The sequence below is a fragment of the Agelaius phoeniceus genome, chromosome 6 (genome assembly GCF_051311805.1).
Source record: "Agelaius phoeniceus isolate bAgePho1 chromosome 6, bAgePho1.hap1, whole genome shotgun sequence".
Lineage (NCBI taxonomy): Eukaryota > Metazoa > Chordata > Aves > Passeriformes > Icteridae > Agelaius > Agelaius phoeniceus.
In genome coordinates this window covers 6,939,003-7,080,825 of record NC_135270.1, presented here as the reverse complement: position 1 = coordinate 7,080,825, position 141,823 = coordinate 6,939,003, and the positions used below count along the sequence as shown (strand labels likewise).

The 141,823-nt window shown below is 39.4% G+C and overlaps 1 protein-coding gene and 2 long non-coding RNA genes across 6 annotated transcripts in view; 2 read left to right on the top strand and 1 right to left on the bottom strand.

Annotated features, from left to right (window-relative positions):
* Window positions 1-38,796: 38,796 nt before the first annotated feature.
* LOC129121579 (synaptotagmin-9) lies at window positions 38,797-107,764 on the bottom strand. Of its 4 annotated transcripts, XM_054634922.2 has the most exons (8): window positions 107,101-107,764; window positions 75,609-75,957; window positions 71,990-72,536; window positions 47,250-47,370; window positions 46,035-46,206; window positions 45,320-45,449; window positions 44,587-44,743; window positions 38,797-43,595 (listed from the first exon to the last, which is right to left on the bottom strand). In XM_054634922.2, exons 1-7 carry the CDS (start codon window positions 107,246-107,248, stop codon window positions 44,636-44,638), a joined length of 1,575 nt encoding a protein of 524 aa, XP_054490897.2. In that variant the 5' UTR covers window positions 107,249-107,764; the 3' UTR covers window positions 38,797-43,595; window positions 44,587-44,635. The 4 variants fall into 4 exon arrangements, 2 of the variants coding, with proteins under 2 accessions (XP_054490897.2, XP_054490898.2); XM_054634923.2 differs by lacking the exon at window positions 44,587-44,743; XR_013182652.1 differs by lacking the exon at window positions 44,587-44,743 and having other exon boundaries at window positions 43,580-43,595; window positions 45,320-45,444.
* Window positions 107,765-108,243: 479 nt separating this feature from the next.
* Window positions 108,244-115,791, top strand: LOC143694292 (uncharacterized). The gene is made up of 2 exons (XR_013182653.1): window positions 108,244-110,117; window positions 111,504-115,791. It is a non-coding gene; the product is annotated as an uncharacterized LOC143694292 (long non-coding RNA).
* Window positions 115,792-135,387: 19,596 nt separating this feature from the next.
* LOC143694208 (uncharacterized) overlaps window positions 135,388-141,823 on the top strand; it is an 8,334-nt gene continuing 1,898 nt past the window's right edge. Inside the window, exon 1 of the long non-coding RNA XR_013182561.1 lies at window positions 135,388-135,678. This is a non-coding gene — a long non-coding RNA (uncharacterized LOC143694208). The remainder of the gene's footprint in view (window positions 135,679-141,823) is intronic.

Genomic DNA, 141,823 nt, shown 5'->3' with positions numbered 1-141,823 from the left:
TGACAACATGGAGTCAAATTCTCATCTCTCACTTCATCCTGGGAACCTCACAACCCACACTGACATCCAATGCTGACAAGTTATTCTGGAGCAAATGAGGTTTCTCTTGGCTCAGTCTGTTGGTTCTGTTGTTTGGCTCTTTATGCCAATGACTTCCAGTTGATCTTTTCAGGAGGGTGAGCAGAAGTCCCCTCTGCACTGGACTCTGTCTTCTGAGGGCAGTTTAGTGTGTGCAGGAAACTTCCCAAGATGAGGAAATTCTGAAGTCACTCCCAGTATGCAGGAAACTTCCCAAGATGAGGAAATTCTGAAGTCACTCCCAGTAATCTGTCACTGAAGAAAAAGGAAGCAGTGACAGCCTACGATTTGTCACAAGACAAGAAATAACCTTTGAATGTTTGTCTCATTAGGTACAGGCTTGTTGTTATGGTAATATTATCATCCCAGTTGATGCAGGAAAATGAACAGGGTCACAGAACAGTAATTAGAAGACATGTCAGCATGAAAGACTTGGTAAGAAATAGTCTTTCAGGAAGAGATTGCTGGCAGGTTTCCCAGGAAGCTTCTAACACAGAGTTGTCTGATGCACCCAACTCCTTGATGCAGTCCACAGAACACAGCAATAATGTGTAATAATAATAATAAATAAAAAAACCAGTAAAAAATTAATTTAAAAATATAATTAATTTAATATACTTTTAAAATAAAAAATAAATAAAAGTAAAATTATTAATAAAAAAAATTTGCCTGCTTTCTGAAGGAGGATCTTGGGATCAATACCATTCACAGATCCTGAATGCACCACATTCAGCCAGGAGATTCTTTTCTCTACCTGTCTCATTTAGGAACTGGTAGACTTTATCCTGCAGGCTCTTGGGGATCCAATTATGATACAGAAACCTTTCAAAATGTTCAGAGTTTGTGAATTGGGTGATCGCACTGTGTGTATTCAGTGTTTAATGCATGCAGAAAGATGGCTGCAGAAGAGACAATTTTGAAGTTGGTGCTTTTGAAAATCTCAACAGAAGGTATTGAATAGCAAAAAATAGTTTCTAAAGAGATGGAAGATTAGGGTTGCTAGCATGGGAAAAATCCTTTGCTGTGCTAAGAAGAGCTTTGTTAAATGAAGTAATTTTTTAACCTCATTTAATGAGCAAAGAGAGCATTTAATTAAAACAAACAGCAAGATTTAATTGTTGAGAGTAACATTTATCTGGAAGTGAAATAATATCAGTGGGCTGAAATTTGCTGAATGGTCTTGCTCCAGCTCTGTTATGAGCTGTTTTATCTGCTGTTGCAAGAGGCTGTGATGGAATCAGATCTAAGAGTTTTGTGAGTCTGGAGATCCTTACAGGCACTTGTTTCAAAGGCAGAGGTGAAGAAGCATTTCATGGTTGTGAGGACGTCCCATAAAGCTCAGTGCATTACTTTTGAAAATCTACAGCTGGATCCTGGTTAAGTTTGTAGCTAGCAAAAATTAAGAAGCAGCATCCCATTCTCTTCCAGTCCCATTCAGCCTTTCTCCCTTAGAACAGGCACAAGCAGCATTCACTGCTTCTACAGAGGGCTAAATGCTGCCTAAAATATTTTCCTGACCTTCAGTGAACAAGGAAAATGTTTCTACCATTTAAAACCAGGCTTAGCTCAACTTTAGGACTTCCTTCTTAGGTTAAAAGAGCTTCATGTCTTGTTTTTCATGCTATTTAAAAGACAATTTGCACCAACAGAATTGGTACAGCAATTTTGGTGCTCTTAGCAGACTGTTTCCACATTTCTTTAAAAATACCTTCATAAAACTTTTGTGTGAGTAAACCAAGGAGGAGAACTTCTGTGTTGCCACTTTCCCTTTTCCAAGCCTTCCCCATGTCACAGGATGTTTGAAATTAAATTCTTAAGCCCCTGGAGTCCCAAACTCACTGAGTCATTGGTTCCTGTGCAACTTCTATTTCAATTAGCAGTGCTTAAATATGTGTAGAGCACCTGGTATTGGTGTGCCAAGCACAGGTATTTATCTACGAAAAAACCTTTTTTTCAGTTCATGAGCACTCAGGGTATGTTGATTCTCATAAATTAAACAGTGCCAGGAAACTTCAGTGTTTATCAGAATATTATTTTCTCTATTGTCACACTTTTCTAAAGGTCTCCTGCTCTCTTTTGGCCTGAGCTCACTGACATTTTCCCAAAGGGGAGCTAGGCAGGATTCAGGCATCGGTGTTGGTCAGGAGCCTTCCCAATCTGCCATCTGAATGGAGCCGGGTTTGGCAGGGAAGGGAGTTTATTAGGATGACATGAGCCATTCCATGCCAGGTGCCCTGAAGGCCAACCAGCAGGCTTGTGCATATTAATTTATTAGCATAGCAAAGACTTTTTTTTTCATTTTCTTATTTTTCATTGTTTTAAATTAATTGTAATAAAATTCACTTTCAAATTTTCATTTAAAAAAAAAAAAAAGTCAAGGCCTTTGTTTTCAAAATGCCAAAATTGAATGTTCCAGCATTAATGCACAGCATCTGCCTGTTTTTTTGATGAAATCATTCAAGAATTCATTTGTGTGCAAATAAAAATTCATTTTCTCTGAAATGGCTTGGAAAAAGTTTTAGTGCTCAAAATTCTTTCTAAGTGTGGAAGTGCTTTAGCTCCCACAATCCTTCATGTTCATAATTTGTATGAACATGTTGTATGGAACAAGAAAAAGAACAGAACTTTTCTATGATTTTCTGTGACATTGATCCTTGCTAAAATGACAAATTCAGAAAGATATGAAAGGATGAAATAACAGACATGTTGCAGGAGGGAGCAGAAAAACCAGGTCTGCTGAAAGAACATGACAGAAGCAGAGGCTGCACGTGGTTAAACCAATGTCTGTGAGGGGGAATGACACTAAAAAGCCTGGAATTCTGCCAGCCCTGCTCAGGATGCCCAGGGATGGAGTCCCTGCAGCTGGAATGTGCTGGAGATTGAAGATGATAAGTCATGGCTTGGAGCATAGCATCAGCATGGACACAAGCATGTGCAGACATCCAGGTCCTGCAACCTGACCCTGCTTTTGGGGAGCCAGGAGGAAAAGTCTGTGTCTGCCCAAAAAATGCTCTTATCTGTCAGGCAAGGGTTGATATGGATGCAGAGAGTCCCTAATGTGGGAATAATGTGCAATGACTCCATGGTTCAGAGGGCTGAAAAAATGCTTTATTAAGCTATACTGTATTATATGACATACTGTACTATTCTAAAAATATATCATACTACTACAGAAAAACCTGTGACTCTCACCAGACAGCCAGGACACAGCTTTGATCCAACTGGCCAATGAATCCAAACAACCTTCACCAGTGTACAGTTAATAAATCACTTCTGGTAAACAATCTCCGTAACACATTCCACATGTGCCAAACAACAGGAACAGCGAAAAGAGGTAAGAATTGTTTTCTCCTCTTTTTCTGACCTTTCTTGCTGCCTTCCCCAGGAAAAATCGTGGGAGAGAGAATTATGTCTCTCTTTGTTCAAAGAATATGTGAATACCACAGATTGACAGAAAGATGTGATGGGTTAGGCAAGGTGAAACTCATTAATTTACATTTTTTTTAATTAAAACAGCCAGTGAGTCCCTTTGCTCTTGGAATTTGAGGATCTTTAGTGAGCCAGCTCCTAGAGTGTGGCAGAACCTCCCTCTCCAGGGAGCAGAGCAGAGTCCTAAATATAGCTGAGTCTGGAAAGTGTTTGGATGTCACTGGGGTAGGGAATGTTTTATGAGGTTTCCATGTATAAATAAAAGATGAATGCAATTAGTCCTCACCATAGGATATTTCCTTCTATGTGACCCATATTTATTTTTTCCATGGCTTTCAGCAGGAGATGTACCATCAAATGCCTTTTGAATATCAAAAGGTTTGAATGAGCTGCCATAAGCAGCTCCATAACCTTTTATAAGCATCTTTGTGCAGAAAAATTTTCCCTTTGAAATCCATGTTGGCCATTCTCTTTCAGGTTATTGCTTCAAATATGCTCTGTAACTCTCTGCTAATTAGTGATTCTAGCTTTTTTGGGTAAGCTGCAGATGAACATGTAAGTCAGGGCTATTTTGGTCCCTCCAGGTCAGGGCTGCAGGCACATTATAAACACTGTGGCCTCATCTTCTGGACTCTGCATGCTTTATTTGTGCCAGTGATGTTCTCATGATGATTGCCACAGCCTCTCAATTCAGCCTGGTTTGAATCTGGACCATGGGGTTAATTCAGAGTCCAAGATTTTCATGAAGCTCCTGGTAGCCAGATCTGCTCAATCCCTCCTGTGTCCACATCTCATTTTCTCCCAAACTAGAATAGGATCAGCAGAGTTTTAACATTATTAAACTACTGATGTAAATTCCTGCTTTTACTGCTGTTGAATCATGAAATCACTGGCATTAATTAGAATTGCTTGGAGTCCAAGTGCAAGTCCAATGTTTTCTCTTGGATGTAACACTTGGAATGAACATTGAAGGATAATGAGAGCAGTTTGGGGCATGTTCTTACAATTCAGCTCTTCTGTAACCAATCAGTTTCAATAAAATTGTGCACCATCACCCTTCCAGAAGTTCCAAAAGCCCCACTAATGCTATTATTATGCATGAAGTAAAGGACAGCTGCTGCTAGCAGAAAGGACAGTGACTTCCCTGAAAAGAGCTGGCCTTCCCACTCAATTGTAGAGCTTTGAAATCCATCTTTCTTCAGAATTTCTCTCTTCCTGATCCTAATTCCTTACTTGAAACAATCATTGCCTGTTTCTGGTATTGCCAACTCTGAAGCCTTAAGTAATTATGAGTAAGAAATATAGAGGCAAGGGAGCATCATATTAAGGAATAATTTCTTTTCTCTGGATTTATATTCCCCTATAACAGATTGGAGACAGAAATAGCAAGTCAAAACTCAAGCTATCACATGAAAAACAAAGTGGGACATGAATGATTAAGATCCAAAATTCTAGCATTTCAGTGAAAGAAAGTTTGAATGAGAGCTGTGAAGAAAAATGATGCTGGGTACTGCTGACCCTAGTGTGGATTTTGGAGTGACATTATTCAATTTTACAGAGGAAATCCAGAGTTTTATGCCATTTTTTGATAAGAAGCAATCTCCATAGAAGCATTACTTAGTGAGGCTGTGCAGTGCAATAGAAATGCATCACACTTTCAGATTCCCAGTAATTGTGCTGCAGCAGTGGAGCAGCTCAGTCTTCATGTCTGTAAATAGTGTTGTCCAATTAATAATCTCAGTGGTTGTGATCCTCCAAAATCCCTCAGGCTGACGGAGAACCAAGCAGAAAAGAATTCCTTCTGTAGTGCTGAATAAAAGAGACTTAAATGGGGGAAATGAAAAAAGACTTTATATAATGTGGAATCATCATCAAGTGCAGAGAGAGCATTTGTCACAATGGAAAAATTTGTATGTGCTGAAGCTTTCAGCCTGTTTCACTCATTGTGTCTCACCAGTGCTACAAACCCTTAGATACTGCTGCGTAAATTATGAATTTTTATTTGATTTTGCATTTGATTATCATGCATTACACTGTGTATCTCAGTCACCACAATAAAATTGTTTCTGGGTATCCACTGAGTCTTCGTGTTTTTGAGAAAAGGCAAGAGAGTTGTAGGCTGACAACACTGAACACAGATGAAAAAGTCCAAGTATTTAGACAGGATGAAAATCAGATCAGGATATGCCTTGTACTTTTTGTGGAAAAAAAGAAGAGAAATTGATTATTCAGTCTATGACTTGCTGAGACAAACTAGTGCTTGTTGCACAAATAAACAACAAATAATCCTAAAAACATGCAAATTGTAAAGATTCTTTGGAGGTAAAATCAATTGACCTTCCATAATACCAGTGCTAGCTTGGAAGCACTTGTAGATGACTGATTTTTAATTATCTAATAGACTAGCAAAATATTAATATCTTTACTTTTCATAAGTAAAATGGTGCTATATTGAGACAAGAATTCACAGCTGAGTGAGATTTTAGCTCAACTTTGTAGCACAAAGTGTTAACAGTTCCACAACCACTTATTATCTTCATAGCATGTCATATCACTAGTTTAATACAATTTATCCAATTTATTTGTATCACCTTGAGTTATGGTCCTGTCACAGGAGTGCTTGAAACTCTGTTTTGTTTCATTAGAACGTGTTGGCAGCTTTCGAGAAAAGGTTTGTTTGGAGTGAAAGGAAAGCTTTTTCTTTTTTTGACAAATCCTTTGTGAAATACTGTCAGGCATTTGCTCTTCACTCTCTTGAGGATTGGAATTTTGCACAAGGGATTCCCACTGTCTTTTTTTTTTTTTTTTCCTTTTTTAAAACCAGTGTAAAGCATTAAATACCTGGAAGCTTCTGGCTTTTTAAATAAGCTGCTGATTCAAAATTAATTTCTCCTTACCTGCTCTGGGTTCAGATTTCAGATTTCCCATTGATTCTGATACAGAGATTGCTTTTGCATTTGACTCTGCTTGAAAAATCTGTGTCCAGTGCTGGTGTGTAGGACTCCCAGCATTTTTAGAGATTGTATGTTTATAGTAGTTCTTGCAAAATAACCCACCATCAAAACAAAAATACTTTTACACAAAAAGTTCATTTATTTTCCTTTTTGGATTTGGAACTGAGTGATTGCAATAAGGCCTATTTTACTGTGGTGAAATTTGTGTCATCATTCCAGTCATTAAATATGTGCACTTCTGCAAGTTTTCTTCTGCAAATGACTTCCCAAATTCAATTCCCCTCCCACATAAACTCTACAGTCTCTTTACAGAATAATTTTTTGTGAGCTTTTAAGAGAACTACTCCACAGCAGCATTAAACTCTATTCCCACTTTTATTTAAATTAATCCTGATAAATCTAGCTATAATTCCTTCTTGCACCAAGGGGATTTCTTTCCATTCAATTTATGGCAATTACAAATTTATATAATTATCTGTATTTCTCTCCCTTAAGACTGTACTCCTGTTATTGCTGTGTTGTAGTCAAATAATTTTGTAGCATTTTATATACCAGTCAGCAAGCACTGAGCATCCCTGATTTCCCTCATATTTTCTTTTAATTTTGCTTTCTCATTTGCTCTTTCTCTGCTTTTGAATTTAGGAAGATTCATCACTACCATCATGAGGCACCTGCCTTGATTTTTTTTTTTTCAGTAACAGGTTCCAGAATAATTTGGTAGTTGCTGAGCAAGCTGTGTGTTTTACATGCATTAATTTTTCTGAGCAATGGTGTGACCATTCTCATTTTGCAAGGCAATGTGCAGTTGAATGGAAGCATCACATATTGGGAATTCTCTCCTAGTGCGAGATGATTCTGTATTTGACTGATTGGTACAATCCTGCACATCTGGTCCCTGCAGAGAAGCTTTCTAAACAATCTGGAAAACCTTTTTCTGCCATTTACCTACACAGAATTTCTATTGCCTGATCACACTACTGAACCTGAACTGCTAGATTGAGAGATGTAAATGTGAAAATGAAACCACAGTGAGATAAATAAACTGCTATCATATATATATGGCACATATCTTGAGATATATTACCAAAGTACTGGGTTTTTTCATCTGGCAGAAATCTGCCACTGCCTTTGCTTTCCTGTACTATTTCTAGCATCAACTGCAGTTAATATGCTTTCCACCACCACCAGATTCCACCAGTGTTCATTCACTTCTGCCACAAACAAAACACCTGAACAGAAGTGCACTAAGAATCAGAAATAAAATTAATTGAAATTCATGTAAATTTAAAAAAAGTTAGGTTACTAACAACTTTCATCTAAGAGGCAGAAAGAAATGTCTTAAGTTTTGTTCACCAGCGAGAACAAGAATGTAATTGGCATTTTCCTGTTCTAGCTGTTCTTGATGCTGTCATAAATTATGGGGGCTTTTTTGGGTCTTTTAAGTGCACATTATAAAACAAGACAGAGGAGGTTATACAAGTTAAGTAGCAGAAAGGCTGCTAGCTGTAAAAATCCTGGCACAGAAACTCCCAGGGATTTCAGAGTCAGAGGGGCCAGGAACACAGAGCCTGACCAAATATTTGACTTAGAAATCCACAGGGTATATTTGACTTAGAAATTTTGGGGCACAAAATCGATAGCCTGAAGGCCAAGGTGTGGTCAGAGCAGTTGCATAGAAATCACAGATGAGCAGCTTGATCTCTGAAATTCTTGACAGCTCCATCACACCTGACAGCATTCCTATGTCCATAAACCTTCTTGCTGTGCATTGTTCTTCAGCATGGAACCCAAACCAAGCCACACAGTTTATCCTGAAGAATTTCCTTCAACTCATTTTAATGCCAAAGAGGATCTGTGAAGTAATTAGAGAGTACACATGGATGCTCCTATTTGCCATAAATGGAAAAACTTAAATGATTGGAGGCTGCATTCTACTTTCATTGAGAGCAACAGAGGAAAGAGGCCAAAATCAAAGGGTTCTGTGAGAAACCAATGAGCATGTGCCTGTGTGAGTTAGTCTCTATCTGTTTGAGATAGCCTGCCTCTGGACACAAAAAATTGATGCCTTTGCGGCAGGGACCCGAGAAAAGATTCCCCATTTAAAAATTCATCAGCTGAAAGTAATAGAACATTACATAATCAGATTATTTTCATAAACTATTGATAGCTTAGTGATTATTTAGCTTTTAATGCTGGCTGGCTTTTGTTTACTAAAAATCTGTTAGAAAGGCATAGTTCACACCAACTTCTGTAGTGGTCAAAATGATTTTCCCCATTTTTTATATTCTGTCTCAATGATGATTAGTAAATGTGTTCTCAGTAATGAGTTTTTGCTGAAGATTGAGATATCACAGAATAATCTTCTGCCATTCTGGATGATGATCTCAGCATTTTCAGAGCTGTGAATTCCTTGTCTTTCCCTGAACAACTATGCTGTTATCTCTGTTCTGGTGAGATAAGGGGAAAAACCAAAGAACATGTCAATTGAGAGACAGGAAAACTGTGAGGTAACAAGCTTCTTCCCATGGGCTTTTTGCCTCAAAACCACTTTTCCAGCTGACTTCCCCAACACTCACCTGCATGCCTGCCTGCAGGGCTCTGAGATGCTGCACACATCTGTTTTCACATTATCTCATGAGGAGAAGGTGCAGGCTGGCAAATTTTATGTCAATTGCTGAGAACTTCATGGTGGCTTGGCAGGAACCTGTGCAAAACATGACCAGTGGGGAGGCTGGTGTCACTGACAAACTGTTCTGGACACATGAGGTCTTCTGGGGGAATGGATCCAAGGGCAGGTGTGCCGCTGCAAGCCCTGATCAAAAACTGATCAGGCTTTTTTTGTGGGTGGCCACAGCAAAGAGAGCAGTGGTATTTCCTCTGCCTGAGCTTGGCTCTGTGTTGCAGAAAAACAGGTGATTAAATTATGGGACTGTTCAGCACACTGGGTTTCTCAGATGCCCTGGAAGGGATTGGTGGCAGATTGCTATTAGGAGAGCTGCTCCTAAAAATCAATTAGCTGGTCACTGAAAGTGATAGTAAGAGAATGTGAGCCTTTTTTTTTCCAGAGGCTGTGGATGAAAAAGCTTGGGAACAGCTATGTTTCTGCAGGTGTCCACCTGGGCAAAGCTAAGGGAAATTGAATTTGGAATTGAGTGCAGGAAACAAGGTCTGGGGTTCAATGTGGTTTGTGAGTATTTTGCAGAAAAGCTAACAAATAGTGGCTTTTAGAGACCTTCCTGAGATCAGATGGAAGGTGACAGCTGTGGTTAGGATGTGTGAGAGATGGTCCCTGTGGAGTTTGAGCCTGGGCACCTTCAGAGAACACTGAGGTTTGTGTTCAACCTGTGCCTGGGATTGCAGAACTCTCCCAGACATGGTCTGAGCTCCACCAGAGTTCCAGGAGTAGCTGAAGTGAGCCAAACTTATGTGACTGAGAAAAGCAATATCTGAAATAATAGAGTGTCCTCATGGTTAGATAATGAAGCCACCACAGCCAATTCCTCTGGAATGCTTCTTGCACTCAATGGGAATTTATATCCGATACTCCAGGTGCAAGTGCCCAGATTATTTTGATTCCAAATTTAAAGAATACTTTATGTAATCACTGGAATTCATATGGCCTCTCAATATTTTGGAGGCTATAAAATGCTGGGATATTCAGCTTTACAAGTACTGTTGAACCTGTTGCAATTAATAGCAATGATTTTTGGCTTGGTGTTTGTTGTCCCTGTCTAAATGTGCTAGAAGTGAGTTATATTAGAATTCCAAAATCTCTGCAAAAATATGCCTCTGAATGTTTAATTTGCATTTTTTGCTGTGTTATCTCTGTCTATACGTAATCTGCTACAGATTCCCTTAAAAATAAAATTTAAAAATAAATTACCTTTATGTCAGAAAGGTCTTGGGGAATAAATCTCATAACATGGTTGAAAGTTAGTCCCACAGAAAACTCTTTCAGAAGCCTTGTATTTGAGAAATCAAGTGTCTGGGACTGGAACCCCAAAAGCAATTTTCATCATTTAGAAATAGCTCTGGTAAGCAGCAGTGGCTGTCAGAAAAAGAGGCTGGACACGGCCTGGGGAGGGAAGAGTGCACAGGAACTGTGTGCCAGGAATGTTCAGCTTGGTGTCTCATCTAGGCTGGCTTTATATTCCTACTAGAACAGAGACTTCTGTGTCAGAAATACATATCAAAAAATAAATAAGATTATAAAATGAATCTTATAAGATGCTAAACTTTTTCTTTTTTTTTTGTGGCAGCTGAACAAACATTTTGGAATGCATGTTTTTGATGTGGTCAGACTCTCCTGGAACTTTTTTTGGATCAGAACCTTCCAGGATCAGCCTGTGAATTTGCACAGAGCATTCCTGAGCAACTAAAGCAACAAAAAATACTGATGACAGCCTGCAGAAAGTAAATTAATAATACCCATAAACAGTCACATCTATTCACATGTCCTGTTTTCTAAAGGTTTCTGGTACAATTAATGACAAAGTGATTCAGGCAAGAGAATGAGAGCTATGCCCACTCCTGGTGTGCTGCAGGTTTTAATGCTGCAACTCTGAATCACAGTGAAAAAAACAAACCACTTTCAAGAAGAGAGTGAGGTACTTGGAGTTTTCTGCTCCTGTACCTTTGAGCCTCTTCCCCTCTGTGAAAGTACTTAGAAAAAGACTAAAGGTTTGTGAGGTGCTCAGAAACCATTGTAATAGGGATTATCTAAGTGCACCTTCTGAAAACACTCCAGGTCAAAACCATATGGAATATGGGTATGATTTAGATACACACACAAAAAGTTTCATGTTGGTGCAATATGAACTGAAAGGTCCAAGGTTTGGCTGGCTCAAAACTGCTGTCTGCTCTGAAGTTTTCTGTAGTTTGTATTTTATCCACATAGAGGCTCAGATGGTCTCTCCATCCTCTGGACAATGAGGGCTTGTTCATATACAGCCCTGGCTTTTGCTGCTGAACTTACAGAGCAAAATCTGCTTTTCAAAATCTTATTGAGAGGGAGCGTGTGGATGGAAACAGTGAGAAATTAATCAAATGGGAAGCTTATTTTAAAGATAAGGGACTGTATACCTGACTAAATACAGAGTGCAAATAATTAATGCTATATCTGTAGAATAAACAATAATAATGCACATCAGACTGAGCCTGCTTGGGGGCCCTGTAAGAGCGGTGCTCTGTGTGTGTGCCCCCTGGGAGGAGGAGAAACCAGCAGAGGTTCTGCATTTCATTAGAGCTTTTAACAATTTTGTAGACTTCAGGCCTGCTGGGATGAGAGATTGGCCTTACATGACTTTGTCAGATGAGATGTAGTGTAAACAGGTTTCTTTGGCTGGATTTCCACAGTGTTTTCCATGACACTGGGTGTTCCTGTGCAGATGAGCAGGCAGCTGGCAGCTTGTGTGTGCTCTGAGCAAACGCACTGCAAGGCATCCTCTGCCCTGCTGTAAACTGATATGGCTCAGGTGTAAAAATGTGCCTTGGTTTGAAAGGACAGATGTCTGCTAAGGAAGGCAAGAGCCTCCCTTGAAATGGAAAATGAAATTTTCCCTCCCTCTGAATTATTATAATTTTGAAATTAAGGGGCTTTCAGGCAAAGATATGGGAGTAGGAATAACAGTTCATTAATAGGAAAAAATAAAATAAAAATTCAGTAATACAAAACAACACTGCCAGAGTCAGAGCAGGAGCTGCCCCCCCCGTGTGTCAGCGTGGTGGCACAGTCCCATCCCATGGTGGCTCTGCCCTCCTGCAGTGCCAGCCGTGGTTCTGCTGGAGCAGGGATCCTGCACAAGAGGGGAGTTTTCCTCTGCAGCCCCAGGGCTGCTGGAGAGGGGCCTGGGCTCCCTCTGGCAATGCAGGGCAGCAGAAAGCTGCTCCTCTGGGAATGCAGTGGGCAAAGGCTACTGTGCTGTTCCCAAACCTCAGATTGTATCCAGGTAGGAATGCTTGGCTCCCCTCCCCCTGGGTGGAGCCTCTCTCCATGGGATGATGGAATTGGATCAGCCATGCAGGGACCCTCACTGGCCATGGACAGAAGAGATCTTCTGGATGGAGGATTGGCTGTGGGAGAGATAAAGAAAAAACTGCCCCATGGACAGCAGAGAACTGCCCCACCTCTGACAAATGGGAATAAAATACACACCCCCGGCCACATCTTCCAACCTGAGACACAATGATAATTTTCTGAGGGAAGTGGATAGAAGCTTTCTTTTTTTGTTTGTTTTGTTCATTCTGTCCACCCAAGATGCTACAGAGATTATGTCCTGCATTTAGGCAGTTGATGAAATATTTCTTTTAATACATGTTCTGAAAACCTGTCAAGCATTGCAGCATCCAGAATCTATAGTCCTCCCTTTGCTCACTTTTACTTACCTTTACATCTCATCACTAGAACTTTATACGTTTTTCCTTATCCTGTGTTAGCAGGACCTGCTGTGCTAAGAAGAGCTGATCAGGATCAGAAACTCAGGATTAGTTTAGCTAATTTCACTGATTATTTCATGTAGTAATTAAAACCAACTTTTTTTTTTTCAGCAGTAAGAGGAATACAGTGTCAACTCCTATCAGCATTTCATTTTTATAGCAGACAGATGTAGAGGAGACTTTGCTACAGCTGCTGAACATGTTTAAGCTAAAATCTTTGGTTATTTCTTTTTTCAGTTTTCACTCACTCAAAGCCATGACGTGGAAGTTTCCACCCTGAGGATGTCCACAGTGTTAATGTATTTAGCACTGAATAAAGATAAAGTCCTCTTTATGTCTCTGTTTTAGGTGGCTGTAGCTGCTTTTTCATTCTGTGGGAAAGATTCTGTAATTAAGAAACAAATTTTTCATTCTGCTGGTGCACTTTCCTGTTCCTCAAAAGTATGGAATTGCTTGGTAGTGTTTTTAAATTATTGTATCACCTTTTTTTTTTTTCTTTTTTAAAGAGATAGTAATAGAGGAATAATTTAAAATACACTCATATATATAAATAACACCATTTTAGGTGTTACAACATTCCTTTAAACTTTCTGCCAGTGACATACATTTTGGCTTTATTGCTCTGCTCCTTCCTATATGAATTCCCCATGCTTTCAAGGTTCAGAGGGTGGAATTATGCTCTAACAGTGCTCAAGGGGCCCCTGCTAGTCTTTGATTATCTTCTTTTCTGGGTCAGATTAATAATTCATGGAATATTTCTCTTGAAAAGAAATATGTTGCCTGTCATCTCCTGTCACTTTTTTAAGGTTTGTTTCAAGCCTCTAATGTGACTGAGGCCAGTGTAAGTTCACTAAAGGATTAAATTTCAGGAAAAGGAAAATTACTATGTTATACAAGCAGTCAGCAAGTAAAGAGCATTCTTAAGTTGGATTTGTTTTCTGGATCCTCAGCTATCAGATTGTGAAGCATCTTCTCATGGAAAATGATGGAATATCATTTGAGGCACTTAAATGCAATTGATAACTTCTGATGAGGAAAAAAAGTCACTGTGGGGAATAAATTTGTTCCATGAGAGAGCTGTAGAGACAAATAAAATTTGCAACATATTTGAGGGAAGCAATGAATTTTTCATGCATCCTTTATCTGGCTGCTTTAGGCCATTGGATTACTCATAAGATCTTGTTCATGTTCTTTGGGCTACAAAAGTTATTTGATGTAGATTCTATATGTTTTAGTTTTAAAAGATGGTGTTTGATTTAAAAAATAAAAATTATCAGTTTACCCCAATTTGTAACTAAGTGAGGAAATCCATTTTCATGAGAGAAAGTAATGTCATAAGCATGGATTTGAACTGAACACTTTAAATCAGAAAATGATGTCCAGGGATCCTGATTAGCTTCACATTGTCTCGTGGGTTTTTTTGTTTTTTGTTTTGTTTTGTTTTGTTTTGTTTTGTTTGCAGGGAACAGATGAAGAAAAAGAGTTGTCCAGCCCCAGATGTGGGAATGCTTGCTGAAATCCTTGTCATATAATGGAATTTTTTATGACTCTGGGAAAGTCACCATTGTTTTGTATCTCTGCCTATGTGTTTTATATCCCTAACCTATTATCTGTTTGTAACACGTAAAAACATAAAGAAATAAAAGATTCAAATTAATATCAAAAAGAGGCCTCTATAACAAAATAAACATGATGATCCTATGAGAAGTTTAAACAGAAAAAAAAGTAGTGAAAATCTTATACCTCCAAAAAAAAAAAAAGAAAAAAACTCTATTCCCAGAAATAAAGATAGTTTTAAAGAGAAATAATAAAAACATGTACCTTTAAACAACTCATGTTTAAAACAATACCCCATAATCCAGAAACACAACTATGAGTAAAGCTTACAAAAATAAGAAAAACTTCACAATTACAAATTTCCCCCAAACAACTACTGTTCATAAAAAAATTTAAAAACACATGAAAGCTAATTTTTTTCATTGTAGAGGAGTCTCCATAACATTAACAAGAGAGACCTCTCTCCCTAAGTAAGTTGAAGAAAAACTATTCTAAAAATAGTAAACTAACTAAAATTTTAGATTTTGTTTATTTACATTATCATAAAGAAAAGAAATTATAAAGAGAAAAACAGTATTCTAAAAGTTTTATTTTAATTCTTATTACTCTTTCTTTTAGTTACTGTTTATAAAGTTTTCTTTATACCCTTTTAAAATTTTAAACCTACTTTAACTTTCTCCTAATCCTACCTCACAACAAAGAACAAATACGATAATAATTAACCAAAGCTAAACCTACCACACTCATTGATACATTAAGCAAAAAATCTCAAAATTAACAAAATCTCAGATTAACAAACCAAAACCACTACAACTCTGTACTACAAAAATTGGACTGAATGTGTTCTTCTTTTCCTAGCACCATGACCCTGATATGGAAGAAGGTTTCTGCTTCAAAGCTGTCATGCTTCACTCTTTAGCCAAAAAAAAAGGTAATTTAACTTCACCTTAAATCTCAATATCCAAGGCTAAAATGATTTGGAGCTCTTTACATCAAATTGAATCAAATAACTGGAGTATGAATAATAATATTGCAGTACTAAGATAAAGTCTTGCTGTCTCTTGTTTGAAAGAGAAATGAATGTATGGAGGGTAATAATGTTAATATTTTCTGCATAGATACTTGATGAGAACTGTGCTTTTCTTTCACATTCCAACAGCCTGGGAGAGATTAATTTCTAAAATATCAGCTTAAAAATTACTGAGGTAGGAGGGGCATAGAATTCCTCTCTTTTTAAATAGTATGGATATGGTTAAATTGCAGATGAGGGACTGAAACCTTTTAATTTAGCAGTGAGAAAAGGTAGATAGGGCTAAATTACTCTTTGAGGCACAGAGTTCAATAGCACTGCACAATCACACCAAGAGAGTGGCAATAGGACTTGCAAGGGAAGCATTAAGCACAAAGAAATTTCTTGTGGAAATAGAAAGGCCTAATCATATATTTAAGTACTTAATCTCTGGCAGAGCTTGAGACAGCTCAGACTGCATCTGGAGGAAAAGGAAGTGGCTTTGAGATTACCTGTGTTACAATTTCTAAGGAGAACCCAGGAGTTTCTTTGAGCACTAAAAGCAGAAGCACCTGGTTGGCATGAGCTGGAATTAAAGGTGTCCTTAAGCACAGCCTCCAAAGGATGGATTTGAGTAGAAGTGCCAGTGTTTGCTGTGATCCTGGCTCCAAATACTTCCCCCTGTTCTTAAATTCTTACCGTGCCAGGAGGGTGAGGAATAGCTGCCAGGATATTTGCTCTGCCAGTGTTGTATCCTCTGAGGATCATTCTGAGCTGAGAGAATCCCATTTTTTAGGTTTGAAAGCTTTCTGGAGGTGTTTAACCCACACACCTTTGCCTCATACCAAGCAAAACTCTGCCTTGCTGTTCCTGGCTGATGAAGAAAGAAGGTTCATGTTGGAAACAGTAAAGGATGCTGTGGATGAAATCCCTAGTGATTCATCAAAATGCATGTGTAGGATGGAAAAATGGGAGGTTTTTTCACTATGACCCCCCCTGTGTCTTTGTTAATTCCTTCAGTGCTTGTATAGAACTGCAATTATCATCATTTTAAAGTCAACAAACACACTGGAAAAGGAAAAAACTCTCCCTCTCCCTCCTGTTCTTGGTTCTCTCTCATACAAGTATTTTGTGTTTTATACCAGATATTATAACACTCTTTAGAGGACAGCAACCTAATGATGATTACATGGCTCTCTTGCAGCCAGTAAATCTTCTGAATAGATTAGTACAATATTTCCTATTAAAAAAATGCAACAGGAGCAAAATAAAGTCAAGGCTTTTTACTTTTCTCTGATGACAGCCAGTAAATTACTGAAATCAAGAACCTTGACATTACATAAAAGAGGTGGCTTAAATCACAACTTTCTCCAGTGCATTTTATTCAAAGCAGAATATTTCAATGAAATACACAAAAGTATTTACCAGACCTACAATTTGTGCATGTAAAGCTGTGTTGTAAAAAAGCTCTGAGCTTTCTCAGTTCTCAGCTTTATCTTGTAGGAAAATGTGAAAATAAATAAATTAATCTCAGGTGCAATGACTGAGAGGCCTTCACTCTTTAGAATGCAGAATCCATTTTGAGGAGAGTTCTGATGGTGATCACTACACCACCAATACAGGGGAAAAAAAGAAAATCAGGATTTCTACCCTGCTGCAATTTTTTTTTTTTCTGACCTGTGCAGTTGCTATGCTTCAAGAAGGTTTTGCCATGTGGCCAATACATAATTTCAGTGTTTCACAGAATAATCCCCAAGGCTCAAAAAGTAAATTCACCCCTTGAGTTATTGCAATGTCATTTTTCTCTGGAAGAAGCTGCCTTGCTGTGATGTTTAACAAAACTAGGACCACAGAAACAAATAATCCAAAAGAAGTAAAAAACAAAGGAATGAGGGGCTGGAGGTGGTTAGAGTTATTTCACAGGAGACCTATCATTTGTGGGTTTGAGTGTAGGCTCAATAGGTTTTTCTGTTTTTAGTCTTTTGTTTGTGGCAGTTAAAAAGCAGGTATCTTTTATGAGAGAATATGATTTTATTTCTAATTCTAAAGACTGTCACTCAAACTATGGCTTTGTTTCATTCTAAAATCTATTCTCAGCTTTCACTTGCCTGAAAATGTAAAAATAAAAAAAACCTGAAGAGATGTTCATACCCAATCTTTTTTGCAGTTATTGGTGCTTCTGCTTTAGGCTGAGATTCTGGGGTGAGATTTTTTTTGGTAAAGGAATAAACTCTGTGTCTGCAGCATTGCAGGGCAGGGAGAGGTCTGATGGATGGCAGAATGAATTACATGTGGATTTTCTGTGCTGTGTGATATTTTGCTTAGTAAAGACATATTGCTCAAGATCAGTTGTTATTACCCACTCTGCAGAAGAGGAAAAAACAGAATTATTGACTCTCAACTCTATTCTTTGATAAAATTATTTGTTGCACGTGTTTATGCTTACATATAAAACAAGTTTTCCTACAACTCATGATTCAAAAATTCTTGATATTTAGGTCCTACTTACAAAATTTGATATGATCCTACCAAAAGAGTAGGTTAAGAGAATCCCAGAATAATTAAAAAGTCAAGAAGCACTGTGCACTTGATTTATTAACCGGGAATACATTTGATAGGTGATGTGCAGTCATAGGTGAAAAAGGAATGCTATTTATTTGGTAGATATTGCTATACTGTAAGGACTGGGCTATGCTCAAAAATTAATTCATGCTTGAATTTACAGGTTTTGGGTTTTATTTCACTTCACTTAGGATGTGGTTTTGTGAAATTAATTATATTTAATGCTTGTTTTCTATATTTGCACACCATTTTCTTTGCTCACAAGTTTCTGTTTGGACTCACAAGTTGTCTTTTCAAAATTTCACAGCTGTAAATTTGGGTTCAATGATTTAATGGACTTAGACACATGAAAATAAGATATGAATACCTTAAATGCACTTTTAAATTATCTGACACTCTTCATCTCTCCTGGTTTCATTGATGACTAGATCTGAAAATTTAGTAGATACATCTTTAAAAGGATTTGAAATTGCCTTTTAGTTCACATTCTAAAATGATCAGAAAGTTTTCTGGTTTTATGAAGAGCATGTTCAAATGGCAGCAAATTATAAAGAAACTTTAATTATACATTTTAAAAATCGAACTAACCAATAAAGTAAAACAAAATAAGTTCAATAGACTAAAGGGGAAGACAGCTCTCCTGTCAAACTGCTAAGAGATGAAAATGTGTATTTTAAAATGTTGGATATAATTTATCTTGGAACATATGTCAGTTGAGACAAGATGACACATCTGTGAAAGAGGATCTCCAAATTGCTGCTCACAATATTAAAGTCACAGTTCTGTTCCAGCAGACCTGTTTAATAACTTCCACAAATTATATTTCAAGTAATGTTATGCCCTTATTGATATGTGAATGTTCTGATGTATAGCTCTGGTCTCCAGGCACTTGGCTTTCATTGACAAAAATTGTTTTGATCAGGTCTTTCCTGTCAAAGAAGAAAATATTTGGTCTCTGACTTCCTGTATGTGTCTGATATGGAAAAGGCAAGAAGAAAACAGTGATCATAATGTTGTATATTTTTATTCTTTACTGAATTTTTCATAAACTTCCATTTTTCTGTCTTCCTGAGCTGCTTATTACTCATTTGATACCATAGTGAAACTTTCTGCAGCTTCTGCTAGTAAGTAGAATAATGTTTAATTTGCAGATTTTGGCATGATTGTGATTGTCAGCACTGAGAGCTGCACTTCAGTGCTCTTTGGGGTACCAGAAGTGGGTAAGTCACAGCAGCAAAGACAGACTATTTGATCATGAAGTAACACACACTCTGATGTGTGTGGTGAATTGCTTTCTGGTTTTTTAATAATCCTTACTGTTAAACAAACACTGTTGATCATCTTCTGAGACTCTATTTGCCCTTCACAATTAACTGTAGTAAAATTAGGGCTGTTTTTCTGCACAGGATCTCAAAACATTTTGTTACCTGACATTTTTTGCGGTGTGCAAATAGAAAGTTTATCTGTATTTGTCCTAATTAGAATTATTTCTGGAGACCTGTTCCTTTTGCATTCAAATCAGAGCAATATGACCTACTAGCCTGATTTAAAGAAAAGAAAACGAGGTGGAGTTGCCATTACAGTAAAAACCTACCAAGAAATACGGGTTTCTTTTGTTTATATGCAATGATATGCAAAGATTCATTGAAGCTAATTGGCTTCCTTTGAGAAGCGGCTCAGGTGATTAAAGGAAGGTGTAAATTATCAGAAATACAAAGAGTTTTGGTAGGTCTGACAATCAGGAATACCTCACTTCATCTGGAGTGTTAAAAGCACATAACAGCTCTTAGCCTGAGTGATTAATCCCTTGAGGTTTCTGTTTGGAAGCACAGATCCTTCCCAAAGACCTTGCTAATAATAACAATGTGCTATCCTATCCACACCTCAGCACAGGGATGGGGGCTAAAAAGTTGTTAGAATTATTTCCCTTCACCCCTTAATGAATGCAAGGTGCACACATAGAAGGCATAGAAGGCTTCAGAAATTCAGAATTCAGCTTCAGCCTGTATAATCAAGCAGAGAGTGGTGTCAAATCAGAAGCAGAGTGTTTATCTGATGAAACACACTCCTCTCCACAAATCGTTGATTACTCTTTTCTAATGAGAGCTGACTTGGGATAATAAGCCAAGAAAAAACCACTGTTTCCTTCAGTAGGAGTTTAAAGAAAAGCAAATGTCTTTATTGAAACCCATTTATGGTGCAAGAAAAATTAATTTTTATCGTTGCAAAATCAGAAAGATTTTAAGAGAAAAAAAGAGATTTCTGCACTAACTGATGGTGTTTTTTAATCTAGTGATAAAAAGTCAAAGCTGAAGATTTCCCTTCTATAAATTCAATTTAAAATATCTGAATGAGAGCTATTCCTCCATAATCTTTACTTTTGGACACACAGTAATATGCATTGGCTGAAAAAATGCAGACAGCATGAAGAATTATTTCACCAGATCACTACATTGCTGAAACTCCAAAAGGTTCAAACTGAAGTGTTTGAAAACCATCCTGTAGGCTAATTGTGTTTCCTCAAGCCCCAAGGGAACACATGATGTCTCCATGGCAACTGCTCCTTACTTTTTATTTAGAAAAGTGTTTGTGCATCATACTTCGCATACTGTCAGGTATAGGGAAAACGTAACACTGGAGGGTTTTAACAGTCAGCAGCTTTTCTTTTTCCAGTATTGCCCTTAGTGTGGATACTACAGCTATGTTTTCTGACCCTAAATACCTTTTGTTAATGAACTGTTCATTACATTTTATTTTCGCCTTGCAAAATACTCACATGATAACAGAAAAAAAAAAAAGATATCTCATTTCCTTACATTTCTTTCCTTACAAAAGATGTCTCATTTCCTTGTTGCAGTGACAATTCAGCAGGTTTGAAGTGCCCTTCCTGTGTGGGCAAGTCTCATGTTAATTTAGCAGAGGTACCAGAGCTGAGGCAGGATTGGCATCGACACCAGATCCTTGCACCATGAACCAGATTCCTTTTGATTTTTTAATCCATACCTTGCGATTGGTACCTGGCTACTTCACCAACTACAAACCGGTCCAAAATTAGGTCTAATATGATAATAATTTCCCCTGAAAAGGGAACCCAAGTTCTTAGGTGTGAGCAGGAACCTGCTCTCTCTGATGTTCAGGCTGGCATATTCAGGAGATGAACACCCAGAGTCTGTATTTGCCTTTCAAATGAACTCTCAGAATGAATGCAAACAACTCATTTTACCTCTGTAACTCAGCTCCTGTATCCACAGGTGGCATTAATGATTTGTTTTTCCAAAACACTGCAACATCTGCACTTTTGCAAGGAGATGAATTACAGATCAAGGCTTTTGCCTCTTGCTGAACATGAACCCACTGGATTTCTGGAAGTATTTTGCCATCCTCAGTCCTTGCCTGTTAATGTTTATTTACACTGATCATCCCAGGGCTCTGTGGCCATTTCAGTCACCTGCACAGCTCTTGGAGTTGTAGTCATTCTAGAGACTTTCTCAGCAGTTTCAGTTTTACCTGCTCATTTTTGTCAACCTCCTCCTTTTGCTACAGCTGCAGAATTGCAGCAGAATTTTATTTCTTTGTATTTGACTCAGACCAGGTCGAAGAGTTCTTGGCCAGTTGTCACTACCTGGGCTTTAACTCACAGCTAAAATTGTGCCAGGACAGGCAAGAGATATATTTAATCTGCTGAGGTCCCCTCCAAACCTATTTCTACAGCTTTCTGGTACTTTTCAATAAGGATTTTTAAAAAATTTTTATTTTAAAATTCTCACTTTACTGACAAAATTTTTTTCCCTTCTAACATTTGACTTTGAAGTTTGTGTGCATATACTTAACATAATGGCAGGCTTTAAAGCAAGAATTTCTTTAGATGCTTTATGGAATTGAAGTCTGTCCTCTCAGTGTCCCGTTCTGATTCTTCCCTCTCTCCCTGAGGAATATGATCCCAGAATGGTGATGACCACACTGCTGCTGCTGTAGTGGTGGTGTTTGGATGCATCAGTGAGGGATATTTTTAAGAACATTTCCCATTCTTTCAGTTAAGCTTCAATAAATCAAGGAACAGCAAAACTGCTGTGTGACCTTGACCAAAAATAACACACTTCAAGGACCTAACACATTGAAAGCAGTTCCCAGACAGTTTGTAGAGCATAAATTGCTGATCCAGATTAATCACCCAGTAATGATCACATCTATAAAGCAAAATTGGTTTTTATGGAAACACAAACAACACCCTTGCCCCAACAATGCAAGACTAATAATTAATTTATCAGTGTCATCTTTGCAATAACAAGCTGCCAGTCTAAGTTCTAGCTTGCCCTGAGAAGAACTTTCAGCTCAGAGGAAATCTTGGAAGGCACATTTAGACATGCATTTTGTGCCAGCTGATCCAGGCATTTAAGCTGCCTCCATTCAAACAGGTAAACAACTTGCTTGTGTTTTATATTTGCACAAAAAGCACAGCCATAGATCTGTACCTTGCCTTGAAACTGAACACCAAGTTACCAGCTGGCAGGAGAGAAAAGTATTGGCTTCCAACATGTCTGGTGTAGTATTTTAGATTTATTTTTCTCCAACAGCAGTAATAAGCAAGAAGGTGCTGTTGAGTGACTGCATCCATTCATAATGGCATTGCTTCTCCCAAAACCTAACAGCAACAGCATTGCTGGCATTTATTGAATGTTTACCTTTAATATCACCAAAGAGATGAGCTATAATTTCCCAGGAAGATTACAAACACATAGTAACAGTCCCTGCTTGAGACTCTCAGACCTTTTAAATCCAATTTTGATTTGTTCATATGCCTGACTTATTGCAGAAGACATTTCTTAATATTTGACATCTCCATTTATGAAGTCTTCCTTTAGATCAGGAGCATTCAGAGCTAAGGCTTCAGCTTTTGTTTTTTTATTAAAAAAAATAAAATATGACCTGCTGTTGGAGCTTTTGGGGCTCCTAAAGAAGCCCAGAGAGAACAGGGGAGTTGCACATTATTTGTCAGATGGGTGATTGTAAAAACCATAATACTGAGTGCACACCTCCTAAAGGCTCATGTCTGCAGGCAGAAAACCTGGCAGGAAAAATCTGGCTACCTTCTGGTGCATCCTCAGTGCAGAATAACAATAGTGCAAGATAATGGTAGAGAATCTGCTTTCAGAATTAATAGTCATATCCACTTCAAGTATTTTTAGTGATCTCCTCATGGGTTCTACATCTACAGAAATGCTGGGGCTCGTCCCTTACATTAGAGAGGATGTTACCAAAATGAAAGAAAAAAAAATGTGTAGAAAAGAAGCGAAAATGTGAAGCATTCCAGAATGAATAATTCCCTCCCAGTAGCAATTTTAACTCTTTTGGTGAAAATCCAGTCCTAGAAGCACAAACTTGACTTCATCAAGCATTTCAAGCATGGCTCTTACACTGTGCTGAGCCCTCTGGGCTTAACCTGAAACAAAAAGAAGTTGAGTAGTTGATGGAAATCTCTTTTTCTTGAGTAATATTTGTGTCAGGCAGGATTTTTCAAATTAAGAATTTAGATACCAATTATAACATCGGTCTGCAAGGTACAAGGAGGAACAATCATTAATGTAAGTATGAATTGAAGGGATGTGAGATACTGAAAAAATCCAAATTATAATAAATAGTAATATAATCATTTTTTCTAAGCAAAAACTTCTGCGGATTGCAAAAAAAACAGCACTAAACTTTGGGGCAGTCATTGTGGAAGAGTTGTGAAAGATTGTGACAGGAAAATGCAGAAAATGGAGAAGAAAAGGTTACAGTTTCTTTTCTCCATTACTTTATTTGTTTTACATTCCTTTTGTCCAGGTACCAAAATGATAAGTTGATTTCTATGATTTCCACTGATAGACAAACAGCCTTAAAGAGGCTTGCTAATGTTAGGTTTAAGAGGAGGTTTATGGAAGAAATGTAATTATGTGGTAACATCTGGATCTTAGCTTGGAAACAGAACCCCCAAAGGACCTTCACTACTCCTGCTATTAATCCCACACAATTCATGGGTGCAGAAATACCAGGGGTTGCAACCAAAGATACTGAATCATAAGAAAAAAAACATATCTGCTTTCCATAAATAGACATTCATTTTTTTTTAAAATGGCAGAAAAGGAAACACAGAACTCAGAGAAACAGATTGCTTTTCATGGCTGTATTTTTAGCACTTTTCATGAATGACAATTACTGTGGAAAAACAGCTTCTCTAGTACACTTTTCCTCAATATTATGTGTCTGTGAGTACAAATTGAGATACCTGGCTAATAGGGAAAGATTTTTAGGGTGGCATCAGTCATTTAGTGCATTAATGAGTGGGAATTGGGAACTGGGAAAACATTAATTCCCATTTAGACTTTATTGGATCACATCTTTTAAAGCTACGTCTCTCTAGAAGGTTAATGAAAGATTGTTTTTTCACTAGTCACAAATATCATCTGCTAATTTAAACCTACCTGGGGTTGTTTATTTTGTACCATAGAGGCACATAAAAGCCTATATTTTTTTGGGAAAGAAAGAAGCATATTTCTCCTGGTGTGCCTGGAGATGAAATGGAGAATCAGAAGATCCAATTGACCCCACATTCGTTTGAAGGTGTCACAGCATCCTGATGTAGGTCAGGGTTTAGGGAGCACAGCAGAGCCCTCAGTGCAGGGTTTGCACTTTTCACTTCTGAAATGTTCTCCTTTGCTATTGTAGATATATTGATTAAACTGAGAACATTAAGAAAACTTGTTCCTCCTGTTTACCAGCCCAGGAAGAAGCCACTCACATGCTCACTCATTAATTGTATGTAGTCCAGTTAAAGCAAGTAAATAATGAATTTGATTGAATCAAGGAGAATGGATACCATAACATTATGGTTCCTTAGTATCAGAGGCCATAGAAGCTAAGGGAATTTTCCAGGAGAAACAGACTGGATATTTTGATGCAGGTTAATCTTTAGAACCAGTACAGGCCGCATATTTCATAAACTAAAGTAGCATTTCATAGACAGCAATTTTAGTTTATTAGGTAGAGTAGTTTAATTTTGGCATCCTGAAATAACAGATGAGACACTTTGCTCCATTTCATTTTTATATGAATTTATATGGCTCTGCTTTTTTTGTTTCATTTATTTTGGAGGATTTGCAGATCTTCTTTGACAACCCATTAAAGCTCTCAGGAATTTTTCTACATCATTGCCTTTAATTCCAGTCCTGTCTCATTTTTTTCCCATCACATTTTCCTACCTCCTCTCCTCTCCTCTCCTCTCCTCTCCTCTCCTCTCCTCTCCTCTCCTCTCCTCTCCTCTCCTCTCCTCTCCTCTCCTCTCCTCTCCTCTCCTCTCCTCTCCTCTCCTCTCCTCTCCTCTCCTCTCCTCTCCTCTCCTCTCCTCTCCTCTCCTCTCCTCTCCTCTCCTCTCCTCTCCTTTTTTTCTTTATGGCTCTCTTGCTGCTTTGCTTTCTGATTCATTATTTGAAGTAAAACTTTCTCCATATGATGAAGGATCATAGGCATGAATAACATGATATATTCCTTCCTCCAATACAGGCATTTATCCCAAATGGCAGCCAGGAGCTTCTGAGTAATGTGGTTTCAGAGTATCTCTCGAATCCCTGTAGCTTCAGCAGAACACTGATTACTTCTCTGATAATGTTGTTCAAACTCAAAAAGACTGTCAGTAATGTAGGAAAGATAAGATGAGTGGAAGACCACTCTGAATTTGATGTGAGGAGAAAGTGCACTGGAACAAAATAAAATCCCCTAAAAGCAAAGCCTCATAAAAATAAACAAGGCTAAAACTGGGGGGGTGTTTATTATGGAATGTATTGCAGAGGCTCAAAACTTTGATATTTTTACTCGTGCTCTCTTGAATAGCTGGGAAATACATCAAATAAATGCTGTTTGTATCTGATAGAGACAGACAGATGAATAGATTTCAAGTGTCTGGAGCAATGGGAGCTGTTTGCAATCATGCCCCTGAATTTGCTGCACTTAAATGGGACAAGATTTTCAGAAGTAATGAGTAGCCTTGAGTGTCTACATGCTGATGTCACAAGGGGACCTGCTCTAAGATCTTGCTGTAAATTATATTTGTCTCTTTCCCTACACATATTCCCAGCTAGGCACCAAAAATAGAAGCCAGCTGAATCAGCAAAACCTGTTAATTTGGCTTTAAAAGGAATTCTTATGGAGAAAATTCTCAATCTCCTCACCTGGGGATTTCTGATGAGAAGGGTCAGGATAAGGGGTTTGATAACAAAACAATGGGGTTGGTGAGAAGAAGCAGCAGCAGTATTAATTACCATTCCTTCAGTGGTGTCCCTGTGCTGCTTTGGCAGGAGAGGGGCAAAATGTTTCCATTTAATAACATGTTATCAGGGGATAAAGGGACAGAAAGCTGTGCAGTGCAGTTTCCACAGGTATTATTGTTGTTTTTAAGGAAGGAATGGGACCATTGTTGGCTTAAGCATGATTTTTGCTTAGATAAACATTAGTTTTAGAGGATGTAAGATTTTAAAGCAGTAAGTTGTTGGTTATAGTTTAAAGTAGTTATAAGTTTTTTGTTATAAGATAATATATAACTTTCTAGTTTAATGGATAGATGTTATAAAGTTTATTTTGTTTTTTTAATTATCACTCTTAATTTTGCTGTATTGCAGATATTTTAATTAATAGGTTGTTGAACATATAGATTTCTATTATAACTTTAAAAATCTTAGCTTACTTTATATAATTATACTTCTACATTATAAACTTTTCACTATCTTAATATAGTTTTTTACTTGCTTAAGGTATATTTTTAATTACAACTATAGAAACATAAGTTTAAAATTTTTTTACTGAATGTTTGTGTATTTTATTTTTGCTTCCAAACTCCAGGGAGACCTTCCAGCCGCCCTCTAGTGCCCAAAGGAGCTACAAGAAAGGTGGAGAGGGGCTCTTTGCAAGGGTTTATATTGACAGGACAAGCAGTAATGGCTTTAAATGACAGAGGGCAAGGTTAGATGGGATTTTAGGAATAAATCTTTACTGTAAGGGTGGTGAGGCACTGGCACAGGTTGCCCAGAGAATCTGTGGCTGCTCCTTCCATCCCTGGAAGTGCCCAAGGCCAGGCTGGATGGGGCCCTGAGCTTGGAATGGTTGATCTTTCAGACCCCTTCCAACACAAGCCATTCTATCATTCTATAAATTCTATGATTCTATGATTCCATGATTCTGACACAGATGTTGGAAGGTTAAAATTGTGAGGTGGCAGAAATTCCCTGTAGTTCATAATGGGCCTGTCAGAAAACATGAATTCTTTGCTACTATCCGTCATTCTCCTTCTTCCCATGACTGTGACATATCCCTCCAATAAGGATGATTCACACAACTTAATAATATCTTTAAATGAGAATTTAGTTTTTTAATACTGGACAAAAAGAAGCACTGCAGTCCTTTGTTAATTTCCTATGTGTTCTGGACCTTGTATTTTAGGTATGAAAATAAGTGAACAGGTTAAGCAAAACCATGTTAAGCAACTTGTTGGATTATTATTTTATAAGCTGAAGCATCTATTGAACCAGGTTTTATTTTTCCTCATTGTAGTCAATGGCAATATTCCCAGTAGGGTTATTAAACACAAGAACAGGCCAGAAAACTGATTATACCTGAATTAAAAGAGGGCAGAATAGATTGTTCTTTCACGAACTTGGAGCTTATTTAAAACATTTTTTTAATTTGGAATTTTGTTGTTGGTTTCTGATTTTGTTTTGTTTTTACTGAGATAGCATTGAGCAGTTACTCTTTGCATGAAAAGTGCACTAAAACTTGATTAAAATATTTTAATGAGTCACAGAGGGACTGCACTGATGCGTTCCTGTGTTAGAGGGACTGTGCCATGCAAACTCAGAGCTTAAATCACAATGTAAAGCTGTAACAGGAATTGTTTGCTGCAATTTGGGAGCAGCAACAGTTTGAAAGGCAGAGACTCCAGGGTAGTCTGTGTCACAGACATCTTTTTATGAAAAATCCTTTCCTTACGATTTTTTCCTCCTGAGAAGCTGAGAGGCCTCAGGAACAAAATGTAAACAATGGTTATCTGCTGCTGTGGAATGCAACAGGTGGATCTATGATTGGCCCATGTTGGATGTTTGTAATTAATGGCCAATCACAGCCCAGCTGGCTAGGACTCTCTGAGCCACAAGCCTTTGTTATCATTCCTGTTTATTCTTAGCTTAGCTAGCCTTCTGAGAACTTTTTCTTGTATTCTTTTAGTATAGTTTTAATGTAATATATATAATAAAATAAAAGATCAAGCCTTCTGAAACATGGAGTCAGATCCTCATCACTATCCTCAGCATAAGACCCCTGTGAACACCGTCACAAGTCTGGACTAAGAACCTTCCAGCAAACCCAGTGGAAAGCTTCCCTCAGAGGTTGGATGGAGTCAGCAGCACTTGTGGTTTCTTAGCAGATGGCCAGAAGGTCTCCAAAAAATTAAATCTAAAGGGAGGGCTCTAATTCTGCCATCTCAAAGTCGTGGCTGTGTCCAGGTCACAGCACTGCCTGGAATCTGCCACATGAGCTCCACCAGACACTCAAAACTGCAGAAAATTCTAAATACATCACCAGAAAGAGCAAAGTTTATTAGAAGTCACAAATTCGAAAATCATAGATCACGTGAAGGCCACATGAAAAAATCTCCTGAAGTCTAAACACAACTAGTATGGGTGAGTTAATTTACTTCTCTCATCCTGAACATTCTGATTTTTCCAGACACTTTCTCAGAAACAAAGTGAAAGCTGAAATGCTCACCCAGTGTCTTAGTTCTACCTTGACTGTAAGGAAAAATTCTGAACACATAACACTGATGAAAAAAAAAGTGAAATTTTGTGTGATTAAAATTCAGAATGCATTTAAAGGCCTAACAAAAGCATTTGGATGGAATTTAGGTACCCAAATCCAAAGCTGCAGGTTTGAATCTTTCAGTGCTAATGATACATTTTTGTGAGATTTGGGAAAGGATTAGATCTGTGAGATGACAAGGATTTAAGTAACTTACCAGAACTGGATGTGGAGAATCAGTGTCTGAAGAAGACCTGGATACCCAGTTATATTTTACATGAAAAAGATAATGAAAAAAATACAGAAAAAGCCTTGGAATGCAGCTGACCAGAAGTCTGCTGGAAATACAAGAGAGTCCTGGATGTTCCTGACTGTACAGTGGCAGGTCTTGTTCAAATAATAAAAAATTATGCAGGAAATATCACAAAATGACAAAAATTCTCTAAAAAACCATTACACTTAGTTTTATAAGTTTTCAAGTATTTTTAGGATTTCTTTCATTTATTTATTTATAATTTATTTCCTTTACTTTATTTACATATATTTTATTTTATTTCATGCTTTATTTACTTTATTTACTTATATTTATTTATTTCCTTTTATTTATTTATAATTTATTATTATTTATTAATAATAAATTCTTTTATTATTTTAGGATTCTTTTATTATTCAGTAATAAAATGATTATCTAAATTGTCAGTAATTTAGATAATCATACTTGCACAAAATTTTGAAGTTTATCACTTCTTAAACAATGTTTATTGTGTTATGTAAATGTTCCCTTTTCTAATGTTTTTTAAAATTTTATAGTGGCTTATTTACATAAGTTTCCAAGTATTTTTAGGATTTCTTTTATTACTGTTCTTTGACATTGTCAGTAATTTAGGTAATCATACCTGTACAACATTTTGAAGATTATAACTTCTTAAATGATCCTTATTGTGTTATGTAAATGTTCCCTTTTCTAATGTTTTTTTTTAAATTTTATAGTGGCTTATTTAAAATTGGCAAAACATAATGATGGGTTATTGGAAATATCTCCATTTTCTCTGAATTTGTTTCAGAAGTAATTTGGATTAATAAAGCAAAAATATCATTTTAAAAATCAGTTCTAAATTAAACTCTCACCCAAATACTCTAGACTTGCTTCCCCATTGCTGGCACCCTGTCCACTTTACCATCTTGACAGAAACAAAACCATCTGATGGGGTTCCAGCTGAAGGTGTGGGAATCATCTTACACCTGTGAGGCAGCACAGGCTCTGACCTCTGTATAAACACCTGGGAACTTCCATGGGGAGCTGGAACTAGGCTTAACTTAACCTGGAACTAAACTTGAGCTGCACCTAAAGTCCATTTTCAGGGATGGGAAGCACTAGGAACAGACTCAGAGCTGTGCCACTTGGAAATGATCTCTCCTTGATCTTCATTTCCCTGGTTTTGTTTAAGGCTGAGAGCTTCAAAGCCAGTCATGTGAATTTGTATGAAAATCCACATTTGCATATGTGAGCCATGTAGAATTCATCCTGTGCAGGCGTCATTCTGGGGGACATTTCCTGGTGCATTAGGCAGGAGCAAGATGAAATAAATGGTTGATCCTTTGAAATACATTTTTTCTAGAGAAGATATGATTAGTGGGACACATTTTGAATAAATTCTATGTGTCTGAAGGAGAAATGCACTTCTAATGAAAAATAGACATCCCCAGGGAAAACCTTCTATGTGTACATGCAGCCAAAGGAGTTGGAAGGCAGGAAGGCAGAGGAAGGAGGAAATTACTTGCAAAAATGTATGAAGTAAGATTATTTTGGAGACGAGAAATAGATCTACACTGTACTTTTCTTAGCATTTCCCAGGATATTTCCTGTGTTTTTCATTTTATTGGCTTAAGGGAAATGCTTTTATATCCAGAACACAAACCAAGGAACACAAGGGCAATGTCCAGAGTAGGCAGTGCAGAAAGAAATGTCAGGGACTGAAGGCAAAATATTCATATCAGATTGCATTCTTTTGTCCACAGTGATACTGGAATTCATCCATCCAGTTCAGTAAAACCCAAACCTTCATCTTTCTAAAGCCACCATAGGGCTTTTTCCAGAGACACAGTGAATGATGTGAGGATTCATGATAGAAGAAGGTCATCTTCCTTGACTGGGCTTGTTCAGCTTCCTCTGCATAATCAGGAGTGATGCCCACCACTCCTGACATCAGGATGTTGGAACAGGTGTTTATGTCTTTATTGAATGAAAAATTACAACATGAAGGAGAATTTGTTTAGAGGATTACCCAGGTTGTGACTTAAAGATAGATCAAAGGAAATACTGCAAAGCTCACTTCATTTTTAAAGATTAAAATTCTTGGTCAGGCAGCCTCAAATTAAATATTGCAAAGTCTCACCATTTTCATGTGTAGAAGACACACTCTAGATGGATTTCTATTTTGTCTGGATTTCCCATCCTTCCATTTCTGATGTGTTTACATTAGGGTATTTCTAGGACTTTATATATATTCCTAGTTTAGTAGCATCAGAGTGCTGTGAACAGCTTAACAATTCCCTGGAACTTTATAGTACCTTAACCTGAGAGAGCAGCCTCCTAATTATAAACTAATTACCAACTGAGCCCTGCTGGTTCTTACTGGGGCATTCCTTTATATTACTGGAAATGGGCCATTCATTTAATTTACTGGAGATGGTGCATTCCTTTACATTATTGGAGATAAATGCGGCATTCCTTTAATTTACTGGAGATGGGGCATTCCTTTACATTACTGGAGATAAATGGGGCATTCCTTTATATTGCTGGAAATGGGGCATTCCCTTTACATCCATGCCTGACATTACTCAGAATTACTGCAACATAAGCACAGCCATCAGCAGGGGGATGCAGAAATCTTCACATTGGAGGAAAAGAAGTCTTTGTGTCAGAGACAATCTGCAAGAAAGACAGATAGGGGAAATTTTCCCAGCAGCAGAAGGGAAAACACTGGAAACTGAAGGTCTCCCACAGCTTGTCCATCAGCTCCCAGGCACTGTGGAGGCTCCCAAGTCCCACCAGGGGAGGGTGAGCTCCTCCTGCTCTCACTCTGCTGGTTCTTTCCCCAGGAGCCCCAAGAGGGAATGCTGAGTTCTCCCTGCACAGCATCCCTGGCACAATTCAGAGCTGTCACACTTGGCACAGGAACTGTGTCAGTAGGTGGAAGGAGATCTAGAGGATACCAAGGATTTGTTTTAAGCTCTTGAAATACACACCAGTCCTTGGATTTTGCCTGACACGCAGCCCTGGGCAGCACAAAAATCTGTGTTTATACACCCCCTCTCCTGTCCTGTTCCTTTGGTAAGCAGATCAGAATGAAGAAAGCTCAGAAGTTTCATGAGTGTCTGATGTGTGTGTCTGCTTGCAGGGAAAAAATAAAAATATTGGAAGTCAAAATTGGGATGTCTGGGCAAAATTCTGGAGCAAAAAGGCTGTGCTGCCAGACTGAAGTTGTGATGGCAGGTGCAGATTGGTACCCAGAAAATAGGTTTGGGATCAATTAGCTTTTGTCCCATGTACCTGCAGTGGCTAAGCCAGAATTGCTTTTACCCCTTAATTAACAACTTGGTGATTATATAGCCCTCCATGAAGAAAAGAGATAAAAGGCCCTGCTTGGAGCTCCACTCTCCATAGAGGCATTATGCTTTCCTTTAGTTATTCAATAAACATGGTAATTTTTCACTTGGAAATGAATTTTTTGTAGGTTCAGGAATTTGGGAATCTGTGCAATTCCATTTATGAGCAGGATTAGATGGTAATGATTTAATTAATGGTTGAGCATGCAGACGAACCATGCATAAAAGATCTTTTCAATAATTATATCTTTTCATGGAGCAACAGGCTTTTGTAATTTAGGTTCCAGGCAGTAATTACAAACCAGATGCTATTTTAGGCACAGTCTGCAGCACACCCTTGGTACTTACTAGGAAATTCAAAACAAACACAAAACCACTGCTGGAACATTTGAGGCAGAAAGGTGAATTAAACAGAGGTAATGTGGAGTCACACATGAATTTCTATGAGAATATTATATGTATTATTATGATAAACTCTAGCTGAGGTCACTGTCATAGAGCTGGTTTGGGTGGAATAATTTTTTTTAATGTTTTGTGTTAAATTTTCTGTGTCAAAAAGTTCAGGTTTTGTTTGCAGGCATTGGATGTGGAAAAGAAGGGATGAATTGTTTCTTGACTGGGAGGTTTAACCCTGGTGGGAGCTCAGGCACCCACAGGAGCTGCTCCCTGCATCTGCCACCACCTTGCCATGCAAACAGAGCACACAGATTAAAACTGAGGCTGGTTAGCAAACTGGGAAAGCCATTCATGTAACAGGGTGTGAGGGGAATTGGGTAAGAGAAATAATGCAGTTTTGGAACAAGATAATGCTCTGAGAAACATGAGGTGTTTTACTTCTGTGAGGAGCCAGGAATTGTCAGCACTGAACACAGGGTGTTTTGCACACTGAAGTGCTGCTGACTCCTCTTAAACCCTGAAATGTGGGGTTTACTCAGGCACCCAAAACCATGATTTACAGATTTCATTTTGGTGGTTTTTTTGGGATTTTTTTTGCTTTGTCACAAGTAATTACCCTTCTTGAAACTGTTCACAGCAGGTGCCAAAAAGGAAAGGAAATTAATATAGAGCTGTTAGTGCGAATCTCCTTTCTTTAGACAGCCTTTCTCTTAAGGACAGCAGCATTAGAGTTTGCTGTGCCTTTGGTTTAAATAAAAATTACAGAAGATATTTCTCATTTAATTGTTGTCATTTGGACAGCTGGATAGTTGTGTCTGTTCCCCTGAATCCTCTGGTAGCTCCTTTTATAAACACAGCTCTCTCACTTGTCTGTTTGCTCTGTGTGGCTGAACATTACATTAGACAGGTGTCAGAATGTTCTGATATCTCAGGCTGTGTTATGGCCTCAAACATTTTATTAAGATACTTATTCAAACACCTGGAGACACCAAATATTTGATGTCTTTAGGAACAGACATGAGTAGCTATTGATTTTGTGATTTGCTGTCACCTTGGATTTTGCAGCATTCATCAAAAGTGTTTCAGGCCTGGCCATTACTATTAACTAATTAAATTGAAAACTGGCAGCTTAATTCCATCATGTCCTCACATCCTGCAGCAGTCCTAATGTCCCTACAATTTTGGACCGTTATCTGAAGAGCAAATCCACACCTCTGTGATGAAGATGTTATTGCTGTGAGGTGAGTGGCAGATGAAATGTGAGTAAAGGTTGAAGCAGCTCATTACCAGCCTTGTCTGCTGGACCTGGGCTCACTGCGAGAACTCACATGTGAGGAATGAGAACAGCTGAACCCATCTGTCCAGTAAAAATCACCGAGGGAAAGATTTTGAGGATAGGAGGCGGTAAAACAGCAGGTATCAGAAGTAAAAACCCCCCAAAATAACAATAACAATAACAACAAAAATAACAAATAATAATATTAGTAATAATAACAATAATAATAAATAACATATAATAGTAATAATAACAAATAATAATAATAATAACAACAAATAATAATAACAATAACTAATAATAATAATAACTACTACTACTACTACTACTACTACTACTACTAATAATAATAATAATAATAATAATAGCTGCAGTTGACAGTTAAATGAAAATCTGTCAGGCATATATCTAGATACCACTTGGAAGTTATTTCTACTGGCAGTGGAATTTCCAAGGCAAGTGGTCTCAGATCTTCTGAAAAGCTGCAGAACCTTTGGAGGTTCATCTGAAATTTGCTGCTCTGCCTTGGCAGGGCAAGGGCAGAAAAGGGAGCGAGTGGGGCAGAGTGGGACTTCACCTCTCAGGCAGATTGGAGGAAATGGAAAAGCAATTCAGCAGAGCCCCACACCCAATCATAAAGATGCTCCTGATAAAAGGAAGGATTTTTTTTTTTTGAGCAATCTCAACCTATTATTTGGAACAATAAATTTTTTATTTAAGATGGATTTATAGTGAGAGTAGGAGGAAGTAACTTCCTGTCCTTCCTCATCAAGGGATGATACAGCTCCAATGTCACATTGGAAATTGTTTGTTCTGTTTCAATCTACTTTAACTTTTCAAGTAGTTTAAGTAGTGTAGAAAGGGAAGGAGTCTTGGGGCATTTACAAACAATTGGGTAAAGATGCAAGAAATGAATTAATTTGGGGAAATCTGACAGAAAGCTTTAGCTCCTGATAAGAATAGCAAAACTTATTTTATTTATTGTCCAAAATTGTATTTCTAATTGATTCAGGGCCAGGCTTAGAAAAGATGTTCTGAGGACTTACTGTTCTTTTCCTGAAACGTGGTCTATATTAAATTTATTTGAACTGAAAGGAAAATGCCAACATGTTTGGAGAGTTGAAGTTTTCAAGTGAGGGAATACCAATATCAAAGTTGTCTTCTGGCAGATGGAAGAGATATTTCCACTGGAACAGCAAATATTTGGACTTGAGTTTCACTAAAATACAAAAACTGATTGATGATTTCAGATTTTTTTCTAAGCTATGTGATTATTTTTCAGATGTTATCCAGGGTTTTTTTTAAATAATATTTTATGTTGGGAATGATATATCATTTTTTTTTAGGAAGGCAGAAGTTATGGAAAAGGGTACTGTTACATTTTGAAAAGATGGTTATTAAAACTATATTCCATTTTTGGGATGGAATGGCTACCTAATGTAGCTGAACTCTATTTAATATATTGCTTTAAGACTGCTTTTGTGTCAGTTACCAGGATATAAATGATAGGATTACAGTGACAGTCTTGAAACAGAATTTTGCCTGCTAAATTGAAAATTACAAAATAAGGGTTCAGTATAGAATTTGTTGTTGTTATTATTAAGAATGGTTACTCCAACAAAAATATTTTTATTGACAGTTTTATCTTTGGGTGAGGATCTAACACTAGTTAGCTTACTGACATTTCTGACACTTCTAAATGATTCTTTAATATCAGACAGCTTTAGTCAAGCTCTTTGAACCAGGCTGTTCAGGCACTTCTGATGTCTTGGAATATTCACAGATTTTCCTATATGTGCTGGTATTGGAACACAAATTCACTGAATGTTTTTTGGCAAGTTATGGAGTGGTTTAAAGCCATGACCTTTGGGATGGTGTGGTGGGCTAGCTTGAAGTGTGTGGTTAATTAATATGGGAATGATAAATGCATAAGTGCCCCCAGAGAATTATGTGATTCTGTTTAAATGGCAATATAAGAACACCAATCAGGGAGAAACAAACATGTGCTGCTTACATGAGAAACCTCTGCTAGGGCCCACTGTGACAAATTCCAGTGTTGCAGACATCTTTTTATGGAAAATCCTTTCCTTAGGATTTTTCCTCCTGAGAAGCTGAGAGGCCTCAGGAACAAAATGCAAACAATGATTATCTGCTGCTGTGGAATGCAACAGGTACATCTGTGCTTGGCCCATGTTGGTTTGTTTGTAATTAATGGCCAATCACAGCCCAGCTGGCTCAGACTCTCTGTCTGAGACAAAAGCTTTTGTTATCATTCCTTTCTATTCTTAGCAGCCTTCTGATGAAACCTTTTCTTCTATTCTCTTAGCATAGTTTTAATGTAATATATATCATAAAATAATAAAACAAGCCTTCTGAAACATGGAGTCAGCATTCTTGTCTCTTCCCTCATCCAAGAACCCCTGTGAACACTGTCACATTCCAGTGACAATATTGTCAAAGGAATTCATTCTCAGAACACGACACTGTGATTTCCTTCCCTGGAGAGGTTAATTTTGGAGTCCCTAGGTTTCCTGGCAGGATCCTGTCTTTAGGAGCAGAGCTTGCAGCCCTGCTCTGTGCCTCTGCTCCTTGCTGAGGCACTGATTTCTCTGTAGCAGCTCATGTCCCCAGCCCTTGGGGGACATCCCTGTCACTTCAGGCACTTCTCAGGCTCTGCTGTGTCCTCAGCAGCCATTCCCCTTGCAGGCAGCCACAGCAGAGCTCCTCCCCTCATTTCCACCTCCCTGCTGATCAGCTGGGCAGGATTACAGGGTTTCTTGTGGGAATCCACAAAATCAGAGGGCTTTGGGAAAGCTGCAAAGGGCAGGCCTCAGAGACAGCAGAACTGTGATTAGAGCTAAGCAGCAGCCATGAGATTGGTCAGCAGAAAAATTATTTAAAAAGTAGAAAAGCAAGGTTTCTTGAAGGCTTCAAGAAAAGGACAAATAGAACAGTGGTCTGTGTATTAACACTGGTCTAGAATAACTCCCTAAGCTACAGAAAAGTTCATCTAGTGAACTTTTATTCACTAGATAGTGATTCACACAGATATTAGGAAGTTTGAAGCTTAATAATGGAGCTCTGTGCATTGTGTTTTAAGGTTTACAAGCAGGTGTTGTATTCAAAATAAGCAAGCATTGATTTAACCAAAGATGTGTGTGCTTATAGTGGTTGGATAGAACTACTGTCAATGTGCTTTTGCTTTGTGTGATTGGTCAAAAAACTTATAAAGCTGTAACATTAAGTTCTTGGTCTGCTACCTGGGATGTGAGCTGATGGCATCTTCCCGATGTCATAACCATGTAAGGAGACTGATGCTGGAAAATCAAACAGCTCAAGGCACGTTCACAGCAGTCCCGTCCCATTTGTGATTTGTACACAAACCCTGGCCAGCAATAGTTTCTCAGGTTTAAGGCCATGTGGGATGCCTTGCTATTGATCAGGCTTTTCCAGGGAAGACTCCCAAACTTTGGCTTGCAGGCATTAGCAGGCTGGTGCAACCACTGCCCCTTTTCAAGTCTGTAGACCACATATAAAGACTTAAAGGATGATTCTGCTGGAAGTGTCTCAGGAGGAGAAATGTGTGGGCATGTTTTGACAGAGGAAGAGGCTTTTGCTTGCTTATTAACAAAGAAACAGAAACCAGTATTACTGAAAGGCATTAAAAACAATTTTGAAGTTCATACACCTCCTGTGCTGAGGTGTATTTTATAGTGACATATGGGACAGAGAGGGATAATTAACACTGCATCTACTGCCAAAATGCCTATGGATGTGTCCCTTGCCAATCACCCATCTCCCAGTACCCCAGCAGGAGTCTACCCAGGGCCTAAAAGTGTTCCCTCTATTAAGGACAGTACCAAGTTCAAAACTACAGGCCTGTTCTCATCTCTTTTCCATGCATCTGTGATATCAAATATTCCCAAGAAGAGAGCAGAATGAAAATAATTTCTTATTGGCATGGAATATTGTTTTGTGTCTTACACCACGTGTCAGCAGCCCTTTATTAATCTGGTGTGTGCAAGCAGGCCAGATCTGCCAAATGAGGAGAGACTGAACTTATCCCTAAAGACACAAAGAGGTTCTTAATTATAAGTCATGGACATGTAGGGCTCTTGCTGATGGATGTGTAAGTTCAGGTTTAAAAGAGAAGGAAAAAGGACAGGAATGCTACCTTTTTGGGTGCAGTTTGTGTGGTCATACAAGATATATTTTTGCTCTTTTCCATTTGTTTCTGGGCTCTGCCAGGGAACCTCTCAGAATTTCCTGGAGCTACATGTCAGGTCTTGACAGGAGGACTGCTAATTTTGCCAGCATGCCATGCTAATTACTAATTTTGGTAATTTAGCAAAGCACTTCTGTAGCTTCTTGATTTTCTTCTTAATATGAAACACAGATGAGATTCACCACTGACATGTCAAATAATCTTTCTGCCATGATAACTGTCGATATGGGATGGAACACGAGGAGGTTTCAGTATCCAAACTGCTAAATTATGTGTGAATGCTGTAAAATTAAAAGCTTTTTCTCTCTGGCCTCATGTACTTTATCAAAACATGTTATGTGTGGAGAAAAACTGAGCAAAAACATTTCCAGAGTGTTTTCTTACTTTCTGAATAATGAATTGACTTTAATATTTATTAAATACAAAATAGTAATAAATTACAATTGCACAATTTCTTACAGTTTTTATTAAGATCAAAACTTATTTCTTCAGACTAGATTTATATAAATAAATCACAGTACATTTTTACTTGTGTTCAGAAGATTGTAATACATATTACAAAATTAAGAATTTCTTTGTCCCTCAAACCATCACTGCGAAAAGAATCATGCATTATTTCTACTAAACAAACAAAATGCCCACCTAATTGAGAGAGCCTCGATACAGGTATGGCCCTGCTCTCCAAAATTAGACATGAAACATAGAGATACCAGGACTACTTATTGAACAAGAAATAATAAAGTATAGTACAATGTTGATGTGCTACCAGAACCAAAAGGATACCAAAAAACAACACACCTCTCTTCACCCACCTTCGTGATGGGTATTGAGGATGGCAGCTGGCCAGCATGCAACCGAGTAAAACACCTCAGTTTTACAATGTCTATGCTTGAGCAGAAAGGAGGAGGAACTAAAGAGCCCAGACAAAACAAGGGAGCAAATGATGAGCCCAGATGTTTGCAGGTCCTCCCTTCACCTCCCCCTGTGTGCCATGTGCTGCCTTCGCTCCATGGGCGATGCCTTCCGCGGTGGGCAGCGCCATCACTGCCCTCCAAGGAGATGGATGTGCTCCCAGGGAACCGCAGGGCCCTGGAGATGGATGTGCTCCCAGGGAACTGCAGGGCCCTGGAGAACTCCCAGCTGGGGTTCCTTGCCCAGCCCACTGTGTAGGAAAAGAGCTGTGAACACAGCTCCTGGAGCTAGCCAGCCTTGGAGTACAGCTGGCACCTGGCACACGCGCTGCCAGGCTGTCACTTCAGGATGTCACCTTCAATCATGTTGCCACTAATTGCAGCAAGATCCAAGGTCACCAATCTTGCACCAATCCAAGGTCAATGCTGCCCTTTTCTGCAGCACAGGGGGCTTCTGTTAAATTCTACAGTGTTGTGGATTACTTTCACTATATGATTTTTTTCCCCTACTAGATAAGAGATCCATTGTTTTCCCTCGATACTGAGATGCAATCATTTGGCAATGCACTGTTCTAAGGGGAAAAAAGCATTTCATCAATGACACTTCAGATGGAGTCACCCGATCGGCTTTTTTCACTTCCTTCTGTTCAAACAAAATGTATTAACAACAAAGTAATTTCTGATGGATTTCTAGCTGGGTCAAGCAGATTTTTCAACTGAATTTCCTGGTCCCTGTTTATTATTTGTTACTTTTAAACCAAAAGAGTTTTCAGCTATTTTTTATTTCAGTTGCAGACACGTCCCCTCAGTGCTGGAATGTTGCTAGGTGATAAGCATGTAAATCAATATATCTCTTGTGTCTCTGGCTTTGGGTGCTCATGTTAATATAGCTACATACCATGCTTGGTGTTTAAAACACATGAACGAAACCAAACTAAACCAAATCAAACCAAACCAAAGAATAAAAACAACCCAAAAGCGCCCTCAGCAACCATCCCCTCAAGCCAAGAAGGGTGGACTAGAATACACTCTTTTTTCATTCTTTTGCATTGTCCTTTGCTCTTATTTCATTTTGTATTGATCCAGGAGTCCCCCTATGAGCAGTTGAATTGTACCTTTATGTAACAACTGTCTCACACATGCTGCTTTTGTGTTTTATGGATCTGCTGGCATGGAAAACTGAGCCATGCAATGGCTGGTAAGAACAGTTTTAACACTGGGCCTTTTATGCTGCATATTGTTTTTCTGTTCTGGTATTCCCTGCTTCGCCAGATTGAGATGAATGTTTGCTTATCCTCTGCCAGGGCTATTTGCAGGGAAAAGCAAAACAAAAGAAAGCAGCAATGCTTTTAATGTCTTGTGATTTCAGTGGAAGCAGATAAAGAGATATCTGAGCACTCGGCTGCAGAGGAGTTGTGCTGTGGTGTTTTGTCATGGGAATATCAGGCCACTGTCCATGGTACTCGGCCTCACTGTCAGTAACTCTGAAGGTTTTCCCATTGCCACTCACTGCTTTTTCACAGAACAGCACCTGACACGGACACTTGTTATGGAAAACTAGAGGTAACAATTTAATAGCAGGTTGTTAAAGAGCAAAATGGGATTAAAATCTTGCTGCAATGCATTTCTAAGCGATTGTCTTTTCTATTTTAGAGTTACGATACTTGTCACACAGTGTAATAATGCATTCACAGCAAATAAGAAAATAAATGAGGGTTTCAGCTTTGAAATCATTCTTGTGAGCCTACTGGCGATTACCACTGAGAATCACAGCTCAGAGAAGAAAGACTGAGCAGCACTGGGACCATAGCTTTCCCTGGGTTTCCAGTTGAGTTTGTAGCAGAATTATCTATCCTTTGGTCCTTCCAGGCGGTGGTATTATTGTAATACAGCCCAAAGAACAGCAGCAGTCTACTGGCCAACCAGAACCAGAACCAGAACAGAAAAATATTTAGGGTCTAGGGAATATCACTGGTTGAGTTTAAAGGTGAAGAGTGAAGTATCCATATATAGAAAATCTCTATCACTCCATAGATGCACTACTATGATAAGGCAGGTATTTGTAAAAAGCACATAGTAATGCCACAGCCTGAGTAACAGTTTGCAAGTCATGAGCAAAAATTAGGAGAATTCAATAAATTTAGGGGGTTTTCCTCATCTCTAAGCCTTTGAAGTCTGCTGGATTCCACTTTAAATGCTCACTGTGACAGAGATTTGTTCCCCTGTTTTAGTAGAACTCCGTTCAAAATAATTCTTTTGATGCATTAAATAAAGTGAGCATCGTAATAAAATAGAAGAACTGCAACCCACTGGCAATTATAATAATACCACTTTTCAGCTGATGTCCCTTTGAGTTGCTGGGGACAAATCCTAGAAAGTCTCCTGTACTTTATCCATGGACACAAATTGAGCCTGCTGTGTAGGTGTTTTCCCCTTCCCAGCAGTTTCTGTTGCTAATATTGCAGTGGGAAGCGTGCCCGCTCTGCATTCCAGGCAGAGATGCAATGTAGAGTGATTTGTCCAGGAAATCAGAGAGCTCCACTCCAAGGCAGAGCTCCTCCTCCTTTGCTCAGGCCCATCTCCCCTCGGGGCAAAGAGCACAGGATTCTGCCCCAGGGGAGGCTGATGCATGGACAGAAATGCACATTGTCCTGTACCACTGGCCTCCTGATAAAAAGCTGAAAGTGAAGTCAAGCAGTTTTGCCATGGCAACATTAGTTTCGTTCTTTTGGAAATGCCCTCCTGAAATTGTGCTTGGGCAGGTTTGGAAGTGCTGTTTAGTTTGCCAGGTATACCCTTGCCTGTGGTAGCTGTATTCTCCATGGCATGGCAAGAGATTTTTGAAAACCACTGTGCTTACAGGAACTCTGATTTATACTGCAGCATGCATTTACAGCAGATCCAAGATCTCCTGCAAGTTCCAAGATATTCTTTACCCACAAGTAATTCTGATTTTGTGGAAGATCCTCACTGATAGGTTATAAAACTAATTTTTTAGACTTGAGGCCAAAATGTTAGATATTTCTTCAAATCTGTGCATGCATATTTGTGTCAGCAGAGTTGCAGGTCCAAAATGCTTGGTGAACACTCATCACATACAAGATGTGAAGCAATGTGTGTGCACATAAACTTATCTGAACTCTATCTAATGACCAGGGCTCCCTCTCTGTAATTACACAGCAGACAGCTGTATTGTATAAAATATCCATACTTTGCATTTAAATCTTTTAAACAAAAAATTCCCATGTAAAGATCAAGTTTTCTGTAGAAGACACTGGAGGATGAGAGAACTCCATGCATGGCTAAATGAGTGGTGAAAAATTTATTCCAGGGTCTCCTGCTTTGGGGTACAAATTTCATTAAGTGACAAAATGCAGTGCTTTGATTCATTTTCTTTTAATGGTCAGGATTTGTCAGAATTTACAATATACCATCATGTAAAACAGCCCTGCTAACTCTACCACAAATAATAAAGGAAGTCTTCACAGGCACTATATATTTGGAACAGCATTTTCAGACAACATGGGGGGTGTGTGTGTTTGTTTGTATGATCCAGCATTGCCACCTGGGACACTCTTCCAACAGTTTGCAGTGTTGTGGACACGACTCACAAACGTTGACTGGAAAATCATCCACAAAGGTTGAGGACTAACAACCTCCATGTAATACAGATGGTTATCTCCTCTCTCAAAGACCATGCTGTCATTATAAATACCATATGCATTTTGTTCTCACCCAGCAGAACTTTTTTTACAGTTTTTCAGATTTGAAGGATTTCTGCAAGGAACCATATTAATTTGTTTTTGCATCAGGTGAAAGGAGGCACCAGCTGAGACTGAGGACACAACTTGTCATCAAAAAATAAGTATCTGATGGCAATCATTCTTGAAAAAAAAATACTTAGAAAGCTAATTGTTCACAATACTGCACCTTTTTTTGCGAGTACAAGGACAATATTTGTGGCTGCTTCCCATATTTGTTGGTTTACATTGCTATCATTTTTGCTTGTAAACCTGGGTTATTCTACTGAACAGAAATGATGACTCCAATTCAGGTAATGCTTACGACCATACAAATAATCTATCAGTAGCATAGTGTCAGCTGGAGAATTAATGCTACAAGTGGATAACATCACGCTATTTGAAAACAATAGCTCTTCACACAGTAGAAGACTGAGGGTCCTATTCAGCAAATATTCAGGGTCCTATGGCTGTGGCCACAGAGGTTCCAGAAGCTCTCGCTGAGTCTAATCCTGATTCAGGAACCAAAATGATATGCTGTGTATATATTTCTCTGCACAGCCTGGATGCGCTGGACACCCTCCCCCACTTGATTCCTGGGAAGGAAAAAAATATTTCTCTGTTTAGCTTTCAGTGACATGAAAAGCAATCCACAGCAATGAAATCTAAAGAAGTTAGCCAGGCATGTATGAAAAGAACAGGATGCCTGTGAAAAGGGAAGAGCTGTCAAAACCTAATTGTGGGCTCTGGCTGCAATGAAATTTATCAAAGAGGGAAGACAGGTTGGATATAAGGATGTAGACAACTTCTGCTAAGAGACACTTGTTGTGCTCTGGCGACAGTAACCCTTACACCACACCTCGTGTGCTGTGTCAGGACATTCCTGCCAACACTTGGCTGCAGCAGAGAGCCCCCAAATGCCCAGCATTTCAAGTGTGGCACTTCAGCCAGCATCTACCCTGTCACTGGGGGCACAAACAGCTGGGCAGAGCTGCCCCACTGCTGGCAGCAGCTGTGGTGAGAAGGCATGGAGCCTTCCTCCTGCCACACAGCCCGTGGACACTCCCTGCTCAGCCTGTGCTGCTGTGGCACCAGGAAACACAATTCCTTATGGACACAAAACAAGACTGTGGGATTCTTCCCAGCTTGCAGCATCTTCATAATGCCTGACAATCTTTTCTGGAATTGCCTATGGCCAGTGCTCAGAACCAAGCAGGGAAATCTTCAGTGGCACTGTGATAATACAGCTGCACTCTGGTGCAGTAAGTAAGCTCAGAGGGGCTGTGAACTGCCTGTCTCCAAGTAATAGTGCCCACAGCATCATTCCTGGCTTCATATGGGCACTGTGCTCTTTCCTGTCTTTCAACATTGAGGATAGCTCTGGGGCTGTTCATAAAGAAGATACTTCCCTTTGACTGGGAGCACTGCCTGACTCAGCCAGTGAGAGCAACAATGGGAGCAAGTCATGGTAACTTTAGGAAGCAAGTTAGTTTGATCTTTGATGAATTTCTGTGTCTCATGAATCAGGATTAGTGTTCCTTGTATTGGGGAGAGGATTAGACAGAGGGATTAAAAGGACATCTTTACCCCACTGGACTCTGTGGAATAGCCCCTGAGGATATGGCTAAGAAAGAGTTCAACAGGAATGCCAAATTTCTGCTGAATAGGTTAAAAGGGTGAGGAAGCCTCTTCGGCAGCCATCCAAGCGCAGAAGACCTGCATAACATTCCTGCTGAATAGGGCCCTAAAGACAAAAAACAAAACAAAACAAAACAAAAAAAAAGCCATAGGAACCTTGAAAAGCTTTTCTGATTGTGTCGCTTCTTATGAGCACCTCAGATCTCCAAAGACACTTAAACATATTTTTGTCACTGCAGTTAGGCATCCTTTGAGATGTGCTAGTGCCATGGATGATATATTGTTACAAGAAAAGAAGTCAAATTAGGTTGTTGTATATAAAAAAAATAAATCTTGATTGTTCTGTAAACATGGTTCATTTCTTTATATCAATTAACGGTGAAAGTTACCCAAGATCTTATTTCAAAAGCAAAACCAAACCCTCAATCGAGTGTAAAATGTTTGGTGTTTTCATGTCTGTATATTACAGACAACAATTACCTTCTGTCTCCCTAAAATTGAAAGGAGCAGACTTAACCTGTGTGTCACATTTCAGCTTTAAAGCGTTTCCAAACCCTTTTCTAGGATTCACCTCATGCACGCTGATCTTGGGTTTGCTCATAAAATTTTATCCAACTTCTAAAGCCGTGTGGGAGAACATTTCTGATCACTGCAAGGGGGAAGCAATAAATCAGAACCTTACCTCCACAAGAGGATGCCAGTGAGCGATGGGCTTCCGAGGGTACGAGAGCATTTCGTTCCAGTGGTCGCGACCTAGACTCTCTGCATCGTTGCCTACTTGACAAACTCCAATGACCTCATTGTGACCTACACTGTGAAAATGGTCCATAATATTTTTTTCTTAAAATTTTACCTTTGGAACCACACCAGTTGCATATTTCATTCAGAAACGTTAACCATGGGGTTTTTAGGATTAATTATTCTTCTTCCGGAGAACACAAAGCACTAGGAAATATGTAGGCTTGCTCTTTGCATTTCCCACTGCTCAGAACAATTTGATATTTCCCCCCTTATAGCACACAAAAGGTTCTTTGCCTGTGTTCTGCAATTAGCTGCAAAGACAAACAGGTTCTAAGACACAACTTTATAAATGGAGTGTGTGTATGTAAAGGCTTAGCAAAATGTACAACTTAAACATCAGTGCTTAAATGCCCAGTTACCTCCGTTTTGCTAAACACATCTGCAGTTTACTGATGTCAGTTATGGAAGCAAATCTATACTTTAAAATTTAGTAAGGAAGTTCTGCCTGGCAAAACAAAAAAATTGGAGACTTCTACCAAGCTCAACCTGACAATAAGTCCCCGCTTATAGGGAAAAAAATAATAACTTTCTTTCTGGGTGCAAATCCAGCGTGCAAGATTCTATCAGCCAATATTTGACAGCTACAGGCATCTCACCGGTCATAATCCATAACAGCTATCGACAAGTTAATTTGGTCAATGTTTTCTGGAGGGACGTCAAAGACTATGGCTTCATTGTAAACGGGATTGAGGGTGTTCCTCTTGGTGGAAGTTTTCCTTTTCTTTAGCCGCCTTCCTTCACACATTAAAGATACCTTCACGTAGGGATCTGTGTGGGTCATAAGAACAATGTTGATTTTTTGACAAATGCAAATGGGAAAGTGAAGGGAGACTTCTTGTGTGCCCATACCTGCTTGCAGGATTAATCTCCTGGACCTGACTGGAATTGGAGCTTCTCTGTCACCATAGAATGCACAGGAGGCAGTGCAGCTTTGAAAGCTTTACCTGGTTGACTGCTCATAATGAACTTTTTAGGTTCAAGAAGCTCCTTGTTGTGTACCAACTTCTCAAAGGGTATTAAAATACCAACTGAAGCATGTTATACATGACTATTTTATACAACAGCCTGTGTATCAGCCTATTTATAGCAGCCTAATTACTTGTTAGATTTGTAGGACAGACAGAAGATGACAATGTTTTTCACAATGGGATTAACTGATGTATGGTTAAATACAATTCAAAGTGCAACAATTAGTGACTTACATTTCTCAAGAGAATTATAATTATTTTTAAACTCTTGAATGTAGCAAAAAAGAAAGCTATTTCTTTGTAGCTCCTTTCTGAGCTCTACAACTCCCTGCTAGTATTTAAAAGCAATCTATGAAATCTTATTTATGTTTATACTTTTTATTGTGGGCTTTTGAAAGGGTTGCTGAAAGGATTCTGGGATGATCACCACTTTATCCATATGCCAGCAATAGCAGAACTGGCTCAGTGGCTCCTGGGGACTGTCAGAGAGGGCCAGTCTGCCTCTGTGTCATAGCTGTAACAGTCTGCTGCACAAACAAATTCCCAGTGTTGGGAATGCATTTTGACCAGCTTTGTGTAAAATTTGTTTTACTCTGAATTACAGTGGCATTGGAAATAATAATCTTGCACTCTTTCTGAGAGAGCAACTTGTTTTAAACTGTTGCTTGGATCTAAGCAAACTTAAATGTCTTATTTATTCCTCATCAACTCTTGTACTCAAGTAGAGCTCACAGTAAAACCACCCCCCTCTCAAAGACCATTCTTGGATTGACAATGTTGAATTCTGTATCTTGGGGGGGAAATGGGACCGGAATCCACACTGAGCATTAAATTAATTCCTACCTGATGCTCCTGTGATATCCATTGCCTTTAGATTTCTTGCCTTTATTATTGTAATAGTTAGTCTACCAGCTGTTGGAAGGTAGCAGAGCGAAAACATAAGGTCACCAAGATCCACGTTATCCTGTTCCAAGAAAAGAAAGATAATGTGAAGCAATAACAACCATTTTTCTACTCCTAGCAGGATTTAAAGATAAAAATATACCTTTGGGGATCTGCAGTAAAAGCTGAGTTCTCATTCTGAAACATATCTGAAAAAAATAGCCATCCATGTGCATACAAAATTCAAGTCACTCTGTTGCTAGACCACCAAAGTTCTCCAGGGTAAATGAGGTTATAGTTTCTAGCACTCAGTCCTTAGAGATGACACACATTTAAATGATGAGGTACCCTGTGAGTGACTGGAAAACCTTTGTTCTATTTTATGTATTTTAGTGATTTGCCTCTTTCACTGACAAGCAGCCACAAATGTCTGTGCCTTTCTCTCTGGTCTGCAGGAGGAAACCCACAGAGACAGTCACAGAAAAAAAAAAAAAAAAACATGGTTTGGGCAGGACAAAGCTTTTTTCAACTCTTAAGTTTGCATGAACTCTGGTGTGACAGATCTTAAGGGTCTATGGCAATGGGACAGTCTCCACCAGAAGAAGAGTAAGGGTTATTATTAATTGTTGATCATAATAATTTCAATAATAACAAAGACAACGTCCTGTGCCTCACACAGACAAGCTCCCTTAAGTAGATTTATACATCTGTTTCATTGATAGAATAATTTGCAACCCTTTCCTGTGTTGATGGCGTCAGGGATTCCAGAAAAGTACTAGAAAATTTCCAAACCCTGTTTGCAGTTACAAAGCATCACTATTTTTTTAAAGAGGGAAATCCAGCTCTTTCATTAAAAAAATATCAAAAGAAGGATTGCATTAAATGATTTCTTTGATTTGATTTGCATTTTTTTTGACTGAGCAGTCTGCTTCCTGTAACTTAGTATTTCATTCTTGACTGAAAAAAAAAATAAATTACCTGATCCTTGAAATTAGCAATTTCAAGGCCACGTTCCAGGTTTTCTAGGGAAGAGAAATGCAGCTGCTGTGGAGTATGTTTATCTTGCTTACTTAGCTTTGTGCAATAGCTTCTCATCTTTCCCAATCCGGTTCCTTCTCTGTCAGTCTCCAAAAGCTGAAGGGTAGTGGGTGACATAGAAGGAAATAAAAATACCTGGAAGGAGCCCCTAGCACAGGTTTGTGTCTGAGGCAGCTGCTGCCCAGAGCCTGTGCAGTCACTTTGTGTCACTCCAGGAGTTAGCAGGGGACATAAGCAGGACAGAAAGCGTTGCTGGCACACAGCTGTAGAAAAATGTTGTGTCAGAAGGGAATCCTGCTCAGTGTCCAACCCCTTGCTCAAGAGAGGCACCTTTGCTGTAGCTCACAGCTTATTCAAAGAAAAAACCCAAGAGGTACAGTCGCTCAAAAGTGAGTCCTTTCCTTGTGCTGTTATTTAAGAGATGCAGTCAAAGAAGGAAAAGGCTGATATTATGGGCCATTTGTCAGGAATAACCAGCTTTTAACCTTATCACCTTTTCCATTCTGAAGATCAGTGTTTCAGGGTGGCTGAAAAGTTAATGAAGGCTGGGACAATATCGAGGTGGCTGCTATGACTCAGGCTGTTTAGTGCCTCTTGATAGTTTCCACTTGGAAGCAAACCTGCTGCAACCAATTGTGCCACAGACTCACTTGGTGGGAGGATCAAAGCTGCTTGGGATGCTGTGAGAAGTCCTACAGGTTAAAGAGTGTCAGCACATCCAGCAGAAATTTCTCTTGGCTAACACCTGCCCTTATCATTACAGGAAAATAACTGACCTCTGAGGTTTTCCCAGTGATCAGCTGGAGCTTTATACCTATAACCAGGGAAAGAGGAAGCAAAGCTTTCACTTGACCTTCCCAGTGTGAGAGCAACTTCCAACATGGAAATGTAATTCCCCAGCTCTGAGGGGCTGAGACTTGTAACTGTGAAATTCTCTCTTGTGCTGCACCTCTGAGGGACCAGAATTTCAAAAGCCATTTAAAGATATTATTGACTGAAGCCATCTTTTGGGAATTTGCCACTCTTGCAAATATTGATAGGTTGTTTTTCCTGAATTGGTCACTGCCCTTTAGAAGATTGTGTTGTTGAATCAGTCAGGTTTTCCCTGACGACAGAGGAGCCCATCAGGCATCTGTTGTTTTAACTGTGTATTTTGGCATACTTCAATATTGTCAGCTGTGGCATACTTATATGCATAAATTGGGGATTTTACATAACTTTTTTGTAATTCATTTTGTAGCACTTTGCAGTTCATCTTTATTGAATAGGGGTAGGTTTGACTTCAAATGTTTCAGAATGTACTGACACAGTATTTTGGATTTTATGTAATCATGGAGGTACTTCAATAAACAACAAGTGACCTATGCACCACTGAAATATATATATTTTATATCTGTATTGCAGAATATCCTTCTTACATATTTCGTACTATATTAAGTTAGACACTCAGTACATTATTACTTGATGCAGATATGTTTTGTGTGTCTGAATACAAAATTCAGAACCATACTCCATATTGAATACTCCATATTCAACTCCAGTGCTCCATGTGGTGACTAGGAATTCATTCTGTGAGTACTGTAAATTTACTGCTACTACCAAATACAGAAGTTTCCACTCCAGACTTGATCATCCTGAATGAACACTTAAAAAAATTTTACCTATTTTTTATCAAGAAGTTTATAGGTAAATGAATTACTATACAATTGTTTTAGGAATTGAATTCAGATGCCAAGAAAAATCAGAGAATCATAGAATGTCCTGATTTGGAAGGGACCCACAGAGTCCCATTCCCATCCCTGCACAGAACAACCTGAAAAGTCAAACCCTGCATATATAAGTGCGGAAATGAACTGCGCAAATGAACTGCTTAGGAAAAGAATGGATCACATGCGTTGAATGCAGTATTAGGAATTAGGCCATAATATACTTACCCATAAGCTTTGCCTTACAACTGAAAAATAATTGTCACCTGCACAGTGATGGGTTTTTTTAGCAAATGCTGTGATATTAATATATAATATATAATATATAATATATAATATATAATATATAATATATAATATATAATATATAATATATAATATATAATATATAATATATAATATATAATATATATGTGATATATATATATAAAATATATAATAGTACTTTATTAATACTTTGTGAAAAACTGTACTGGACATTATATGGGAAAAAAACAGAGTTATACTGGAAACAGAGCCTGTGATTTCTTTAGTCTTTTCCAGTTGTAGAAGTTGTAGTTGTTGCAGCAATAGGTCACAGTTGATTGTGAGATTGTCTGTTCACAAGACAGTGTCTGGGAACGTGACTGAAGGGCAGCCTGCAGGCAGAAGCAGGGAAGAGACACCTTTTGCCATGTAAATCCTTCTCTCAGTCTGAAAAAGAGGCCCTATCTTCTCATACTTTCATTTTAAATTGTAGGGAATTAATGGCTACTCCATCATACTGGCTAATTGTAAAGGTTTTCTAAAGTTTGGAAAGAGTTTTTTTAACAGAGAGAGCCCTGCCCCTTGCCCTGGCTATTCCTCCCTGTCTTGCCCCTATTTTCCCTAATCAAAGGGCAACATTGAAAATTGTTACAAACAATGGGTCCTCAAGGTTCAGTTAGAAAGGTTTAATGAGGGAATGTTGTTCAGAGAGCCTCACAAACTTTTGACTGCCCCCTGTGGTGGTGAAACAGCAGCCAAAGGCCTAAAAACAGAATCCTGATTCCAGCCGACATGAGAAAGCTGACAGCTCTTCCTTAGCATTAGCTCTGGCTGATTGATGTATTATTTGTTCTTTGGCTTCTTTATTTACTATTTGTCTTTCTAATGCATTTTGCAATCGCTCTACAAACTTCAAATATGGTTCTGTAGCACCCTGGTTCATGGCTGTGTAGTTTTGAGCTGCTGTGGACACGTCAGCCACTTTTAATTTTGCCTGAAATCCCAGATCTTTGGGCTGCTGCTTCACTGCCACTGCCCCCCAGAACCTGCAGGCGTGTGTTCATCTCTCTGGGGGGATGGAGGCACCATGCTCTGTCACAGGCATGACCCTCACATCCAGCAAACACAGGTCTTTCCTGCAAATGCAGCTTTCTTACAGAACCAAAGCCAAGGTGTCAGACCACAGAGAGGATTAGTGCACATCTTCACAAGTTTAGAATCACTGAGCTACACAGCTTAAGCCACGGATTGTCACTAAAGGTGTGCTCTATTAGCAAGAAATCACTTTGAGGAACAGAATTAACAAGGATAGAGGGCAGGATCTTCTGCAAGGATTAGTTCCTGTTTGAATTGAGTGCTTAGGCATTACTGTGTATGCTCCACAAAACGTGGCACTGCAGGCATTACACTGCCAGAGGCATTTTGGAATTCCTGCTTAGGAGAAGATTTCATAAATAGTGTAGGTTATCAAGTCATGCATGTTGTACTTTCCAAATTTGTGCCTAATCTCATTCAGTGTGGTCAAAATACCATACTGGGCATATTACAGTGCAACTGTGACAGCCCTTATATAACCAGACCCAAAGGCTGGTCAACTCAAAAGAAAATAATCAGAAGATAATTAAATTGAAATGCTAATTTCCTTATATGTACATGCTCTATATTATTTTTTTTTTGGTCCCATTCAGCAGGAAGCATAACTAAATAAATATCCTCAAACAAACATACCACTCTCCCCTTTCCTCAAAACCTGCCCAGGTTCAGAGGTAGAAACACAGCCTTTATTTTTAATCTGTAACCTGCCTGTTCCTGTATTCTAAAAAAAGTGAAACAAGATTGGGATCAGCTTTGCTTTTGCAGTGCCTCAGGCTTGGGCTCCAGGAGTGTCTTGATATTGTGAGCTGTGCCTTACAGGGAGCCTCTGATAATCCCACCTGGATTTGTCTCTGAGCCCTTGCCGTGTTCCTGCAGCTCTTTATTCAATGGAGCAAGAGCATGAAGATTCTTCCTTGAAAATGTCCCAGTCTTACCTGGGAGAGTTCAAACCAGAGGTGTAAACCACAAGGTTTGCCTGAAAACTGCAAATGGGATGAATCCCATAATCCATGAAACCTCAAGGTAAGTAAGATTGCTGTTAGGAGCATGGAGACATGCCCCCCTCTCATATTATGCTTCCTTCTTGCTCTGTTCCTGGTGGAAATAATTGATACATTATAAAAGTCATACTCTTTTACCAATTTTCAGTGGTTTCTACTGAAAGGGTTATCATTCTTGCTTTTCCCAGAAAACATTTCAGGTTTTCCCCCCTGTAAAACTAACCCAAAATAAATGTACCTTTGAAAATGCTGAACTCTACTAGTAACATAATTAGGCTTTTAATCTATAATCACACATGATTTATAGTTTTTAAAACTATTCAATTTTGCTGGAGATTAGTCTGCAGGATAAATCCCTCCCCAGTTCTGTGTCAGCAGCTCCATGCTGTTGCTCAGTGAGTATAACCCAGAATATTAAACAGGGAGATGTGTAACCTCAAAGAGGATGGTGACTGAAATGGCCTCACCTTTGATGCCGCTGAGGCTGCATTAGGCAGCTCAGGCTGGATCAAACCTTCCCAGTGAAACCTCCAAGTCACCTGGTTGTTAGGGATATTCTGACAAATGGGAATGACATTTGGGATCAGAGCTCTCCTCTGCCTTCTCAGAAATGCATTAGAGTGCAGAAAATGGGTATGTAAAGCAGGCAGCAGGGGATGGAAGAAAACAAGACAATTTATATAATTTTGCCTCTGCCACAGATCTGGAAGGAGATTTGCTGTCGAGTTAGGCATTCATGAGGTTTGTGCTCATTTCTTTGGCAACTTGAGTTTTGTATTTCTGGAGCAGAGAAGTTGTGATGGGCCTGCACCACGCAGTGCCTGTGCCACTCTAATTAAAGCATATGTCTCAATTATACCAGGTTCCTCCCTTCTCCAGCTATAAAAAGACAGACACCACTTTTTCACTTTTCTGCTATGTTGCAAAACTAATTATGGGTTGTGAGGTGCCCACATGTATTTTTATGCATCTCACCAAGCTAACATTAACTGGAGCACTTAGCAGGCACTGATGCCCTTGCTTGTTTCCTATTAAGTTGGTAACTCTGGAGAGAGGTTTTTGAGGCAGAAGTAGTTTTAGAGATTTGCTAAATTCCTGCTGCTGTGTCAGAGCTGCACAGCTCAGGCCATGGTAGCTCTGCATGCTCCCTCCTGTAGCAGCTGGACATGTCTCTGCAAAGGACACAGGAAAATAGGAAAACAGAAAACAGGAACAGAGCAGAGGTGTCATGGAATGAGAAGGTACCATTTGAATTGCACAGAAAGGACAGACTGCCACTATTTTATTTAAGTCTCTCTTTCTTCTCCCCTCCAAGCTGAGGAGCATTAGTTGCATTTTAAACAACAACAAAAAATATTCCTAGTTACTTCCAAATCTTTTCTGGAATTAAGGGAATTATACTGTTCCAGTGCAAGATAAGTTTCACTGTACATCATTCTAATATTTGCCAATGAGGGGATTTGAATTTTGCAAGGATTTATTTCAGAGGAGGTTCACTCAGTAAAGGCAAGGATGAGTTAAGTACACTAGGTATATGTGTTAAGCTCAAATGATTTACACATGCTTTAAGTAGTGTTATCTGCTTTTTGGGGTATACATTTATTAAATTACTTATCTGTGTTGAGAAGCCTGGAATAAGATTTGAGTGATAGGATACTAATTCTGCTGAGGAACATGGCCAGGACACAAATATTATACAAATGCCATAGACTATAATCTGTTTGGGAATGGCAGTAAAGCTAAAGTATCTAACATGAAGAATTTGTGAAGTTAGCTCTCCTTTTTTTATAATTTCATCAGAGTAATTTTGAGTTGTATCTATGAGAAATATATACTGATAAAAACTCTTTTGAAATGTTGCATTTTAATTGAATTTGCATGTGACTAGAAGAGTGCCAGTTGCTTCTCATTACACATTTTGAGATGAATAGAAAAGATATGACTGGAAAATTCTATTTTCATGACATCTTAAATCAAAGAAATGAACCCTAGTAGAGGAGATATTTATTAATGCCTGAATCAATCCATATCTACAGAGATGTGATTAAGTAAAGTAAGTGGAAAATGGGAATGGCCTATCTTTTAGAATTATTCTTTCAATAAATCAATGTCAGGCTATATTTCATGTTTTAAGTTAATTTTCAAAGGGTACCATTTTCTCACTGTAATTTCATTTTTTAAAATTTTTATTTCATTGTCTCTATTTCTTTTCTTTATGCTTTTCTTAAAAAGTGAAAGCAAATAGGCAAAGAAGCCTTCTGAGCTTGGTATGTCTGATTTCACTTACTGGGAAAGAACATGAACAAACAATTCAGGAGCTTGTTTTAACTGCAGTGAAGGAATTCGAGAAAGCTGAAGAGTTTGATGTAATTCACTCTGGATTTTGCACTCATAGTTTCCTGAGCATTTTGGCAACTTCTCTATAAAGACAGTATCAAAAAAAAAGTCAACACCATATCCTCTGTCTTCAGAGTGTGAAGATCTTTAATATGGATTTTTTTTGGGTTGTTTTGGGTTTTGGGTTTTGGGTTTTTTGGGTTGTTTCCTCCCCTGATTCCATTATCCTTGTGTCATGACTACTTTTCTTTAATCCAGGCCACATAAGACAACTCCACTGTCATAATTTATGTCCTAAAAATAAGGTGGCAGTGATTAACTGAAACTTTCCAATTGGTGAGCTGCATACCATCCTTGGGATGCATTTACAGGATATATTTGTTCTTAGAATCATTTAAGACTTACATTATTCTGTATTAAGATCCTTTTATTTATCCTCCATTCCATGGGATAAACTTTATCCCATAGCTGTTCTTAAACATACAAATATATATATGTTCTTAAACATATATATAAACATATATACAAATATCTATATATATGTTCTTAAATCCTATATATTTTAGTGGCTTTGAATCCTTTATGCAGATTTTCAGCTCACAACAACTACAGTGGTTTGCTGAATCTGGGCCTAACAGTGAATCTAATGAATTACCCTGTAGCTATTGAGATAGAAATAATGTCTTAATTTGTTCCAAACTAAATTGATGAATGGCAGAGATAGTCTGAATTGAGCTAATGAGAATTAGCAGAGACATGACTGCAAAAGCTGCAGTACTTGTCCAGTTTGTGTGTGTCAGAAATTGATTTCATGGGAAAAGCAGAAATGAGGCCTTCTGAAAGTGAAACTTCTGTAGAAAGTTGATAGAAGTAATTTTAAACTCCCTCATCAGTTATTAAGGAAAAAGTATAGAATTGGTTCTGAAGGCTTGCTAGATGGCATTGTTGGCCAGAGAGAAAAGTTAATTGAAGTTTAAGTTTCTCCTTGCAAATCAAACTATTCCTCTGAAAACTATGTCAGTTTCTTGAATTGTTACTGCCTTTTTAAAAATTATTCTAAGACTTGTCACTTTCTAGAAAATGAAAAGTTCAGTATAGATTTAATGATACAAAAATTTCTGCCCTGGCCCTTGTTTTCTAGGCTGCCTTGGATAATTTTGGTTGGTGCTGGGAGGCAGGGTGTGTTTATGGGTGGGTGGCTGGGTGTAGGACAGGGAAGGCTTGAAAAGTAGAGGAAATAACTGTGCCTTCATGATGGAATGTATAAAAATGATGAAAATGTCATAACCTGTGAGACATGAGTTCACAAGCAAGGTGCTGTGGAGAAATTGGCTTCTCCTTTTCTCCCACCTCGTCAGTGCTCACACCTTTGGAATGACACTTCCAGAGCCTCCTGGGGGTGGGTTTGGCTTCCCACTCCTGAAGCTCTAAGGGGGAGCACTCTGGCACAGAGCTGAGTCAGACCTTTCCCTCTGCAGGGAAGGCAGTGGCTGCTTCAGAAATGTTGACAAGCTTGGGAATAGCAATGAAATACAAATTGCCCTAGACAGGAAAATGTGTTTGGAGGGCATGTGCTTTCTCAAAAGGAAATGAGGAGGAAGCTTCCACTGGGAAAAATAAGAGTGTTGATGTCAGGTGAAGGTGGTAGAAATGGAAGGACAGGTAGGTCAGGCAGACAGGGAATGTTCCACAGAGGGCAGTGTCACAAAGCAGTGGAACGCTGCAATCTAGAAAATTGGGACACTGACTGGATTTGTTCTGAAGCATTCATTGCCTAAATTAAGGACAAAAGTTTTTATGAACATCCATCAGCATCTGTCATGTGAAACCCAGTAATTTTTCCACAGGCTGATTTGGATTAGAGCTCTATTTTTTAAAAAGAGTGAATTTTTTTGTGAAATGACTAAAGTGAAGCAGAGGTTAATGGCATTGTAGTATGCACTACCTTAAACCACTTTAACCTGTGGGGGCCAACCTTGCAGATTAAAAAGAAAACTTCTAGTGAACATCACAGAGATGGAAAGAGATGAGAAAAAAACCCCCATAGTTTCAAGGCTAAAAGCTGGTTTGTTGTGTCAAGAAGAGGCTAAATTATGTGTTAAGTGTTCAGTATCTCTAGGCAAACACGAGCTTGAAGAAAATGAAGCAGCAAATCCATTCTAATGCATAAAATTATTTCTACCACGAATTATTTGCCAGTTACCCTTTGATTCCATTCTGACATCAGTTGAAAGATATGTTCAATTATCTTCATATACCACTAATAATGAAAATTTCAAATACATCCAAGAAAAATTGCACGGGAGGAAGCTGGTTTTAAAAGGAAGTTAGCTAATAAAAATGTTTTAATCCAAAATGTCTTGCCTGTTAATTTCCTCCCCCCCCAGTGTTTTAAAATGAAAATGTCAATTTAAACTAGATCTGTATGCAAATGAATGGATTGGCCTTTAACTACCTTGAGTTACAATGGCTGCACGTGAACTTACTGCTCCACTAAAATGTGAATTTCATTCTGAGTGCAGGCATTTTATGTTGTGCAAAGCAGCTGTCTGTTACATGATGTATTCTGAGCACATCACTCTGAGGAGAGAAACTAAGTACCTGGGTAATGCTGCAAAAAGATGGAGAATGTCACAGTATCAGGGGAAAAAAAGTTCTTTTCAGTCTGCAGAAGCACCTGTAATGTGTTGTGGATGTATACATGGTCATTACACTCACATTAGGTGTTCTGAACTGACCTGGCTCCTCAGGCTTAGCAAACTGAGTTCACAAAATGGGTAATAAGAAAAGGCCATTTTCACAAACCTGAATCTGACTATTAGTCTAAGTTTTCTCTACAATTGTCCAGAAATTGATACAAAAAAAGAGAGTACTCCAAATAGCATCGTGCTTGAAAAACAGAAAGTCAATGTCAAACTCTATGCTGCAGTAGCCTGCCATTCTAGACATTTTCTCTGAGATATGTTTAATTTTTTTTTATTTAATCAGATGCCTCTTGATAGATTTTTTCCATCTGCAGTGGAATTCCACTCCAGGTGTGATTTCAGGGGGGAAGATGTGGTGGCCAGTGTAAAGAATGCAGAAGCTGGGGAAGCACACGTGCCTTGCTCCCTGCAAACAGACAGCAAAGCAGCCCTTATATCCTGATCGCCTTGGATACACTGTGCTCCCTTCACAGACCACAAAATAACTTTAGTGCCACTAATCCAAACTCTGTCTGATCATTTAAAAATTCTGCTCAGTGGAACAGGCTGCCCAGGAAGGATTTAGAAGACATGGGGATGTGGCACTCAGAGACAGGGTTTAGTGGTGGCCTTGGCACTGCTGGGTTAATGGTTGGACTACTTCATTTGCAGGGTCTTTTCCAACCTAAACAATTCTGTGATATCAGGATATCAAATCCACATTCAATGAAACCCCTGGTGCACCTTTTCTCTGTCTCTCTTTGATTCTTTTTGACTTCTCATCCCACTAAAAAGGTAATACAAGTGTTATTATCTAAGTTGGACTTTCCAAAAGCAATATTTTCTGTGAGTAGCTCCTTTTAAGTTCAGTGCCAATTTAGCAGGTGGGGAAAGCAGCATCAGCTTATGAATCTATTTCTCCTACTTTTTATTTCCTGTGATTTACAAAGGGATTTCCTTCATTGCTATTAAAAGTTTGGTGTTTTGCTTTTTTTTTTTTTTTTTACTTTCCTAGGAATCCTTGTGATTCTACGGCCAATAATCAAGTGTCTTTCTGCTGAAATTTCTCCATGTATTTTGTTTCTCTGGAGACAATTTTATCACGTTGTGCCATGCATGCCCTCAGGTCAGGCAACAGTAAGGATACTTCACATGAAGAAGAATTTTTTGCTGCCAAAAAGCAACTTCATTTCTGAGGCTGAAATTCTGTTACCTTTGACTTGCTTGCTATTAAGTGGTGCCACTAAATACTAAAAAAAAAAAAACAAAAAAAAACCATTTTCTGATCTGTCACCTGTGTAACAGTAACCTAAATAACAGTAACAGTTTAACAGTTGTAAAACAGTGCCAGACTCCAATGCACCATCCACAGAAAGCTTCCTCCACCTGAGAAAAGGTGAAAAGGGATCATTGTGACTCAAAACCAACTCTGAGAGCATTCCATTGGAACAAACGCACAACTAAATTTGCCAACATGCATTGTACTAGTGACACTCCTACATAAAATTGCCCACTTTTAAAGACGGAAAAAACAATTTCCATAGAAGTTTCATTTTCTTCTTTATATGGGTAATATAGAAAAGAAAATATCTGCAAATTTCAAACTGACGCAGCCAAGGTAAAGAGAATACTTCACTGCTGGCAGTATTCTACTAATGGATGGGGTGCAAAGGTGTGCTGCTGTAGTGCTTTGAGTGTCCTTGCACAGCCATTCCATCCTAACTGCAACTTAGATGGAAGGATAGAATCATGGACTTTAATCCTATAAAACCCAGTTATTAAATATGTCAATATGGACGACACTCCTACATCTTCAATACTGCAAAATTATCTCATTTCATAACTTAGAATCTCTCTGGTTTCCAAATACAAAAGGAATTAAAGCAGTAGTCGGAGGAAGAAACAGGATGACAAGAAAATTAACAATGACCAGACAGCATCATTCCAGAAGTGTGGACAAGAGGACAGTTTTCATTCTTTGCTTCTCAAATTATGCTAAAAAGAAAATTACACATTTGAATCAGGAGAGATGTTGGGGTTTTGGTGATGGTTTTTTGAGGCATGGGAGGGAATGCTCATCTGTTTCCTCCTAGAGGTGCTACAGACGATTTCATATCAGTCTTCAAAACCTGCAGACTGCATGTCATGCTGAGATGCTGTGGGTACCTAACCCTGCCAGGAAAAACCTCCCTGCCTCCCCTCCCAATGCCATGGTACCCATGGTGACCCACTTCTCTCCGGCAGTACCAGGAATATCTCACTGCTTCTTGGTCTCTTCACTGCTGGTGCTGCCCAGAAGTTCATGCAAATCCAGCTGCCTGCTTTCCTTCAGAGACAGCTCTGGACCATTGTCATTACGACCCAAATTGACACACATTGAGATATATGGATCTGGTCATGAAGAATTTATGCTGTTGCTGTGTATCATCCCCCTACCTTACAAATAAACAGAATAATTTAATCATGAAGCTGCTAAGCAGTTTACCAACCCAGCACTACATCTACTTAGCAGTGTACAGAAAAAAAAAAAGAGCTTTAAAGCAAAACAAAAGACTGTGAGGAAGCTGAAGGAAGGTGAAGAGAGAAGACAGGAATCCATTTTAGAAAATGTAGACTCTGAAATCGAGTGTATCATCCATCCAGGTGTCTGCAGAGTGAGCAGGGGAAGATGTGATTGTGCAGGGTGTGATAACAGCTCTTTTTCTGTAACACTTCTTCTCTATCAGATGTGTTCCTGCCTCCCCATTATATTTAGATGTGCACTGGAGGCAATTTTAGAGCCACTTCAGTGAGCACGTTTTTTCTCCTAAAGAATGCACAGAGGGTAGTGTAAGATGTGAGATAAAGAGAGCACTAAATATAGAAGTGCTTTAGTGCTTTAAGTCTATAAAGATGAGTCAACAGAACCCTCTTCTCCTAGCAGGGTTTTCTTCCAACTTGTTTTACCTTACACATGCTACATGTGAAACACACCTAGAGAGGAAAATGAGTGTTTTCTGCAGCTTGTTCTGCTATTCCTCATGGAATTATGAGATGAGTGTGGTGGGCTGCCCAGACATAGAGCTGGTTATGACTATATTCAGAATAAATGGTATTATTCAGTACATTCTCACTCATGGGTAGGAAAAAAAAGTAGCACTGTTAGTCAGCTTGTGACTTAAAATCTCATGGTCACTTAAATGCTTTCTCAAGTTTTAAGTTTATTTGAATCAGTTTGATTCATTTTGTAATTTAAATAATTTGATGGTTTCAGATGAGAGTTGTCAACTGGCTTGTCCTAAATTATGAGTATACTTTAGAACTTTGTTAATCTGATTTTGGGTACTTGATCTGATACCTTAAAAGGGCCTAACTTAAATCTTTTGGAAGTATGATTTTGAAAGAATTTAGTGTACTTATCTCTGACCTTCCTGACTCAAAACTGTCAGAAAAGAAGGATGTGTGTGCTGATTTAGCACTGAAAAGTTTCCCAAAATAAGTAACTTTTGAGAAGAACATGATGATGCGGATGAAGACAGTGAGTATCTAATGCTATAGATACATTTGTTTTTAAAAATATCTGTATTGTAATGAAAAAAGTATTACTGTTACAGTAATACAGGGATAAGAAGCTTTTTATATCTCCTTTTAGGGTAAAAGCTTGGTGTCAAATGGAGTGTTTTTCATGGCTTTCCCAAGAATATTAGTGCTCTATACATTAAGGAAAATGAAGGAGTTGGAAAAGGAGTTGGAAAATGAGAAACAATGCTGAGCTACCAAAAGGAATAGGTCAGGGTGCTCACAGCAGAAACCTTGGGGGAAAATAATCTGTCTTCATTCTATCAGGATGGCTGCAGCCAGTCAGAAATGAAGAAGCAGATGTTGAACTCAGGTAATTTCTGATGGAGAGAAGCCTATCTGCTTTCTTCAAAACAAAGTTGATAGCTCACTCACATTTTAATCATCAGATTTTGGGGGAGGAGGACTACCTTCAAATCTTTGTTGACTAGGTCATTGTCAGATGTTTCTTTTGTAGAGTGGAACAGAAGGGTGGTAATTTGCCCATTCTTCAGTTCTATTGCATTTCCTGATGCACAGCTCAGGCTACCTGTTTACATGATTTCATTTATCTTTTCGTACTGTTTACAAGATACTATTGCCAGACTACAGCAAGAGGATGTGCATGAAATCTGAGCTTCAGTGGGAATTCTTTCCCTGACTTTACAGTAGAGTCAGGATCTAATCCTGAGCATTACTCATTTCCACCTGCATAAAGTGTGGTGGTCCCAACAGAATGACGTTTACAGTTAAATTAGCATTTACTGTAAGATTTCGTGCTCAGTGAAATGCAGATATTGAAAGGTTTTCATTATTTTAAAGTGATTTCTTTCTTCCTGATGATCATAAATATTTCTCTAGGGTGCTTGAAACCAAAGTCTGCTGGTTTTTTCTATCATTTTTGTACACACTTTTGTTTCACTTTACTGCATACATATTTATTTTATTGTTGGGGTTATTCAGAAGAGTTTTCATAATGCAGATCAGATGGTTGATTAAATCACAGCTGGCTTTTAATAATACTTATAAAACCCCAGCGTGCTTTTAAAGAGAAAACACATATAGAGTTCAATGAATTCTGAAAACAGATGTACAAAACACAGTATGGAGAATTGTTCTTTTGTTCTTTGGAGTTAATCTTCAAAGTGTTTCTCCCATTCACTGCTCCTTTCCAGATAATTTTACTGCAGGAAACAGGAGGAGATGTTAGGTTGGGGGTCCAATGACTTTAGACATGCATTATGCTGAGGATGTCAGTAACTAGTTGCCTGGCAAGAAAGGAGATGTTTCCTGATGTTGTGATAAACTGCTATTTTTTTAGGTGTCAGGTTTGTCCCAGACATCTGAGTGGGGGATTTTTCCCCAATAGTTCGTATAATCCACTGTGAAAACCACCAGCTGTCAGTTGTTTTCTGCTTCCCTGCCCATCACAAGCAAGATCCCTCCACGAGGCAGGAATCCTCTTCCAGATGGTGTATGTACCTTTAATTTGAAGTTTGCCTGGTGAAGGGAGCAGTGATGATTGAGCACTCACTAAGGTAAGAGGTAGCTTGTGACTCCTGTTTTCTTGAGTAAATAGAGCAAGGTGTTTAATCAAGCAATGAAGGGCCAGGAGAATGTAGCTACACAAATCTCAAATGTCATGATAGCACAGACATTGCTAATGCATTCCCATCATTTGAGCCTGTCACTTCTCCACAGTACATGGTGTGAAATGCTCACTCTAAATCTCTGTTAGAGAGCCACAGGAAGGCTCAGACACTGCAAAAGCCTCTCTGCCTCATTTACCCCTGTGAATACTTCCAGTAACTTCAGCAAGACTAGCTACAGGGGTCATAATATCCATGATTTTAGAATTGGAGTGTGCACTGAGCATGCATTGCCTTTGTGAGAACCAGGGCAGAATTCAGAGATTTGTGTGTCTGTCATTTAATCTTCCCCAGGCAAGCACAAAGTGATGTTGCCATGGCCTGTTGGATTTTTTGCAGGGGACACCACACTTTTCACATTGTTCCTGATACACATGTATTCAGAATGTTTAGAGAAATGAGCACACATGACAGGAAATTAAATGAAACGGTGAATAAAAATGAAGTTCTCTGCTGCAAAGGCGTCATAAAGCTGGGGCTGATAAATCTCCATGAAAAAGCTTTCAGTCAGGTCCTCAGTTCTGCCATTGCTTTAGCTCAGCTCCCAGAAAAATAACTCACTTAGCATGAAAGAGTGATGCCTTCTGCCCCTCTTCCCCTGGGTGGTTTGGCTGCCGATTTTTCACAGAGTGAAAGAATGGAGGAGCAGAGCTGTGGATTTTTCTGCAATGACCTGAGCAAGGTTCTTTACAGAGAGAGCCCTCGAGCTCAAGGGGCTGTGACTGAACACAGCAAAGCCACCACACACCTCGACCTCCACAGCTACCCGGGGACAAACAGGGCCTCCACAATGTCTGGACTTCTACTTCTTACAGCATAACAGAATATTCTGAGTTGGAAGGAACCCACAAGCATCACCCATCCCAACCCTTCAGTGAACAGCCCTTACAGGGGCTGAATCCACAACCTTGGCATTATCAGCACCCTGCTCTGACCAGTGCAGCCAATCTTGCACTAAATCTTGTCTTCAAAGTTTCCTGGCTGAGGAGAAAAGCTAGAGCATCTATAGATACATATATAGATACATACTGTGGGAATAATCTGTCCTTCTCCTCAGGTCAACTCCCCCTTCAGCTGCAGCTTCTAATGTTTCCCCTCTACAAGGGCAGTGGAGAGGCCTGAAGACAGTCCCTGTGTGGTTATTTAACAAATGGTATAGCCTTATCTTAATTTTGGCAAGATCTATAATTTAATCTCATGACTCTTAGCACTAGTTATGATCCAGCAATTCCTCCCTTCTGTGCAGGTGATATTTTGTCCTCTGTTACAGATCCTGGAATCCTGAGAGGTGACATCAAAAAAAGGGGGCCAGACAAATCTTTTGGAGAGAGAAGAGCCCGTGTGCGGTGGCACTTTCTCTCCCACCTGGGTCTCAAGTGTACTAGAGGAGATGAAGTCAGAGCTGTGCTCTGGCACATCCACATTTCAGGCTGTGTTAGCATGCCAGCTTGTTGGATCTGGAAGTGCTTCCCAAACAGCTCTGCTGTCCCCTGCCCCAACTCCCAGGATATCCTGCTGTGATCCTTACCCACTGTAAGGGGCACCCTTACAGTGAACCCCTAAGGAAACTGGAACAGAACAAGTCCACTTACTCTTAAATAAAAAGCCCTGCCAAAATAACATGAACACTGGGTAAACAGACTGCACAGAGAGGGAACTGTAAAACTCTGAAATACCCTGTTTGGTGGAGAAAGATGCCTGATGGCTGTGATATCTAGTGGGGATTAAAGGCTAAAAATGGCTTGAGGCTTTTCACATAAGCACAGTATGTTCAGAGGGAAGAATACTTTCAAGTTTGGCTCCAAATATTGAAAGTTAATTTAAAGAGTAGGATTTTGCAGAAATTTTGATAAATCCATAAGCTATTGAAATGCTTTTTGTGACCTCTGCTAGGAAAAAAAAGACAGAGTAAGCATTCCCAAAACTGTTCAATAATTAAATGCGTGTTTGAAGCGATTTTTTTCCTCTGCCTGGCTAAATACATGTTTAAATTGAAAGTTATATAACACTGTAGAAAAAAAGGCTATGGCACAGTCTAATCCTGAATTATGTGCAGAATGGTTACAACCAAGATCCCTTAATACAGCTATTTTAGTCCCAGCACTGTGCAAATGCTCTTTGCTCGTCTTCAAGAATTGCTGCCTATGATTTGTAAAATACTGGGGGCAAGATTTTTTTGGTATTTGCAGCTCCCACTGACAATTTTGGATGGTATAATTGAAGGACAGGCTTGGCTGACCGGGATCACAGTCTGACTTTGGTTTATGTGCAGTCAGTGTTGCTGTGAGCTTTTTCTCTCCCAGAGCTTTGCTTGAGAGAGATTTCTGGGGGAAAAAAGGGATTGGCAGAGGAGGGTGAGAAGAAAGGAGAAGGGGGACGTGTGGAACAGGGACACTCAGAGATGCTTCCACTTGTAAGGAAGCAGGAATTTAGGATGGTGTCTGACCTTTTTCAGCATGCAGCTAATGTGTGGAGGAAATTATTCTTCATACACCACTGCTGTTCTGGGGCTGTTGTACCAGGGAAACATGGAGGATACAGGGACCATGGAGAACTCCAGAAGATGCAGCACTGATGGGCAGGCAAAGTAGCAGTTTAGAAAGCAGGATTCTCATCTGATAAGGAATTTTGAGTTATTTCCATTTTGAAGCAGAATACCCATCACTTCACTCAATTTTCTTTCAAAATATTTTAAAATCTAATCATAGAAGGGCATTCCAAATGAGAAATCAAAAGACCCTATTTTGAAATTTCAGTTTTCTCAAAATACTAACTTTGAAATACCTTTTTTCCTGTTAATTTTTTTAACTTGAATGATGCCATTTCTACTACATAGGTTTTGGGTTTATTCTTTTGACTGCTTTAGTTTCTTTTGTTTGCTTGATTTTTGTATGTAGGGTTGATTTTTTTTTTGTAGAAAAATATCCATCCTGAAAAAGCTCCCTTGGAAATTCTGATGGCCATGCTCCTGGGCTCTGTAAACTCCACATGGTGCATACACATGGACACAACTCTCTGAATTATTATTCCTTTAAACTGCTCCCAAACCCCCAGTAAATGGTAGCTGAAGCCTCAGTGATATTACAGGATCCATCCTGTTTCTGGCCATGCCTGTGGAATTACAAGGCTGTTGGGAAATCCCTTGCATGAGACTTCACTCCTTTTAGAGCCAAGCTTGCAGTGCTTGTACCACTGACTTGGGACCAACAGAAAAAGAATTCCTCATCAAACCACTGCTCCCAAGGCATTTGGCTTTTTTTTTTGCCCCTGACCCTTCCCAAGTTTTGCTGTTTAATATTCTCACCATTACCCAGTTGCTCCAGCAGAATTAGGCACATGCTGCCTTTTAACTTTCTGAAAAGCTGTGAATATTTTATCTCCACCCTGTGTGATTATACATAACTGTGTCTGTCCTTTGTTTAGCCATGCTGAGTGCTGGCCCCCAATCATTTAAATGCATGGCATTCCTGACAAATCTTCTCCTACAAAGTAATTATTGCAATCATTAAATGTACAAAGAAAAAGCCCCCAAAAGACAAAAGGAAAAGCCCAGTTTTGAAAATTAATGCATATAAATAGTAGTTTAAAAGGTATTTAAAATAAAACCACTGTCTGCAACCATTCTCTACCGTACACTGAGTACTATACCTGTTGTGCTGATGCTGAAGCCTAATTAATTTCTGTTTCCTCCTTACTGTGGTGACCCTTAGGAATTGGAAGGATTAAAGATCTTTGACTTTCCAGCATCTTTTGGCTATGAAATGATTCATTACACATGCACTTTCATTTTTTTTTTTTTCTGTAGAGTTGATTAAGAATAGACAGAAAAAATCATGCAACAAAGGGTGACCTTGTGACTCAGGAGAAGATGAATATCCACTAATCTGCCTCTCAAAGGCAATTATGCTTTCTGGTTTTGGGTTTTTTTTGAGTACTTCTGGTTTTGACTGTGTTTTTTTTTTAATTAAAAAAAAAAATCATTAAACAAGGTAAATCTTATCCCATGTGTTTACTCCCTTAAAATAGCCATGAAATAGTTGTTGCTGCTAAGCTTTTGCCATGTTTTTAAACAGGGAAGATTCATGGGTTTGCAAATCTGTCTCTTCTAAAGAGACTTGTATTTGCAAATCAATTAAATAGGTACATCTCCACAACCATAACTGGTTGCTTCCCTGATGCCAAAGCCTAAAGAAATAGAACACCAGGTTAATGCAGGATAGGTTTTCTGTATTAAAAAAAAAAAAATAAAAAAATCAACTTTTGTTTTTCTTTTACTGACAATGAAAAAGTAGATATGGCACTTGACATTGATGGGTTGGATTTGAATTCATAAACAGAGACTTGGTTTGTTTTTGTTCCTCCTCAAATTCAAAAGTTCTGTTAACCACTGTAAATATTTTAAAGGCTTTTCTGAGCTCTTGCTCACTGCCATCACTTCTCCAAACCCTGCAAGTTGCCAGAACAGGGATTTCAGAAACACTAGCTAAAACATCTTGACAAGCTAAACAGTTTTTAGAACTGGAGTAGGTGGACTTAGCTGATTTCCTGCCAGCTCCAGAGTCTGCACACTGTCGAGGGAGATAAGCAGTGCAAGCAGAGTGGATTTAGGCTGGTGCCAGGAATCTGCAGATCCTGGACCTGCTCTCATCCCTGCCATTAGCAGCGCCGTGTCCTGAGCAAGCCCCGTCCTTGCTGGCCAAGCCTCTTCCTCTGTGGGTGAGCTAGGGGCAGGATTTACCTATTTCCTTCAAAGAATGTTTATTTTCCTTGATTTTCCAGGATTTAAGCCCTCAGCCTTATGACCTGCACCAATTCATGTGGATTTGGCAGATGCTGAACTGCTCACAGCTCTTAGCAGGAGTGGACCTGAGCAATGCAGCCTTTGAGGAAGATTTTTTCAGTTCAGATTTCAGTATTTTATACTTTTATTATGCTTTCCATGAACAACTGACTGAAAAATTTAGCCTCTTTTCATCTCTCTTCCACACATACTGTGGTTGGCATTAACATCTCCAAAACAGGGAACTTGAAACTTCCTTCTGGTGATGTTATGATTCCAGTTGCATCTCAGTTATACAACATAAATGCCTAAAAATACAAATTCTCAAATCTTTCTTGCTTGGGCAAACTCAAGAACAGCAGCAGTGATCAATTAACATTTTTTTCGAATGCAGAATTTAAAATACTTATAGGCATCCTAATTTTTAACTCTCTCCTCACCAAAACACTAACATGCATTTCAACATGCATCCTAAATTAATTTTTTTTTCAATATGATTTTATTTCCTGAATGTGTGCAAAAGGAATTCAGCATTGTCTGATATACTGTTGTGTTTTTGACACAAACCCTTAAATAGCTTGAAGATTTATACAAACAGATGAAATCAATTTCTTGGCTTTGAAATTTCTGGCATACACCGGTTCTTTCTGGATGTCAAAGTGAACAACTTGATATACAGCTCATGTCTCTTCATAGCTTTGAACTATCTATAACTCTCTTTTGGGTTTTAGTAAACACATTCCTTAAAGTCTGTGGCATGTTACTTCTCAAATTCTATCTGTATTACCAATTTCTGTACTCTCTTCCCTCTTAGATTCAGAAATATTTCCCTATATTTCCATTTCTATTTGCACCTTGATCTATTGGGGTTTTTTGAAATGAGAGAGAGCTGCCAATGGGGTGTTAGGAATAGGATATTTTTTAAAGTATATATATGAACTTAAACATTCAGAAAAAAAGAGCAGTTTTTGTTCCATGCCTAGATATTAAACATATCTGACAACTGAAAAGATAGCATCAGTGGCAGAAGCTATTACACTCTAAGACCAAAGCCACAAATTTACCTGCTAAAATGACTTCCTTACTCCAGTTATCCTCCTCATCTAAGTTGAGAAAACTCCTCAAGGAAGTTCACCTGCTTATCAAGTGCTGAGTACTTTGAGAATCCCAAGAGCCAGGAGGAACCAGAGCTATATTTCCAGCTGGCTTTCTCTCTCCTGCATTGGCTAGTGATGTTTAACAAGTAAAGGATTTTCCTTTCTAAGGTACAGCAAATTATGAAAGAGGACACTTGGCACCTGCTGAAAGAGAAGGTTTTCCTTTATCTGAATTGGACCATCTGACACCTTCCTGCTTCATATCTGACACCTTCTTCTTTCATGGTTTTCCATTTTATCTTGTGTTTTTGCTTGATCCCACTTGAGTTTGAAGATGGCAACCAAGGAAATATCAACCACTTGTTCTTACTCTTAAAACATGCCATCAGTTCATGAACAAATACAACCAAAAACCCTACCCCAAACCCTGACTATGTTTTAGATACTACTAAACAAAACATGCCAACACGAGAAACACAGGCTAAAAACCTAAAATTAAATAGTATCTTTTTTTCTTGATAAGCCAGAAACCAGTGTAATCTGACTGGTAGATATAAAAAAAAAAAAAAAAAAAAGCTTATCTAGTTCATTTCATGCTCATGCTACAGTTGATCCACTTAATTATTTCTACCATTATACAGCCCACTGCTGCTTTTTTTCTGCTTGGAAAAAGTGTCAGTGTTACAGGAGAGAGATTTTATGCTCAGAGGGCCTTGGATTAGAAGAACAGTCATTTTAATATTGGAGATTCGTCTTTGGAACCAGACTGCTTTTAAGCATGTAAAAAATTTTTTATGCTGACATGTGTCTGTGTTACAAAATAATTTCAAACACTGGGATGGAAACAGATGCTATAGGCCAAAGAATGAAAACTGCTGGTTTAGGATAAAAAAAAAAAATCATCCAGTGCTATAAGAAAACAGAAGAAAGCACATGGCATAATAGGTCAGTTTAATGGCATTGTTTGCAATAAAGCTGACATTTCAGGCATAATCTGCAGTGCTCACTTGAAATAGGACATTTTGCTGGGCAGAGAAGGATTTGATACATTCTTTTATATTGCTGTGTCAAATTGATTAGAACACAATAAAATGGAGAATGTAAAATAAAGGCCTTTGGGCTTGCTGGTTAGAAGTGTAATAAGATGCACAAGGAATTAAAATGAATTTTACTCTTCAGAAGTATGTCAAACCTGTCATGTGCAGTTTGTGTGGAGCTTTCCTTTTTCTCATTCATTTCCTAGGAATATCCTTCCTGTGTGCACTTTCTGCTGACCTACATAAAGTGAATTCCCTTCAGTGACTTTGCCCAGCATTTTTCTGTTCTCTTAATTATTATTTGAAACAAGACAATGTTCGAATATGAATTATTGAAAACCTGTTACAGTTGATACAGTTTTGGTTTCCAACCATAAACTTCCCAATGGGGCTCAAAACTTTGCCAAAATTTCTTTCTGAGTTTCACTGAAGCTGCCTGCTGGCCTGGAGAGCAGCCACAGGAGGATTCACTGCAGCAGCCTCACTGAGTAGCCCTGGATCAGGATCCAGCTTCTGCTGTCAGGCTGAGAGATATCTCAGCTACACAGACAAGAAAATGGGCTGAAACTTGGTTTCTTAAATGATGCATGGAGTATTTCTCATAACCTCATGGAATGAATTCTAACCTTTGAAATTTGGGAAATGTTAATTGGTAAGCCAGGGTACTCCACATTTTCATTTATCTGCTACTCTTATCTCAGAACTCACATTACCCAAAATTGGATGTGTCTCCTATGTGCCATGAGTCACTTGCTTTGAAAAGGCCTCTGTTAGCTGGAAAGCCCGTGACAAGTCTAGATGGCAGGTCGTGTGTTCTGTTTGGATAAACAGTGTTACACTTCATGGGAGAATTGGTATCAGGAGGAATTAATAAATGACTCATGTTGCAGTCCTGCATTTCATTTCAGATATCACAGAAAACCTGAATGTAAATGATATGATGCATCACTTTTGAAATTTGGAAGAAGTGATTCAAAAGAAAATACCAGAGCCAATCTTCTGCCTAAGTTAAAGCAGGGAAAAATGACCTGTTCACATCAAAGCAGCCCCAGTGTGTGTGCACATTCAGCTTTCAGTTGACTGTGAAAAATTAAGTTGATCTTTGGACACTTAATGCTGTATGAAGGCAGCCTTTCACTTGCAATGACTGTCATCTGCTCTGTCACATCCTTACTTTTCCCTTGCAGCTGAAAAGCAGTAACTTCTCCTACAAAAGCCAGGTTTATCCTTCCTGACACGATGTGTCTGTGCCCCTGCCCTGTACCCCCCACAAGCTTGTGCTGCTGCTGCACTTCCATCCTCATGTGGGACAGCATTGTGCAGAGAATTCTCCTTAAATCTAGGAAAATATCCATTTTCATAAAGAATTTTCCAAGAAAAAAAACATTAATCAATTTGGTCTTTAATATGGGCATGTTACTAGACCACAGAGGTATAAGGTGAGGGTCTGAATTCAGGCAAGTTATTTATCTCAGAAAATTCTAACTCAGAAGTCCTTTTCAATGACTTGTTCTCAGCTAACCAGATGTTTCAGTGCTTTCCTGAACTGAGGTCTAACAAACTTACCCTTTGATCTTACTGCTAATGATATCTGATTTATTTGACTCTAAAATGTGCACTGCACTGGAGTGTGGTTTGACACAGCAAATGAAATGTTTCCTGACACTTGGCACTGGTGCCCTCATCCCTGTGGATTTCTGCAGTGCATCATTCTCACTGAAGGTCTGTCCTCCCGAGGATGCGTGGGATTCATCTCCAATGGCATTACAAGGAAGTTGGCTCCTGCTCAGAGTAGAAAGCTCCTTCTTTTTTGGAAGTAATTTCCATGATTTTATACCTAATCCCTGTTTGGATTCCTGCATAGAATTTGATAACAGAGACTTTGGATAACTGAAATACAGACTTGTAAAATACATTCCTCATTTCCCTGGGAATACAGTGATGCCAAATAAAGAGTTAAACCAATTCAGTGTGTTAAACCATTGCTTTCATGGAACAGCACTGTCTGAACTCTGTTTGGCTGGATTGTAGTTCTGGGGTTTTCTGACTTTATGAGAATAAAGTCTTCAGTCTTTTGAAGAACTGAAGATTGCTACATAAGAAATGTTGAATCTGCAGTTCTGGCTGATTAGTGTGCTGTAAGTTACATAAAAAATCATGCAAAACAGGAAGACAGGCAAAATAAGAAAATGAATATTTCCTTAAGTAAGTTTCAGATTAAGTAAGATTGAAACATTCTCCAGCATTTCTGCCCTATCAGCAGGGCAGTGAATAAACCCACTGTCTCCTACATAAAACATTCTTTAATATACCCAAAGAACAAGAAATGAGGACTGAAAATGTATTGTCAATTTCCCTGGATTAAGGTCAAAGCTTGAGAAAGAGAGAGAATAGAGTATTTTCCTTCACAAATTCAACAATTTCAGTTTTAAACAGATTAGGGAAATAAAGCCAGAAACGAATAAAATTCGAAAAGAAGAATTATAATACTTACATTGGTGACATATTCAATATCCTTCCAAAGATTACATTCCCTGGGAAAATCTGCCAAATCTAAAAAATTATCCACTACCACTTGGCCAATCAAGTCGTGCCTGGAGAATCTGTCAAAGTCATACACAGAGAAATGGAGTTTCCTTGTGTTGAGATCATTGTAGGGGACAGTAAATAAAAAAACTTCATCAAACACTGGATTTAGGGTCTTTCTGTGCACTTTAGTCTGGTGTTTTGTTTTCCTGTCAGGGAGCAGATAGATCTTCACGTAGGGATCTGAAGTCCCAGAGAAGTCCTTTGCCGGCAGGTTGACGGCCTTGTGAATCTTCACAATCAGCTGCTCCAGATCACAGTCATACTTGAGGATGAAGTTGAGTTTTCCACAGGCCTTGCTGTTGCTCCTGCGGCCATCATCTGTGTCCAGTGATCTCTGCTTGTACAGCTCTGGCTTGATGCGGCCGATGCCCGTCAGCTGCTCCTGCTTCTGCACCTGCTGGATGTTGAAGTCAGGGTTGGACAGGTTGAGCTGCCTCCGGAGAGAGTTGTGCCTTAAAGCCAAAAGGAAAGAATTGAAACAGGCTGTGCACACATGCTGAAGAACCAGCTCACCTTTGGTGTTTCCATAATGCGGGGTTGGGTTTTTAACGCTCAGCGTTTGTGAGAGCTGACCTTCAGCACCACACTGCTAATGCCACATCAGTGTCTGTTCCCATGTCTCAAGCTGGGCTGAAATGGTTTGCTGATCACCCCAACAGTTGTTTTCCTTTTTCTGTCACACCTGATGTAATAAACTCTGTGGTACTTAGGCTGAAAAGCTCCTTTACTTTCATTAGCTGAGGATAAGAAAGTTGCTTTTAGCTTTAATAATTCACACTTACTGTAACTGAAATTTCTCCTTCATGGATAGCAACAAAAATCAAATTTGCAATCCCTGTTGAGGTAGGGAGATGTGAAAGTGAAAGCTGAATTAGGTAAAAGCTTAATCTTCTATGAGTTCCATTTTATTGTCCTATTCATATGCAACAATCACTCAGTGTATTGGAGCACCAGGAGCTCAGGTTGAACACAGAAAGAGCATGTGGAAAATGCCAGCACAGGATTAATTCAAAGCTATCTATATTGAATGTAATCAGCAAGAGTTCCTCTGCTATAATTGTTTTCATTCATTCCTGGTAAATATCTGTTTACTCAAGCTTACAGCAGGAACAGCCTCTTATGTGCTATCCTAATTTTTTTTTTCTTGTTGCATAATAAATACATAATCTTATAGCTCTACATTAGTCATTTCCAGGATAAAATATTATCATATCACCAAAGAAAAAAAAAATTCAACCCTTAAGCTCCTCATGGCAGTGAGAGGCACAGAATATCCTGCGAAGGAATAAAAAGAAGAGGCTAGCAAAGAGCCACTGGGCTAGTGCTGTACCTTCTCCAGCTGAAGCGCATCTGCTTTGACTCAGATATTTACTGGCTCTTCACATGCTGATCCTTATTCTTGCTGTATGAAACAATCCTTTTTTCACCTGCCCCTGCACACACTCTCAGCCTCCCCCTTTCCTCTTCCCTCGTGCACTGGTTTTCCAGTTCCCCTGGAGACTTCACTGGCTTGTGTTCAGTCACTCTTCTCCCCAAAGTCAGGATTGTGGCTAAAATCGATGAGTTTTTTAATCCTATTTCTAACTCTTGCAAGAGTTTCATTAGCTTGCCCTACTTTTCTTTGGAAAAATCTTTGAGGAGATATTACTGAATGTTCAGCACCAGTGCTAAGTGCAAAAGAATATGCTTTACAAGCTAAATCTAGGCTGTGCTGGTGCTTTTAAAGAATGCAGGGCTCTGTGTTATCCAGCTCCTGAGGGAAAAGCACCAATGAGACAGTAGTTGTGATGTCTTAGCATTTTGGCTTTTATATTTTTCATATATTTGTAACCCTACAATTCTTTAGTGTGTAACTCTAAACTCCATATAAAGTGTTAGCTACTGCTCTCCCAGTTTGGCCAGGCAGAACAATTCTTCTCCAGGCCTGGGAATCAAGGCCACCTCACTGCCTCAGGCCCCAAGAGATGTAAAAAAAAGTGTGTTGGGGACAGCAAACTGGGGGTAAATGACTTCATTACCTGAAGCTGTAATTGGAAGATTAACCTCCAATATGCAAATGGACCAAACTTATAAAAGTATGAAAATCTGTGACCCGTCATCCATTTTGGGTATAGTCCCTGAGGGGAGCTTTGTCTGCCCAAAATGTACCTGAAGGCCTTTCAATAAATATAACTGCATTTTATTCCCTTAATTTTGTCTGGCCTCTGTTTTTAGGTAGTCCCAAAAAGGCACCAGTTGTGAGAAGAGTGGAACAGGATTGTGACCCGGTCTCTTTGACCTACGAGGTTTGTTGGGAAGGATGAAAGTTTGACAAGGAAGTCTCACAGATATGCATGCCAAGCAGAAAGATTTTTAAATGTGGAGTCTGATGAAGGAATAGAGATGGAAGAGCAAGTTTTGATATAGAAGAAAAGAATTGCTGAGCCAGTCTGACTGGATACCCAAGGAGGCAAAGGGTGTGTTAGTTAGAAGGGGTTTTATGGCTTAGAGCAAAGGACAAACCCACCTCAAACAAGAAGATGTTTTTACCAAGCAGAAAGATAGCACAGGCAAACAAGCCTGCTGATGTAGCAGGTAGAAAAAAGGTCTCAAAATTTTCCACTGCAAGAAAACTGAAAAACAACTTCTAGTTTAAACTCTAATGTACTAACTTTTAGTTATTGGAGAATAGTAACATGAATATGGTAATTATAGTAGTTATGATAGGCTAGAGATAAAAGTTAAGGTATAGATTGGTTCTACTGTATTAGGATGCTCAGCAAAGGAAAGTATAGAATGCATTGCAACCAAAACCAAAGGGTCTCCAGGCCTACCTACAGCTGGAGCTGACAGCTGTAGGCACAGCTCTGTCACCCACAATCCTGGACTGCTGTAACCTCTTGGATGGAATAAACTGCGTTTTGGAGAGCTGCCTGGAGTCCCACATCCCTCATTTCAGCTCTTGCAGAGGTTTGTGCCCCTCAGTGAAAAACTTCTGTATATATATATTTTTTTATATATATACATATGTCGCAGACATCTTTTATGAAAAATCCTTTCTTTAGGATTTTTCCTCTTGAGAAGCTGAGAGGCCTCAAGAACAAAATGCAAACACTGATTATCTGCTGCTGTGGAATGCAACAAGTAAATTTTGATTGCCTCATGTTAGATGTTTCTAATTAATAGCCAATCACAGCCCAACTAGCTCAGACAGAGAGTTTGAGACAGAGCCTTTGTTATCATTCTTTCTTATTCTATTCTTAGCTAGCTTTCTGAAGAAATCTTTTCTTCTATTCTTTTAGTATAGTTTTAATGTAATATATATAATAAAATAATAAATCAAGCCTTTTGAAACACGGAGTCAGATCCTTGTCTCTTCTGTCATCCTAAGACCCCTGTGAACAGCAACACATACAAATAAAAAAAAAATTTATATATATTTTTAAAGGAACGTGGCAAGAAAATTAAACCCTTTTTTCCATCAGCGTGTGCCTTGCTTTTTGGGCTGCATTCACGAATAACAGAGACAAATGGCAGCTACTGACCGGGCAGACGAGGTGGGCTCGGTGATCTGGCGCTGCATCCGCACGTTGGGCACGCAGTTCTTGTCTCCCGCCTGGGTGTCCAGGGGCAGGTCCGGGGAGGTGTGGCTGATCTTCATGGAGGCCTCGGGGAAGGCAGCGGGCTGCCCCAGGTACTCCTCACTGTAGTCGCGCTCATTGGCCTCCGTGCCCGCGTAGTGCAGCGGCTCCTGCTTGCTGTCCTTGTTCCCAAAGGGCAAACCCCGCTCCCGCCACGGGATCCAGCACAGCTTCCAGGACACGAACAGGGACACACCGAACAGAGCCAGGCCGCAGGCAGTGACAACCAGGGACAGCAGGCTTATGGAGATATCTGCAAACAAGAGAAGCGTGTCCCTGTCACGCCTCGGCACTCCGTGTCTCCAGAGCGCCAACACGGCGCCCAACACCTCTGGGCTGCAAATTTTCTTTCTAATTTCTAATTATTTCCCCCAAACAGCTTGGAATTCAGTATAAGACTGTCACTATAGGACATGAAATAACACAACGCGGCCACGCAGCTTTCTCAAGGTGAAAAGAGAATTTTTAATTTCTGACTCTCTCGGAGTTTAGTTGTTAATTGCAGCCCTGAGACATGTGAAAGGTCTCTGTTTCGGCCCGCGCAAATGAAGAACGAGTCAGAGCTCTTCAGTTTTCGGTCTTGAAGTTGTTTGTTATCTCTTATCTATAAAATTTTCTTTCTGCCCAGCCGAAATCTGCTCAGCCGGGCAGCCAGAGGCACTCTGACTGCCCCCAGGGCAGTGTTGTCTTTTTATACTACAAACTATGTATATCATATTTACAATTACTTTCCAATACCTATCACCTATGTTAGACAGTGAACTTCTATTCTAAACCAATTCCAAAGTGCCAACATCACAGCAGAAAATGGAGACCAAGAAGAAGAAGAAGAAGAAGAAGAAGAAAGGCTAGACACGCCCAGATTCCTCCATCTTGTCACCAAAACCCCCATTCCAAAAATCCTAAAATCTACATTTTCACCCTGTGATAATTTTATTATTATACTATTCAAACTTCTGTGACTTTCAGGTCCTCATACAAAGCTGGCAACTTGCTCCAGGGGTCATAAAACAATCCCCAGGTGTTCTGGTCTGCGTGCCAGGGTCTCTGAGCCCCCCAGCAGGGTCCTCAGCAACTCTGGACACCCAGAGGGATGTACTGAGTTCTGACATGACTCCAACATTTACAGATTTCTAAAAGTGACAGTGGATTGGAGGGTGACAGTGCCACCTCTCCAATGACACTGGACAAACCAACAGTCTATCGAATTTCTTTTCTCCCATAAAAGAATGCAAAACAATAAGATATTTACATAAAGCAAATTTCTTTTCTCCCATAAAAGAATGCAAAACAATGAGATATTTACATAAAGCGTGTGAGAAAGTTCGTTACAGGAATGTAAACTTCAGAAGGCTTAAAAAAACTTAAAAAATCAGGGCGACATAAGACTTGAACCTAGCTTAAAATTACCCTCCAAAAAATGGGTGGGATGAAAGGTCGTTCTGAATCTGAAAAGGGTTGTTCTCTTGCTCACTCAACTTCCTATTGATGAAAAAGCAGTGCCTGCAGTACATTTTATCTTTTTGGGGTTTTTTTTTTCTTTTCATGTAGGGCATGTCCTCCACCTGTTTTACCAGTTCTTACTAGCTTCTCTTCCAGAGCCTGTATTAGGCTTAAACACCATGAAAATATGCACACAAGCACCTCTGTGACATGAATTTTTAAAGTATTTCATTGCTGTATCTTGGTTTATTATTTTAATTCCATTCCATATAATTTTAGACTCATTCCTATATTTGCAAATTATTTTTGACTATCAATGCATGGCTTGCTCTTCATAATTTAATTAGGATACCAATATCTCTTCAAAACTGAGGTTTTACTGGATTTTTTAACTCCAAAGGCTCTTTCTTTTCTTTTTCCAAACTTCTGGTATAAAAAGGAATGTACAGATGAGTTTTCTGTTGTTTTTCCCCACATTTCCAGCATTATCCTACTCCATCAACAGAAATAAGTTACTGGGAGTGGGTTTTGGTATGTTTTGCTTTAAGTTGCAGGTTGGGAAAATGACTCAGTGGAACAGCTGTTTTTGTGGTTACAATTTTTTTGAAACGAATCTCTCTGTGGATTACACAATACATCATCCCTTGAACACAATTAGTGAGGATTCTATTTTACTGCCTTAAATTACAAACACAAGCTGATCAAAGCAATTTTTCACACTGTGTGTAGGTTCAGAGTGTCAGGCTGCATCTCTCTAAGCAAACAGCTAGCCTCAATTCTCAAAGGATGGCAGAAGGTTGAAATGTACTGCTTCTCCTAAGACAATTATTTAAAAATGACAATTCAGATGAAACAGCCCCAGTCCATTCCAAAATAAAAATAACATTTTTTTTTAAAAGTAGAAAAGTCAATACCTTCTGCCCCTGCTGTGAGTCTCATTCTCACCAGCCAGACAGATTTAATTTCCACAGTGGGGGGAGTGACACTGCAATCCATTTCACACAGGAGCTGTGCAGTTTATTTTGCATGCTGCAAACCAATTTCAAACAATTTTAGCCAGCATGGCCCTTTCTGTCCTTCTCCCAGTCATATCAAGACAAAGCTCATTAAGAGTGGGGACAGCACAGCAGCTGCTTGGAATTACAGCAGAGAGTTTTTTCAGAGCTAAAATTAATTAAAGAAATTCCTCCCATGCATAAAAGAGAATTTGGGAGAGAGTGGAATGGTAGTTCTTGATAATTTTTGAATATTTATTGGTAAACAAATCTGGCAGTGGATGCAGAGCACAACCTCTTTTTGATTAAAAAGCTGAGGATCAGGGATAAAGAAGTGAAAGAGGGTCTTTAGAATAAAGTAATTTGTCTTGGATTCCCTGGTGAAGAAGCAAGAAATACATGAGAGGTCTGCAAAAAGGCCATTTATTTCAAAGAACTGATTCAAGTAAATGACCCAGCATTGAAAGAAATGAGACATTTGGAGTTATCAGAAGCAGCCAGAAGATTACAAGGTGAGAACAGAAGACTGCCCAATGATAAGGGTGTGTGGAAGGTGAGGAACAATTTGAAAAGTAGACCAGCAGTCCCCTACCCTATCTTGAAGATGACTTTAGCAGAGGAAGTTTTCTAGAGAACAGACACTGTGAGAAGAAACACATGGGGGCAACATGAACTGGTTTTCATTTGGAGAGTCTGGGGGCTTTAATAACATCTATAACACCATCATCTCACAGCTTGCTTGCAGAGAAGCTGGGCAGTAAGCAGTGCAGGTCACAGCAGGAGAGGGGAGTGTTTATCCATCATCTTGGTTTCACTTCTCCTGGCTCCTTTGTGTCAGGAAGAAGTTTTTGTATGAAATTTTTGTTTCTTTGGGTGGAAAAGAGACCATCACGTATCCATCCTGCTTATGTGGAAGACAGACTAAAGGGTTGTGCTCTAAGCTCTTCCTTTTCATCAGACAGTAATTTTCACATCCTGTGTGCCTGGCAGGCAATTTTCAACAACAGTGCAGATCCATGGTGAACATCTGAGGTGAGCACAGTCCCACGTGAAGAGATTTTTTGGCTGCATCCCTGAGCTGCTTTGCTATTAGCTACTTGTACTGCTCCATACTGTATTTTCTGCGTAATTTTTACTCGATCTCTCCAGATGTCTCAGTTTTTCTAAGCCTGTTTATCTGTATTCTCCTGTGGTAGCAGTACTCATCTGATGCCAGTGATTTCCTCTGCTTTGTAACGAGAGCAGGGTAAGTCTTTACTACTTTGTACTCACAGAAATGAGATCTACAGCACAGAAAGTGTTCCTTAGAAATCCCTCTGTGAATGCCATGATGCCAGCCAAGCATCTTGATACGAATCCAAGTCAAAATTTCATAGTTCTACCTTTGTCATCATGGCTGCACTAAGAGCTGAGGTCCCAAATTCCAGCATGTCAGAATACTTGGATTATAGCATATTGATTATGGCATGTTGCCGCTGGACAATGTGTTCCCCTCTAGCAAAGGAGGCCTTTGAATAGACAGAAACCAGGAGGACAGACCTTTAGGGTGGCCCCAGATGAAACATTCTTGAGATTTGGTAGCTGTCTCTAATTCTTTTTCTATTGAGACTGTGACTTCATTGTTAGAGGACTCAGGAGGCGCTGCCACTATTTCCATGCAGCTCCTACAACCAGGAATTCAGCAGTGGTTTCCAGGAAGGACAGAGGCTCTCTGAATATCTTACTCGTGGCATTGTCTTACAGATATTCTGATGCAATAACCAATTTTTGACCAGGTTTCTGTGTTTCAATCCCTCTTATTCTACTGAATTCCAACTCATTTATCTACTATTCTTATCAGCACAATTTTTTCTGTTTTTCTTAATTTGTTTGTTCTGTTTTGTTGTTGTTTGTTCAGTTTTGGTTTGGTTATTTTTTTTGGTAGCAATCACAAGGTTAAAAATGATGTGGAAATAGCACGTGAAATTGAGTTTTCTACCTGTGGATTACACCATCAATTGTTACCACAGATTGGAGAGATGAACTTTCTGTCTGTGACAGATTTTATTACAGTCAGTGAGATAAAAAAATCCTCAGCCCTTTTATCAAAAAGACTCAGTTTGGTCATTGCTGAATGCTGAATCTTTTTACATTTCTTTAACTTACATTTTAAAGTAGATCCGTGACACAGAAAAAAAATCCCACTTTTTATGTCAAGGAATGTATGATCGGAATATAAATTGTCTTGTCTTCAGATTCTCCTATTAAAGAGAATCACAGAACCTTTGGGGAGAGGACCCTGCAGATCATTTAGTTCAACACTCTGCCCAAGCAAGGTCACCTCACACAGAATATGCCCAGATGAAATTTCTCCAAAGATTCAGGCCTCCCCAGCCACTGTGGGCAACCTATTCCAATGTCTGAGAGCCACCAAGTAGGTTCATAGCAAAATCTCACTTTGCCAGGGATGAAATACTAAGTGGGTAACATTTTTTAGATCACAATAACCAAAATTTCAGTAATGTTGTAAGACATAGCTGCACTTTGCTGATTATCTAGTAAAAAAGGAAATTAAATTATGCTTCTATTTATATTTCAAAGGGGTTTAGTATAAATCCACTGAACATAAACTTTTATATTGACTTTGAATAAAATCATAGATGGTTCTAGAAGAATTTGAATTGTCTTGAACTTTTACATAGATGCTGCATGAGTGTTATGTAGATAAGATGTGTAACGTGTAAATGTGTAATGATTCCATTCAAATACTGACAGTACCACATTGCAAGCCTGTGACTTGTTTTTTCTGGAATAAATGGTTGTGCTTTACCCTCTAAAACTCTGATGCTGAAAAATCTCACCAAAAAATCCGACAAACAAAACACACAGAAACGTGTTTGTCTTTTCATATGTGAAACAAGGATTGAAGTATTTTTTTCCTTCTTGTATTTATTAAGTTACCATTTGGATTGCTAAATTTTATACAAAATAAAATATCTAAATTAGCCAACAATGGGAAAGGTCAATAGCTAATGCAGATCAATTTTATGTGTCTAGACATGCAATTGGAGTTGTGGAGTCAAAAAGCACAAATTATGCTGTTTGGATTTGTCTGACTCCAAAAGATACAAATGAAAGCCAACATATGATAAATAAAAAACAACTGAACGGGCAATTTCTCATCATCCAGGCACAGAGATGACATTTAATCAAAGGAACTGCTGATGAATAATGTAATTATTTAGACAATCAAGTTGTAGGTTGCCTAGATGTGACTGGTGTTCTACCAAATGAACTCCTTTCCCAACAAACTGGCTGTAATTTGGTTTAACTTGAGGTTGAATGAGTTTTACTAGAAATCCTAACTGGGAGAGTTCTTTACACATTTTTATCAAAGTACAACAGGCTTTCTTTCCTCTGATGATTTATTTTTATTAAAATGACTATTCTAATATTCCAGAAGTACTGTAATATACAGTTGATCTCTTGGGTGAAGTTTGGCTGGCTGGTGAAACAAACCTTAGCAATTCAAAATCTTGCAATACAGATATTTTTAGTCCAAGAGAAGCAATCTTTCCCTATTTATACCCAACAAATTGCAAAAGGCATTCAAATAAAATAATGAAGTTAATTTTTTTTATGAATTATCATATTACTAGAATATAGGATATATTGGGACAGATCAATCTTTGCAAATATGATTCTGTCCAAATTCAGTGGAAATTTCAAGCTGTCATTTCCTGAAGGGGAAAAAAATTATTCTTTTCATTACTTTTTTGTTGTTTGGGGGGAGGTTTTAAGGAATATGTTTAGAAGTCTGGTTTCTTGAAAAACAAAGAAAATATCAGTGCCTATTTCTGAAATCCTAGCTGTGCTTTTGACAATCTAAATTGTTTTTCTTTTGTGCAAATACATCCATGGAGGGCTAGTAGCCATCATTCAGGTCAGTAGTTGTACAGCAGGAACAACTGGAGGGTTTTTTTTAAACATAAAACCCTAAGGTTTTAAACCTAAAACTCCAAGTTTTCCATAGGAGAAGTGTTAGGATCAAGTACCTGAAGCAGTTTTAGCCTGGCATTGCACTGTAGTTTCCTCTGTGCTTCACAAGTTTTCCTTAATTAACATAACTGGCACTTGTTCAGCATGGAAGGTGTCCCTTGGCAAAGACTTCTGGGACAGAGGAATAATTCCCAGCCAATGTACTCTTCTATGAAATGCTGTTAATTATCCTTAATACCATGTTTAGAAACTTTCAGTGTAATTCTTTAAAGGAAGGCAGCTGAAAACCAAGGGAATGAATCTCAGACTAAATTCATTTTATAACACATACATGCTCCACCTGTGTCTGACCCTGACATTTATGAGTGTGGACCAACAAACCTGGCCTAAATGACATCAGTGTCAGGGCTTCACATGGCAGTAACATTCTCCATGCTCTGAAAATGTATTTGTAGCTGAGTCTCACTGGTATTTGAGGCTGTTATTAGCTTTTAGTAATACTTTTTTTATTCCCTGGTTGTGTGTTCTACATCTTCTAGGTAGGCTTTAGGGTATGTAAAGCTCTTGTGTTGGTTAAGACACTGTTCTAATCCTCTGAGTGGCTTGCATGTCTTTTTATTCCTAAGAAAGTGTTACAAATTCCAGTTTATCAGAGTGTGCTTTCTCTTCATCTGCTTTGCTACGGTTACAAATTTGTTTAATGTTTTCTCCAGGTACTGTTTAACATTAACTAAGTCTCATTCATAAATATAATCCTAGGACTTCACCAAGCTACTTGTCAATCAGTTAAAATCTACATAAATTTCACAGCACAATTTCAATATGAAATCAAAGTTACTAAATGGCCATACAAAATATTCACAATAAATAGGGCAAAAACACTGAAAGATTTGTTTGTGCAGAGTATTTTTCTTGCAAGAATCGCTGTGATACAACTCAAAACTGTCATAAGACTGACATAATAGTTTATTGATAAGGTCAGAAGACTAAAGCTTTAAGCAAAAAAAACCCCAAAAACTAAACAAATAAACCAACAAAACCTAAAGCAAATTGTTCATGGACATTAAATAACAAGAAAAAAGTACTCAAAACACAGTAAATTACACCTTTTTTTGTTTTGCAAAAAGAAAGTTTTGCTTATTGAGATGAAAAGTTATGTAAGCAGACTGTCTTGTTTGTAATTCAGGTAAGGTCATTTCATACTCAGATAGTTGATTAATTACAATTGAAATTGTATGTGAACTTGTTCTAAGAAGAATTTATTACTGTTTGCACAGTGGATCTCTAATATATTTAGTCTGCATTAATGTGAATATCTCTGACAACTCAGCTGACACATAATACTGTGCTACAGTTTGTAAGTGACAAAAAAGCCTTCCCTAATCAGACAGCTGGCTATATGAGCAGTGAATTTTAAAGACAGAGTTGAGAGGAGTCGTATGTCCAAGGGCTTCCATTCTTCCCTGCCATCCTGCAGCAGTATCTACTGACAAGGAATGATGTTCCTCTGGTGGAAATGAAATCTGATGCTCCACAAGTGACACGGTCACAAAGTGCAGTAGAAAAAAGAATTTTTTGTGTCTGCAGTAAGATTTTCTCAGGTTCTCATGCCTCATTCTTGATTCTTTTTGATTATTATTGATTTCTCTTTCAGTACACACTTCACACAACTGATAAAATGTGCAAAATTACTGTATACCGGTGGTTTTCTAATGCTGAGTGTAAAAAATTATAAACTGGGGAAAAAAATCCATAAATTAAAATATAACAGAAGAGAGGACAGCAGTTCTACAAACACCATGTGAGATTTTCAAGTCCTCTGTGTATGGAGATGGCTTCAATGGCTCTATTTTACCCTGTTAGGAAGAATCATGGGGAGTGATGCATCTGCAGGACAGGAAAAGTAGCTGGAGCAAAGGAACACAAAATTTCCTAAAAGCCATTTGGCATTTGAGGCATGCTTGTGTCTTAGCTAAAAGGGAAAGCTGGTGATATTACTAGTGGAAAAGAAATTTTGGGGGTAGACACTCACACTGCAAATTCCTGTGACCATCAGTCCCGTGAGGTCCTTCACAGTGAGCAGTTGTGCTTTGTAGGACTAAAGTTCCTGTGACTTTTTCTGCTTCTTCTTTGCATGTGTTAAATCACAGAATCAGATTATTTATTCCAAGAAAACAATTAATATGATACACTTTGACTTTTCTTTTTCTTGCAGGATCCTTCACAAAGTGAGCAGAGCTGTTAATTAATGTTTTGCAAGTGTTTATCCTGGCTTTTTTTAGGGTATGCAAAGTAGAAGTTCATGCAGTAATTGAAGAATTTAACTTCTCATCTAGTCGAACAAAATGACTAGTCACTTTTGGCAAATGCTGTGTATGCTCCCTCATTAGCAGAATGAAAGGTTTTAATAGCAAATGAATGATGGAGAATGAAGAAAGAATAACCTATGAGAAATTTTCCAGTAGAAATTTTTTTTGAACAAATTGTGTGTGTTAAAAATTATAAAACCATCAAGATTTGTGACTATTTTAATGACTAAGCCATCTGAGCTCACATTAATCTTGAATATTATGACCCTATGAATAATAAGGAAGAGAGATTTCAATTTATTTCTGCAGTATATAGCCAGCAGCAGGAAGCCCCCAGGTTATGGAAGAGCAAACAGCTCATTTGAACCATGCCAAAAAGCTCCAAGTTCCATTATAGTCCTTGAAAGCCCAGTAAGCTACAATAATAGTAAATTGTTTTTAGAGTACTAGAGGAAATGACAGAGCAGCATTTCACTTCCCATTTGTATGAAACTGTACAGTAATATTCTCCCAGAAGTGCTCAAAACAACAGCTAGGGAGATCATAAAATCATAGCATGGTTTGGGTTGGGAGGGATCTCAAAGATCATTCCATTCCAACCCCTCTGCCATGGGCAGGGCCACCTTCCAAAATTTGTGAAATTAAACTAATTCAAAGGACTGGGAGATGTGGACAGAGCACTCTAAAGAGTATGAAGGGCTGTTTGAGCTTCCACAACATTTAAGTTTCACATTAATACCTAAAGACTAAATATATACACACAAATCTATAAGCTGATGAATATGATTAACAGATACTTTCTCAGAGACAAATGGTTAATAGCAGCTGTGTTGCTCATACAGTTCTAGTCAAAATCTTTTTTCTTTCAAATTTCCATTTTTTTCCTACTAGAAGCACTGAATTTAACATATCAGTGGTCTCTATAATCTTCTTAAGTCTAGTGGAAACCCTTAGCCTTTCTGATTTGGAATAATCTAAAGAAATATCTATTTTTGAACCTTTCTTAATTTTTAGGTGTATTTTGGTTTTGGGGCTTTTTAAAATAAATATGTAAGAAATAAGACAGTATTACTTTTCTGAACAATTTACATAGACTAGAAGTGCAAGCTTCTCTTTAAAGTCAGATTGCTTGCAATGGAAACGAGGTCAATTATTTCATTAGCTTCCTTTTCAGAATCAACTACTCTAAGCCTACATTATGGGAGTCTGGCACTACACAGTGGTTCAATATTTACAATACTTGCTTTACATTTAAGGAAGAGCGAAAATTCATTTGCTTTCTCTATACTGGCAGATCATCAAAAGGTTGTCACAAGTGTTGAAACCTCACAAGGGACTTCAAGAAAGTTGCCTGCATAGACTGAGATGGATAAGGAGGAGCTTTATTGCTTGTTGCCATCACAAATCACTAACATCTTAAGCTGATTAAATAGCCTGATTTTTCTTTTAAGAGGGGGTTGCTGGCACAAAGGGAAATAAAGGCAGCCTTGAAAGCATTTATCTTTCTCAGATGAGGAGCCAGATGCACTGCAACACTCACATTGACTTCTGTTAAAAATATTTCAGCCACAGTTAATGTATTCTGGGTCTGTCGTTTTTTGTGAACTTAGGGTTCCCACTATATAAAAGGAAGATTTTTGGGCTGATCCATAAGTATTAGGGTGTGATGAAAGCCTTACTGCCAGGGATATTTACTACTAGAAAAGATAATGAATTAATAATGTACCATCAAATCATGTCTACTATGAATTAACTGTTAGAAAAAAAATATGGAATATATTTTTTTCAATTCATACTCCACTGATAGAGAGCAAAAGAAATAGCTTAAGACTTTCAGAATTATGAGTGGGTAATTCTGGAAGTCATAAAATCATAGAATCATTTGGCTTGGAAAAGATCCTTAAGATCAAGTCCAAATGTCTTGTCTGTCAACAGCACTGTCTAACAGAAAACTGCAAAACAGATATGAAAACAGAGAAAATCAAGAGAAATCTGAAGTGAAACATCTTAGAAATGCAGCAGCTAAAGAACAGAACTGAGAAACAGATTTGATAATATTATCATTCAGACTGCTCTTCTTCTTTTTCATTCCTAGACATGGATTATTTTAAAGCTGAGATACTCTTGGAAGTTTTCCGAATTCTGGCAAATCTGAATACAGAAAAGAACTTCAACGTGCTTATTTTTGCAAAGCATATACTAAAGAATGTATGCTTTGAGTAAGATTTGAATATATCTGGATTGGTGTTTTCTTGGGTTTAATTGTACAGTCATGCAAGACATTTTATTTAAAAGCAATCTGTAGAAAGAACAAGAAGCAACAACTCTTGTAAACAGAACAATTTCTTATGAACTGAATCATTTCATGTTGTATTTAGTTGTGAATATAAAATTGAAACTGGAAAGCTTGAGGGGTTTTTCTTCTTGTGTTTCTCACTCCACAGTGGGAAGGAGGCATCCAATTCTGCAGCTTTCCCAGGGAACAGAAAACTGAATGTACTGTAGCTCACTGAGGGATGAATTCAGGGCTTTACTCTCTACAGCTGCTGATTTAAGCACTTTGATTGAGCTGTGATAGATTAAAAAAGAGGAAAAAAAATCAAAATGATAATAAATCTGAGCCATGCACTTCAGCATCAGTGAAGCAACCATGGGATTGCTGCTTTCCAACATAAATGTCAGAGTTCACGGATGGGATGCAAAACTTCTGTCAGTGACTCAGGAAGATTAGTGTATTAATATGCCCTTGAATTCCCTAAGTGTATTAATATGCTTTTAAATTTCCTGAGTCAAACTGGGCACCTCTACCTGGAGAAACATGGCCCTGCCACACAGCCAAAGGGGCACACTCAACAAATCACTTACTGGGAAAAGGTCAGGAGCTGCTGGATTCATGAGGAAAACAAATCTTTAGAAAGAGACAGGTGGGGGACAAGGGACAAAGATGAGACTTGGTATAACCCTACATGCTGTCAATCCTGGTCCCTCTGGTACCTTCCTGTTAACAACACTCATAGCTTTGTACCCATAGAATAATAAACCAGAAATGCCCGAGAACAGTATCAATAACTAATTCTTTAGGGCTAGAAATTCTGGCAACTATCAAGATGTAGATATTTCAGATTTATGAAAAACAGCCTATTTTTGCCCTTCTGCCTCTATGTAAAACCAGACATTTTCCAACAAATGCAGTCCAGCAGAAGGGCCTGCTGTCCTAGAAGTTAATTTATTTTTCATTCATCTTGACATAAAGGTCAAGATAGTAATGCTTCAGCATTTCAGGGTTTTAGGGCTGATAGTAACTTCACCAAACACATTAGCCTTGCATCTGTCTGGGGGTTTCGAAAGCTGCAAGGGGCCTTGTGGTAGATTTTGCACCTAAGAAAAGCAGGAGGTGTTTTTATTTTAGATATTTAAAATCACTGTGAGCCACAACTCAAGAAACCTCTGAACACCAGAGACTAAGGTCAGAGAAAGGATCAGAAGCTCTTATGCTCATACAAAAAGTCATTTATAGCAATGGATGCATGTTGAACACTATTTAAGGGTATCAACCACTTTAAAGAAGTGTATTAATTTGATGCATGTAAAAATATCCAGCAATTAAAATATGAATGGTTAATATCTTAAAACTGTCCTGAAGATTTTAATCTATTTCTCTCTATACAATGAACAGGCACACTTCATGCACTCCATTTTTCCAACACTGCAGATGGATCCGCACCCATTTACTTTGTGTGTCCAGAAGTTTCCCCTTCTCCTTCTGTTCTTCCCCCTCTCTCCACCCGTCCCCTCTGCCATAAACACTCACACAAGACCATCCCAAGTCTAAGATATATCAGCATGAGTGGAAAGATAAGATTCTGAAGTATGTATTAAATACATATAAAATGACCAGTGACATAAGCTTAATAAATGATATTTATTAATATAAGCCTGTAGGGCTTTGGTGGTCTAAAAAATTACTAATGCTGAGTGGGATGGCTGGAGCCACAGGTCCTTGCTCTGTTTTGATGGAACTGTAAGGAGCTGAGAGAGAAAGCCAAATGCAAGCTTCCCTCCTTGACCTTACAGGGGCTGAGTCTCTCTCCCTGGAGGTATTTAAAAAGTGTCCATGGCATCTTGGCATTCAGGGCCTGGTTTTTGTGGAATTCTCAGTGCTGGTTTAAGAGTTGGACTCAATGATCCTAAAGGGGCTTTTCCACCCTTAAATATTCTATGCTGTGATTCAATGAAGATGTCATCAGTCATCAGTGAGCTCAGAATTACAAAGCTAAACTATCTAAAGCACCTGTGAGACCCCAATTTAAGGACTCATTTAATTACTCTTCAGGAGTGATTAAGAGGAGTTGACACTTTCTTGTCCAAGTCTCCAGACCACCTCTCTGATGCACAGTTACTTCATTAATGTCCATCAATTTAGGATATTGACCTCCTGGATTATGACATGAAGGTCCATTAAAAACATTTTTCTCCAGTGCTTTCAAATACCATACTAATAGGAAAAGATATGAAAATTCAGATTTCTAATTGGAAAGATGTAATTTATAATGTTTTAAAGAGCAATTTTCAAGCTATTTTTTTTCAGTCTTTGTTTAAGTTTAGTGACCTCTGCAATACATCTGGGATATAAGTGACAGCCTTCTGTCCTTATTTAAATAATCAATGAATCTACTGTTGTTGATAGGGTAATTTTTTTTTAAATCAAGATTTACTCATGAAAGCTGTGAGAAAGCATAAAAACGTGTCTGGACAGACACAGTTAAAACCACTGTGAGTAAAACTGTATCAGTAGAATGTTAATGGAATGTAAACAGCACAGAAATGTGTTCAAAAACCCTAGTGGATATTTGAAGAATTGTTTGTTTTTCTATTCACAATACCAAGTAGACCATAGAACAAAGCTGTTAAATTATGTCAGTGATTAAACTGTTAATCACTAAGTAGCTTTTTTTTTTTTTATAATTGTCAAATATACTTAAATGTCTTTTTAGAAACAGGCAAGCCAAGACACAGAATGGAAACCCACGACGCCGCACAACTCTCAAGGGGAGCCTTTGGAAAAGAGTGTGGAAAGTTAAAAATGGAACCTTCTCACTCCTCACTGTGAGTCTAGCAGCTTTCCAGTTGCTTTTGGAGAAACATGATGCAACTGAAGAGAAGGGAGTTTGACAAGAATTGCTCAGCCCACAATGACTGACCACCAGACAGTTGGGATAGCTTTTTCAAATAATCCAGTTAAAAATGAGTTAAATAACTGAGTCCTGTGAAAGCTGCCATTTCTCCAAATGCACCTGGTTTCAGCAGGCACATGGCCAACACGTGAAGGACTGAGAGGATGAACAGATTTTGGAGAAGGAAGGTGATACTGGCAGCTGAAAAGCCACGTCACCAACCCTGCAGAGCAAAAAAACTCATGCTGAGAATCAGTTCTTAGGTTGTAAAGCAAAAGGATTTCTTTTTTTTTTCCAGACTAGATTCTAGGAAGACTGAAATACCATGAATCACTGATATCACTGAATCATGAAGACTGAAATATCATGAATAGAATGGTTTGGGTTTGGAAGGGACCTTAAAAATCATCTACTTACAAACCATCTGCCAAGGGCAGGGACACTTTCCAACAGACCAGGTTGCTCAGAGCTCCATCCAACAATTGGCCTGGGACAATTCCAGGGATGAGTCACCCAAAACTTCTCTGGGCCTCACCACCCCCACAGCAAAGAAGATTTTCCTAATATCTAATCTAAACCCACAACCATTCAGTGTGGAGCCATTTCCCTTTGTCTTGTCACCACAGGCCCTTGTGAAAAGTCCCTCTCCCTCTTTCTTTCAGTACCCTTCAAGTACTGGAAGGCCACATTTACGCCACCTTCTCTTTTCTGGGCTGAACAAACCCAATTTTCTCAGCTTTTCCTTGTAGGAGAGATGCTCCACCTCTCTAATCATCTTGTTGGCCTTTGGTTCATATCCTTCCTGTGCAAACTAGAAAGCTCCAAATCAGTTAAAATCAACATCTGTAATAAAAACTATGAAACAGGGGTTTTGATAAATGCAGCAATTCTGGAAGATCTAAGCAGAAAATCCAAGGAATGGTATTTATGTACAATCTGTAATGATTCCTACAGTAAAGATTTGCAGTTGTCTTCCATGCCCCAAGTGATGCACCCCATTTTCTTGTGGAATATGCAACTGTAATGGTACATGCAATTGCTATCAAAGTTAACAGCCTCTTTCAAGTTAGAAATTCTGTAGATTTCAATCTTGCTGTGCTGTCTTCTGAAGCAAACTCTGCAGCACTTCTTTTATAATCTTTTATTATCAAAAGACCATTTTACATATTACATAAGAACCTTAATCTGATAATTAATTGAATGGAGAATAGCAAAATAATTAACAGGATGAAAAGTAAGATCTGAACTAGTTTGAATATCCTGGAAATCAGTTCATGGTATTTAGGCTTGTTTTTTTCAATTTGCAAGAGTTGAAAAAAAATTCCTTTTTTCATCCAGCATTCTGATAAAAGATATTTTTAATGTTTTAGATGTACAATTATTGCCACTACTTGTCAAATCCAGACTCTTGGAGATATTTTGTGCTTGCAGCAAGCAGAATCTACACTCCCGACTAGAAAATGTATTAGACTGGATTTGCATTTTCTTTAATTAAGTTGGATCTGTATCTTACCTCCTGAAATTATTTTCTCCAGAAAAAATTAGAACAGATAGTTTCTTAACATGAAGAACTGAAGACTATCCTCTGCTTTAGCAAGGATAGCAATGAAATTTCTGATTAGGTCTTCCTTGACCAATCCACTACCACATGAAAAGAGCAGGTGCCCTCATCCTAAACCTGAGAACCAGACCTGTCCTCCAGCATCCAGCCCCTGGATGACAGCAGGAGACAATGCAGCTCTTCATTCCTGGGAAGGAAAATTTTGCAGATTCCTGTTGCTGATCTGTGAGAAGGGTTTTTTTGTTTTTTTTTTTTTTTTTTGCTGTCCTAGACTGTTTCTTGGCAAAGCTCTTCGTTTTATTGAGGTTTCTAGACATTCCATGCTAATTCTGGAGCCTTGGCTGTTTAAATAGAAAATATTGCCAGGATAAACTGGCAGAGGAATTCATGTGAGCCATTCAGTGTTGCTTCTACATTGTGACATCGAGGATGTGGAGCAAATACATTGCTTTAAAGAACTCCTGACCAGTTCCACATGCAGAAGGAATTGCTCTGTCTTACAGATAGCACAAGAACTTGTTAACTTTGGTCCTGGTGTGCAGAGAATCCAGCTCCTCTTGCTGTGTCCCACAGTTTGGTAATGGAGATGGACTTGTCATGCATTTATGCACAAGTTCCTGTCCCTGAAGCCAGGGAGATTTCAAGTACAGGAGGGCCATGAGTTTGGAACATGGATGGTATTAAAGTCTCTGTAATTTTCTACTCTGAAGAAAAGTCCCTCACCACAAAGGTCCCCTTATTTTGAGTTGTGTTTTTGTAAGCAATTAACTCACCATTTTTGAGAAGCAAAATCAAACCAGCAGTGTGCTGTGTGCCTCAGAATAAATACAGTATAGCAATTATGGTTAATTGCATATGAGATTCTCAATGAGACTGGGGATGAAACAAGGGTGACAAGCAATTTACCAGACTGCACTTTCAGTGCCAAAATCAATTACAACATTCCAAGTCCTGTAAACATTAATAGCAAACTATGTGTCATTGTCCATCTTTGACTGATGTCCAGCATGTAGTGTCTGCTTGTGCCTAGTTGTGGGGAAGATGCAGTAACAGCTCCTTTAAAAGACAGTCTACAGCACATATTTATAGAGGGAGAACAAAATATCTGCATCTACATTAAAATATATGCATGTACATATATTGCTGCTGCTGCCAGTGGCTCCAGGGTGTTTAGGCCAGCCTCTGGATGTCACTGACAGCATAAATACAGAGTAATAATTAATTAATTTCTAAGCAGTGCAGAATGAGTCTGAGCATGAGGCTGAATTCATAGCACCGAGCTCATTATTCAATTTGGCTCACTATTGGATGATACTACCAGGGGATTACAAATCCCTCTGGGGGTTATTCTGCAGTGAAATACCACCAGTTACACAGAATCCTACTTCTAAAACAGAATTTCAAATGTGCTAGCTTCACTCAAGCAATAAACAAGAAAGTGAAGATAAACAACCTTACCAGAGAGAGAAATTATAATCACAGGGTATGGCACATTTTTTTTAGGATTTGTTCAATTATAATCAGTGATACACTTTTCACATGATGCACACACCAGGCTCTCCAGGTGGATGCACACAAACAAATGGGATGTAGAGAAGGGACCATCAGCCCTGAAACCTTCTTCCTGCAGACTTATGGCTGCTCTTCCTTGGGCCTGTTCCAAGGGGAGAACCCCTGCTCCCTTCATCTCCCTCCCAAAATTACAAGGAATGTGAAGGAGATGTTGGTGTCAGTCCCTTGCTCCTAAAAAATCCCAACACTGGTGTGGAATACTTAAGAGGAGTGGAAACCTGAGCTTTCATGTCTTCTCCAAGACTTGCTCAGCTGGATTGCTCTCAAATCTGGGGTTTTCCTTGGCTTTGAAGAACTTAAAAAGTTCTGCTGCTTCTAAGGGAAAAACAAACACAATGGATGGTAAATTTATAGCCACAGTTTTTTCATCTTCTGGTCTCTAAAAATAGTAATGGGGGTTCTCATTTCTCCAGAGACCAGCTACACCCCACTTTTCTTTCTAGCTGGAATACACTGATGGGATTGCTAACTTTTCAGCCACTTCAGTGGAATCATTTTAGGATAATTTTTGAGAACCTGGTACTTTTTTCTTTGTCATCCAGCACAGGTAGATAAGGCATCCACCAATATTTACTTTTTATTCTGGTTCTACATGGCCCCTCAAAATAAATAAAGAAATGAGGTTGAAAGAAGAAAATAAAATCACTTGTCTGATAGCTTGATTATATTAGGGGAAAAAATACCTAAAACTGAATTACATGAAGAGTACTTTAAATATTTTCTTTAGACTCAGGTGCTTGTACACATCCTTTTCTCAGGAAGTCCTTGTGATCCTATGTCCTTAAAATCAACACAATTCCCACCATTGGGTTGACTCAGATGACTGTAGGAAGAAAAAAAAAAGGAATAATTGTTTGAATGACTAAATGTGAATGTTAAGAAAATAGAAAACTTTTCACTTGTAGGCATGACATTACATTCATTAAGGAAAAAACTGACAAAAAAGTAGGGAAAAGGACCAAGCACTTCCAAGAACTGCATGTTCCAAACCTCCAGACTTGTGAAAGTTTGCTGTTAGTGGGTTGTTGAGAAGAGTTACCCACTCTAATTACCACTGTAATTTCTCTAGAGTACTTTCATGTAAGGGGTGGGTAATTAATTCTGTAAGGCTCCTAAACATGAGTACAACATACATTGAGGCATCCTGAAATGAATAAACAAATAGATATCCTTAAGAACAAGTAAATAGAGCCAGTAAAAAGACACTCTTTAATCCCAAATATGAAGGGGACACAAACTGGAAATGGGGCATGTTAGAAATGTGTCCCTCTCCAAGAAAAATATGTTTTATTCTGCATTTCCACTACAATAATGTGAACAGGATTACCATGACCATATTCCTTTCAGTTTCAGTTTCAAATGGTGTCACACCAAGATGTGCATTTGTAATCCAAGCCAGGCCACGAAAGCAAACACTCAAAACTCTGAAATTATGCTGAAAATGGGGCAGTAAACAGCAAAATGCTGGGATATGCAAAAGATTACTTAAAGTTACCCTGTTAGAGCTGTTGCTGTGTCAGATACAGGCTGGAGTGAGTGGCATGATTTGAGTCTGAGAATGTAAATCCAAGCTTGCAAAAAGGTTATCACAAATAAGTTCCATAGCTGAACATATGAAACCCAGCACAGAAATAGAAGTTTTGAAATCCTCTTCACGCTTTTATTTAGTCCCACTTGAATGTGTATTCCACAAAATCACTGCCTCTCAATTATGACTTCCTTGCTGATAACAGAGGCACATTTCTATTTGCTAACCCACACAGGAGGAAAAGTATTCTGTTTATTATTTATAAGAGTAAAGTGCTGAGAGGCCCCAGCAAAGCTCAGGCTCTTATTTTGTGTTTGCTATGAAAATAGAGTGAGCCATATTCAGGCTGGCTACTTTCCACCTAAATCCTTGGGCCCACAGTTTTCTCTTGGCTGCTTTTTAGGCCGTTTTCTGCTCAATGCTTTACTGACATCACACTTGAGACATGCCCTGCTTTCTCTGCTGATTACAGACAGGGCATTAGATGGAATTTTTACTGCATACCACTACTGAAAAAGCAGCTGAAAGGGTAGGGAAAACCAGCACTGACAGATTTCTACAAGATCACATCTCAAGTGCACAATTCAAAAAAAAAAAAACCAGCCTTAATTTTCACAGTCTCCAGCTAGTAATCTATGGCAGCCAACTAAAGCATGACTCCTGTCTCTAAAAAGCATCCGTGAGTCAAACACATTTGTATTAACAGATTGTTGAGTAATATCTGATTAGCAGGATTTACAGGCAGGCAGTTCCTCTGCTGTTTTGTGTGTTCATAGCTCTCCTCAGCTCGGGTGAAGTCCTTCCATTACCTTGAACCAAGTGCGTCAGCATCGTTCCCTCCATCCAACTGCTGAGTCAGGAAATACTCTGTCAAAACTTGCTTTTTCCCCTTATTTTTTTTTTTCCAGAGGCTAACAGGTAAAAGAATAAGCAACATTTGAGTTTTTGAAAAAAACAGTGGTATTAATATTTATCTCAGGATGACCTAGGGATTTAGGATCTAGTTGCTGTCATTTACTGGGAACAGTACTTGAATGCTGCAGAAGGGGAGCTTCCCTGCTCATCAAGGCTGGTTATGCAACACTTCTGTATCTAATGTTTTTTTTTCTATTCCTGTCCTAATAAAACTATTTTTATTTATTAGCAACATCTGCAAATTTAACAACCCCAGCACGTGCTATACTATGTACAAGGAATCCAAGATCTTATGTGAATACCCACTGTGAGGTGATGTTTCCTTTAACGTCAATGACTCTATGATTGCAATTATTAGTTGCCAACTATGTTTCAAACCACTGGGACTGCCACAAAAGAGAAAGAATTGCTCTTCTTTTACAGCTTGGGAAGTTTTATACTGCTGGAGTCCAAGGACTTACATATTTCCCAGATGCAGCTGGCTGTTCTTGCTGTCATGCAACCCACAACACTCCTTTACTGATTGCTTTATCACATCCAGTTTGCTCACATATCTTTGAGATAGCATTTTAAGGCACTAATTTTTCCACTTTCTGATCTGCTGTGCCTGGTGAGAAAATAAAAAGGGATTTTCACTGGCCTTGATGCAGCAGTGAAGACTTGAGAAAGGAAAAGAGAAAAGGATGAGGGACTGCACAGTTTCTTTGTCTCTCCATCTCCTGTACAGCATATGTCACAGCAGATACTGTCAAGAGGGCTGGGGAAAAGAAGCAGACAATGGAGAAAGAAAAGCAAAGGGAAGAGAGCTGTTAAATTTACCCTTGGCAAAAACACCCCACAAAGGCAGCAAGACCATCCTGAGAGGAAATCCAGCGTGGGAGAAAATTTGGGATGCTACTCAAGAGAACAGGACCTGGTGAAATAAAAGGCAGTCCTGATTTGGGGTTTTGAATTCCCTAATTCCCCTCCTCCCTGGCTCTCATGATTTTGAATGAAACATTAATACTGCTTCAGATGCTTCTTCCCTCTAAGGCCAATCAGCTGCTCGGCAGGGCGTGAAGCGGTTGTTCATTCGAACAGCTAACGAGGACTGGAAGGACAGAGCTGATTCTGAGGCTTTTCCAGCACTGCTGAAGCTCACATTTGTCTTGACACACAGGGAATGACCTGAAGAGCCTCTCTTCACTTTGGAAGAAGAGTAGTGGTGTGTTAATTATGAGTAAACAACCCTGAGTTGTCAGAAGGGATAATTTTTCACAATATGGCCGTCAACATCCAGTTTTGAGACTGGAGTAGACACCTCGTCCTGCTTAGTGCCATGGCAACAACTACCACTGTAAATCTTCCACAGAGAGAGGGGTGCAGAAAAAAGGGAGGTAAAACTGCCAAATGACCAAAAAATGTTATATCCAAGCTTTCCATTTTAACAAAATTACTGCTTTATCTCTCAGTGCACCGAGCCATTAGGATAAGAATGAATCCCGAGACTGAATTCTGGATGTTCCTGAGGGTGAAAAACTGCTTCCCCCTAATCTGGGAAGGAAAGAAAAGCTGAAGTGGCTGAAGATGCTGCTGGTCCTGTTGCAATTAAGGTCTGTTCTGGTTTCCAGCTCTCAAGAAAAGGAGAAAAAAAAGGAAGAAAACTCCATCAAAAGAAGAAAGAGCAGTTTTTGTTCACAGTGCTGGGTCTGACTTGTAACACTACAGAAGGACCTATAGAGTAATCACCATCCAATCTCTCTGGCAAACCTATACCTGTGCACTGCTATTTTGGGAACTGCTTTTAGCTATTTTATCATCACTGGCTCCTAGCAGCAGCAGGAAAGAAATCATCTTGACTAGTCAATTTGCTCTTTATAACACAATGACAACAGAACAAGAGACAGGTACAGAACGAATAAGGTAGGCAGGAACAAGACATTAACTTGAGAATGAGAGCAGATATAAAAATGTTACACCTTCTGCAGCTAAGAGAAGCTGGCAGGAACAGTGATGCTGCTGCACAGGGAAGAGTCAAGGTGACAGCTTTTCCAAAATAGGGGAAGCCACAATGGCCAAGCCTTCTCTTTCCTCATTAGCCACAGCCCAAATGTCAGCAGCAAATCCTGATTTCTCAGGCTGGCTTAGAAAGCTACTGAACCCACAAAAAACCCACCAGCCAACAAACAAACCAGTGAGAAGACCCCAAGACAGACAAAGAATTTGGACAGATCTGCTTTATCAATTTTTTTTCCAACATTAAACTCCACAAAGAAGCTCAAAAGGCTTCAAAAATCAGGACAAAAAGAGGCAATTTTTAGTGTAATATAAAACAGAAATAGAAATTCTTACAACAGAGTTATAACCACAGCTTTTCCTGTCCATTATGTCCCCACAAGCAGGTCCCCAGAACCCCAAGCTTCACCTCTGCTAACTCTAATTTCCAGGTGACAGCAAGTCTGCTTGGCGCTCTTTGGTCCCTTAGAAATATGAGTTTTATCTCTCTCTTCAGAGGTCTGGCTGCCTCTTCTGCTCCCCAGGTCCATCTCCTGAGCAGAATGGGTAACAGGCACCAATCCTGTGCCTGCTGCACCTTTGTGAAACATCCCTGAACTTGGAAAAAACAAAACAAATGGACAAAACTGGGCCAGCCCCTCACCTTCTGTTTACCTGCTAAGCCTAATTTCTCACCTCTGCTTTTTTTGTTTTTTAACTCATTAGTCATCTTTAATGTTTGTCAACTTAAAATGAAAACAAAAAAGGAAGAAAAGTTTAAATTAGACTTTTATTATCACGGATATATCACTGCCTTAGTGGCATCTGGAGAAATAGTACCCTTTCTTGATGCATGATCTACTGCAGGAGAGAGCACAATCACAGAAGAAAACAAAATTTGAGCACCTGATTTAGATTTGTGTCTTGTACTACCCCAAGTAAATTGGTATAGCTTAAAAAAAAACAGAATTGTACTGATAAGAGAATTTTCTCTTTTGAGTTTTATAAATTTTTGAAGCAATACCAGCTCTGTTTTGTCTTGTATTTAGTTGCTAATGGACCTAAAATCTCTTTACAGCAGGTAATGCCACTGCTACACATATCCTACATCAGCCCTACTAGAAGGAATAGGAGAGCACTCAGCAAGAACAACTCAATACCTGCTGCATTTCCCTGCAGCCAGGCTCAGGAAACTCTCTTTTCCTTTCTGCTGTGCAGAGAGAACTTAGCATAATGAACACTTGAGATCAGCCTGTTCAGGGTAGGCTTCCCAAAAAGAGATGGAATAACTAGGCATCAATCTTATCCATTTCACTTCTCTAGGGGGAAAAAAATAAACTCCTCTTTTAAATGGGTAAAACATCTGCTACAAATGGAAACAGAAGATCATAAGACTGTTGGTCTCATTGATCATTTCCTAATTTGCATTGTACATTCCTTTCTGTACTAGTGGGATAGTTTGTATGGAATTACAAGTTGCAATTATTTATAAAATTGGATAGATGTGAGAAGCAGCTTTTGGAATGTCTTAATGTGTACTGGTGAAACCATGAACTCCATAGCCATGAACCTCCTGCAAACAACAAAAGAAGCAGAAAGTTTTAAAAAGGAGCTCTAAAGGAATTTTATACAGCTGCAGACAGATGCCCAGTGAGACAAGAAGTCTGTAAGATGGGTCAAACTTTATGTACTGATTGATTACACAGCTACTGAAACTCTCACTGCATTCTGAAATTCCACTAAATGTGAGAAGAAACACAAACTATATTGCTGAAGTCAGACAACTAAAACAGAGATGAATTAAAGAGATTAAAAATAGGGCAGTAAATAAAATGAGCTGCTGCTTGAGGAAAGGAGTGGGAACAACCCAAGGGGCAAACACATGGAACATTGGTGTACATACACATAAAATTTAGAAAAGGGATGGAGAAACCAGGCACAAAGTAACCTGGATGGGAGTGATGAAGACTGGTTTACCAGAAGATATTTTCAAAGATAAATATTAAATGTTTTGTATACACACAGGAAAGGTCCATCACAGCTGGAAAGGAAATATTTAGGGAGTTTCACAGACTGTAGAATAGAATAGGGATATTCCAAACAACTCCCTGATGGACATGCAATGAACTGAAGAAACTTATATCCAAGGGAAGTCAGCAAGGCTTTCTAGTGTGCATGTGAAACTCAACAGGAACAAAAAGAAAGTGAGAAAGTCTCCTGGCAGGAATTATCCTATTTCAAATCCTCATTATTCTTATTTCAAAAAGAAATCTGGAAGGTTTTTGAAAAAGCCCTTTGAAAGTTTTAACTCCAAAATCATTAGTGCCTGACTTTTTTTTGTCAGCATGGTAGATTTACAGCAATAATCTGGAAGCTTTTTCTGACAGAATTATAGACTCTTCCAACCTTTAGCTTTGGTAGACACATATCACCTTTAAATTGGCTTAAAACACACACACACACATGCCAGTTTTGACTGCATCTCCTGCATTTCTGAATTCCAGCTAACATTGGGAGATGCACAGGATCAAATCCTGCAGTGTACATGGCTGCCAGAGGAAGCCAAGCTGATCTCACTGGGCTAATGAATGCATAAATCCAAAAAGAGAGAGGCAGCTGAACGTCTTGAGCAGCTTAAGCCACACAATACCCAGTGTGATCACAATAGCAAATGTAAGAAATGTGCAAACCACCACCTGTTATGCACAATACCTTATTTCTGTACTCTCCAAATAAATGGATCACGTATTTCTCTACTTAACAATACTACAAAGCATGCAAAAAAGATTGATCTTGTAAAATGATGAACTTTAGGAACTGCAGTTGCAACTGACAGCATCTGTAATTAATCATTCTAAATTTTTATCCCTTGGACTAAAATTTTGTTAGCAATATGAAAAAGACATAAAGCTTTAGGTCAAAATAATCTCTCTTTATCGCTTTGGTCTAAATAAAGCCACAGAAGAGCTTAAATGAATGACAAAATATAGCAAAAAATGTACAGTGCAATGTTCTTAAGTACAGCTTTGCACTACATCAACAATGATCATTATTTTCAGTGGGGGAAGAGCTAAACCCTAGAAATGTGGTTTTAAACAAAAATATATAAATTGCAGTTTGTGCTCAGCCTCTACATATTGCACATCAAAGCTGGTACAGAGCTGCACAGCCTTGAGACTGAGTTTAAGCAGATCTGCTGTTATGACAGCAATAATTTTGGACTTACATTTCTAGGTCTCTGAATTGTCAGTGTAATTAAACTCACACAAATTAGTTTGGAAAGGAATTTTCCAGAAAGCTATCAGGGGCAACATGTGGCTGATCATTTGTACTTGGGTCACTAAATGTGTGGATCACACAAATACCTAACAATTCAGTATTCTACCATAATAAAACTCTAAAAATGTCATTATTGTAACACAAGTTCATGGGTTTTTTAGGAATTAATAACCCATAAATCTCTTACAGCAACACCTCTGCTTAAGCAATCAGAGCTTTTGGTGAGAAATGTAAACTGGGGCCTGTACAAAGATTTTGGATAATTCTAAGAAAGCATAGTTAGAAAATTATTTCCCTTCTCCCCCCATCTAGGAGAAATGTGCACATCCCATTGAAATAGGAGGTGTGAGAAATGCAGTGATCAAGATTTAGTGGCAAAACCAGTTTGTATGTACAAGGCCTAAATTAATCTATTGCTCTTTATCAGCAGAATTGGCACTTGGGACAAGAATTCAGGTATAAGACAGACTGTATTCAGTCTAGGCATCCTAATTTTCCAAGGTCATTACTCTTCAGTCTGTTTTCAGTGATAGACATTTTTGTTACTCCGAGTTGAAAATAACCCATTTTCCTTAATGTTCAATGCACACTTGCATAAACTGTGTGGCTGCAGAGATAACTGAGTCCTGATTCAGTTAGCATGTTATTCTCACTTACAGCATGACTTTACAAATGGGCTTGCAATGACTTCAGGAAATAAGTATTATTTTTATATATGTGTCGTATATGAGTAAACACATTTTTATATATGTGTCATATATGACTAAACAACATTTATATATATATGTCATATTTGAGTAACACACATTTTTTTTTTTCTGTTAAATACAAAGAGGCGTAGTTGGCATCAGTCTACTTAACACAGTGTTACACATCGTTGTAGTTTCAGGGTATAAGGCAGACTGTGAACAACAAACACTTGGTGAAATCCCCATATAAGTGAGGACTAAAACCAAAATAGAAATGGAAGCCCCTACTTTCCACACCTGTACTGAATCTGGACGCAGAGGCCAAGAAGGGCTGGAAGCCACCTTCCTCTTTCCTTTTTCTCATAGACTTGAAACATTTCTGCTCCCCACAGTGTCCAGGAGCAGCCATGGGACAGCAGTAGAGTGAGATTTGGTCACAGGGACTACAGAAAACCTTCTCATGTTTGGCTTCTCTAGGTAAAGTGCAGCTGCTCTGCATGTCTGGAAAATAGAAAGTGATCTCAGTGGAGCAGGGCTCTTTCATATCTGGAGAGTATTTAACATGACTGTGTTCCAGCCTGATCAAAGCTCAGTTTTATCATGAAGAAAATCCTTGTAGTCGTCCTTTTCTCTGGTTCTGAAGAGTAAGTCATCACTTAACACCTATAATTCTTTAGGTTAGCTGCAAAAGAACAAAAATGCATTCCAAGAAAATGTTATATGTGGTGATAATAAATTAAAATCTTTACTTTTATTTAAATTGATTTATCTTAATTATAGTTTCAAGTCATTATTAAGCACACAGGTAGTCCCTTTGAACATGATTTGCTCTTTTCTACAATTTGTTTCAAAATTTAGCTATCTGTTTAAAACCGATTTCCAAGCAGAAAAACAATATTAAACTCCTCCAGTATGACAGGAAAATCTCTGAGAGCCTCTTTGTTTAGAGGGAATTAAACTAGCAGAGCATTTTAGAATTCAAGCAACAGGAAGTAATTGTTTTTACCTTCTTCAAACTTGTTTCTGACTTTCCAAAAGAGAAAATGAATACCTATTTTTGGTCTTAAATACATAACATCACTGTATTTTTTTCAACTGTTGAAAGAGCACTTTGGTTCTCAAAACCCAAAGGAATTTAGGCCTCACATGTGCTCATTTATTTGACCTCAAAAGAGGAAATATGATTTACACTTGTCCTCTATCCTACAAAGTCTTGCACTAGTGGGACACATTGAATACTATCAGGAAAAAAAATTTAAAAATATGGAGAGCAAGAGCTCACAGTGAGGAAAATAAAATCAAAATGAAAAAACATACTGGAAGTTATTTCACCCACTCAAATGTTTTTCATGTCTTTAAAACTTACAAATACTTTTTGAATTTATCTAGATGAATCTAGATGTATTTAATGTCTTGATGAAACTCCATAGCTTGTTATGCTTCTGGAAAATTTTGGGGGTGAGGTGGAAATAAATCAGGAAGCAATTTAAGGTAAAAAAATTTTAAAATACCTTTTTAAGGAACCAAACTACTTTCTGAAGACAGGTTTTGTTTTTAAACTCAGTTCTGAATTAAAGGGTAACTTTCTGAGGTACAATTTAATTGCAAGTGTTAGCTTTCTAGGCAATGAGCAGTCTACTGGAACAACACCCCCCCACAGAAAACCTGGGCTCTCACATTCCACAAGAGGGCTGGGAGGCCATGCTTATGCCTCTTTGGCTTTCTTTTCTTTGTGCTTTTCTCTGTCCTGAAGCTGAAAGAAGACATCAAAAAGTAAAGTACTGATTCATAAAATGCTTAAATTCTACTGCAAGACTATAACTGCTGTTTCTCATACATTTTGCCTTCAATATCCATCCCATTTCCACTCCCAGATTTTTTAATTTCTTGACTGTCAACTATCTTTAGCTCTATCAAGTACTAAAATCTGGCTTTCTGCTGCTGTGAAATAATTATCTTATACTTATGACCTGTAAAACACTTTATGCCATTGCTATGCCCACTACATTCATCATGTATTATGTTTTAGCATCTATTAGTCAATTTTAAAGAATGTAATTAAGAGTATTATAAGACCTTGATGGCTCATCCTCAAGATGTGCAACCCAAAGCAACAGAAAACTTTACTTTTTATTTATATTTATATAATTTTTCCACTACAAAATTAGTGAAAAATTCAATATGGTTAGTGGCCTGGACTTTGTTAGAACCCTTATTTCATAAACAGCTTTTTTGTCCTAATTCTTCTTTTAATGGTCAGTCTCTCTATCAAGATTTTCTGCTTTCATGATTTTGCTGTTGTTGTTTTGGTTTACTGGATTTCTCTTTTTTGACACATTCAAGGAATTCTTCTGCTTATTCCCCCTCCACAATATTTGCTTTATCACGTATCATGGGGTGAATATTCCATGATCTTGAGTGATTGCTTTCAAATGCCCATATGACAAACATTGTTTTTACTTGACTATCTCTGAGAGGTCCATCTGACTCTCCTTTATGAATGTATTACATACCTGATGTGTTCAGACTTTGCAATTCACCCTTATGAAGCCCTTCAGTGATACAGAAATATTATTGACATTTTACAATGGAACAGAAAACGAGTCAGCTTATTAAGGTATCTAAATGCTTAAGGATGCCTTTTGGGGATTTTCAAGGTTGGTCTGACATATAACTCTTATTGAACTAATTGAAGATTTTTCACTAAATGCCTAATTTGCATTTTTAGTTTTCTGAAAAGCTTTAAAATCTGACTCACTCGTGTCACCCTTGAAATCCAGTGGACCAGCATGTTAAACCCAGATCTCATTAACCCTTAAACTTGTGCTTGAAGCACGTGCAGCACTCCCCACAACAGGGGAAAAACGCTGAAATACCCTGAAAAACTGAAAAATCAAGATGTGGCACACACCACAGGCATGCAGTCCCCTCCTGGCCTGAGTCAGGAATGGATCTCCAGGGATCTGGCTGCTCCGTGCTGGGGCTGAGGGGCACCGGGAGGCTGAGTTTGGACACAGATGCTGGCACCAGGCTCAGCAGCCCTTCAGCTCCCTCCTTCTCCTGTTAGGGCTGGGTTTTTTCCAACAACTCCTGACAGGGGACAGAGCCAACATCCACGAATGGCTTCAGCCAAAAGTGCTGCAGAATTGTCTGTACCCACCATGAAGTGTCCACTTCATTTCAGAAACACTTTTCAAAGCACGTCCCCATGCTCTAATTCCTTCACAATACCTGGTCATGTACCTCATCAGCTATTTAATCATGCACTCTTCTCCACTCTGATACTGAAGATCATTTTAGATTGCTGTTTTGGGTGACCTAAGAGCCAGTTACTCAAGCAGTTTGACTCAAGCACATCACCTTCACAGCTCGGGGTTGGAAGCTGGAGCAAGGGCAGCTTCATCTTTTGCTTGGTTCTCCACAATCATGCACTTTTCTCCACTACTTCTCCACTCTGAGCAAGGACAGCTGCATCTTTTACCCAGTTCTCCACAATCATGCCAGTTCTCCACAATCATGCACTTTTCTCCACTCTGATGCTGTAGATCTTTTTAGATTGCTGTTTTGGGTGGCCTCAGAGCCAGTTACTCAAGCACATCACCTTCCCAGCTCGGGATTGGAAGCTGGAGCAAGGACAGCTCCATCTTTTGCCCAGTTCTGGTAAGGAGACGCTGTCCTTCAGCACCACTTTTCTCCACATTCCTATTCAGGCCTCTAGTGGCTGGAAAGGGAATGGATCAGGTGCCAGGGCTTTTTTAAGGCCGTTTTGCCCTTGTTAAGTCAATGAAACTCACTACACGCAGCAAGCTGGGTTCGGTCAGTGTTATTTACTTCCCTTTAACTCTGAGTCGTATTGCTTCATTTTGGAAGTCATGTGCACTGCCTTCTTACAGCCCACAGCACCACAACCAAGGACCAGATAAACAAACCACGTGGACAGCCATACTGAGGTAAGAAATATATTTTAATCAAAGAAATATGAGATTAGGTAAATGAACGAATTCCCGACGTGACCACCTCACAGAACTATTTCCCAAGTCAGGGGTTATGGGTAACATGTTGCCTGCTAGACCCTCTGAGACTGGCTGCAGCTGCAAAAAATAAAAACGTTCAGATGGAGGCCAATGGGAAGATGATGCCTGCAGCATAATTGCTCAGTGTTGTTGCACATTGGCTGGCAAAGGTTAGGGACTGCTGCTCGGTGTAATCGAGCAGGTTCACAACAACACCGGAAGGCTGTTGTGTAATAACAGTTCAAGCAAAACAGGTAGAAATAAACACACTTTTTCTTTTCTTTTTTTTTCTTTTCTTTTTTTTTTTATTTTTCTTTTTTTTTTTAATCATCTTTAGGTAGAGGTGATAAATTTTTACTGAGCATGCCGTGTTTTAAAATCACTCCCAAACAGATGCCAGGTATTCTTTTTGCCTGAGGCTGATGAAAGAAAAAAAAAAAGCAGGTAGCTTCTGAAAGAAATCTGAAAAGCTGTTATCCAAGTGGTGGAGGTTAAAGTCTCCATATGCATTTCAAGTAGTTTTGTATCCAAAGCGAGCACTGATTTAAGCAGACAGCTTTGGAATCATGACCTGATACACAAATACATGACTGATCCTTTAGTAAATGAAAATTACAGAAAATCACAGGTGTCTGTCCTAAAATTACTGCTTATATGAACAAAGTAATTAAATCTGCCTATATGAATCAAACAATTAAATTTGTCTACTTTTAAACAAACCCTATTAAACATTGCATGAATCACTCCAATTTGAATATTTTAAGTAGTGAAAAGCCAGAATGGCTGCAAATAGCTTTGTATACAAGCAAACTGAATGATGGAAAATTCCTTATTCATTTGTTGTGACAGCACATCTTTTTCCTCCCTTGAGTATTTTTTTATTTAGTTTCACTTGTTTTCTCTGGGCCTCCAGCATATCCGAGGATTTGTCAGGAAGTTGCCCTCTGAGTGTTACTTCAGGCTACTAAATTACAGAAAAGAGTGTCATTAGACTGCCCTGTGCTAAATGGAATGATTTATTTCAGAGAATAATGAAGCAATGAATACTGTGCTGTGATGACTTGCTGATCTAACAGCAAGGCTTCCCAGTACTGCAAACGTTTATCAACTTCTGTCTTAACGCACTAAATTTCTCCCCATACTTAGCAACCTCAACTTGATAATGTAAAAACAAATGTAATAAGCTCCTAATCTAAACTGCATTTTGCCCTTCCCTTGCATCCAGAGAGAAATCCTCAATCTTTTCTGCTTTTGTCCAGCTGGAGCTCAGCTTCCTTATGAGAAAGCTCCCTTAAGTTAAAGTTTTTAAGTAAAACTGCTATGCCACGATGTGGAAGCCGTAACCCTGACAAACACACACAAACCAACCCAGAGTACATCCTGTCAGACCCGCAGCCCCACATCTGCTACAGGAACGCGAGGAACACTCTTGTTTAGCTTGCGACACACGGAACCGGGGAGTTGCGTTAAACCACGTTTCAGTCAAACGGAGATGCGAGGCGCCTGGCGCTTCACCCGGAGCTCCGGGAGGGCCGGGGGAGCAGCGGGGGAGCAGCAGGGCAGCCCCGGGCCGCCCGCACTGCAGCAGAGTCCCGGCGGTGCCGGCCAGGGCGGCTCCGACCCCCTCCGGGCGGCAGCGCCCGCGCAAAGTTGCGCGCCCGCCCCCCGCGCTGCCGCACCCGCCGCGGGCTCGGCGAGCGCAGCGGGCTCGGGCTCGCATCTCGCCCAGCGCCGGGCGCTAAAACCGAGCCTGGCGGCACCGAGCCCGGACCGGAGTCCTCTCCCGGCAAACCTGCCCGGCCCCGCGGCCCCGGAGCATCCTCCCCACCACCTCCTTCCCTGCGCCGGCAGGCCTCTCCCGGCGTCTCCAGCAGCCCGGGGATGCTCGGGGAAGCTCGCCCTCCTCCCGCAGCCAGGGCCGGAAGGAGGTCGCCGGTGCCCGCGCCCCCGAGGGCGGCGGCCGTACCTGAGTCGCTGAGGCGGGGCCGCGCTCTGTCCCGCAGGTAGTAGATGAAATCGCGGCAGTTCTCGTTCTCCACCGCCCCGACGGAGCACAGCTCGGCCAGCAGCTGCAGCGCTTTCTGGCAGATCTCGTCCTCCCTGTCGCCAGGCATCGCCCCGCAGCATCCTCGGGAGCGGAGCGGAGCCCTGCGGTCAGGCGCCGCGCCGCTGCCCGCCGCCCGCCTGCGGCCGCCGCGCCGCCGCCCGCATCCTCCTCAGCCGGCGGCGCCCGCCCCGCCGGGCCGAGCCGAGCCGGGCCGGGCCGGGCCGGGCCGGGCCGGGCCGCCCGCCGCTCCCCGAGGTGCCGCGGCCGGGGCCGCACGGGGGTCCCACCAGTTGAACGCGAGGGCGGGGAGAGCCGGCGCCGCGGCCGCCCAGCCGCGCTGGCGCAACGCTGCCGGCGAGGGAGCGGGCGGGGGCCGCCGCGCCCCTCTCCGCCCCGGGGGCAGGACCGGCCCAGGCCCCCACCGCGCACGCCGCTTGGGGGAAACTTCAGAGGCGGCGCCGGGGCTGGCGGAGCGCGGGTCGTGACGGACAGCGCCCCGTCCTCCGCCTCCCCATGGCGGGCAGGCCCGGCCCTCCGCCGGCTCGTCCCGGGCTGGGCGCCTTTGCGGCTCGGTGCCCGCTCCCGCTCCGGGGCGAGCCCGTTCGATCGGCTGGCGGACTGCGAGCGAACGCCTCGCTATCCGGAACGCGCGCCCTCACAGCCGGGAGGGGAAAGTGTTAGAGATGCCGCCCGGGCGGAGCGGCGATCTTCGTTCAGCGGATTCGTACGGACGGGTTAAAAAGAGTTAAAGCACGGCTGAGAAAGCTCAGGCACCTGAGAGCCAGGCAGAGCCGGAGGGGAGGGCAGGAGGGCCTTGGCGGAGGAGGAGGGGGCTGAGGAGATGTCTGCCATTAGGCATGTTTATCCTGACAAGTAGGAGATTCGTAAGGTACTGCTTCGCTTTCTGGGTTTGTAGGCTGGGAGGCTGGTGGGTGTCATGAAGGGAAAAGCTGAGAACTGGCTGCTCCATTTAACTTCATTTCTTTTTTCTCTGTCTCTCCCTTTTATAATACTTCAGGCAAATATCAAAGGCCACGGTAAGCTCGGGAAGTTCAGACTGGTTTGGATGTTCCGCCTCCTGTTTAAAGACTGCTGATAACGGTTCTAGAAATAGCATCATCTTCTAGTAGACGCTTTTTTTCTTCTTAAAGAAAAAAGTATATCATCGAAATGAGGTGCATTTTGGGAAAGGAGAGGGTATTAATAAGAAAAGTTGTTTACTAATATAACTTGCTTCTTAGTGCTTTGGCAACATTGCTTATGTCTGAAAAGCATTCCCCCCTCCACCTCCCCACCCTTTATAATACAAAAATGATATCTGTAAAACATGATTGTATAAACCAGGCACAATTCCACTGGTAATCCGGCGACTTGCTAAGGCTGGCTTGTCGTTGTTAGGAATTAATAATAGACAATAGTGTGTAGCTGTTACAGTTGTTACCATTGTAATCATATTTTTGAGGGTCAGAGATTTTGGTGACATCAGTATATGTTTTCACATCTACCCATGTGAAACTCTCTGCTATTCTCAATAAATGCTGCACAAATGCTCATCTTGGTGCTGGAAAAACCAATGACATTTGTTTGTTTCTCCAAGTATGCAGGGAGAAAGACAATTCATAAGAGGTACTGTCAGTCAGAGCTCTTCCTCTGAAACTAAGCATCAGGCTCCTGCAGTCCCGCTGCTTACCCTTCTGCAGTGAAGAAGGGGCAAATTTTAAAGAACTTCGTAGACCTAGAGGCACCAGAATGTCTTTTAGGGAAAAACAGATTCAAGAGGACTATCAAAGCTATCTGATAGCTCAAAGCTATCAGAGATATCTGTATACAAAGCCCAGTGATCGTGTGTGACCAGATTTTGAATTACTGTATACAATTTGCCTATAATTTTTATATTATTTTTCATATTATTTAGCTATAATTTGGTAGTTTGGCACTGACCAAGATGGCTGTGCTGTTCTGTAGCTTGACCTCTCTCCAGGACAGAGAAATATATCAACTGCTAAGGGATATTAATGCCAGAGTGTGGGTTTTATCCTGTGGGACCACAAGGCCATTGCTAGCTTAGGATTCAGGCTTGCTGCAGAGTGAGCTCTGGGCAGCCTGGTGAGCAAGTGGCAATTTCTTTATCCTTCTTCTGTAACAAAAATCTTGCTTCATTTTTTTGAATAGCAGCAATTTGAAGGTGCTGAGATGTTTGTAATACAGGTGCTTGGAGATGGAAATTTTTCAGTCTGGTGGAGGAGAGAAACTATTTGGTCATCACTGCTTGAAAACAAAGGCATCTATTCTCCAAAGCTCTGAGCTCTAAGTGCACTGTGTGAGCAAATGCCCATGTCTCTGGAGATAACAGCAGTAAATGTAATCAGCTGTGTCTCAAAACAAGTGCAACATTTCCTTCCTGATCTTGCCTCTGAGAACTGGTTTATATCTGCCATTTTTCTTTGCCATTGATTGCATGTTTGTCATATTGCAGGCACTCCTGGTTTGCTCCTGTGTCAGCAGCAGATTTCCCCAATTGAGGGGACCATGTTACATTTGAGATCCCTAATGAATGCTGCACTAATTAACTTTGGTCCTAGAAGGTCACTGAATGATGCAGTGGGATGCTCTTATTAACCTTATCCTGAGAGTTACAATCTGTACTGACACAGTAAGTCTATTTTGTTTTTTTCCTGTTTAGCTCAAGCTGCCCTAACACAACACAGTGTACTCAGAAGTTAGAAAAAAAAATCCCCAAGCCTGCTACACACAGAGTCAGAATAAGTTTAACTGTTTGACCTACAACAGTTCTGTCATAATCAATTGACACATTCGTCTTTCTTTTCTTGAAATAAAGCTTTTCCCCAGTGTTCTGGCAGCAGCACAAGGATTGCTGGAATGAAGTCACCTTCAAAGCTGAGGCATTCATGAAACAAATGCATTTCTGGAAGCAAGTAAGGCAGCTTGCATCAGAATTTTTGTTATGGCTATGCTGCAACCAGAAATTATCAAGTGTTTGTGTTGAGTGTTTGTAATTGCTTGACTTAGATTTGCCCATTTGGGCACAGCTCATCATGGGAGTACCCTTTTCTTTAAAAAAAGGGAGGAAGGGAGGCCAGGGTTTTTTCAGGAAATCAAGAAAACACATAGAACAGCTAAGTCACTAATGGAACACAACAAGCAAGACTTTTTTTTTCACCTCAGGAATTTAAAGTTTGTGAATCTGTAGTTAAATAGAAGGACAAAATGGCTGAAAACAAGGAGAACATTGGTGTGGTTAAAGGAGGTAATTTCACCAAAGGCTGGAAAAGGGAAATGCCATTGTAGGCCCAAGGTTTAATACATCTATCAAAAATGTTTCTGTTACTGGCTGTGCCAGACTCTCTGGCTCATTCTTCTTCTTATTTACAGTCACCCTTCTATTCTTAATGGATTTACCTTCTGCTGCTGCTGAAAAGTAGAAAATGCTTAGGTAAACATACAAGACAATGGAAATCTGAGAACTACAACTGTTTTTTGTTTTAAGATGATGTTTTCTGAGCAGTGTCATTCTTGAGTTAGCTATTCTTCACAGAAGGTTTTAGGAATGCTTCTAAGGGGAGGTTAGTTAGAAAATAGATATGTTCCCCATATGGGCTTTCCCTCATCATTGACTTCTAGAGGTCATATGGAAACAAGTTAGTGTTACCTAAAGGGAAGGTGGTATCATCACTTTGATGGTGTTAACATGAAAAAATAGCTGTCCTTGAGTATAATGGAGTCATTTGAAGATTTTGAGATCAGAATTACATACTCTGATGACAGAAGGGATAGTAGTGTATTTTCCTTATGTTTTTTTTAAATCTTAGGGCTTTTTATTTGAAATCACATGTCATTTATTGATGTGTGCTCACATTTTTAAAACGTAATGCATAAACCCAGTGTTAAATGATAGGATAGTACCCATCTTTGTACTTTCCTCTGCAGGAGGCCTGTGAGCTGCTCCCGTGTCAGAATGAGTAAAATGTCATTTTGGGGTTTTCTGAATGATGGTAGGGAGCTTTCTCACAGCAGGTCCTGAAGGAAGAGCCAAGTGTCCCTCCTGAGCAGAGGAAAAGTGTGTCAAATGTCTGAGATGCCATCAAGTGTCACTGGAAGCTGTGCTGTATCAGAGGATTAGGAGTGTACATCTGACAGCCAGTGTCCTGGTACAACTGGGACTCAGATATGTTCCACAGAGTGAGCTGAAGGGGTATGGTTAAAGAATGAGTTGTCTGAATGGAGGTTATGAAGGTTATGAGCAAAAACAAGACTGCAGCTCATCAGTGGGATTTTTTATGGTTCTTTTTTTTTTTCTTCAGTTGTTCTTTTCCCCATGCTGCCATTGGACTAAATTTTGCTGCCTAAGGAAAAGTTGCAAGCTCAAAGTAGGAGACACTGCACAGAAGACTGTAAACAGTTCAACATGAACACAAGCTCTTTGGTATTATGGACCACTTTCATGGCCTTTTTATAACAGATTACCATTTTTTTCTTGATCTTTGTACCATTCACATTGTTAACAAAGAGTACTCTGGGTGCTGTAGCATGTCACATGCAATTTTAATCTATCTTAAGAAAGCTTCCTTAAAACCTGAGAAAGAGGGAGGAAAACACATCTCTTCTGATTTGCCTTCTAATTTGACAATCTCTTCCTTGACAGCTTTTGCAAACTCTACTGGGAGAACAAAAAGAAGTGTACTGAATAATTCAGCCTTGAGAGTGAATTGAGCTTGAGGAGAATTGTTGCATTCCCAAGTCTGTGGTTTGTGGTTTCTGTTATTGACTGCTCACATGGATTGAAAGTCTTGTCTCTTCAGTCAGTGGTTTTTATCTCCCCTTCAGATTCTGCAATTTTGTCTGGCTTTTCATCCCTGAACACCAACTCTCTGTTCTTGCAAATAAACACTCAAGAACCATTGAAGGACCTTTCTGCTTCCAAGGGGAGCCATAGATAGCCTGCTACACTAATAAATCAGAATTTAACTTTGGACCTGAATGTTGAACATAGTCCAATGAAAGTTGATGGAGCCATCATGCTGAGTGTGAGGCACTCTTCCTACTATCCTCCCCTCACATGCTGGAATATCCAAATTCTCAAGGAAGGTGAAAGTTTGATGTCAGAAAAGAACCTCCTGAGAATGGGATGTCTTAACTCATCCTGAAATTTGTTATTTATATTAACATGCTGATGGAAGCCAGACAACAATAATAGGAGCTGGTCCTGCATTTTATGCATTGGCAGCCAATAAATAAAAAACCCCAAGTTAATATCATTTAAGAATTTTTAAATGCATAAAATATAGAGCTCATTTTCTGCAAGGTGAAATACCTATCATGGAAAGTAGCTTGCCCAGAAAAATGTTATAATTCTGAGAATCTAGCCAGTATTCAGGACTCTGCTCATCATTTCTTAAAGCCACTGAATAAAGTAAATGTTATTACTTCTAAATCATTTTTTACCTAGTTCAAAAAGCAGAATCATCTGCAGAAAAAAAATAAAATATATAGCCTGAAAATTGTTATCACACTGTCTGGTAGAACTTTTATTTAATTAACTCTTATTAACAATCTCACTGAGTAGTATAGTTCATATAAGTAAATATCTGAGCTCAGTCATAATGTGGACTGCAGGAAAGTTCTGCTAATGTATTTCCACTCAGCTGCTTGCAGCTACAAATTAACATTCCCTAACCAAAAGAAAGAAATTAAAATGTTTGGTGGTTTTATGATGAATTTTTAAGAGAATGCTAAGGAAGTAACTTTCAGTGAGGAGGATATGGTCCCTTATCTATAGTAGAGGAAATGTGTTTGAATATGTGTATAGAGGCTTTGCCCCAGAGGTCCCAGTTGCCCTTGATGGGCTGCAGCTGCGATGTCCTTAATTGGGCTGCAGCTGTAACTGATGAAGATGACCGGGATAAAAGAGGGCGGGTAAGCCAGTTAGGGAGAGCCTTGGAGGAGCCCTGACCCGAGAGAGAACAGCATGCAGCAGAAGGAGTCCGTGAAGATCAGCAGCCATGAGCATACACCAAGAGGTATGGACTTTAGAAATCTAATAACAACAATATGGGACTCTAGAAATAATAGAAGAAGAACAAGTGGTGACCCCGACGTGATAGTTAGCAGAGCATAAGACAGCCGAGAGCTGTGGCGGCCAAGAGCTGCGACACAGAGCATAAGACAGCCGAGAGCTGTGGCGGCCAAGAGCTGCGACGGAACAGCCAAGAGCTGCGGTGGTTGCTAGCAGAAGATAAGACAGCCGAGAGCTGTGGCGGCCAAGAGCTGCGACGGAACATAGCCTTTGGGTCAGGGAGCTGTGAAAGAGTATGGCCTTTGAGCAAGGAGCTATGTGGGTTGTGCATGACCTGTGAGTCATGGGAGAATGTGGGTGTTGTGCATGACCTGTGAGTCATGAGAAATGTATGTATTGTAATTGAAGATCTGTACAACTGTTAACTCATGTAAAAGAAAAAGGGGGAAATATAGTAGAGGAAATGTGTTTGAATATGTGTATAGAGGCTTTGCCCCAGAGGTCCCGGTTGCCCTTGATGGGCTGTAGCTGCGATGTCCTTAATTGGGCTGCAGCTGTAACTGATGAAGATGACCGGGATAAAAGAGGGTGGGTAAGCCAGTCAGGGAGAGCCTTGGAGGAGCCCTGACCTGAGAGAGAACAGTGTGCAGCAGAAGGAGTCTGTGAAGATCTGCAGCCATGAGAATATACATCAGAGAGGTATGGACTTTAGAAATCTAATAACAACAATATGGGACTCTAGAAATAATAGAAGAACAACACTTATCCTTGAACTTTAAGAGATAACAGAACCTTAACCTAAAAAACAAAAAAACCCAAACCAAACTGAAGCTCAAACCAAATTCTTAATATCCAAGAAAAAAAACCTCATTTTTGATTCATAGTAAATTAATGCTTTGTAACTTACAGATATCACTAGAGTTTCTGTAGTCATGGACTTCTTTGAAAGATAGCTAAATCTAGAAAACTTTTTAAATTAAGTGACAGGTCAGATGGGATCTGCTTGCAAGTGAAACAAATCCACAAGTCTCCTTGTGGAAGGATGAAAGTTTTTATTCCTTTTAGATCTATCTTTAGTTCTGATTAACGTATAATCAAATAAACTGGAGTCCATCCAGAAGGCAGTTTTGGTTAAAAATTTAAATGCATCAAGAATATGCTTTCTGCAAGGTATTTTTGAGGTAGGAAATGTAGAAATAGTGTCTCTTCTGGGCTAAAAATCCCTTTTGCCACAAGCAGGAATTCAAATCAGAGTTGTAGCATGTGCATGCACACTATTTCAAGTGCCCAAACTCTTCTGGTTTTAGTTAAAGGGAACAACCCATGCCCCTAAAGGCAGGTGCTTCCCAGTGTGAATTAGGGCTGCCCCTGGAGGTGTAGGGGAATAGAACATAAGTAAATAAAGGTAGTATAGAAAGTAATCTTACCCCCTAAAGAGTTGCAGCTGAGCCAATTATTAGAGATTGGGAGCAGGCCTGATGTTAACAGGCCACAGCTGTAGCCAATCAGAAGAGTGTTATAAAAGAGTGGATTGGTTGGCCAAGGGGGACCTGGAGTCAGTTGGCTGCTGTGAGAACAAGGAAGAGTCAGTGCCTGGAGGAGCTGCCTATGAGAAACATCAAGGAGGTACAAAACTCTGGCAATATGGAACCCTTGCAATGTAATGACAACACGGAGGAGTCCTGGAATGCTGCTGTGAGGATCCTGAGGCAGAATCCTTTCCTCAAATCTCTGGCTAAGAATGAAAAACTTACCTTTAAGCTGCCCAGCTTTTATAACAGCTGACTTGGGCACAGCCTTGTTTCTGGGCAAGGGAATGACAGGAATAACAAATCTCTCTCATCCAGGTGAAGGAGGAGAGGAAGGAATCCCAGGGGAACAGGGTTCTTTGGCACACTGTAACTTGTGGTACCTCAGTGCAATGTGTGCCAGCCTCCTGTTTCTGTGTACAGCCACAGCACCCAGGGCTGGGCATCAATCTGCACAGGACAGGGAGAATTTTATGGGCTCTTGGGCATCTCCCTTCCCAGAAGACTGGCAAGCGACTCCTCTGCCCTATTGCAGTTGAAACACTGGGGGAATAAATGAACTGTGCTGTGAGATACTTTTGAGGGAGAACCAGGTAAGCTGTTTCTTTGGCAGAGGCATAATTTAAACTTGTGACTGAGTCCCATGTGTAAATGAGTTTTTTTCAACACAGTATAAACACTTCCATCAGCAGAATTGTGTTTTTTAGAAATATATCTCTTCATGATGCTGAGGCAAAAGACGCTGCAGTTTGCTTTATTTGTTGTAATAATTATAACCTATACCTTAGAACAGTTTTTTCTTCCACCCTGTGATCACCTCCCCAAACAGCTAGGAGCTATTTTTCCTTCTCTGAGGATGTTCTGATGAAGCTGATGCTGTGTGGTAGGTCCTGGCCACCTGCTTTACTTGGTCATGTGAATGTTTTCCTGAGTCATACTCCCAAAATACATTGTTGCCTAAATCTAGGGAAAACTGACAATTGGTAGCAGTTGAACTTTCATATTACAGCAGAATTTGTGTTAAAAATAAATTCTCACAAATGGTTACTTTCTGGAATACATAAGTTTCTTGCTAAGAAACTAGGTAAGCACCTAGTTCACCGTGTGAGAAGGGTTTCTCTTGCCATTGATTACTCCAGGAACTAAAGTCCACACCAAAACACTACGTAGGAAATTGAGATTAATGTTCCATATTTTTCTGGCTAAATATTGTAGCTGTCAAAGAAATGTTTTCCAGCCTATGTCAGCTGCTGTTAGTGCCTAAAGAAGAATGAGCTCTGAAAGCTGAGTTTTTCAGCTCTTTTCAACCCAGGAATATCTCTGCAGCCAGAAGAGTTAAGATTGCTTTAGCAAGGCAGAGGCTACAGGCCTCATCTAGAAGTTGTTCTCTGAGCCAGAACCTGTGGGGAAAAAATATTTTCTGTGATGAAATTCCTCGTAGCCTCACCTTTTCCAGTGTGATCTCTGTGAGGTGCTGTTTTACTGAAATCCTGCTGTTTTGGCTACTATGGATTTTGATTTTGGAACAGTGCCTGCTTTTGGGAGAGGATTCTGAACAGTATTCCAGGTGGCTGCTGGAGCCCATCTTTGAGTCTGGAGGAAAGAGGGGAAATGTAAAGTGTGGTGTTGGTCCCAGTATTCCCTAGGGCTGTCTCTGCAGTGGTGCTTGGAGTGGGTTGATGCCAGCGATCTCCCTGGTCAGTGACAGAGCTAGTTTGAGTTTTGCTGAGGTGTGTGCCTGACTCCATGGATTTTGTGTGAAAATCAGTGGCCTCTTTCCCTCATATTAGAAAATAAAAGGTGAAGAATGCATAATCCACCCTGTACTTGTGCTGGCTGGAGCAGGGTTTGGAACACAAACTTAGGCTCTTGGGGAGAAACAAACAGAGTGAGTTGACAATGGGAAGCTATTGCAAAAAGAGACAAATGTGACTCTGCAGTTTATAGTGAGGAATATTGCATGAAAAACAAAGAACATAATTGTTCTGATTTGAAATTGCTGATGCTTCATCTAACACAAGTTTTGGATGCTGCAATTTCAGATATAGATGAGTTAGAGTCTCCAGAAAAAAAGAAACAAAAAACAATCTTACAAAACAATGATTTGTAAGCATTTCCTGTGAGAAAAAGCTAAAAGAAATAGGTTTCATAAGCTTTTCTAAAAGAGAATGATGTTATGACTGTGGAAAAAAATTGTTAGTTTTGTAGCCAGGTTTTCTGGCCTCTTCAAATAGAAATTGAGTATGATTACAATTTCTGAAAAATGGGGCAAAATATAATCAACACAACATATAGGAAAGTAAATGCAGTTTTCTATTTAACAAAAGGTGATCTAACCAAATAAGAATTTAAGTGAGAAGGCATTTTTGTCTCAAATGAAAATTGTGCAAAATTATTTTACATTGATGTCTTCAAAGTGGTTTAGTTTAGCAAAACTTTATTTTTATTTAGAATATTTTTCTTGAGTGAATAAGCATGCCTTGCTGTTGAATGTGTATTGAGTTCAGAACAAACATAAAAGGTTGTCTTAATTGTTCCAAATGCAGCCCATCTCAGGTCATTCAATATCCAGTGCAGCTCCCACCAAATTCCTTGGGAAGATTTGTCATGATTTTTTCCACACTGTAAAACAGTCTTTACTCCCGAAGTTGAGTAAAAGCAAAGGGATCTGTGAGGCTGCCTGTGTTTGGGGTATTTCAGTACATGGCAGCAGCCAGCTCTGAGATTTGTTTGTCTGTGTGGGGTCTGGGGATTTTAGTTCAAGGTGGATCTCATCTTGTCCTCTGCATCTTAAGTTCCCTCTGTAAATTGTGGGCTCACTTCAGCACTGCAGTGTTGCATAGAACCAAGGGATTAGAAGATGAAACCTTTACAGTTCTGTCTTCTGAATCACACAGTGGACTTAACTTTTCACACTTTCTCTTTTTTCACTTTTACTCCAAAAATGTGAAATGATTAAACCAGACAGGTATGTCTACTTTTCAGTGTATACTTGATCAAAGCACAGATGTGAGCAAACTAAGGAATGCGTGATAGGATTTTTTAATTGGCAGTTCTCCTTACTGAACTGTCAATGGTGAACTTACTTACATTTCTCTACGCTACATAACGAAGATGTTATTGGTAATAACTTTGCTCTTCCTTGGCAGACATGCCAAATATCAAGGGTACAGAAATTTAATCACATTATCGATAGCAACTAGACATTTTTAAGATATCCATCAAAAAGATCTTTGAAATTTTTGTTCTGTCCAACAACATTAGACTCAGAAAACAAGGAGAAATTGTAATGAAATGTGATCACTGTGTTTTTCCAAATGCTCATCTGTCTCTCAGGAGATTTTAACCTTTGATCAAAGTATATAAAACTACACAGTGAAGACCTTGATAATTAACAAGTCAAGATTTACACTCAGTTATGTCTCACAACATAAGCCATATTTGTGTGAATGTAGAAATAGTCTCCTCTGACTGGATTTTCTGCTTTTCACATTGAAACAAACATTGATTAATAAATTTTAATTAACTTGCTGTAGCCTTACATAATCAGAGGGTAATTTCTTAAGCTGAGAGTTTCTGACCTGAAAGTTATATTTATAGTTTGTATCTGAATTTAAACTTTCCTTTTGTTCATTAACATGCACCCAGAGATTAATGAGAAGCATCTTTCCTATTATTTGAAATTTGGAGGACTTTTATGATAGCTCCTGTTATAGCATGGGCAGAAAACAAGCTTTTTTCAGAGTGTTTTGGAGTTTTTTGGTTTTGCTGATGAAAGTGGAACTGCCTTCATTGAACCAAAGACTGTCATCTTGGGAAGAGAGCACCCTGAAGCAAATTCCTGATACCTCCTTCTGTATGAATTTCCTCCCATTGCCATATCCATCTGGGAGGAAGGAACAAAGTCTCACCTTTTAAATTCTTTTCTCCTTGACTCTTTCAGAACGTTTATTTTTCTTATTAGCATTCCTGAACCAAATGAAGACACTGGGATTTGCTTACAGAAACCTGTTCAGTTTAAGCCTTCCTGGCAGTTTGTGTTGCTGTCTCTTGAAGGCTTTGGCAGAGCAAGCGTTGATTGGAACTTCTCTATTTTAGTCCCAGCATCTGGATTAGGATTGGCTAACAGGATTCTTCTTCCTCTCTTGAGACCTCAGATGTCTTCCCATTTCTCTGTATCTTTTGTTGGTGGTTTTTTTTCCCCCGTGGTTGTTTATTTTTCTGTAGTTGTTTATTTTTTGTCTTGTGTAGCTCATAAAGTCTTTACTCACAGACATGAGGGGTTGGATTACCTGCTTTCCCCAGGAGTCTGAGCTCTTCAGTCCAGACTCCTTGTTGTCATTAGGTCAGCAGAGTGGTACGAGCCTGCTTACTGCAGATTGCCCTCACCCAGTGCAGCCAGCTATTTTTCCCTCAAACCATGTGGAAAAGGAGAAATGATCCATAGCCAGCCACAGTCTTTGTTTTTTCCCTGCTGTTCTGTTTCTGTTCATGTGCAGGCTTTTCAATTTCATGAAGCAGCTTTACATGAAAGCTGAAATGTAATTGTATCCTCCTGAGTAAAATGGGCAATTTCTGTGCTAACCATGTTTTTAAAGAATAAGATTACAGCATTCACTCTGCTGCATGCTTTCTCTGCAAGTGAATCTCTTTGCTGATGTAAAGGGATTAAATATTCTAAGACACCAGCCAGACCAATTCTTCATAATTCCATAAGTGTGAAGAAGATCACCTTCATTATTTTTTTCAGGGGAAGAAAGAAACCATAACAGGGAGGCCTCTTTCAATACACCTTGCTTTACTCTAGCAAATACAAATGAAGATTCATTTCAGCCTACATCTTGCTTGTTGTAGCTCTCAGCTCTCCATGTTATCATGCACTAATTTCCTTGAGGAGTTTTTGGCTTTCTGATATGCCTTGTAGTGCTAAGGCAACAAAATAAATATTGTGCAGTTTTCAGGTTTTGCTTCTTTGTTTTAAACTGAAGCCCTGGAGTATGATAACATTTGTTATCCTAGGGAAAAAAAAGAAGGGTGCAGGGTTGCAAATGGAACAATTTGAAAAATCTCTTTATGCCCTACTTTTATAGTTTCTAGTACTCTTTGTCTTGCTCATAATGTCTTTATATGGCTGTAGGAAACAGGTGGTTTTCAGTATTTTGTCTTTCATTGATTGCACTTGGTAAGATTTCCAGGCTCTACTCATGTGTTTTATGTTTGACTATGGGCAGCCATAAAATAGTTTCCTTATAGTTATGTTGTGACCATAACATTGGCATTGTATCTTGCTGTCTTGGAATAATGGATGGACTTCTCTTCTCCCTGCCAGATGATGTTGCAGACTTACCAGAAAGAATACTTGATATCAAGATTATGCAGTGTAGTTCTTGTTACCAAAATTTGGCTTCCCCATCTCAAATCTGCAGCATCCTGCCCTTAACATTTATTCTCTCAAAGCCATCTCTGATATCTTTCAGAGTGGTGCCAACAGCTTAATGAGGAGAGGTTAGGAAAAATAGCTCTCTGGCTGTTTTAGGAGAGGTTGTATTTGCAAAGGTGGGAGAAGTTCCTAACCTCAGAACAGCCTGAACTCAAGAGAGGCTGGGCTGTCTGGGGCAATACAGTTTCACTTTGGACACAGCAAAGATAATGGGAGGTATGGTTAAATTGTTATGTCTTGTAGCCTCTCTCCTTCTGGGAGCTGCTGGAAGGCTAATTCCCATTGATGTACAGTCCAGCAGATTCAGCAGATGTTCTCTGTCATGGGGTCAAGGGGGTGACAAGCTCTTTTCCTTTGGTTATTGTCATCCCTCCTTGCTGCTGATTGCAGCTGCTGCAGGACAGACTCTGTGGTACCACATCAGTGACTTTGGGAGCACTGTGTGCTCATCTCAGGCAAACAGCAATAGCCAGGCAAACCCTAGGGAGCCATTAGAGCCTATGCCTATAAAATAAGTTTATGTTCTGAAAGATGCTGAGCATCAACTCTGAATAAAGCCAGTAAGAACAGAGAGCGTGCAGGGTGACACAGAGAAATACAGAGGAGGCCCTGTGAGTCTTAGAGTATTGGAACTATGAAAGAAACTGTTATGAAATTAAAAACAGTGAGATGTATTTGACTACAGTGCAGCAGATTGAGTTATAAACCAATGAGAACACTGCTACTTAGGGGCTTGGGGGAAGAGAATTTGGGTGGATCATCAGAAGAACTGGAAATGCCAAGCGAAAGAACTAAAACAACCTAATACCAGAATATCCTCATGTGATGTCAGGTTAATGAGTGAAACTTTAGGATGGGTTTGTCATCATTTTGTGTCTGCTTCTGTATGTGGCAATCTAAAGGGTTCTGTAATTCCTTCTTTTTAAGGAAATTCTGTAATTCCTTCTTTTTCTCCATTAATGATCATATAAATTTTCTTTCTGAAATGCAAGGTGCTACAAATGCCATGTTTTTTTTTTTTCTTTCTCATTGCAAAGCACAAAAAAAAGTCTGCATTTTCAGAGAACAGCTGGCTATTACTGTGTGCTTACTTACTGTTAACCTTACTAAATCATGAGGGAGGTAACCGTGACTAACCTAATTTTAGCCAAATTGAAGGTAACTTACTCTTCAGTCTCTAACTGAACAAAAGCATGCATCAATCATCCTCATGAGTTTACAGAGTCTCAAGATTACAGGCAACTCTGGTGTTGTGTAACCAATGCCAGACATCCTTTAACAGTGGCCCCTGCCTAAAACAAAAATGGTTCAAAGGTGTTGTATTTTCTGTTTTCCTTTCCAAGGCAAACAGTTCCCTTCTTTCTTCTTAGTCCAAGCCTTTAACTACTTCAACCTCACAAGGTCTGCCCTTCAAGAGATGCTTAAAAATTCCAGAGAGGTAGTACTTGAAACCTGAAGCCAATGATTTTCCACCACCTGCACTACTTCTGATGTATGAAGACCTCTGTTAGCTGTTAAAAAGAAGAGTGCTTTATTGGAGACTGCTGGTGATTACTTGCTCTTTTAGGAAGCACTGATTTTGTGTGATATTTGTGTGGAGCATTACTTGAGTCCAAAGTTTAGTCTTTGATGGCAGATATTACTGTCAGGCCTTTAGACCTTTCCCATTGTACTTGATTTTTGAGAAGGCAGAGCCTGTGCTGTTGGACAAATGCAAACTGAATTGGCTGTGCTCAGCACTCAAAGAGCAATAGCAGCCTCCTGGGGGCTCTTATTTCTAAATCCAGCCTTTTTTTGCTGCCATAAATTGGTATCTGTCTTAAACAGAATGATAGATAAATCCCCTCTCTTCCCTCCAGTCTTCATTTTTTTTTCCGTGTGAGGTTTTAAACAATCACCATCAATTTCAGCTTTCAGCTCTGCATTCCTAACTTTAAACCAGCCTAACCTCTCCTTTGGCTTATTGCCAAAGGCTCTGCACTTGCTGTAGTAGGAGTGGTAATTCCTCTGTGGTTTCATTCCTGTGTCTTCGTTTCCCATTTTAGACAGTCCATGGCTGTTTTCACCTCTGGACTTTCTCTGTGCCTGACCAGCCACAGCCCAAGCTGCACCTATGAGTCTCAACCAGCTTTAGAAGGAGTGACATGACATTGCTTCCTGCTTCTTCAAGCTCTTATTTTAGCTGTGTGAGTATGTCAGGCTCTATCACTCAGCTGCATATACTGTGCTTTTCCAAGCTCTGTCCTTAACCTAAATTCCATCTTTCAGCCTGGCAGTGGGACTTGCTTGCTTACATCTCTGTCCACCGTCCCTGGGTCACCTGGAAGGCTCTCAGCCTGCAGCACTCATATCACTCCTGTTTCTCTGCTCTCCTCAAGCTGCCTCCCAGTGCAGTTGTAGGGCTGGCTGGTACTTGCCTGAATTGGAGTGACAGCTCATTTAGCCCTGCTTCCTCCAGCTCTCATTTCAGGAGCATCTGCCAGGATGGAAGCAGGGCTGAGTTCTGAAGGGTTGGTAGGGATGAAGTGAGTGCTGTGGGCAGGACAGGAAGGCACAGCCATTCTGCAGGGGTTGGGAGAGGCTCAAGTGCCTGCTGGATTATTAAGACCCACAGAGCTAAAAGGAGGCAGGTACAAGTCATATTTCAGGTGTAGCTTCTACCTTATATATTTTTAACATAGTTTTACTTGTGGTCTTGCTTGTCACAGACATCTTTTATGAAAAGTCCTTTCCTTAGGATTTTTCCTCCTGAGAAGCTGAGAGGCCTCAGGAACAAAATGTAAACCGTGGTTATCTGCTGCTGTGGAATGCAACAGGTGGATCTGTGATTGGCCCATGTTTCTAATTAATTGCCAATCACAGCCCTGCTGGCTCAGACAGAGAGTCTGAGACAGAGCCTTTGTTATCATTCTTTCTTTTTCTAGTCTTAGCTAGCCTTCTGATGAAATCCTTTCTTCTATTCTTTTAGTATAGTTTTAATGTAATATATATCATAAAATAATAAGTCTTCTGAAACATGAAGTCAGATCGTCATCTCTTCCCTCATCCTAAGACCCCTGTGAACACCACCACACTTGCTTGTCTTTTATGATTTAATGCCTGTTTCAGCTTCATGAGCTCTCCTTTCTTGAACCATCCCTGCCTACAGTCTCAGCTGTGACCATTTGTCTTCCCATAATCTAGTCCTGAAGTTTTTTTTTCCCCTCATCCCTTAATATGTCCCTGGCCATGTGACTTGCACTTCCTGTTTAAATTATAAATCATTAATAAATCATTGACTTGTGCTTACACCATAATTGTATCAGATGGAAGAAAGATACATCTCTTACTCAGGTTGAAACTGAGGAATTTAAGTTACATTTTGGAAAACCATCCTCTGTGAGATGTCCAGCTGGAGCAACAAGTCCACATTAAATTCCTATATAAAGAGAGATTTTTTTTGTCATTTATCACAGCTAGAATCAAGCGTCATCTTAGAGCTTTAGCCCCTGCTTTCCAGATCCCTTTTCATAGTCTGAGCCTTATTCCAAGTAATAAACCTAGTCAAGTGATGCCAGCCTGATTCTCTAGGCAGCCAGTCAAGTAATTTTTGTCCAAAATAGAGGTCTAAAAATCCAAAAACAATTCTATGTTTACAGGCCTTCCTGTGGTGATCCTTAGTACTATTTAGTCCACCTGCTCTTCTTCCCAGCCTTCAGGCAGCTATGTATGGATTACTGAATTTATTTCTTTATTCTGTTTCCTAGACTTCAGACTTTCTGCTTGACACCTCTAGCTTAGAAATGTATAACTGTTAATTTCTATGCTGTGCTTATTTGGTAGATAAATCGAGTTTATACCTAAGCAGGAGAAATCATAACTAGAATTTTGATTGAAAGCTTGTTGAATAATGCATTTACATGAGCAACTCAGTATACATACACACATTTTCACTCCCAGAGATGGCTATTCTCCTACAGAAAGCTATCCTTTTCACTAATAGCACTAGCACTGTTTATGTGTAGCCTTTTCCTTTGCAATTAAATTACATTTAGAGGGTGTAAGAAGAAAGGTTCAAGCTCCCCACCTGCCCCCAGCCTTCCCTTTGGGTGAGATTTTTCCAAGGAGAGCCTCTCTCTAGGAGAAGCACAGGGAGTACTTTTTGTGCTGTGCTCTCTTGAAAAATGTGTCAACCTGCTATGATCTCTCCCTGGCTGCAGATCTCTTGGAAAGCCTGGCTCCCATCCAGGTGAACCAGCATGGATGTGTGTGGTGAAGCCTTCCTCACCATGAGACTATCAGAAAAGCTGTACTCGTGATTCTTCAGATTGATTAAATTCAGTCCAAGCAGATTTTCACTGCTGCACTCTGATGCTTCTCAGGAAGGGTTGTCTCTAGGCAGCTGCCAAAGTGTGTTTCTTCAACCATTTGAATGGTAGAATTTTTAAAATATTTATGCCTTTTGATGATTAAGAATATTTATAAAAGATATTCTCTCTTGAAAAAATGAAATTTATCAATTTACAAAGGAATCACTGTGAATTTAATGCAGTATCCTACCTGTAAATAGCAGAATGTTGGAAGGTTGATGTTGTCAAAGCAGACTGGGAGAAGAAAACCCAGATTAGAATGAATTTTTAAACGCTATTTGCTAATACAACATCAGTAATGGAAAAACCAGTTTTCAGGTCTTGAGTTTTCAGACTGAATGAGATCTTATCAGAATTGAATGAAAACAGTTGTTTTTTATTTGTTTTATTAAGAGATTTCAGGAAATGCTTTCTATCAAGGCTAACTGCATGCACATAGTTATTGTCAGCTTTAAGCTCTTTTCCAAAAGGTATGAGGAGAAGAGTAAAAGAAGGCTGGCAACACCTAAGATTCCTGAAGTGCTCCAGATGTTCTGAGTGCTGAGGCCTTGCCAGCATCCTGCTGCCTGGAAAGATCAGCAAGCTGGTGGTTGAAGACAATGATGTTCAGTGATGTTAAGCTAAGTGCTTACACCCAGCAGCTGTGAGCCACTGGAAGACTTCCTGCTGCAGGCACCCTATGCTCTCCTGTGATAAATTACAGATAGAATAGCCAATTCCATAATAAGCTTACATTGTGGCAGGTGAAGTAGATCCTTTACTTTCCTCAAATTAAGATTGAGCAACAGCAAATATAAATCACCTGTTTATTGATAAATCACAAAGGGCACAGACCTGAAGGGCTTTGATTGTAGTAAAAAAATATGAAACTCATGCACTCAGCCAAATTATACTGCAGCTTTTTGATTTCCAGCTCTTTGACATACTTGTGGTTTTGAATCTGTTACTTTGCTTTTAGTTAAGGACTTTTGAACAGTCCGATGCTTTGTTGTTTGCCGGTGGGAGAGAGAAGACCTTTTGGAAAAGCAGCAGTTTTAGTGAGAATTCCATGGCTAAGGTTCATAATAGTCAGACCTTTCTTTAAATTGTAAGCAGCAGTCTTTTTTTTTTCTATTTCTGATAAAAAGAGAAGATTTGATAACCCTGCTTAGCCTTTCTCTATGCTATGTGATTTACTTTAATAAAACACCACTTTGCCTTGGGCTTTCTGCTGACTGCACTGTAAGACTTTTACCCCAAAATGTCTTTGTCAATCACTGTCACATCTTTTTCTTATCTACCTTCATCTCTCTATTTATGTAACCTTCTGTATCATCAAATGCTTATCAGCACAGGAATTCTGGAAAACGCCCTGCCACAGAGCTCCCAGTGTGGGAGGCCTGTGTTTTCCATCTTGCTTCTGAAAGGATGCTGTGCACCTGTGTCACATTGTACCACACAGCTGGGAGTTCTGAGGGTCTTGTAATTAGGTGAGGAGAGGGAAGAGCAAGCACAGGACTGTGAGTGCTCAACACTTGATTTCTGATTCATTTTCTTTTCTCTCCCTGGAATGAAAGCTGGCAGCACCGGGAAGATGCTCTATGAATGAGCTATGCAGATTTCTCAGAGAACCTCTGAGATGGGGAAGCTCAAAAGTGGTAACTTCAGCACTTTTTCCTCTAAAAATAAGTTTCTGTGTGTACTGATTCTATTTGTCCCATACAAAGTGAAAGCCCATCCTTTATGTAAACAGGGAATTACAATCCAAATGAGTGTAAGACATGCTCGACTGGTCAAGGGGTAGAATATGATAGAGCAGTGTGTATATGGCAACAAAAGGATGTGAAAATGTGTAAATCTGTAGGAGAAAGAAGCCTGGATTACAGCTGTTTGTCTGTAAAACTCATCACAAATAGCAGTGAGTATAAAACCTGAGTGACAATTCTGCTGTTGAGCTGGTAGTGGATTAAAGCCCTGCACCTGAGCATTCACCATGCCCTTGCCATGTGGGTTTTCTTCTGTTGCTTTCTCTTCTGTGTGTTTTGTCAACTGCAGGATCCAGGGGAATACAACAACTAGATCAATTCTCCAGTAAGGTACCGTTAGCATTGTGCATGTTGGAATTTTCTTTGGTGTTGGGATTTTGCTGGTTTTAAACCTTTTTCCTTATTTTGTTTTCTCTTATCACCAACTATGCTCAATATCTGGTCTCTTAGTCTTCTCTGAAGATTAGGCAAAACAGGTACTGAACGTGTTTGGGGAATTTTGCATTTGCAATTTGTCTTATTGGAGAAATCCTGGACTTGTATTTGTCTAGGTTTAGTTTTTTATGTTTCTTATTGCTGTTTGTGTCTTTCCACAAATGCATTTCACACTGCAGCCCCCAATTCTGGCATTAAATGGTGATGTTTTTTCCCGGCATCTGATGCACCTGTGAGTTTGACCTGGAGCTGTCTTGCTCCTGTTCAGCTTTTCTCACTTCTTATTTTCTGCAACATCATTGGCGCTGTCTCTCATGATCTCATTCAAAACACCTTCACACATTTATATTCCCAAACGCTTCATTAGTCAGGCCTAAAATAACAGTTTCTTCCACCTGATTGATTTTTTTTCTGTCTCCTGAATCAAAACTTTTCCTCATTTTTCCTGAGTTTTTGGTTAGCCTGTGCCCAGGTAGATGTTTAGGATGCAGGAACTTGCCATCAACACTTGTGAATCTCTCAAGGGCACTTTCCCAGCCCTACCCCGCAAGTAGTACAAGGCTCTAAAGCTGATCTTGGAATTACCACAGACAACCCATTAATCTGCTGCACAATTACAATGTAGAACTGCTGTCTAGGGTTTTCATATATTTTATTTTTTTTTAACCTCTTTTTATTGCTGTCAGCTGAGCTAGATCAGGACAGGCTGAAATGAGTCATAAGTTTCCCCAGGCGTGCTCTTTGCTCTCAGCAGCACCCTGAGGTCCTGCAGCTCACCATCTCCATTTCAGCTCTACAGCATTCTGCCTGAAGTGAATACATGGAGGAACAACAGCAGGAAAATGAGGGTGAGCCACAAAAGGAAGCCAAAATATGTGCAGGTACTTGGGAATGGATGGATGGTAAACTTTAACTGGAGGAAACTTGAAGCAATTTCTCCAAGAAAAAGCTGGTTCAGTGTTTCTCTAGTGTGTTCAGAATGTGTGAGTGACAATAGGGACATGGGGAGAGACAGGGAATCTCTTTAACTATGCACTTTGCCAAAACAAATCTGCTTTTTGTAGATTAGGAAGGCATTGAAAATGTGATTATACATCCTGTGGGCTCCAGTAGGTTTCCTGAGCCTGGCTGAGGAAGAAAGCAGAATCCTCCAGAGATTCTGGAGTACTAAAATAGAGAATTGCTGACACAACATAAATGTTAGCTTCAAGGCGTTGCTGATGGGCTGTGAAAGGATGGATTTTGGAAGGAAAGGTGTGCCCCATGAGCGCTATAAAGTTGTAATATACTCTCTGTATATATAACAGGTGGTAATATACTCTCTGTGCTGCCATGTTGGAGCCTTTCCTGCCTGTTATTTTGCCTTGAAGTAAAGGTTGGCAATACCTGTCACAGAGAGTGCTCTGTTAAAAGGAATCTCAGGAAATGACACCAACAGCAAAGCAAACTACCCAAGCTGTTAAACTTCAGGTTTGAGCAGCCGATTTTCTCTGCATTGAGCTACTTTCTTATGGCTTTCATGGCTTTACTTGCTTTGATATGACTTTGATGCACTTGTTAGGAGAAGTCTATAGAGGTCACTTGTCTCCTTGGAAACCAGAAGATAAAATTACTCTAGTTGTATCTGTATTTTGATATAAATAAGCTTTTTCTTCTCCAAAGGATAGCTACCTAGACACTGAAGCATTAACGATTTTGTAATGATTTTCTGTCTTTTGCAAGGTTGAGGGGGTCTTACAGTAGAAGAACAATCACAGCACTCTTAATTGACCATCTCAGTTGTACTATTTGCTTCAAGCATCTTGCTTTATAATTAGAAATCAAAGCATTGCAAGATGTTCTCTTCACCTCTTGCTCCTGATAGTTTTTGGAGTTTCTCTGTCTTTTTGTGCAGTCTTCAGTGCAAGGTTATTTCTATGCAAATGCTTTAAATAAAAACTTTGTAGAATATGTTCTTCCTATAAAACTTTGACTTCTATTGGTAAAGAGATCCTTTCCAATCCATGTCACTGAAGCAGCTGTTATTATGGAGTTACGAGTGCTGCCCTGCAAGGAGGAGGAACATGGGAAGGTGCTAAGAATTCACTAACTGTGGGTCAGAAACACTTTTAGCAGATAAAATAGAAGTAGTATATTTGCTTTAAAAGATAGATATAGTGTGACAAGTGATTTTTTACCTAAGGGAGTTGTGGTAAAAAGCAGCAACTAGACAGATGTGCTCTTAGGAGATTTAGTCTCTAAGCATTTTATTTACTGGACTATTTCTTGTACATTGCAGTGCTTAATGCAGGGAAAAATGACCACCTGCAGGGAGCCTAATTGATCTGTAGCACAACTGTTGACCTTATGATTTGGCTTCAGGCATTAGAAAGATGACAGTGTAATAGGAACTTTCTTCAGTACAGTATGTAGATATACATACAGTGTAATGCATGTACTCTAAGGCAGAGAATTGCTCCTGCTGTGCCAAAAATTCACTTTTTGATCCTGTGATGCATCTCTGATTCCTCTCCATGTGACTCTTCTGGGGTGTCACATAGGTTACAGCAAAAGCCTGAGCTTCTCAACTCCTCATTTCCTCTAAGCCCTACTTTCCTTATAGAGGGGAAACCACAAGGTTTGCTTCTGTGCTTGGCTATTGCAACAACTAGAACAAATCCATTTTTGGGACTGAGCAAAGCAATGCATTGGGTATGGATTTTGACCTGAGAAGATTCCAGGTGACCAAAAATCTAGTATCAAATTAATCTGCTCAGAGAAATCACGTGCTAAGACAGCCTGAAAATCCTCCTGTTGAACAAACTCACACAGAACCTGTGAATCTCTGTGGGAAAGGATATATTTTCTTTTTTTCTTCAGATGCATTGCTGAATGCTTTCTCTAGGAACAGCCAGTTTAATTGCCAGGAGTGTGTTGCACCATTCCAGAACAGCAGCTATGTTTTTGCTGTCCCATGTGCCTCCAGAGCTGACTCTTTCACACATTGCTCTTTATTGTGGGCTTAGGCTGTCCAACTGGCAGACTATTTCTCCACTACTAATAACAGTTTTGTAATTACTGTAACATGCAATCCACATTGTCTCTTGTGGAAAATTCAGTCTCCAAGGCTGCTCTGTTCTGCTAAATTTCTGAGCTGCTAAAAATTAGGAAGAATTGCCTGCCTGGTACAGTGTGTGTTCCCTTTCTGGTCTTGTTGTGTGCCCTTATTCTCACTGGGCTCTTGGAGGCTGTTGGTGATGACAGAGTTGGAGACACACTGCTCCCAGCAGCATTCTGATTCTCTTCTCCTGATTTTTCCCTGGTCAACAGACTTTCTCCTGTCCCCATGATCACCAACAGCAGTTCATCATCAAACATTTTGTGGCTGTGTCTGCTGAATTTCAGAGGTTCTGTTGTGTTCTGCTTGGGGGAGGTTGCTGTAGAGCTAGAAGTGATTTGATCAAAAACTGGATCTGAAAGTGAAATTGGGTAATGGTGAAGTTGGGCACATGTTAGATGGCAAGATGGTTTTGGCATTGGAATAGTTTTCAGATGTGTTCTTTCTCTGACTTCCCAGCTCAGGAACTCATTTTTGGTAATTTATATGTATCCTGATGAACAATGGCTGGAGCCCAGCTTTCAGTGCTACATTGATTCTCCTGAAGGGAAGCTTTTTGTAATCTGAAACAAAAATAGGAAATAACTTCTTTGTGTCTTTTTGTGCAAAGCAAAGTATGTTAAGGGATTTCTGTGTGTTCAGGTAAAATTATCCGTGGAGAAATAGACATGAGTTTCTATTAGCATTTAAGGTTCTGCAGTATTTTTCTGTGGTTAACCATTAGTGAGTTTCAAATGGGCATGATGATTAAATTATGCACGGGGTGGTCTTTTATCATTTATATGAAAAAGTTACTACTTTTCCTGACTTATATTATAACAAGGGATAACAAATTGAGTAGCACTAAATGTAGAAAGATATGCCTGTCTAAAACGTTTCTCAATTTTTATTCTCGCAGAATATTCTGAGTTGGAAGAGACCTACAAGAGAGGCAGATAATGTGGTGTTTGTAGATTTTTAGATCATGTTTTGGTGCTCAACTCTGAGGAACTGTTGGGGAGATATTTTCAAAAGTAATGGATCTGAAGATAGCTAAGTGCATGGCTGCTGGAAAATGGCATTGAAGCTTACAATGAAAAAGCAATAATAAAGCAAAAGGCTGCATGTAAATTGTACATGGTCCAAATAGAGTTTAAACCTCCACAGATGAAGTCTTATGTGCAGAATTTACAAGGCCAAGATAGAGACTTATCTTTTTAGGCTACTCTGGAAAAGAAGATCAAAAGCCCAAATTTTTTCACTAAATGCTTCCCAAAATAAAAAAGAAAAAAATCTCTACAAACTACTATCATGGCACCTAGATGCCTGTATCAGTTGGATTTTTCTCTATGGAAACTGGAAAAGACTGTTGTAGGAAGTGGGGATTAGAGAATTTTTTTCTTTAAAAAGCACACAGCATTGACTTGTTGTTGCCCTTTTTGAACTAGACACATAACTCCATGTAATTTAATTTAGCTTGCATGGAAATCAATTGTGAATTGTCTCTCTCTTTCCCAGTCAGTACAAAAGTGTTTTAATGGTTCAGGATTGATCTAATGAGCCCTGGAATAACTTATATCAAAGTGATTTGGTAAAGACTAATTTAATTTTTCTGACTAATACTGTCAGGATTTTAGCCTATTGGGAATAATCCTGAAAGCTGAATGGGTGCACTCAGTGGAGCTGAGATGGGCTAATAAAGCCTTTACTGGCTGTAGGTGGTGTGATGCTCCTTCACTTCCACATAAAACTCTAGCTTTATGCTTCTAAGGTTTTCAGCAAAATTTCCAGTTTGTGTCCATGGTTCTGATGTGAATATTCAACAGCAGAAAGAAAGCAGCATCAGTAATAGAATTAAAAAGTGTTCTGTACTGGAAGAGTGTTGAAATGATAATTTGAATTTCAGCTGAAGGTAAAGTTTGTGCTGCTCTGCTTTCAGTTTGAAGTCAGCACTTTATGACTGCCGATAGATGTTTGCTTTGTGGAGGTTCTCTACAGCTAGATGTATTTTAATGAATCTGTTTTTCTTTGGTGTGCACAGTTATATTAGTAACTAACTGCAGCTTGGCTTGAATTATTTTTATCCCACCCAGAGGGAACTGGGAAAAGAAGCTGAAAAATAAAAGCAAACATTTTGTTCTAATACTAATGCACAGTTTTCTTTGGAGTTTATAAAAGCCCTGGAACTTTTAAATTATTTCCTGCTTAATGCTGTGAATTATTGACATGAGTCAAGTTTACACGAAAAAGTTATCAGCAAGGTGGAATTTTCAACATGAAACATTTTTGAATAGTTGGGATGCTTTGGGTGTTTTATTTGATTAGCCTAACACTTAGGTTTTGAGAGACTTTGCATATCTATGAAAAGGCTTTCCAGGAGATTGCAAGTGAGCTCGCTTTCCAAAATGCTTGAGGTGGATACTGTTGAAATTAATTAGAATGTAAAATGTGATGCAGAACTTCTCAGGTTTCCTATGTAATAGATATAATGTGCAGGAAAGGCAGATTAGGAAGCCCTTGTTCTGTGGAAAGGTTTTTACTCTGTTGAAACTTGGTGACTTTGACAAACTATTCATAGATTAAAGGTGTCTTGAGCATATATGCATTTTTAATATGACCCGAAGGGATACATATGAAGTTTTAATATTGTCTGAAAGAAATATATTTATGTTATTTCAGTCATCCCCTCTTACTGAATTTCATCACTTGATGCTGTAGAGTCTGTTAAACAAATTCTAAAACGAACAGTTGGTTGCAAAACTTCTGTTTTTTTAAAACAGTGTCTTTGTACAAATAGTATTTTCTTAGATTACTGGGGAAACCAGGACTCCATTGGGGTGGTTTTCCAAAAAAAGCAATTAATTTCATAATTCTTTCAGTTTATTTGTTGTGGCTACTGTAGTACCAGAAGGTAATTTACTGTTGCATATCCTGTTGACCTATTGATTCTGTCAGTTTTACAGAAACTTAGAAAATATTCTAGTTCTTAGAAATATTAGATTTATCTTTCTCATTGGTTTGAAAAGAGAAGTAAGAATGTTGGCTGCATTAGGATATTGGGGCTGATTGCTGGAATCCATTTTTGGGTAATAAAAGTGCTAGATTAAGTTGCTATGTAAGAGGCAATGGAAGTGCTGATTCTACTGGCAGTTTTTAGGAGAAAGATACAACAGATGTTCAAGAGGATGTTGGGAAACAGCCAGTGTATTAACATAGCATCCAGTTTCTTCTTTTGCCTTGCCATGTGAAAATAAATGTGGCAACAAGTGCAGCTATTTCTGCTACTTAACACAAATCTCCTAGAATAAGTTTGTTTGTGACTTCTTATAATTCATCATGACTAGTCAGGAATCATTACATGAGAAATGTTATTTGGGTAATATTATTTGGGTTTTACGTAGCCCAAATCTGAGCAGTGCATTCCTGGAACATGATAGAAGACCTCCAGTAGAGCTGTTATATGCACATAGACCACCATTAGGCAAACATAAATATGAAAAGTAATTAAATATTAGAACATTTGCTGAAGAGTCAGGAGAAATATCTAAAATACTTGGACAATTTCCTGGTTTTTAATGAATAAAAAAAAGACACGCTGTAAAATCAAGATCAAACCTCCCCATGCAAGCAGTTGAGTGCAGTGTGCAGTAAAGACCTGGCAAAAGTTGAAAGTCATCAGAATAAAGTGCTGCTCTTCATTACAATGAAATTAGCCTCTTTTTTTCTTGTTATATTTTTTTCCCATTTCTTGAAGGCAATTTCTGAATCAAACAGAAGTGGCTGCTCCCAAACATTCAGAAAGCAGGAATTGAAACATAGAATATGATAGCTCTGTTGACTTCAAAGTAGACAATAGTCCTTGGAAAAATTTCATCTTGCCCAACTCCCTCTTGAGCTGTTGGCACCAGCTGGGTGGGATGCAAGCTGAAAAACTCTACTGGGAGATAACTCCTCAATGCTGACTGATTTTTTTTGTTTGTTTCTTTATTTTTGTTTCTTAATTCTGTCATTTTTAATCTGTACTGCAATATGTTGAGCCATGGAATGAGGAGCATTGCAAGGGTCCTTAAAAGTTTTTAAGTGTGAAAGGGTTTTTTTTAATACATCAGTGATCTGTCCTGGACGCTTATGGTGTGTGTTTTAGAAATATGCGTCATTTGAGTGCATGTGGGAAAAAATATAATTAAAATTGAAAAAGACCATAAGTTTTTTTGGCTCTAGCTACAAAACTTCTATCTCTGGAGTTAATAACTGTAGTTTTTTGTCTTCTGCACAAGGCTGTGCTGAAGTAGTTCTGTATAGATGTGCAGTGTAAATGTGGAACATAACCAAGCTTTGCCAGAATTCATTGTCTGGACTTCTCTTAGTCTTGTGGTTCAGTTTTCAGTAGTCCTGAGAGCAGCAGGGACTTGGGCTTGGTGATCCTTGTAGGACCCTGCTAATCTGAGATGTTCTATGTTAATTTATGATACTTTTTATTTTTGTTTGGCAATGCTGCTTTACCTGGGTCTTTGATATGAAATCCTTGGGCAATACCATTGCCACAAAAATTTTGAGCTCTTGAGGACGTTTTGTTTTGGTTTTCCTCTGAAATAGTTAGAGAAATGAGATTTACTTTTGCAGGATGCAATAGAGAACAAAACTAAGAGTTCAGAAAGAAAATTTGATAGAGCTATGGAGAAAAAATCCCCAGGATGATGTTCAAGAGGCTTCAAAACAGCAGATTGCCAGAAGCAAATTATCTTAGACAAAAAAACCCACCTTGGTTTTTGTAATTTGTTTCTTTGGGTTTTTTTTCTCAAAGATGCTCTTGGTCTCTGTTAGAGAGCATCTGATGAAAATATAGAAGTCTGTGCTGAGGCTGTCCTTAGCTGGACTACCTGGCTGTTTCTAAACATCATTTTTTCATACCTTAATCTTTTTAACACTTACTGGATTTGGATGTAGAAGGCGTAAAAACAAAAGGATGGTGGGGGGAAGGAATTAGTGGTCACATGCCACACCTCCCAAGGCTGTCCTCTCCAGATGAAGCCATGGATCTGGCAGGCTCCAGACATCCTGCATCCTGCCATCTGCCACAACTGGTTGAGTTAGAACAGTTTGTCCATTGCTCTGTCTTATTTTGAAACATACTGATGTGTTTATGGGATAATTTGCATAAAGTGACACCCGTGTGCAAAACCTGGTAACTCTGAGCCAGATGCTTTTCAAAATTATTTACCTATCTGCTGAATAATTTTGGCAAGGGAAATCCTGTTCGGCCCGCTTGTAAATAACTCGTGACAGTATTTCTCATTGCAAATTGGAACTACCTGGATTAGAAAGAAATAAAATTGTGCGGCTCTCCTCCTTGATGGGATGAGGCATAACTCTTCACAATAGCAAGCAAATGATGCTGTTGGTTCTTTCTGCCACCATTTTAAGGCTGTTCCTTGCAAATGTGTGCAGCATCTCTGTCTTGTTGGTGGTGAATTCATGATTCCACATCCCTGACTTAAAAATGCAGTGATACTAATGTTAATAATTACTAATAATTACTAATGTTCTTTCTTGGGAAAGAACACTGCTATAGCTATGGAAATGCATTTTGCAATGTACTGCTTTTGTAATTTTGTTATCACTCTAAATACCTACATTTTTTCTGAGTAAATATAATTCGAAGTATGTAATGGAGTCTTGTTAGGAAAAAAAAATACTGGGTTTTTTTTTCCTTCTATTCTGCATTGAAAGCTTCTCTCTCTTCTTATCCCTCACTATTTTCTCTTCCATGTGCAAGAAAGATTTGGCAAATGTATGCCTTTGGGGCTGACTTGCACAGGAATCTTCAGTGTCTTTAGAGTCCAACAGTGACCTGCTGGACCACCAGAAACCATCAAAACATGCCTGCAGGTGAGCAATGCTTTATAAAGTGACTAGGAATAATTCAGTAATTCCTATTTTCTGTACATTTTTATTTGGCTTGTGAGCAGCCCATTTATGGTACTGAAACTGGTGAGGACACTGGGCCCATGTGTCTCTAAAATATGAGTTTGTTATGGTGGGGCAGAATGTTTTAATGGTCAGAAAATACCAAATGTTGTTAAACCACATTCTACACTGCTTCTGTCTTAAGGCAGTAAAATTTCTTCTGAGGTGTGTGTGAATTCCCATTAGGTTGGATAAGCATTGCAAAAATCTACTATTGTTTCAAACCTCTTTGATTCAGTGTAAGAACGTAAATCTGTTACCTCTATTAACACAGGCAGGGATTTCAATAGGGGAGGTGAGAGAATAATGCAGAGCATCTTGTTCCAGTCCTTGCAGCTCAAGGCTTATAAAGGCATCTGTTAAATGCTGGATGGAGATATGAATGCTTTGGGAAATGCTTTTTTTTTCATTTTCCAGACAACATCATGCTAAATTTCCTGGAGACATGTTCTCTTTGTCCTGATAGCAGAATTTCAAAGAATGATTGACTGATTCTCTTATTAAAGACTATGCCCAAGAGGAAAAAGCTGCTCAGTCTTTTGTCTGTCAGATTTTTTTTCATTGCCTTCTATGTGTTTTTGTTAGTGTAACTGCTCATATTAATTACAAACTGTAGCTTTATTTCAAATAATGTGTTTTTGAAGGTTTAGCAATGATGAGTATTTGTAATGTAGTACAAATGTAGGGTCCTAATGTATGTTCTATTTTCTTCCTGCTGTTCAGCTGTGACCTGGGCTGTGTTAACCAGAGGGAAGCTGGCACCCTTCCCACCCCTGCCCTCTCTTCAGGGCTTGCAAGATGTGGAGCACAGTTTCCAGTTTGGGGCTGAGGAGTGGGACTGAGCCATGGGAGTGTAAAAATCAGTCCCTGTGCCAAGGCTGAGCCTTCAGCCTAGAGAAGAGCAGGCTCTAGGGGTACCTAATTGTGGCCTTTCAGTACCTGAGGGGCAGCTGGATGGTGGGCACAGACATTTTAGGATTGCATGCTGTGATGGGGCAAGGGGATGATGGTTTCAGACTGAAAGAGGTCAATTCAAATGAGATATAAAGAAGGAGTTTTGTGCAATGAGAGTGGTGAAACACTGGAGCAAGGAGATCTAGGTCTGAGCAAGCTGGTCTAGCTGAAGACATCCCTGAAGACAACCACTCCACAATAAATCATGGGTTTGGGACTCTGTCACTCTACAAACTGCTCTGAAATATTTTAGCTCCAAAATCTAAACACAACCCAAAACCCTGCTAACAAGGATAGTTGGGGTTTGCTGCCTTTCTTTTCTGGATGGCATGGAGCAGGATAGTGCTTTCCAGCTGAATATTAGCCTGGACTTGGGGCATCTTAGAGTGCTTTGAGGCATAGGAGAACTGTCAGAATCATGCTAAGTGTGCACTTTAGTCTGTTAAACTCTGTGCCCTGGGGACTTCAATCAGCTGAGTTGAGTCAGACAAGGCCTTGTGACTGGCTCAAAACATTGGGAAGAAATGACAAACCCATTGCAAATCTTTCTTGTGGTTTTGGTTTTTTGTTTGGTTTTTTTAACCACTCATGCATTTACCTGATTAATTGGGGCCACTGCTTTGAAAGCAGATTTGTTTTATTAGAATGAATTAAATAATACACTTGCTTGTTGCTCTGTTTAAAAGAGTCTGATTTATAGAAATGGAAGAATCATTTCTAAGCCTGGATAGCTTAAAAATAGGTGTGGGTGACTGATTCTCTTGTAGCAATATAATGTCAAACCTGAGTTGAAGAAAGAACAAATAATGTAAAGTGTTGACTGCATCTTGTAAAACTCTTTTGGTGAAAACCCGGTGTCCTTTTCAGGGCAAGCTTAGTTTAGCTTAATGTTCTGTGCTCTGAAAGGCAAAGATGTTCAAGATGACTAACTTACTAAATAGCACATCCTGTTGTGCTGGATCTGCCAGGGAAGAGTCAAACATGGCAAAAACATTCACCAGCAGTCTTGCAAAAGAAGTTTAGAGAATTAGATGTGCAGGCAACTTCTGAAATCTCCCAGAAAGAATATCTACAACATAAATAAACTCACTAAGTTGCTAACAGCTACTTCTGAAAGATGTAGCTGGTAGCAATTGGCTACTTTGAAGAGGGTACATCAATCAACATTTCATGAAGCAAAATAAGTTTATGAAGAGGAATTTTGAAATGTTCCAGTCCTTTCAAATCTTCATTCACGTGTTTGGTAGCTGCTTTGAAAAGTCTGTAGCTAGTAAAGGAGACATAGCCATTAAACTCTAAACAAAGCTGTGTTATTTCAATTCCTGTTTCTATAAATAGCAAACCTACAGTGCAACTGAAAGAGTTCAAACTTAAATGATTCACAAAATGTTAGTAAATGCACCTTGAATTGTACATTTTCAAGAATGCTTTATATACTATTAATTATGCAGTAAAGGTTTGTAAGGCAATATACGTCTGCTGATTAGTTACTAAAATAAACCCCAACAGTTGGGGGGAAATACTGTCTAATAATAAGCCATAACTTTTAGAACATAAATATTCATTTCTTGCTTTTTAACACATCACTTTGTCTACTACATGTATGGTATCTGTAGAGGCTCAAAGAAAATTCAAGAGCCTGTGGAAAATTGCTCAGTTAGTGAAAGGTAAATGAAAACAATGCTTTGGAAAACAAGCTATGTTTGGTGGGGAGAGAACTATCCCGGGAGAGACTGGAAATAAGATTGTTTTAAAATTTTCTGTGCATACCATCTGCTTAAGCACAATAAAAATTCCCTTTGCTTAATTTTGAAAAACATTTCTTTAGCTTCCCCAGCTCCTGCTCTTAATAGGCAGCAGTGTACATCATCAGGGATGGGCCTGTTACATTAATATCCTGTGGCACTGTGTGGATTTAAAAGATGGGAGTGCATTGTTAACTGCTTAGAAGTTTCTCTCAAAGGACAGATTTTGCTTCAAGTTATTGTACCAGTTGTAAGGAAGTTAGGTGAAAGTGAAGAACTAGCAAGGAGAGTAAATTTTCTACCCACACTCCAGCAGCTTTCATGCTTGTTTTATTATTTATATCCCATGAATATTCTAATGGAAGTAAAGCATGCTTATGAGCATCTGGGTGGGAAAGGGAGATGTTAGAGAAAACATTATTTTATACTCTGTCTTGACACTATAACTATTCAAAGAACAGTGTTTCCATCTAGAATAGGTTTCAATAAAAATTTAAAACTAAGCCAAATAATAAGTAAAAATTAATACAGAGGTAACAATCAGATGGCAAATCAATTCTGATGGCTTCTTTTTTTTTGTGAAAAAGGACCAAAAAGGAGCTTGAAGATGTGATCGGGGTGTCTGGTCTAACATTTTCCAGCAGCACCATTGACACAGTTTCCATCAGGAGCGTTGTTTACTGCGGAAAAGCTGTACAAAAATAAATCCTTGGGAAGAGCAGATATTTTTGCTGGGTGTGCTGCGAGTGCAGCGTGGCTGTGTTGGTGTTGAACTGGGGACAGGCACAGTTTATCTCATCAGCCCCTTCTCAGCTCTCCCTTTCTGGGTCAGAGCCCGCGCGCCGATGCGCGGCACCCGCTCATCCGGGGAGGATGAGCTGCTGGAAATGTCACAGACACATCTTCTGAAAAATCCTTTCCTTAGGATTTTTCCTCCTGAGAAGCTGAGAGGCCTCAGGAACAAAATGTAAATAATAATTATCTGCTGCTATGGAATGCAACAGGTGCATCTGTGATTGGTCTCATGTGGTTGTTTCTAATTAATGGCCAATCACAGTCAGCTGGCTCAGACTCTCTCTGAGCCACAAACCTTTGCTATTCATTCTTTTTCTATTCTTAGCTAGCCTTCTGATGAAATCCTTTCTTCTATTCTTTTAGTATAGTTTTAATATAATATATATCATAAAGTAATAAATCAGCCTTCTGAAACATGAAGTCAGATCCTCATCTCTTCCCTCATCCTTGGACCCCTGTGAACCCTGTCACACCCGAGGTAGCCCAGCCAAAGGGAAGCCCAGGGGAAAGCTGAGCCCTTACTGCCCTGAGGTACAGCTGGGGCATTTCAAATCAAGGCATTCAAGACTTTTAGAAGAGCTGGGTGATGCAGTCTGTGTGAGCAAAATGTCAGCTGTTTCCTATATCCTGTTTGTGTAAGGGCCAGAGCTGCTGTGACTAGTGCCACATGAAATGAACCCACTTTTGGGGTTGCAAATCTTATGCCTTTAAACCCACATTTGGGACTTCTGCACATCATTGTTTCCAGTCCTGCAAAAGATATGGTTAGACTGAAAATACTGCTCCAGGGTCCTGATTTACAGACTTTTGTTTGCTTGGAATTAAGGGATTTGATCAGATAAAGCCTAAATGGTCCCTTTCAATCTTAAAGTTATTCTCTGATTTTTGCTGTTGGTTGGATATGTTAACTGGAGGAAATGCTGGCTGTAATAATCTGTAACATTTCAGGGACTTCTTATATGCTTTCTGAGAGGCATTTAACATCTATCAGCAAGCACAAATGACTTACCAGGGCCTTTTATCCACTAATGCAAAACATTTCTTTGAGAATTCTAAAGCGAATTCAAAACAAACTCAAACCAGTTCTGCCATGGATCATCATCTCAGATCATTAGCTTGCTTAATTATGGGCTTCACTCAGAACTCTGCAGCTCTCTGTAATGCTTTTGCACTACCTGTGAGCCTCCAGAAATTACTAGTGAATGATTGTTCATCCAACGGCCTGGCAGATTTGGAAAAGGGCTTTTTCAAACTGGTCGTGTCCTTTGTTTGGGGACAGAAAAAGGCATATGGCTTTATGCATTCTTCTGCACTGCACACTTTTACTCTGTGTGTCAGATGAGTCTGGGAGGGCTGTCATGAGCAGCTGTGCTGTGCCAGGCAGTCCCTCACTGAGCTGCTCTGGGGCGCCAGGGCAGTGCTTCGGAACGAGCTGTGCTGCTTGCTCCTCTCCGTGCTGGGCAGCAGAGCCTCTGCCTTCACCCAGTGCCTCATCCTGCTGGCTCTGGGACTGAGGCTGCCCTGGGGAATCCTCCAGGAGGAATGTCTGGTCATGGTTTCCACAGCTGGGGCTTCTCCCTGGTGTTGCAGTGCAGCAAAGTTTTCAATAATGTTTGCACAGTGCTGCAAGTGACAGTCCTTGGAGTGAGGAGGAGAAATGACCAACAAAGAGGAGAACAGGTAATCCTCTGCTAAGCTGTCATTTGGCTGTTGCAAAGCATGCTGAAACTTAGATATCTTTGAGACACTGTGAAAACAGGTAATGCTATAAAATCCTTTAGATGAAGTGGAGGAAAATACGCTACATTTGAAATCTCTTGGCACCCCCAAGGGTATCAAGCACTGTGACGGTGTTCACAGGGGTCTTAGGGTGAGGGAAGAGACGAGGATCTGACTCCATGTTTCAGAAGGCTTGATTTATTATTTTATTATATATATTACATTAAAACTATACTAAAAGAATAGAAGAAAATGTTTCATCAGAAGGCTACTAAGAATAGAAAGGAATGAATAACAAAGGTTTGTGGCTCGGGCTCTGTGTCCAAGCCAGCTGACTGTGATTGGCCATTAATTAGAAACAAGCACACGAGACCATGCACCTGTTGCATTCTACAGCAGCAGATAATTATTATTTACATTTTGTTCCTGAGGCCTCTCAGCTTCTCAGGAGGAAAAATCCTAAGGAAAGGATTTTTCCTGAAAGATGTCTGTGACAAAGCACTCCTTCTGTATTAATGATCTTAAAAAGAACATGCTTTTAGGTGTTGTTAAGGTTTGCTTCTCTCTTTAGGAAGTTGATATTCAAAAGTAGGAAAAAATATTCTAAGCTGCACCATGGTTTTATACTGGATAAGTAGTTTAGTGCTGTAGGCAAGAAAGAATACAGGTAAAATAACTTAGGTTTTAATGGTTAGTTGTTTTGCGTCACTTCTGCCAAGGAAAACCATTCAGTATAAACCTTGGGAAGCAGCTCCTGTCTTGGAGAAAGAGAGGTCTAATTGTTATCTGACATTGTTCCAAAAAGAAGAAATAAATTTGCCCTGGTGAAATGCTGATTGCGTAGGTTCCTCCTG

Excerpts from the sequence above, each read along its gene's own strand:
- LOC129121579 (XM_054634922.2), bottom strand. The coding sequence starts at position 107,248 with ATGCCTGGCGACAGGGAGGACGAGATCTGCCAGAAAGCGCTGCAGCTG. Across the intron at positions 75,958-107,100 it reads GCCCCGCCTCAGCGACTCAG|ATATCTCCATAAGCCTGCTG; the intron begins GTACGGCCGCCG and ends TCTTGTTTGCAG. Across the intron at positions 45,450-46,034 it reads GCTGTTATGGATTATGACCG|TGTAGGTCACAATGAGGTCA; the intron begins GTGAGATGCCTG and ends CCATTTTCACAG.